The 144,179-nt window shown below is 41.9% G+C and overlaps 3 protein-coding genes across 4 annotated transcripts; 2 read left to right on the top strand and 1 right to left on the bottom strand.

Annotated features, from left to right (window-relative positions):
• Positions 1-11,773: 11,773 nt before the first annotated feature.
• LOC307063124 (WAP four-disulfide core domain protein 5-like) lies at positions 11,774-15,728 on the top strand (the record flags this gene model as incomplete). The annotated part of the gene is made up of 3 exons (XM_079719102.1): positions 11,774-11,864; positions 15,355-15,495; positions 15,589-15,728. The coding sequence occupies 3 exons, from the start codon at positions 11,774-11,776 to the stop codon at positions 15,726-15,728; spliced, it is 372 nt and encodes a 123-aa protein (XP_079575228.1).
• An 8,726-nt stretch (positions 15,729-24,454) lies between these two features.
• Positions 24,455-28,419, top strand: KCNS1 (potassium voltage-gated channel modifier subfamily S member 1; the record flags this gene model as incomplete). Its single annotated transcript, XM_079718585.1, has 2 exons — positions 24,455-25,682; positions 27,949-28,419. Exons 1-2 carry the CDS (start codon positions 24,516-24,518, stop codon positions 28,417-28,419), a joined length of 1,638 nt encoding a protein of 545 aa, XP_079574711.1. The 5' UTR covers positions 24,455-24,515.
• A 15,823-nt stretch (positions 28,420-44,242) lies between these two features.
• Positions 44,243-140,668, bottom strand: STK4 (serine/threonine kinase 4; the record flags this gene model as incomplete). Of its 2 annotated transcripts, none has more annotated exons than XM_079718410.1 (11): positions 140,612-140,668; positions 135,004-135,084; positions 128,834-128,962; positions 126,153-126,267; positions 115,459-115,623; positions 111,376-111,543; positions 108,902-109,039; positions 106,310-106,438; positions 105,407-105,593; positions 79,492-79,649; positions 44,243-44,401 (listed from the first exon to the last, which is right to left on the bottom strand). In XM_079718410.1, the coding sequence occupies exons 1-11, from the start codon at positions 140,644-140,646 to the stop codon at positions 44,243-44,245; spliced, it is 1,464 nt and encodes a 487-aa protein (XP_079574536.1). In that variant the 5' UTR covers positions 140,647-140,668. The 2 variants fall into 2 exon arrangements, with proteins under 2 accessions (XP_079574536.1, XP_079574537.1); XM_079718411.1 differs by lacking the exon at positions 44,243-44,401 and adding an exon at positions 59,005-59,088.
• Between the last annotated feature and the right edge of the window lie 3,511 nt (positions 140,669-144,179).

Genomic DNA, 144,179 nt, shown 5'->3' with positions numbered 1-144,179 from the left:
CCTTTTTGAGATGGTGAGAAAAATAGACTATTAGATGATGTTAAGAAAATACTGTTAATTGTGTTAGGTATGACAACGGTATTGTGATTACATGAGAACGTGTCCTTATTTCTTTGAGATGCAAACTGAAGTACTGAAGGATAAAAATGAGAGATGCAGTGGATTTACTTTAAAATACTTCAGCCAGAAAAGGGGCGGGCTATACAAGAAGGAAGTGTTGTCAAATGTTAATCGCTGAGACTTATAAGTTCCAGAGATGTAATGTGCAGCATGATGACTTTAGCTGTCAATACTGTACTGTACACTTGACAGTTGCTGAGAGAGTAGAGCTTTTTTTGTGTTGTTCTTGCTGGATTATGCTCACTCTTTTCCCTCTCAGTTCTACTGAGATAACTGACACACAGCACTCTCTGTAAGTTTAAGGTGTACAGTGTAATGATTTGACTTACATATATCATGAAATGATTGCCACAATAAGTTTAGTTAACATTCATCACAAAAAAATATACAGATACAAAAGAAAAAAAAAAGAAAAAGCAATGTTCTCGCCATAACAACAACTACCTCAGAATGGTAATTGTGTGAGTTAAAGAATGTGTTCAGTGTTGGTGGTAATGTAAATTGGTGCAGCCACTATGGAAAACAGTATGGAGGTTCCTCAAAAACCTAAAAATAGAGTTGCCATATGATCCAGCAATCCCAGTCCTGGGCATATATCTGGACAAAATTCTAATTCAAAAAGATACATGCACCCCTATGTTCACAGCAACACTATTCACAATAGCCAAGATATGGAAACAACCTAAATGTCTATTGACAGATGAATGAATAAAGAAGATGTCATATATATATATATATATATATATATATATATATCATGAAATATTATTCAGCCATAAAAAAGAGTGAAATAATGCCATTTGCAGCAACATAGATGGGCCTAGAGATTATCATACTAAGTGAAGTAAGTCAGAAAGAGAAAGACAAATACCATATGCTATCACTTATATGTGGAATATAAAATGACCCAAATGAACCTATCTACAAAATAGAAACAGACTCGCAGACATAGAGAATAGACTTGTGGTTGCTGGGGGGGAAAGCAGTGGAGGGATGGACTGGGAGTTTGGGATTAGCAGATGCAAAATATTATATATAGAATGGATAAACAACAAGGTCCTACTATATAGCACAGGAAACTATATTCAGTATCCTGTGATAAACCATAATGGAAAAGAATATGAAAAAAAATGTAGATATATGTATAACTGAATCACTTTTCTGTACAGCAGAAACAAACACAACATTGTACATCAACTGTTACATCAATAAAATAAATTTTTAAAAAAAGAATGTGTTAACTAACCTTATTATGGTGATATGTAATATATATGTGTACAAAATCATCACATTGTGCACCTTAAACTTACACAATGTTATATGTCAATTAATATATCAACAAAGCTGGGAGAAATGTTGATTGTTGAATCTGGCTGATAGGTATACAGGGCCTCAGAAAAGTATTTACTGTTTTTTTTTTGTGTGTGTGTGTGTGTTTGAAAATTTTTATGATAAAATGTTTAACAAAAAACAATGAATTTATTTTTGAAATTAAAAAAAATGATTGTTAGGTCCACATGAAAGAATGAAATACCTGTGACATGGACAATTGAAAATGTAGATTAATGAAGGGTAATGGGCACCACCAGTCACTAAAATGTATTGTGAAGCTACAATTACCAAAGCAATGATGGCAAAAGAATAAACAGTCAATGAAGAAGAACAGAAACCCCAAACACAGCCCCTGTTGCATATAAAACTTGAGTTTTTACAAAGTTCTAATTTACAATCAATGGCAAAAGTATGAATTATTCACTAAATGATACTAGGACAATTGCTTAATAACTTAGAACAGAAGGTATTTCCTTATCTCATACCCCTATGCCAAAATAGATTTCAGATGCATTAAAGAATTAACATGTTTTTCAAAATCCACAAAAGAAATGTAAGTAAATATAGTAAACATGCATCTGACATCAGAGTCAAAAAGACTCTTTGCAGCATAAAAACAAAGGGAGAAAACACAAATGAAAAGGCTGATCTGACTATCCCCCAATTTAAAACTTTGGTACAAAGCAAAAAACAAGAAAACAAATATTTGCAGGATAAGATTTAAACAAGCATTTAGCAAACTCATCTCATTCAGTCCTCAGAACCATCCTATAAAATAAATATTACTATCTCTATTTTAAAGAGAGTAAACTGAGGTTTAAAAAAGTTAAGAAATGTGTCCAAAGTCACACGGCTAGAACCTGGTGACACTAGGATTCAAAAGTAGGTCTGACCTAGAGAGATGGGATAGGGAGGATGGGCGGGAGATGCAACAGGGAAGAGATATGGGGATGTATGTATATGTATAGCTGATTCACTTTGTTATAAATCAGAAACTAACACACCATTGTAAAGCAATTACAGTCCAATAAAGATGTTAAAAATTTTAAAATAAATTTAAAAATAAATTGGAAAAAAAATTTTTAAAGTAGGTCTGCCTGAGAAGCAGATTCGCAGGTACAGAGAACAAATTAGTGGTTACCAGTGTGTGTGGGGGGATGGCAACATGGGGGGGGAGGTACAAACTATTGGGTGTAAGATAGCCTACAGGGATGTATTGTACAACATGGGGAATGTAGCCAATATTTTGTAATAACTGTAAATGGACTATAACCTTTAAAAACAGTATAACAATTTTAAAGACTTATTAAAAGTAAATTAATTTAAAAAGTAGGTCTGCCTGACCCCAGTTTACATCCACTAACCACTTTACCATACTGCCTCTTGTGTATGACAAGCTAGTAGTATCCTTAATATATAAACAGTTCTTAAAATTCAATAATAAAAATAAAAGTACCCCAATAAAACTGGGCAAAGTACAAAATCAGGTAATTTACACAAGAAGAAATACAGTCGGTCAGTGTGAACATATAAAGAAATGCTCTTCATCACCAACGTTCAGAGAAAGGTGAATTAAAATGAGACACCACTTTCCATTGGCAGAGATTTTATTTACTTCTTTTTAAATAGCATGTATTTGGTGAGTATATCTATTAAGGATCTTTGGTTGGGGGCAACAGCAACTGAATTTTAGGCAGTTCTCTTTTTTTTTTTTGCGGTACGCGGACCTCTCACTGTTGTGGCCTCTCCCGTTGCGGAGCACAGGCTCCGGACACGCAGGCCCAGCGGCCATGACTCACGGGCCCAGCCGCTCCACGGCATGTGGGATCCTCCCGGACCGGGGCACGAACCCGTGTCCCCTGCATCGGTAGGCGGACCCTCAACCACTGCGCCACCGGGGAAGACCTAGACAGTTCTCTTTAGAGCACTGCCTTCTCTGTTCAGGATTTGAGTGGAGGGGTGGGCAGGTTAGAGGTCATGGAACTGGGTCTAATGCCCTCACCTGTGATATGGAAATTACCTGGTGACGGGCAGGCAAACAGAATTATAGGAGTTGGGGAGCAATGACTCCACCAGGGATGCCGGGCAAACAAAAACAAGAGACATCTACTGCAAAGCAGGTGCAGGCTCTCCTACACTCATTTCCTTCCTTTCTGAAATGGAATTTGACTGGATACTCAAAGCCTGAAATAGATCATGCCCTTTGACCTTGCTTTTTTTTTTTTTTTTTTGGTTTTTGGTTGTTTGTTTGTTTGTTTGTTTAACATCTTTATTGGAGTATAATTGCTTTACAATGGTGTGTTAGTTTCTGCTTTATAACAAAGTGAATCAGTTATACATATACATATGTTCCCATATCTCTTCCCTCTTGCATCTCCCTCCCTCCCACCCTCCCTATCCCACCCTTCTAGGTGGTCACAAACCACCTAGCTCATCTCCCTGTGCTATGTGGCTGCTTCCCACTAGCTATCTATTTTCCGCTTGGTAGTGTATATATGTCCATGCCACTCTCTCACTTTGTCACAGCTTACCCTTCCCCCTCCCCATATCCTCAAGTCCATGCTTAATAGGTCTGTGTCTCTATTCCCGTCTTGCCCCTAGGTTCTTCTGATCATTTTTTTTTCTTTTAGATTCCATATATATGTGTTAGCATATGGTATTTGTTTTTCTCTTTCTGACTTACTTCACTCTGTATGACAGACTCTAGGTCCATCCACCTCACTACAAATAACTCAGTTTCGTTTCTTTTTATGGCTGAGTAATATTCCATTGTATATATGTGCCACATCTTCTTTATCCATTCATCTGTTGATGGACACTTAGGTTGCTTCCATGTCCTGGCTATTGTAAATAGAGCTGCAATGAACATTTTGGTACATGACTCTTTTTGAATTATGGTTTTCTCAGGGTATATGCCCAGTAGTGGGATTGCTGGGTCGTATGGTAGTTCTATTTGTAGTTTTTGAAAGAACCTCCATACTGTTCTCCATAGAGGCTGTATCAATTTACATTCCCACCGGTTGTTTTATATTGAGGTATAATTGACATATAACATTATACTACTTTTAGGTGTACCACGTAATGATTTGCTATTTGTATAGATTGTGAAATTGATCACCACAATAAAACTTAACATCTGTTACCATACACAGTTACAAAATTTTTTCTTGTGATGAGAACTTTCAAAATCTACTCTCTTAGCAACTTTCAAATATCTAATACAGTATTATTAACTATAGTCACCATGCTGTACATTATATTCCCAGGACTTATATATTTTATAACTGGAAGTTTGTACTTGTACATTTCCAGTTTGACAAATTTACCCTAAGAAAATAGAGATGTGACTCAAAATGTATGTATAGAGATTGTTTCACAGCTTTATGTATGAAAGTTAAAAAATGGAAACTTATGTGTTTCACAATAAGGAATTAATTATATATGTTTGGGCATATCAGTCTGACAAAATACCATATAACCATTAGAAATGATGATATTGGAGGACACTTCATGACACCGGAAAATGTCTACAAAATCATCTTAATTGGAAAAGCATTTCTTCAATGTACATGTGCAGTTTGTAATCAGGAAGAAAAATTAGCCTCATAAAATTCTCCTTCTAAATAAAGCTGCCAAGGGGATGCTAGAATTCCAAAAGTCACATCAGATCATAGACTACAGGGCTCCTCTTTTCCTGAGAGCTTAGAAGATAGCACGAGGGATTCAAGTTAAACCCAAGAAGGAACTTCCTGACTGTGGGAGCTGTCCTGGACTGGAACATTCTCTTCCTTTCTCAGGGTCAAATGAGGTATTGCCTCACTTCCAAGGACCTGGATGGGGATCGTGGAGAGGTGATGACAGATGTCCTAGCCTAGTTAGAAATTAACTTTGTGTCCTTGAGCCAGTCCCCTCCCATTAACAGCCTACAGTTTCCTTATCTTTCAAATGGGAGGGTGGGGAGGATGGTCTTGATCTCCTCTGGTCCTGGTAAGTTACTAAGGTTCAGTGGGGTTTCTGCTTGGGGCCCCTTAGGACCCTGAGCCCCAGTTGTCTCTCTTCCACCAAACGCAGGAGCGAGATGATGTGAAATCTATGGTGGGGGCCTTGGCTGAGACGATTTTTTGCTCAGGATCCCTTAGGGCCAGAGAAGGGGTCCCAGAGGCCACCTCCATCTGCTGTGACCAGCGACCGCAGCCAAACCTAAACCCTTGCTCCATCCACCCCCGACAGCTCAGTCAGGCCCAGGGGGAGGGCAGTTCTACCAGATGCCGCTGAAGGTGACCTTACCAAAGGTGGGGAGGTCTCACTCTCCCATCCACGGGAGCCCAAGAGGGGAGGCCAGGGCTGGCGTCAATCACCGTGCCAGCCTGGGCCAGCCTTCTCCAGCAGAGAGCGCTGACCCTAACTCGAATGCTTCCTAAGCACCCAGAACTCTGCAAACCCTCCTGGCCATTCAGAGCTGACTTTTATCCTCTGCCTAAGCCATTGCTGGGGCTTCAAAGTCTTAGAGAACCAGGAAAGGGAGCATCTGACTCAACAACCCTCACTCTTCATACAGATGAGAAAAACTGAGGTCCAAAGAGGAACAAGACTTCTGCAAATCACAGCCCAAGTCGGTGATACAGGCAGGACTGGATCCTAGCCCCAGGCACCCAGGGCCTGTCCCCATCCATCGTCAGTTCTTGCACAAGCACCCTTGCACAGAGGCTCTTGAGCAGGGGGGGTGAGGCCAGGATGAGGCAGACACATGCCACTCCATCCAGCCCCTCTCCTTCCTCCCCTGACTCAGTTGCTCTAGCCTCCATGAGGCTGCAGGTGTTAATTTAGGGGCCTCTGGGTTCCCCCTCATTAGGTGTTGGCAAGAGAAACATGAGGGCCCACAGCCTCCTTCTCCTTCTCCTGGTGGCCCTCCTGGCTTTGGGGAGCCAGCTGCCTGCTACCTTGGGCAGGAGGAAGGGAGGTGAGTATGGGTAGTTTCCTCTGCTCCAGGCATAGAGGTGGTTTCTACCTCGTAGGGGAGAATAAGGGTTTGGGGGAAAGCAAGCAATGCAGTGTGTGTGTGTGTGTGTGTGTGTGTGTGTGTGTGTGTATGTGTGTGTGTGTGAGTGTACCTGTTTCTTAGTGCTTCCAGCAGCTTGCCTTTTGTCTGTATAGCTTTGTGCCTGCATGTGTGGCTGTAAATGTCCTCCTGCCAGTTTCCCCACGCTTGTCTGTGCCTGTCTACACATTTGAGTGTAAGATTGTGTTTACACACGTGCGTCTGTCTCTATGTACACGTGTCTCTTTGTGCCTGCTTGTCTGCGTGGTTTGCATCTGCACATGTATCCTTAGGAACGACCGCATACATGTGTGCCTGAGCCTGTGTGCCTGTCCACGTGAGAACACGCGTCTCCCTGTGCCTCTGGGGAGGGGAGGAGATGGACCGGAGGTCCCCGCTCTTTGGTTGTCTCCATGGAGGTGTCTGGATCTGTGGGTTCGCGTAGCAGGGAGATGACTCTTTCTGTCACCTTCTGTGGCCAGCTAGGCCTGGTCTGGCCCCCTGTCCATCTTGTTTCTATCGTTCTCCAGCCTTCTCTGTCCCCCAGCCCAATCTGTGAAAGGGTCTCCAGAGTTGACTAGGGGGCATGGTTTCTGGGATCTGGGATCTGTCTGGAGGAAGCTTTACCCCTACCTGTCTTCTCCTCCGCCTCCTCCAAAAGGCTGGGTCTGACCTGTCAACAATTACCAAGGCTACAATTACCAAAGCAATGATGGCACAAGAATAAACATTCAATGAAGAAGAACAGAAACCCCAAACACAGCCCCTGTTGCATATAAAACTTGAGCTTTTATAAAGTTCTAATTTCCAATCAATGGCAAAAGTATGAATTATTCACTAAATGATACTAGGACAATTGCTTAATAACTTAGAACAGAAGGTATTTCCTTATCTCATACCCCTATGCCAAAATAGATTTCAGATGCATTAAAGAATTAACATGTTTTTTCAAAATCCACAAAAGAAATGTAAGTAAATATAGTAAACATGCATCTGACATCAGAGTCAAAAAGACTCTTTGCAGCATAAAAACAAAGGGAGAAAACACAAATGAAAAGGCTGATCTGACTATCCCCCAATTTAAAACTTTGGTACAAAGCAAAAAACAAGAAAACAAATATTTGCAGGATAAGATTTAAACAAGCATTTAGCAAACTCATCTCATTCAGTCCTCAGAACCATCCTATAAAATAAATATTACTATCTCTATTATATAGAGAGTAAACTGAGGTTTAAAAAAGTTAAGAAATGTGTCCAAAGTCACACGGCTAGAACCTGGTGGCACTAGGATTCAAAAGTAGGTCTGACCTAGAGAGATGGGATAGGGAGGATGGGCGGGAGATGCAACAGGGAGGAGATATGGGGATGTATGTATATGTATAGCTGATTCACTTTGTTATAAAGCAGAAACTAACACACCATTGTAAAGCAATTACAGTCCAATAAAGATGTTAAAAATTTTAAAATAAATTTAAAAATAAATTGGAAAAAATTTTTTTAAAGTAGGTCTGCCTGAGAAGCAGATTCGCAGGTACAGAGAACAAATTAGTGGTTACCAGTGTGTGTGTGGGGGATGGCAACATGGGGGGGAGGTACAAACTATTGGGTGTAAGATAGCCTACAGGGATGTATTGTACAACATGGGGAATGTAGCCAATATTTTGTAATAACTGTAAATGGACTATAACCTTTAAAAACAGTGTAACAATTTTAAAGACTTATTAAAAGTAAATTAATTTAAAAAGTAGGTCTGCCTGACCCCAGTTTACATCCACTAACCACTTTACCATACTGCCTCTTGTGTATGACAAGCTAGTAGTATCCTTAATATATAAACAGTTCTTAAAATTCAATAATAAAAATAAAAGTACCCCCAATAAAACTGGGCAAAGTACAAAATCAGGTAATTTACACAAGAAGAAATACAGTCGGTCAGTGTGAACATATAAAGAAATGCTCTTCATCACCAACGTTCAGAGAAAGGTGAATTAAAATGAGACACCACTTTCCATTGGCAGAGATTTTATTTACTTCTTTTTAAATAGCATGTATTTGGTGAGTATATCTATTAAGGATCTTTGGTTGGGGGCAACAGCAACTGAATTTTAGGCAGTTCTCTTTTTTTTTTTTGCGGTACGCGGACCTCTCACTGTTGTGGCCTCTCCCGTTGCGGAGCACAGGCTCCGGACACGCAGGCCCAGCGGCCATGACTCACGGGCCCAGCCGCTCCACGGCATGTGGGATCCTCCCGGACCGGGGCACGAACCCGTGTCCCCTGCATCGGTAGGCGGACCCTCAACCACTGCGCCACCGGGGAAGACCTAGACAGTTCTCTTTAGAGCACTGCCTTCTCTGTTCAGGATTTGAGTGGAGGGGTGGGCAGGTTAGAGGTCATGGAACTGGGTCTAATGCCCTCACCTGTGATATGGAAATTACCTGGTGACGGGCAGGCAAACAGAATTATAGGAGTTGGGGAGCAATGACTCCACCAGGGATGCCGGGCAAACAAAAACAAGAGACATCTACTGCAAAGCAGGTGCAGGCTCTCCTACACTCATTTCCTTCCTTTCTGAAATGGAATTTGACTGGATACTCAAAGCCTGAAATAGATCATGCCCTTTGACCTTGCTTTTTTTTTTTTTTTTTTGGTTTTTGGTTGTTTGTTTGTTTGTTTGTTTAACATCTTTATTGGAGTATAATTGCTTTACAATGGTGTGTTAGTTTCTGCTTTATAACAAAGTGAATCAGTTATACATATACATATGTTCCCATATCTCTTCCCTCTTGCATCTCCCTCCCTCCCACCCTCCCTATCCCACCCTTCTAGGTGGTCACAAACCACCTAGCTCATCTCCCTGTGCTATGTGGCTGCTTCCCACTAGCTATCTATTTTCCGCTTGGTAGTGTATATATGTCCATGCCACTCTCTCACTTTGTCACAGCTTACCCTTCCCCCTCCCCATATCCTCAAGTCCATGCTTAATAGGTCTGTGTCTCTATTCCCGTCTTGCCCCTAGGTTCTTCTGATCATTTTTTTTTCTTTTAGATTCCATATATATGTGTTAGCATATGGTATTTGTTTTTCTCTTTCTGACTTACTTCACTCTGTATGACAGACTCTAGGTCCATCCACCTCACTACAAATAACTCAGTTTCGTTTCTTTTTATGGCTGAGTAATATTCCATTGTATATATGTGCCACATCTTCTTTATCCATTCATCTGTTGATGGACACTTAGGTTGCTTCCATGTCCTGGCTATTGTAAATAGAGCTGCAATGAACATTTTGGTACATGACTCTTTTTGAATTATGGTTTTCTCAGGGTATATGCCCAGTAGTGGGATTGCTGGGTCGTATGGTAGTTCTATTTGTAGTTTTTGAAAGAACCTCCATACTGTTCTCCATAGAGGCTGTATCAATTTACATTCCCACCGGTTGTTTTATATTGAGGTATAATTGACATATAACATTATACTACTTTTAGGTGTACCACGTAATGATTTGCTATTTGTATAGATTGTGAAATTGATCACCACAATAAAACTTAACATCTGTTACCATACACAGTTACAAAATTTTTTCTTGTGATGAGAACTTTCAAAATCTACTCTCTTAGCAACTTTCAAATATCTAATACAGTATTATTAACTATAGTCACCATGCTGTACATTATATTCCCAGGACTTATATATTTTATAACTGGAAGTTTGTACTTGTACATTTCCAGTTTGACAAATTTACCCTAAGAAAATAGAGATGTGACTCAAAATGTATGTATAGAGATTGTTTCACAGCTTTATGTATGAAAGTTAAAAAATGGAAACTTATGTGTTTCACAATAAGGAATTAATTATATATGTTTGGGCATATCAGTCTGACAAAATACCATATAACCATTAGAAATGATGATATTGGAGGACACTTCATGACACCGGAAAATGTCTACAAAATCATCTTAATTGGAAAAGCATTTCTTCAATGTACATGTGCAGTTTGTAATCAGGAAGAAAAATTAGCCTCATAAAATTCTCCTTCTAAATAAAGCTGCCAAGGGGATGCTAGAATTCCAAAAGTCACATCAGATCATAGACTACAGGGCTCCTCTTTTCCTGAGAGCTTAGAAGATAGCACGAGGGATTCAAGTTAAACCCAAGAAGGAACTTCCTGACTGTGGGAGCTGTCCTGGACTGGAACATTCTCTTCCTTTCTCAGGGTCAAATGAGGTATTGCCTCACTTCCAAGGACCTGGATGGGGATCGTGGAGAGGTGATGACAGATGTCCTAGCCTAGTTAGAAATTAACTTTGTGTCCTTGAGCCAGTCCCCTCCCATTAACAGCCTACAGTTTCCTTATCTTTCAAATGGGAGGGTGGGGAGGATGGTCTTGATCTCCTCTGGTCCTGGTAAGTTACTAAGGTTCAGTGGGGTTTCTGCTTGGGGCCCCTTAGGACCCTGAGCCCCAGTTGTCTCTCTTCCACCAAACGCAGGAGCGAGATGATGTGAAATCTATGGTGGGGGCCTTGGCTGAGACGATTTTTTGCTCAGGATCCCTTAGGGCCAGAGAAGGGGTCCCAGAGGCCACCTCCATCTGCTGTGACCAGCGACCGCAGCCAAACCTAAACCCTTGCTCCATCCACCCCCGACAGCTCAGTCAGGCCCAGGGGGAGGGCAGTTCTACCAGATGCCGCTGAAGGTGACCTTACCAAAGGTGGGGAGGTCTCACTCTCCCATCCACGGGAGCCCAAGAGGGGAGGCCAGGGCTGGCGTCAATCACCGTGCCAGCCTGGGCCAGCCTTCTCCAGCAGAGAGCGCTGACCCTAACTCGAATGCTTCCTAAGCACCCAGAACTCTGCAAACCCTCCTGGCCATTCAGAGCTGACTTTTATCCTCTGCCTAAGCCATTGCTGGGGCTTCAAAGTCTTAGAGAACCAGGAAAGGGAGCATCTGACTCAACAACCCTCACTCTTCATACAGATGAGAAAAACTGAGGTCCAAAGAGGAACAAGACTTCTGCAAATCACAGCCCAAGTCGGTGATACAGGCAGGACTGGATCCTAGCCCCAGGCACCCAGGGCCTGTCCCCATCCATCGTCAGTTCTTGCACAAGCACCCTTGCACAGAGGCTCTTGAGCAGGGGGTGAGGCCAGGATGAGGCAGACACATGCCACTCCATCCAGCCCCTCTCCTTCCTCCCCTGACTCAGTTGCTCTAGCCTCCATGAGGCTGCAGGTGTTAATTTAGGGGCCTCTGGGTTCCCCCTCATTAGGTGTTGGCAAGAGAAACATGAGGGCCCACAGCCTCCTTCTCCTTCTCCTGGTGGCCCTCCTGGCTTTGGGGAGCCAGCTGCCTGCTACCTTGGGCAGGAGGAAGGGAGGTGAGTATGGGTAGTTTCCTCTGCTCCAGGCATAGAGGTGGTTTCTACCTCGTAGGGGAGAATAAGGGTTTGGGGGAAAGCAAGCAATGCAGTGTGTGTGTGTGTGTGTGTGTGTGTGTGTGTGTGTGTGTATGTGTGTGTGTGTGAGTGTACCTGTTTCTTAGTGCTTCCAGCAGCTTGCCTTTTGTCTGTATAGCTTTGTGCCTGCATGTGTGGCTGTAAATGTCCTCCTGCCAGTTTCCCCACGCTTGTCTGTGCCTGTCTACACATTTGAGTGTAAGATTGTGTTTACACACGTGCGTCTGTCTCTATGTACACGTGTCTCTTTGTGCCTGCTTGTCTGCGTGGTTTGCATCTGCACATGTATCCTTAGGAACGACCGCATACATGTGTGCCTGAGCCTGTGTGCCTGTCCACGTGAGAACACGCATCTCCCTGTGCCTCTGGGGAGGGGAGGAGATGGACCGGAGGTCCCCGCTCTTTGGTTGTCTCCATGGAGGTGTCTGGATCTGTGGGTTCGCGTGGCAGGGAGATGACTCTTTCTGTCACCTTCTGTGGCCAGCTAGGCCTGGTCTGGCCCCCTGTCCATCTTGTTTCTATCGTTCTCCAGCCTTCTCTGTCCCCCAGCCCAATCTGTGAAAGGGTCTCCAGAGTTGACTAGGGGGCATGGTTTCTGGGATCTGGGATCTGTCTGGAGGAAGCTTTACCCCTACCTGTCTTCTCCTCCGCCTCCTCCAAAAGGCTGGGTCTGACCTGTCAACAGGTGCGGGAGGCTGAGTCTGCTGGGGTAGCTACACAGGTGCCTCCCGGCTCGGGCGATGCCTCCACCTCCATCCCTTCTGGGGTTGTAACACTCTGACCTACATACAACCGGGCAGCCCTGGCCCTGCTTTGGGGGAAAGAGACAGTCATGGGGGCAGGTTCCCTCCTCCACAGGGCCCTGGGGAGCAGTTCTCTGCATCCTCTCTGCCCCTTGAGCCTTCCTCAGAGCTGTGAGCTGCTTTGGGAAGTAGAGTGCTCAGAGGCTCCCAGGCTGACAAGGGAAGGATGCTGGCGGGTTCCAAGGCCAGAGCCATGCTGGTTGTGATTCATGCACCATCACCACGTTCCTCTCATTGCCATGTTGTGAGGTCAGGACTATCTTTATCCCCATTTTGGAGATAAGGAAACTGAGGCTCAGCGGGAAACCACTTGCACAAGGCCAAGGACAGGACTCTGAGTTAGTGTCACAGATGGCATTTGGATGCAGGTCTTTGAAATCAGGCAAAATCACCCTCCCAACTTACTCCTTGAAAAATGAGGTCACATGACTCTCTCCTAGGAGTAAACAATGTCTTGAGGAATAAGGTGCTGGCATCCAGTAAGTGCAGCCTAAGTGGGCACTTCAGGAGAGCTTCTGGGGGCACTGGGAGAGGACACCCTGAAACCCAGCCCAGCTACACAGAGATGAGAGCTAGCGCCCGCAGAACGTGAGCCCATGTCGGACCTATGTCACGGCTCAGTGGGACACACTGGTTTCCCCCTAATTCACACGTCCCTTTCTCCCCTGATTCTCTCCCATGAGACATCGGTCCGGGACTCAGTAGGATTTCAGACAATGGAGAGAGGCACAGTGTTGTCTGTGAAAGCCCAAGCACCTCTGTTTAAAAGACACCTCCCTCCTCCCCCCTTACTCCCACCCCTCAAACCTCTGGGCATCTCTGACATAAAGAGCCTGCACAGTCTCTGGTAAACAGTAGGTGACTAACCCATGTTTTCAATGGTTATGTCAATAGATCTGTGTCTGTGTAGCTCTGGGTGTGTGGTTGTGTGTATATGACTGTGTATGCACTTATATGTCTCTCTGCTCACAGCACATATGCTATACACTTATGCATGTATGACTGTTTATGTATAATTATGTGTGTTTATACTTATGTGTGTAGGCATGTGTTTATAACTTATTTGACTATGTGTATATGTCCCAGTTCATACATCCCAGTTCATTATACATGTATGTAACTATTAACTATCTTGTGACTGTCTGGATATATATATATATATATATATATATATATATGTATATATGTATATGTATATATACATATGTATGTGTATAGGTCAAACTACATGAAATTGCTATTTTTGTAGATCAACAAAGTTGACTATCAGCTATTTCATATGGTTAAGCCCATAGCTAATTGTGTGTATACATCTAAGTGTGTTTGCTTATTTGACTGTGTATATGTATCTATTTCTATGCGCACAGATATCTATGTAACTGTGTCTGGCTATGAGTCCTTCATTCTCTGAGTCTTCATATCCATGAGACATTCCAGTACTACATGGTTGTTGGGGTGTGTGTATGACTGTGTCTCTATGTATACGCCTGTGAGTGGGGAGCCTGGATCTGGAGGGAAGGTTAGGAAAGGCAGATGAAGACTTGAATGTGATGGGCAAAAAAACAGGCCCTGCAAAGAGAAGCAGCTTGGAGTTGCTCAGGAGCCACCAAGTTAAAGAGTGTAGACAGTGAGACCAGAGAGATGGGCAGGGTCCAGACCAGGCACAGCCTTGTTGGCCCAGGTGGAGATTTTGAACTTCTTTCTTTTTTTCTGTCTTTTCTGTCATCTGAGTCTCAAACCAGCCCTGGGAGGAAGGAGTCCTGCTTCCGATTTCACAGACAGAAAACTGAGGCTTGGAATAAAAAAAAAAAAAAACTTGCCAGCCATTTACAACATGGATGGACTTTGAAGGCATTACGTTAAGTAAAATAAGTTAGACAGAGGAAGACAAATACTGTATGATCTCATCTGAAAAGCAAAACAAGGGACTTCCCTGGCGGTCCAGCGGTTAAGACTCCACGCTTCCACTGCAGGGGGCACGGGTTCCAACCCTGGTCGGGGAACTAAGATCCCGCATGCCGCGCAGTGGGGTCAAAAAGTAAAAAAGAATAATAAAAAAAAAACCCCAAAGCAAAACAAAACAAATCAAGCTCATAGATACAGAAAACAGTTGGTGGTTGCCAAAGGTGGGGCGTGGCGGTAGGAGTGAATTGGGTGAAGGAGGTCAAAAGGTACACACTTCCAGATGTAACATAAATGTCATGAAAATATAATGTACAGCGTGGTGAATATAGTTAATAATGCTATATTGCATATTTGAAAGTTGCTAGAAGAGTTGATCTTAAAAGCTCTCATCACGAGAAAAAAAATTGTAACTATATATGGTGCCCAATGTTAACAAGACATTGTGGTGATCATTTCACAATATATACAAATATTAAATCACCACATTGTGTACCGGAGACTAATTTAATGTTACATGTCAGTTAGGCCTCAATAAAAAAATTAAATAAAAAATTCAATACAAGCAAGTCCATTCAAAATAAAAATTGCCAAAGGACAGGCAAGAAGTGAGTAGTGGAGAATTTAGATTGTGTGATCTCCAGGACAGTGCTTATACCTAATTCTGAAGTGCCTCCAGCTGCAAAATTGGGGGGGTTCTCTTACAGAGAAATCTGGGGGCTGCCCACCGGACGACGGGCCCTGCATCCTATCGGTGCCTGATCAGTGTGTGGACGACAGCCATTGTCCCTCAAGGATGAAGTGCTGCCACAAAGCATGCTTCCGCCCGTGCGTCCGTAAGGTTTTCGGTAAGAATCCCTCTCTACTTTGCTGACCGCCAGCCAAGCCCCAAGCCCCATGGCCAGGGTACAGGTGGGACTCACCCGGCTCCTGTGTTGCAGTTAAGATGGGCAGCTGCCCCGAGGACCAACTGCGTTGCCTCAGCCCCGTGCAGCACCTGTGCTCCAAAGACTGGGATTGCCCGGGCCACAAACGGTACTGCCTCGGTGCCTGCGGCCAGGACTGCAAAAACCCTCTCTGAGGTATGGCTGTGTGTGCCCGGGGCGAGTTCTTTCCCTCCGGAGCCCCAGCCCTAAGAGATTCCTCCAGTTCAACAAGCTTAGCAGGAAACTTCCCAGAAGCCTGGGCCTCCTGTGGCCGGAATTGGGGAAGTGAATGGGGTGGGAGGGGTCCTGTTAGGATGACAGAGGAACTGGGGATTCTCATTCTCTTACTGAACTTGCTTCATCACCTGGACCACAACCCTAAATGCTCTGAGCTTCAGTTTGCCTTTGTGAAGGAGGGTGGGGAGTCCGACCTTAGTGTCTGGGCTGATGGGGTCTGGATGGGGGATCAAGTCCAGAACCCAGAGCTTTATTACGGGAGGGGGTGAACCCTTTCCTTCTCTCTCCTCAGGCTAATTCTGATTTAGGATCCATAGCTCTGGACCTCAGGATGGGATTCCCTGCAGGAAGGTATGATGATGGGGGGCCTGGGACCCAGCCACCCAGATAGCACTCTCTGCCAGCGGCAATTCCAACCTTCTGATAAACACTGTTCTAGAAGAATTTTCCAAACATCAGTCTATTCACATACTCATTTCACAATGTTCGCCATACCTGCAAATAGCATCATGATATTTTGTGTATTGCCTGTACTCCTATTGCCTGTACTTCTGTATAAAAATAAATTTATTTCAAGAGAAACACTGGATATCACTACTCTATATGGGATAAGCAGGATCACCTGTCACAAATAGAATGTACTTGTAAAAGCAGATGGAAAAGGGACTTCCCTGGTGGTGCAGTGGTTAAGACTCTGAGCTCCCAATGCAGGGGGCCTGGGCTCGATCCCTGGTCAAGGAACTAGATCCCACATGCATGCCGCAACTAAGAGTTTGCATGCCACAAATAAGGAGCCCAGCTATCAAAACTAAGACCCGGTGCAACCAAATAAATAAAATATTTTTTAAATGTGTAACTTGGCAATTAAAAAAAAAGGCAGATGCAATGAAAACAGCTAAATTCCATTAAAGTAAATCATGTCAGATTAAAAGATATTAAATAACAGTATTAAATTCTGGCTAGATACTGCCACCTGCCAGGATGTGAGCCTGAAGCCTACTCTCTGTCTCTGTTGTAATAAAGAAGATTAATGAGGATTAAAGAGATGTTAAAGGGGCTTCCCTGGTGGCGCGGTGGTTGAGAATCTGCCTGCTAATGCAGGGGACACGGGTTCAAGCCCTGGTCTGGGAGGATCCCATATGCTGCGGAGCAACTAGGCCCGTGAGCCACAACTACTGAGCCTGTGCGTCTGGAGCCTGTGCTCCGCAACAAGAGAGGCCGCGATAGTGAGAGCCCCGTGCACCGCGATGAAGAGTGGCCCCCGCTTGCCACAACTAGAGAAAGCCCTCACAGAGAAACGAAGACCCAACACAGCAAAAATAAATAAATAAATTGGTGAACTCCTACTCCCAACATCTAAAAAAAAAAAAAAAAAAAAAAAAAGAGATGTTAAAGACACAGGCTTCTAATCTGAGACTTCCTTCCTGGTGTAATTGGAAGGATTGAAAAGAACTTCCTCAATCCAAGAGTCAGTGTTGTACGATGTTGCATCCAGGCACACCCTAAGATCATTTCGAATCACTCCACATTTGGGGAAATGTTGCCTGAACAGTTGGGATGTCATCATTTATGGGTGGGTCAGTCTCCATCACTGGACGATACCTCACTGGCCTCTATTTCTTGGGGGCCTGGTCATAGTCAGGACTTAATGAGTGGGGGTGTCCATGAGGGAATGACAGCCACCCCAAGGGACATTCCTGGACCCAGGGAGCTGGATTTCTGACTCTCCCTCTTCCCAGGACTCACTTTGGGGTGGGAAAGGAGGCGGGCAGATTCCTCCCTGCTTTATCTGCTGGGTCTCCATTTGTGTCCTGATAGAATCTGGGGATGGAGTTGTGGATCCTGGGTCTTCTCCCCTTGTTCCTTTGACCTTGCAGTGTCATCACAGGTGAGTCACTGCTCTGGGCTTCTGTTGGCCCTGTTGGAAGATGCAAGGATTCTACTTCCTCACTGCCACGGTCCTTCTCACGGGTTTCAAATGGCTGAACTGTTGACTCAAAAGCAGCAAATGCTAATTATATGGATACAAGGTGAGACTTGGGAGGGGAGAAGATGGAGAACAATCAGGGAGTCACTGACTGCCTATGAGCTTGGGTATTTCCCTTCCTCTTTCTGGGCCTCAGTTTGCCCATCTATAAACTCATGTGGTTAACGCAGAGAATACGGCACATTGTATTCTTTGCCCATAGTCTCCCCTTCCCTCCCCAACCTGACCCTGGCTTTTGTGGAGGAAAGTATACATCCCCTGCCTAGTGATTTGGGGCTTGGCCCTGGAACTTGCTTTGGCTAATGGGACATGGGTGCAGGTGACCGTGTGCCAGTTTCAAGGCAAGGCACCAGGCTTCTTGGAGCTTCCACCCTCTGCCATGAGAAGAACTTGCCTAGAAGCCACTGGTCTCAGATGAAAGACACCTGGTGGGGAGGGGCTGGCCTGAACTTGAGGTGTCCCAGCCAATCTTCAAACTTGTGAGAGGGAAATGAATGTTTGTGATAGGAAGTCAGTGAGATATGGGGGGTGTTCCTTATGGATTTATCACACTAAGAGCTTGTCTAATTCAGATAATGATTATTATTCTTTAGTGAATGCCCACTGTATGCTTCACACTTTAAAAGATCATTTCATCCACCCGATAAGCCCAAGAAAGGTGGGTATCGTTATTCCCATTTGACAATGAAGGAACGGAGCTTTGAGCTAAGAGGTGAAACAGCCAGAACTAAACCATATCATGTTCCTCTTCAGATACTGATAAAATCAGCCACAGTTAAAATCACAGCATACTTACCCTGTACCAGGTGTCATTTTCATTACTTTACCTGTATAATCTCATTAAGTCCTCACAGCTTTACTATGTAGGCTTTATCATTTTTGCCCACGTCATGTACGAGGAAACTGAGGCACAAAGAGGTTAATCTGGCCAAGGTTGTACAGCTTATAACTAGTAGAGCCGGGATTCAACCCCGAGGAGTCTGACACCAAAGCTTACAACCTTATTGACCACAATAATTACATTCTGTAATTATTGAAAAGAAGAAATTTGAAAATTACTTCTAGCTCTAAAGACTCAGTTTCCACATCTGAAAAATGGGGATTATAAGACCCAAGACCCAAGAAGCATGAGTGACCAGCCTTAATTCTAGGTACTTAGAGCCTGAGTCTGATGGTGTGCAGCTCATTGCCCTGGGTTCCTTTCCTGAAAGGCATCAGGAGGAAGAGACTCCCACATGAGCCAGTTAGGATTTGGCTGCCAAGGGCCCCATGTCCTGAGGCTTTGAGTTTTGAGCTAGTTGCCTGGAACAGCTGCAGGCGGCAGATCACAGGTCACGGCTTCTCTGGCTACAGGTGGCAGCAACTATACAGACCATTCTAGAGTCACCTGCTTAGCTTCTTGCCTAACTTACGACTGTTCCAAAAGCTTTGTGCTTTGGTCTCTGCAGTGTCAGTTCTGTCCTGAGCTACCAAATTCCAGCCCATCCAGCTGCATCTCCACTGCTTGTCTCCACTGCCCTTCTGGAAAATCCGGTGGGAGGCTGGACACCTGTGTCCAGGAGCCTGGGCCTTCAAACTCCAATCTCGCTTTCCTCCCTCCCTCATCCATGAAATGTTTGCTGAGCACTTAGTACAGGTTCTAGGCTGTGCCTTCACAGAGCTCCCACACTGGAGGCTGAGACAGAGACCTAGCTACAGAGTTTATGTTATGCATCAGACTGGAGGAATCCAGGGGACCACGGGAGGCCAGGAGGGACCTAACTCAGCCTGGAGACCAGTGAAGACGTCCTGAAGGAGGGTGAGCCAAGCCAAGACATTGAGTGTTAGTAGGAATTCACCAAGTATGACACCAACAGCAATGTCCCCACTTAGATATATTTGCCCACCCCCAGGTTACTGGGGTGCTGGTGGCATTCTATATTTTGACCTGGGTGGCTGTCACACAGATGCATAGATATGTAAAAAAAAATCATTCAGCTGTAACTTAAGATTTATGCACTTTACTATAAGAACATTATACTTCAATTTATTAAAGTAAATTAAAATTTTAAAAATTTGTTTCCTCCCTAGGAGGCCTCTGTTTCCTCATTGGTAAAATGAGGGAATCAGACAAGAGCAACTTCCTGCTCTAACCTCTTTTTTTTTAATTTTTATTTATTTTTGGCTGTGTTGGATCTTTGTTGCTGCGCGTGGGCTTTCTCTAGTTGCGGAGAGCAGGGGCTACTCTTCGTTGCGGTGCAGGGGCTTCTCATTGCGGTGGCTTCTCATGTTGCAGAGCGCGGGCTGTAGGCATAATCTCTTATTTTGAGGGAAGAACTGAAGTGGCACAGCCCAGAGATGCACTGCCCAATATGGTAGTCACTAGCCACAAGTGGCTACTGTGCACGTGAAATGGGATTAACCCAAATTGGGATTTACTGTAGGTGAATGTGGTAGGCAGAATTCTAAGATGATTCCCAGTGACCCTTACCCCTGTATACTCTCCTCCTCTTTGAGAGTAGGTAAAAGGGAGACTGTCCTGGATGGGCCTGGCCTAAGCAGTGGAGTCCTTTAAAAGCAGAGCATTTTCTCTGGCTGCTCACACAGCACTCCGGTTTGCCTAGAAGAATTTAAACATCCATGTTGCGACTGCCTGTGGGCCCACGTGGCCAGGAACCGCAGGCAGCCTTTAGGAGCTGAGAGTATCCCCAGCAGACAGCAAGCAGGGAAAGAGGGAGGTCAGTTCTGCAACCACAGGGAAACAAATTCCACCAACAATCTGTGAGCTGGAAGGGAAGCCCAAATCCCAGATGAGAACCACCACCCTGGCTGACACCTTAACTTCAACCTAGTAAGACCCTGAGTAGAGAATCTAGCCATGCCATACCCAGACTTTTGACCCACAGAAACTATGAGATGATAAATTTTGTATTGCCTTAAGTTGCTAAGTTTGTGGTAATTTGTTACACAGCAATAAAAAACTAATACCCTGGGGCTTCCCTGGTGGCGCAGTGGTTGAGGGTCCACCTGCCAATGCAGGGGACACGGGTTCAAGCTCTGGTCCGGGAGGGTCCCACATGCCGTGGAGCGGCTGGACCCGTGCACCGCGGCTACTGAGCCTGCGCTCTAGAGCCCATGAGCCACAACTCCTGAGCCCGTGCGCCGCAACTACTGAAGCCTGTGGGCCTAGGGCCCGTGCTCCGCAACGGGAGGGGCCACCACAGTGAGAGGCTCGCGTACCTTAACAGGGAGTGGATTCCGCTTGCCGCAGCTGGAGGGGGGCGCATGCGCGGCGGCGAGGACCCACTGCAGCCAAAAATAAATAAATAAATAAATTTATTTTAAAACCCCCAAAAAAACGAATACCCTGGATTTTGAAGACTTAGCACAAAAATGAAAATGTAAAATATCTCGTTAATAATTTCTTTATTGATTCCATGTTGAAATTATAATATTTGGTTAAATAAAATACATTATTAAGACTAACGTCACCCGTTTCTTTTTACTGCTTTTAAATGTTGTTATATGAAAATTTTAACTTTTATATGTGGCTTACGTTACATTTATTGGACAGTGATGGCCTAGAGGACTCAGAAGTCAACCGTATGACCTTGAGCAAGTCACCTCACCTCTCAAAGCCTTACATTTCTTATCTGTGAGATTGGAATAATATCAATAATAGCACTTACACCACAGATATATTTGCAGTTTAAGAGATGAGGTTTGTAGAATACTGGGCCCAAGGTAAGAGCTCAATAGATAAATCATTATTATTAACCGTATTTGTAAAGCAGGGATCCTTTCCTGTATCCAGGTGCTAATCTTCAGGACCCTCTCCCCAACCAGGCACACAGTAGGTGCTTAATAAATGCTTATGGTTTACACAACCTTGACAAAACTCTTTGGCACAGTTCTCTGTTACCCTCGGCACCACGAATCAGGAAGCTATGGGCAGGTGATGACACTGAACTTCAGGGGCAAAATGATCTGTTTCAGGCTTGATCTGTTTCAAGATTTCCCTGCGGAAATCTTGGAAGATGTGAGTTCCAATTTCAGGTCCACAACTCCTAGCTAAGTGCCCTGAGCGAATGACTGGGCCTTGTCTGTGAAATGGGTAACAGAAGACCCTGTCCATGTCGTCTGTGTCAGGAATAACTTAGATAAGTCACCTGAAGCCTGGTGCCTGGCCCATACTAAGGACTCAATTAAGGAAGCTATTATTACTGCTGCTGCTGCTGTTGTTGCTGTTCCTTTGTCAGAGAAGCTCCGGCCAAAATCCCTCTCTAGAGGGACCCCCCGCCCTTTAAATTACCCCTCATCCCCTGGCCCCTGACTTGTGGGGGGATGCCCTGGCTGGGCCCCGTCTCTCCCCAACTGAGTCAGGAATAGAAACCCCCGCCTCCGACAGCCCGCGGCCTCCCTCCTTCCCCGGGCAGCGATCGATGCGGCCTCAGCCACCGGGACGGACGGAGGAAGGCGGGGAAGGAGGAGTCAGCGGGGCCTCCGGGCAGAGACATCGGGCGCGGCCAGCGGCTCCCCAGCCTCGGCACCTTCCGGGACCTCGCGGCCGGCGGACGCCCTACAGGGGCCAGGACAGGTAAGGGACCTCCCTGGGGGTGGGGGGGAGGCACAGTCCGGGGAAGGGGCGGGGGCTGCGAGAATGGGAGGCCAGGCTGCCCTGGGTCCCGGTGCCCGTGTCCCCGCTATGAGACCCCCACCCCAACCCCGACCCAGGAGGGAGCAATGTGGGGCTGTCCGGGCTTGGGCTGTCCTGTCTGCTCATCATCACAATGGGATTCGAAAACCTCCCTGGCAGGGTTGGTGGAGGGATTAAACCCGCGAAGTGTATCTGGAGCCCAGCGAAATGACCAGCACGTAGTAGGCGCTCAAAATAAATGTGTGGAGAGAGTCTTGAATCAAAAAGCCTAGTTTCCAACCTCAACTGTGCAATGGGTTAGCGGGGTAATTTGAGCAAATCACTTCATCTTTCTTACTGATCCTCAGATTCTAGGCAGGGAAGGTTTGTTAAATTAATCATCCCATTTCACAGAGCAGGGAGGTGAGTTCCAGAAAAAAGAGAAAGTGATTTGCCCACAGTCCTGCACCTAATGGTTGATGGAACTAGATTAGAAACTCCATCTTTTGACACCAAGTCCAAGTAGGGGGTGAAGGCGTGGAGCTGCATCACATATGTATTTATTGTGCACAAATTATGTGCCAGGGACTGTGCTGCCGATAAACAATTTACCTCATTTAACCCTCAAAACTTCTTATGGAAAGTATCATGTTCCCCAGTTTACAGATGAGGAAACCGAAGTTCAGAGGGGCATGATTCTGCTCAGGGTCAACAGTTAGTAAGTGGCAGACTCAGAATCTGAACCTATGTCTGAGGAGAGAAGGGCAAGGGGTTGACATTTATTGAGCACCCATTGTGTTCCGGGGGCTTTGCACACATACTCACAATAACCCTTCACCAGAAGTGCTGCTATCCCCATTCTGTAGATAAGGGAGCTAAAACCCAGAGCTGGAGGAGACTGGCCAGAGGTCACACAAGTGACAGAGCTAAGGACGAAACTCTGACCCCCTTAAACACCAAGCCCAGGGTAAGTGAAGGGCACCCTGCCCGCTCCCTGCCAGGCACTGGGCCAGCTGCTTGATACACACTCAGTCCCCCGTTCACCCAAGGGAAGCAGGCATTACTGAACCCACAGCACAGATGAGATTTCTGAGGGTCAGGAGGTGAGTCACTAGCCCTCAATTCCAGCAGAACTTGGAGACAGTAAGCAGTGGAAGGATGTAACATTTCCTGAGCAGCCACTAAGGCCGAGCACTTCCATAACCTACCTTAATCCTCCAGCCTTCCTTGGGAGCAGGTGCTATTGTCCGCATTGTGAATTGTGCACCGTGCCAGAAATTGAGACCTAGAGAAAAGCATCTTCCTCAAGGCTCCAGATGCATCAAGGGTGGCTATAAACCCAGGTTTGCCTGACTCCAGGAGACAAACAGGTGGATGAGTTACTACACCCCTTCTGTGGAGCCAGGCCTGCTAAAGGTCATTTAATCTTTCTAACCACACTTGGAGATGGATATTTTTAGCTCCATTTGACAGAAGCTCAGAGAGGTGACATGGCTTGCTTATGGTCACACAAGAGTGCCAAAATTCAATCAGACTGACTCTACAGATGCTTTAAATAGTCTAAGCGAATGGCTCTCAATCTTGACCATGCATCAGAATCACCCTCCAAGCTTGTTGAAACACAGACTGCTGGACCGCATCCCCTGAGTTTCTGATTCAGCAAGTCCAGAGCAGGCTGAGAGTACGCTGCATCTCTGACAAATTCCCAGGTGATGGTGAACACACCTTAAGAACTTCTGGTCTAAACTGATTCTCTCAACGACCCTAGATAGTAATGCTTACTATCCCACTGTGTAGAGGAGGAAACTGAGCTTCAGAGTGCTGGCTTGAGCAAGATCCCATAGGAAGCCTCTGGTATGTGAAAATCCAAGTATGGGCAAGGAGACGTCCTGAATGAGCAGCCACCGGGTGCCAGGACATCCTGCCGTTCTACGGCTTTCATAATCCTCCAAGGGACATCTCAGCATCCACTTTATGCAAATGAAGGGGTGGGGGGAGTTCTCAGTGATTTGGCCAAGGACCCCAGTGGGGGAGTGGGGAGTGAGGGATATTCAAACCCAAGCTTGACTCTTGAGTCCAGAGGGCACTTGACACTGTGTGCCTATGGCTATAGAGCCTCCAACACCCCTGGCTGGGGATGGAGCAGGGTGGGGATTTAGACCTGGTCTTTGTGGAAGGGAGGCCATCTGGGAGCGCCCCCTTCAGCGTGCCCATCCCCTGTCCGCAGGCCAGCGCGCGGCAGCGATGGTGAGCGAGTGCCCGGGGCCCGGAGCCCGGGTCCCCTGGCGGCGAAGCGACGAGGCGCTGCGCGTGAACGTGGGCGGCGTGCGGCGGCGGCTGAGCGCCCGCGCCCTGGCGCGCTTCCCGGGCACGCGGCTGGGCCGCCTGCAGGCCGCGGCGTCGGAGGAGCAGGCGCGACGCCTGTGCGACGACTACGATGCGGCGGCGCGCGAGTTCTACTTCGATCGGCACCCGGGCTTCTTCCTGAGCCTGCTGCACTTCTACCGCACCGGCCGCCTGCACGTGCTCGACGAGCAGTGCGTCTTCGCCTTCGGCCAGGAGGCCGACTACTGGGGCCTGGGCGAGAGCGCGCTGGCCACGTGCTGCCGCGCGCGCTACCTGGAGCGGCGCGTGGCACGACCGCGCGTCTGGGACGAGGACAGCGACACGCTGAGCAGCGTGGACCCGTGCCCCGCAGAGATCTCTGACGTGCAGCGAGAGCTGGCGCGCTACCGGGCGGTGCGCTGCGGCCGCCTGCGCCGCCGCCTCTGGCTCACCATGGAGAACCCGGGCTACTCTCTGCCCAGCAAGCTCTTCAGCTGCGTCTCCATCGGCGTGGTGCTCGCCTCCATCGCCGCCATGTGCATTCACAGCCTGCCCGAGTACCAGGCCCGCGAGGCAGCGGCCGCCGTGGCCGCGGTGGCTGCGGGCCGCAGGGCGGAAGGCTTGCGCGACGACCCGGTGCTGCGGCACCTCGAGTACTTCTGCATCGCCTGGTTCAGCTTCGAGGTGTCGTCGCGCCTCCTGCTAGCGCCCAGCACTCGCAACTTCTTCTGCCACCCGCTCAACCTCATCGACATCGTGTCCGTGCTGCCTTTCTATCTCACGCTGCTGGCTGGCGTGGCACTCCGAGACCGGGGCGGAGCGGGTGGCGAGGAGCTGGGCGACCTGGGCAAGGTGGTGCAGGTGTTCCGTCTCATGCGCATCTTCCGCGTGCTCAAGTTGGCGCGCCACTCCACCGGGCTGCGCTCGCTGGGTGCAACGCTCAAGGTAGGGTTAGAGGTTTCGGGGAGGCGGGTGTAACCGTGGGGCAGGTTAGCAGGGGAACTTCCAAGCCTGTGGTGTCCAGACACACGGGGCTAGACACCAGGTGTGCATTTCACGTCCAGTCCTACCTTCCCAATAGCCCTGTAAGAAGGGTCTTTCTGTTATCTGTTTCCCAGGAGAGAAACGGAAAACCGAGGCAGAGCTTTGCTTGTCTTTCTTTCCAAAACCAAACCGAAAGACAAAAATAAACAACGATAACAAAAACAAGACAAAGGTTACTTTGGATCTATCTGTCAAACATCACAAAAATATTCCAAGCAGGATGCTCACTGGCTTCTCTGCTGAGCCTTCGTGCTGGTATTATCAGGGAGCACGGGTATCATAGGTCACCCTTCATAGGTTAAGTCTAGCCATAGCCCTAGAGCTAACACTTACTGGCTGCTAACTCTGTGCCAATTTCATATCCATTATCGATTTCATCCTCAGGACAGCTTCCTCAGGAAGATGCTATTATTTATTCCCTTCCCGTAGGTGAAGAAGCTGAGGTTGGAGGGTTGCCTTTTTAAAACCTGGTTGCAGTTTATTGAGCACCCGCCCTGTGTCAGGGCCTGCACTGGGGGTGAATCACTGCCCTGGCAAGCTTACCCTCAAGGGGGTGAAATTAGCCTGGTTTTGGGAGGGCGGCAACGTGAACAGCTTGGAAGAAGGCCTGGAGAGGGAAAAGGATGGTGCTGGGAGGGGGACATGGAGGGAAGGGTGTGCCCACTGAGGAGGTTGGAGAGGTGAGTGGGGCAGGGTACTGAAGGATCGTGAACTCTTGGCCCGCAATTTTGGACTTTTTCCCGTGGGAATAGGGGATCCTGTGAGAGGTTTAAACAGGGGCAAGTATTTTTGTGACTACTTTGCAGATGTGGAAACTGAGGCTCCAAGAGGTGGCAGGACTTGTCAGAGATTCCTCAGCAAATAAGTGGTACAGCCCAGAGAAGAATCCACCTGGTCCTGACCCTAGCACCTCTTTCTCCTAAAGCTCCATGCAACCCTGTTAAGAATCCCTAAAAGGTGCTGAAAGACCCCTTCCACCCGTGGCTTAGGAAAGCCTTTTGCATGCTCTCACGGCAGGGCAGCCAGGATGCTGGGTGCAGGCAGGGTGACCTGGGCAGACTGCTAGGGCAGGTAGAGGGAATTCCATTAGCCAGACCCCTGCACTGAGCATTTCTCCAGGGACAGTCCGGCCCAGAACTCTGCCTTGCCTCCACCATGCAGAAAGCAAGGGCCTGATGCTGCTAGCTTTTTCTGCAAGGAAGGAGAAGAGTGCTGATCAAAGCTGCAGCGTCCAAGGCACGGGTGTAAGACTTTGGATGAGAGCCTTGCTACTCAAAGCCAGGCCCCTGGCCAGCAGCAGCTTTCTCATTACCTGGGAGTTTGCAAAATCTGTGGCCCTACCCCAGACCTACTCAGTTAGTTCCCCCTACATGATTTCTCTCCACCTTGTAGTTTGGGAGGCCAGGTTCCAGACTAGGGGTTCTCAGCCTCAGCACTACTGACATTTGGGGCCAGACAATTCTTTGTTGGGTTGCGGGGTGCTGTCCTGTGCATTGTACGGTGTTTAGCAGCATCTCTGACCTCTACCCACTAGATGCCAGTAGCACACTTCTCCCAGCTGTGACGACCAAAAATGTCTCTAGACATAGCCCCGTGTCCTTTGGGCGACAGAACTGCCCTATTCGAGAATCAGTGCCATAAGGCTTGGCCTTGGGGGCAGAGTATATATACATACCCATAGGCAAGTGCATTCAATGGTTGGTCCAGGGAACTTATATGTCCTCTTAGCTTCCTTGAGAGGCAGAAAATATTTTTGTACTTAGCAGAAATGGGATAGACCAGTCAAAAGGACATGAAACCAATTCTTTACATTGTGGAATATAAACTGCGGTTCTCTCTTGGTTCTGCAACGGTGTAAAAATCACCAGCTTTCCGTTAACTGGCTGGTACCACCAGTGGCCCCTGCATTAGAAGAAACAGCCGTGGTTTAGCAGGCAGGCTCTTTGGACAACAGAAATCAGGCCTGTGTTCAATCTCAGGGCGATTTGCTGGCTACTGTAGTTGAACGACCTTAGTGTGCAGGCAGGGCACCTGGGTGTTGGCACCAGCTCCACTTTGCTCTGTGACTTTGGACCTGCCCCTTCTACTCTCTGGGCCTCAGTTACCCCATATGCCCAATACCGGGTCTGTAAGTTCACCAACTCTGACTTCCTGCATTCTCTTCCAGCACAGCTACCGTGAGGTGGGCATCTTGCTGCTGTACCTGGCCGTGGGTGTGTCTGTGTTCTCCTGCGTGGCCTACACAGCCGAGAAGGAGGAGGATGTGGGCTTTGACACCATCCCGGCCTGCTGGTGGTGGGGCACGGTGAGCATGACCACCGTGGGCTATGGGGATGTGGTGCCGGTGACAGTGGCTGGCAAGCTGGCAGCGTCAGGCTGCATCCTCGCGGGCATCCTGGTGGTGGCGCTCCCCATCACCATCATCTTCAACAAGTTCTCCCACTTCTACCGACGCCAGAAGGCCCTGGAGGCTGCCGTGCGCAACAGTGACCACTGGGAGTTTGAGGACCTCCTGAGCAGCGTTGACGGAGTGTCGGAGGTGTCTCTGGAGACCTCCCGAGAGACCTCCCAGGAGGGAAAATCTGAAGACCTGGAGGCTCAGGCCACTAGTGGGCCTCCAAACTCTCAGGTTTATTAAAACCAGGGCTCCATGCCCCCCTTCCCACACCCCTGCAGTGAGCTGAAACAGAGCAGAGATTCCTCCCCTGCTTAAGTTCTTCCTGGTGGCATGACCTCTCAGTATCACTCACTCTGGCTTCAGAAATGACACCTGGAGTCCGGGTCCTTTCCTCCAAAGGCGCAGGGCAGTATAGTGTTACCCTAGATTCTGTGAGCCTGGGGAGCAACCCAGAGACCTTTATAAACGAACCTGCAAGCCACCCACAATGCAGGCATGAGCCAAAGAGGGAAAGTCAAAAGGATGCTAACAATTCCTGAGCACCTTCTGTCTATTAGCCGTGTCACATTGGCCCTATGTTGGAGGATGAGAACCGTCCCCATTTCACAGATGAGGAAACAGGCTTAGAGAGGCACAGTGACTTGCCCAGATGTCGCACAACTAGAAGTGGTGGAGCCAAGGTTGGAATCCCAGCTCGTTGGTCTGCCAAGGCAGTGTTCCCTCCACTGGTCTTTCTTCTGCCCTCACAAAATTTGCATGTGGTTGTAGGGGGTTCATGGAACCCCCAGAGTTGGTTCATAGAGTTAGAACCTTCTGTTAGAGCTAGGGAAAGGACCAGGCAGGGGATTCAGATACAGGCTCCTGGACCTCAGCTGTGGTTCATTTCCAGGAGCTTCCAACAGGAGTCAACTTTCAAAGATGAGGTCTTAAAGGAAGGACTAGGAGGCGGCCCCCTTAGTGGATGGGCAAGACTTGCTAAACAATAGTCCTGAAGCTTCCTCCCGGGGCTGGCTTAAGATACAGAACACCTGAAGGGGCCCTGGCCTGAGGCCTGAGGTCTAGACCAGCTATGCTAGAACCTACTCCATTTCCACATTTCAGCCCATCTATTAGATGGTCACGATCTGTGCCCCAGAGGGAGATGAAAGCCAAATGGAGCACTGATTTAAAGCCAGCTCAGCTCTGAAGTGTTGGTGGCAAGGAGCTGCCGTGCATCGACACCTGTCCCCCCCTTCCCTAGATTCCCCCAGGCTGATCTTGGCAGTTCCCTTCAGCCCTACCTTGGGTCACCATCTGGGCAAACACTTGAGCCTCCTGTCCCTTGTGGCCAGGTCCAGCCCTCTCATCCTTGCTGGGGCCACATGTTTTATACTCCCCTGCTGAATCCTCTCTCTATTTGCTGAGGAAGTTGGGAGGGAAGGGTTCCTGCAGCCCTTTCCACATACTGTAGCTGGGACAGCCATCACTGTCATGTCATTGCCGGACTGTGGCTCTGTCTGTCCCACCACACTGAGCTCCAAGATGGAAGACACTGCCTGGTTGAACCTGGCTTTGCGGGGAGCAGGTATTTAGTAAACGTTGAATTGATCAACCAATTTGTACAGCCTACCATATGTGGAGCACTGAGAAGAAAGAGGAAATAGAGAGACCTTGTCCTTAAGAGGACAGAGACAAGACCAAAAAGGAGATCCTTTCAGTTTGCCTCTCTACTCCTCCTTGCTTTTTGAGGATTTAAAAATGACTTCCTGGGACTTCCCTGGTGGTCCAGTGGTTAAGACTTTGCCTTCCAATGCAGGGGGTGCGGGTTTGATCAGGGAGCTAGGATCCCACATGCCTCGTGGCCAAAAAACCAAAACATAAAACAGAAGCAACATTGTAACAAATTCAATAAAGAGTTTAAAAATGGTCCACATCAAAAAAAATCTTAAAAAAAATAAAATAAAAAAATAAAAATAAAAATGACTTCCTTGTAAATTCTCTACTCAGTCATTCAACAAATATATTTTAGAAGAGGCATAAGCTGGGGCTTCACGTGTGGCCTGCAGATGTGTTTTGTTTGGCTGAACAGTATTTTTAGTGTATTTTTTAAAACTCAAATGCCTCTGGGCGAAGCGCAGGCTCTCCAGTTCCCCATAGCGTCCCCCTCCCACCCACCTCCTCATACACACAGACACCACGGTGTCAGCCCCGCCACTTCTCAGATTTACTTTACCCACCTGGCCTCCTATTTATCAACTGCTTACTAGGTTTCAGAGATACAGTGGGGAACAAAATATATATTCCTATACTCATGAAGCTTACAGACTAGTGGGGGAGATGGATTTTAATTCAATAACCACTTAAATGTGTAATAGCTTTATGAAGTAAAGGGAACTATAAGTGCGTAAGGGAGCAGGGACCATTAACCGAGGTCAGAGAAGACTTTCCTGAGCAAGGGACTATCTCATCATAGGGATAAATACCTAATTAGGCAATGAGGGTGCCTGGAAGCGTTTCAAGCAGAGGGAACAGCATGTGCAAAGGCCTTGTGTCATACACAGGGCCTGGTACCTAGTAGGCCCCTACATGTGGGTGGATTCTGAGTCTCCAGATTGGAGCAGAGACTGGAGCTAAGCCAAGGGGTTGCCTATGAATTCACCACACACACACACCAGCCCTCCTGCACACTCACCTCCTAACTTCTAGGCCCAGCTCTGCTCAGGTCGGAGCACAGAGGCCAGAAGGGCTGCGTGCACCACCCTTGTGGTCTTGCTGGACATACACCAAGGAGCCAGATAGCTTCCAGACTTTTGAGTCCCTAGAGCTCGTGTGAGGAAAGCTCAGGGAAAAATCATCTGACCTGCATCCATCATGAGGCTGTGTGTGGCCCTGGTAGAAAGGCAACAACTCACTCCCACTCCCGTGTATCAGTGAAAATCATTCTGCAAATAGAGAGACTGGGCCCAGGGCACTGTTTCTGCTTGTGTGAAGCTGGCTGCCTGGCGTGCTTTCTGGGTGACTGGGGATGGTGGGTGATACGTGGAGTGACTCAGAATCCACATTCTCGGGTTCCAATCTTGGATTAGGCACAGGTTGTAAGTGATAGGAATCCAGCGGGTTACTAACTTAGTCAAAAAGGGTAATTCATTAGAATAAATAAGTGAAATGATGAACAACGGTTACACTTAGAGTTCTTTGTTTGCAAACAACAGAAACTGACTTCCTTAAGAAAAAAAATTAATTTATCCGAAGGTGTATTGTTTCCTGTGGCTGCAACAAAAGATGAAACAAACTTGAAACAAGAGAACTTTATTTCTCTCACAGTTCTGGGGGCCAGATTCCAAAATCAAAGTGTGAGCAGGGCCACATTCCCTCCAGAAGCTCCAGGTAGAGTCCTCTCTTTGCCTCTTCTAGCTTCTGGCAGCTGCCAACATTTCCTGGCATGTGGCTGCATCCCTCCAGTCTCTGCCTTTGTCATCACGTTGCCTTCTCCTCTGTGTGTGTCCCATCTCCCAGGGCCTCTTTCTTATAAGGATACTTGAGATGGCATTTAGGGCTCACCGGGATAATCCAAGACGATCTCATCTCAAGATCCAAATAAGGTAACATTTATAGGGTCCAGAGATTAGGATGTGGGCATATTTGGGGACCACCATTCAGCCCACAACAGAAAGGTATTGGTGAAGTTCACCCAGTCAAAGGAAAAACTGACTGGCCAGGCCTCAGGAAATGTAGGAATGAGCAGAGGTCTAGGGACCTCAGTAGCAGGACCCATGAACCTTCTGTTGAGGACACTGCCATTTAAATGATCCCTCTCCAGTCACTTTCCTTCCCTGTATCATTCTGGTCACAGTCCCAATCCCAGCAAAGAGGTTGATTTGCCCAGCTTGAGTCAGATGCCTCTCCCTTGATGGGGGGTGAAGGGTAGGGTACCTGAATAAACATCTACCACAGACCACTTGGGATGGAGGAAAAGCGTTACCCAAAGAAAAGTCCCTGTGAGGTCACCAAAATAAAGGGGAAGGACGTTAACAGGCAAAAATAGCAGGTGTCAATTACATTCCAACCCCTGGCTGCCCAGCACATCATATGCTCACAGCTTCTTCCCATGCACACAATTTTATAAATGTTTCTAACATAAGGAAGCTATCTTGTATATAATCAAAAATACACTTGTTACTCTCCAGGCCCTGTTAATGTTAATCAACGTAGTGGATCAGTTTGATGTCGTGTGGAACAGGGATGACCAGAGAATCAAAGTCTTTCTGCTACAGAGCTAGAGAACTAAGGTATCCCTGGGTTGGAGACTGTTATCCCTTCCAGCTAATAGTAAAATGCTTCTAGTGGTTTCTGTTCCTTCGAATAGAGAATGAAACCCATAGAGGTATATTAGCTCCAGGGACTCTGATTAGGAGCACGTACCTAACACAGAAGCTAAAATGGGATTTGCCACTTGATTAAAAGAATCCACTGTCATTTTCTAAGACCCATCTAATTTTGCACCAGCCAAAGAGGGGAAACTAATGGTGTATTGATAGGAGTCATCCATCACCCTGTGGGAGCTTTGGTGGAAACACAAATCTCTGCAGCCTCCCCAAAGATGTGGTATCTCTGTCAAGCTGTCTATTTTTTTATTTTTTTATTTTTTGCGGTACGCGGGCCTCTCACTGCTGTGGCCTCTCCCGTTGAGGAGCACAGGCTCCAGACGCACAGGCTCAGCGGCCATGGCTCATGGGCCCAGCCATTCCGCGGCATGTGGGATCTTCCCGGACCGGGGCACAAACCCGTGTCCCCTGCATCGGCAGGCGGACTCTCAACCACTGAGCCACCAGGGAAGCCCTGAGTTGCCTATTTTGAAACAGTTACTGAACTGAATTCTGCTGGCCTCTTATATTATAATGGCCTCCATGGGTCAGGGAGCCAATGTAGGGATCTTTTCCAACTATCATTCAAAAACTGAAGATACAGGATAACTTTGGGATCCCACTGGACCTCCAGTGATATGGGCCGAGATCAAAACACAATTTTTCTCACGATTGGTGGACCTGCAGTGGTCCTCTAGGACTCAAGTAATTGGTATTAGCTTGAAGTCTTCATCCAAGTTTCCCTAAAAGGTTTGGGTATTTCCCTTTCTTCAGCACCCAGTTACCCTTGTAAATGGCCACAGTTCCTTTTGCAAGAGAACTGTTCACATTCCACTCAGGCCATAGTATGGCAAAGTCCTTCCTGTAGACAAGTAGTGTATCCTTCATTCAAAGAACTTTAGATCAGGGCTTCCCTGGTGGCGCAGTGGTTGAGAGTCCGCCTGCCGATGCAGGGGACATGGGTTCGTGCCCCAGTCCGGGAAGATCCCACATGCCACGGAGCGGCTGGGCCCATGAGCCATGGCCGCTGAGCCTGCGCGTCCGGAGCCTGTGCTCCGCAACGGGAGAGGCCAGAACAGTGAGAGGCCCGCGTACCGCCAAAAAAAAAAAGAACTTTAGATCAATAAAAGAACTCAAGCCAGGGTGTTAGGTGGCCATCTGTAACTGTCACGGTGGTTTAAGTCAGGGCTTTTTAAATTTTTCATGGGCTGGAGAATGCCTTTGGTTTTTGTTTTGCTGAGTTTTGTTTTGTTTCTTGTGCCTTGTTGGTTATGCAAATCAAGTAAGACTTTAGTGGTCACCTTTGATGTCACTTTTCAGGGCCCTCCGGCATGAGATTTATGCCTGCTGAATAAGGTGATGATGGTTCCTAGTTAATTTCTGACAGTTAAATACCAACACCTGGCCTCCCGCACCTCTGCATTCTTCCTTCTTTCTGAGATCAGAAACCCCACTTCAAACTGCAGCCCCTCCACCCAGCACTCCTGGTCTAGACTTTCCTCAAGCAAGGGTGAAGTGTTCTGAGTTCACCGAGGGCCATAGTTAGAGATATTTATGGGAAGGAGGCACAAAATGGATCCAATCCAGCATCGCTGTCTTCAGAAATCTTTGAATCTCTTCCTCCACATGATGCTAAGGGACTTGGGAATTTTAAATCCCATTTCATGTGGGCCAGCCTTTGGTCCAGGTTTGCATTAGCCAACCCATCCTTCATTAGACCCCATACCAGCATCCATGGTATATGCATCCATGTCAAGAAGATCATCCTGGTCCAAAATTACGTTTCCACTTCCTTCATCCACTGCCCCAAAAATCCATTCCCACAAATACACCCCGAATTTCTGATGGCATCAATTAACAAGTTTCTGCAGTTCTCTGTGGATCCAAGATTCTTTCCTACTCAGAGTCTATTTTTCACTCTCTAGGTTAAAACTGATCCTCACCTTCGAGCTAAGCAGCCTTGAGGGTTGGGGCAAGCAGGACATTGGGAAACTTCTGCAGTAAGGAAGGGTGAGGGCTGCTTCCCCCCGGTGTTGCAGATTGTCTCGGATTTCTCTTATACATCCTCTCTTACAGCCATTCTACTGGTCATGATCCCACTCTTTCTCTCAGTACCTAACTTCATACATGCGCAGCAGGGCTGTGAATTCAGCAACCTGCAGAATCAATGGCCATCTTTGGTTTTGGAGATCTCAGTCCACTGCAGGTCATAAGAGATTCTTTCTCTGTGGCCATATGCTTTACTCTCCCCCCGCCTCCCATTATAGTTGGACTTCCTTTGTTGACTTCCCCTTTACATTATTCTGTACAGTTAGAGATAAGGCATTCTAGTCCACAGCCTGGGCATTCCTCACGTCCTTAAAGTTGAAGTGTGACAGAAGCTGTCCCTTCCCTGAGAGCCAGATCCTCAGTGGTCGAATGATAACAAGTAACACAGGAAATAGCCTTTTACTGCTGCATCCCATGGTCTGCTGGTGTCCCAGGCTAGAGCACGAGCAGCAACCTCATTGTGTTTTGCCCTGGGACAGCCCAATTATGGAGGTATGTTGCTGTAATTCCACCCTAAGTCCAGTTTCTGTATCAGTTAGGAGTCTTTGGTTGTAAACAACAGAATCGAACTCTAGAAAACTTAAGCAAAAAAAGACTGCATCTGATAGGTAGTGGATAGGATTAAAGTAAAATTAAACAACCAGGCTCAGAATGATAGGAATGAGGGCAAGACAGGGATCACAGTAGTTAGAACCCATGAATCACCTTTTCAGGGCACTGCATTTAAAATGCTTTAGTGACACCCGCCTCTATTTTATGTATCACTCTGCTCAAAATTCACCAAAGATTGAATCTCACCGGACTGGCTTGGGTCACATGCTGATCACATGGCTGGGGATGAAGGAACCACCACTGATGGTCTCTCAGAACCCAGATGATGGAGTTCCCTGAAGAAAAGGCGGGGTGCTTTCATTAAAATGAGGGAAAGGGATCCTGGGTGGGCAAAACCCAACAAATACCTGTTACGATATCACTCGTCACTGGTGAGTGATGGTGGCCAGTTGACTCGGCTTCAGCAATAACAGAATCTAGGGACAAGAGGGAGAGAGACCCAGAGACAGAGAGACTGATTTCTGCATCCCGTGGCAGACAACAGGGTCACCACCATCTCCCAATTAATTCCACCTCTTGTAGCACCCCTGCCTGCGAACTCCTTCCCAGTACCAGTTTGAAAATTGTGTTAGAAGAGCTCTGATTGGCCCAGGCCCAGATGAGGTGACTGGATCACTCAATTGATGCAGAGTTGGGTCTGTGTGGAGGTCGCTGCCACCATGTGAACCCTGGGCTGGTGTGGGAGTTGGGCCTTTTCTAGAAGAGGAAGGGAGCGCCGCACAGGTCCCTGGGGTATCCCTTGCTGTCGTGCTCTCTTGGGCTTCTGTTTCACCTTCTGTAAAATGGAGAGATGATGTTCTGAGTTGTTCAGGAGTAATTGCAGAGTACACAGGACAACTCTGTGTCCAGGGTTCTAGGATGGGACATCTGTGATGGTGTCTCCCTCTTTGCAGTGACCTGGGGTGGAGGGGAACTTCCCGAGTAAGTGAGACATAATGTTCCTTAGGGATGATCAGATCTGAGCTCTGTTCCATACCCAGCCCCATATTACAGAACAGAAAACGAAGACCCAGAGAGGCCACAGTCATACCTCCGTTCATTTGTGTGGAGACAAATTTTAACTCAAATAAGGGCCAAGCAGCGTGTTCATACTGGAAAATGGAGGTGGAAGGGAAGCTCATGAGGTATTTCTTGCGGCTCCCAAGAGGGAAGATGACCTATCAACTGATAATAATAACCATCCTTCACATGTCTGTGGCACACTACAGTTGACAAAGTGATTTCACATCCTTTATCCCATATATTTTTCACAACAACCTGCAAGACAACAGCAACAATAATAAAATAGTACAATCATTTTTGAGCAGATTCAGGAAACCGTAGCCCATAGTCACTCAAAAAGTAGTGAATAAAAAAAAGAGCAGTGAATCAGGGATTCAAACTCAGGCTTCTTAATACTGGACTGTTCTCACTGGGCTTCACACCCCACTGTCATCACTTTGTCTGGCAAACTTAACTCCCCAGGCACTGCTGAAGGAAGTGACTGTGCAATGTGGGTCCTGTTTTAAATTTCTTCTCTCCTCGGGCTCTGGACACAGCCCTTGGGTGCCGGCTGGGACAGTCCTTGATGACTACCAGCCCTCCTATTTCAGGCCAGCCAGACCCTGTGCCTGAGTGTGGAAAGAATTCTCCAGAAAGTTTAATAAGTTGAGAAGCTAACCTTATAAGGCAGGAGCCTTTGAGATGACAGGGACAGCGTCTTTCAGAATCATGGCTGCTAGAAACGAGGAGAAAGACAAGGGCAGATGTTCACTAGTGCTTGACCTTGTTCCAAAGGACTGGGTTCAGAACCCTCAGGAAGTCCATGCATTCAGGAGGAGGGGCTGTGCACACCTTACTCTTGGAGTCATACCTGAGTTCAGATATGGGCCTTCCTACTTACCAGCTGCATGACCTTGGATGCGATCTGTTGATCTCCAAGGAGCCCATCTCAGGGCCAACTTCCAAGCTCCAACAGGGCTGGTACCCAAAGGCCTCGCCCACCTTTTCCTCCCTTCTTGGATTGGTAAGGAATCTTTTAGTTACAAGTGACAGAAACCCAACAAGGTGGCTTAAGTACCAGGGGATCTGGAGGTTCAGCTGAGGTCACCAACTCTTCTCTCCTGCTCTGCCTTCCTGTGCTGGCTTCATTCTCAGGTGGGAGGTATGAAAATTATTTGAATATGATGGGAGACTTACTATGAGCGTGGTGCAGAGGAAAGAATATGGGCCCTGAGGTCAGAGAGACTCAGACTCGAATCTCTGCTACTAAGGAGCTGTGTGATCTTGGCTGGATTTCTTTGCCTCTGTGAGCCTGTTTCTTCACTTGTCTTGAAGTAATAAACACTTACATCTCAGAGTATTAATATCAAGTTCAAGCGAGATAATATATGTGAAAATGCCTGGTGCAATAAATGTTATGTATTAGCCCTCAAAAAATGCATAGGAAGGAAAGCTTTGCAGCCCCCATCAGAGCTCTTGTTCTCGTGGTGAAGCAACTCTGAGCAGAGGGCATTGGGAAAGGAAGTAGTTTGCATGTCCAGAGATCACAAAGCAGACTCACTCTTGTACTTGAGGTCCCAGACGAGGTCTCAGAATGAACAGTGGGGTCAGGAAACCCGAATTTGAGTCCAGACTCAATATGGCCAACTCTGGGGCCTCAGCTGCATCATTGGTCAAAGCAGGATGCTGGCTGAGACAAATGCTGAGGGCTAAGAGTAGCTACCCCGTACATTTGCACGGGGCTGGGTAGTGTCCCTCTGACGGCCCTCCATCTCATCCCACGGACCACACAGCCCTGCGTGCTCTTGTCTCACCACTCTGACCTCACTGCCACCTTCTCTCTCCTTCGTAAGCTGTTCCAGGCACGGTGGCCACGCTTCCAGCAAGTCAAGCTTTTGTTCTTCCCTCAGGGTCTTTGCTTCTGTTGTTCCCTTAGCTTGGAATGCGAATCGTCCACGTCCTCCGCCTAGCTGGCTCCTACTTGTCACTCATTTCAAAGGTCATCTCTTCAAAGACCTGCCTAGATCCCTCTGTATAGGGCTGCCTCTCCCTACGCTATGTACACACACACACACACACACACACACACACACACACACTGCTCTCAGTCTCATTACTCTGCTTTCGCTTCTTTATGGTACTTCATCATTCTTTGAAAAATGGTCATTTGTTTGTTTACATGGTACACAGAATCACTGTGAATATGATAGCAACAAGTCTAAACGGATCTTGGTGTGTTGTCTTGCACTAGTGACTCAGATATTACAGGTGTTTGCTGCCACCACCGATGTAATTTTCTGAAATGGAGACTAACTCTTGGTAAATCTCCAAACAAAAACTTACAAGTGTCTCTCCATTCTACATCGTTTATCCTGGGAAAATGAATAGTAAAAGCTTGTACAGGGCTTCCCTGGTGGCGCAGTGGTTGGGAGTCCGCCTAACGATGCAGGGGACGCGGGTTCGTGCCCTGGTCTGGGAGGATCCCACATGCCGCGGAGCAGCTGGGCCCGTGAGCCATGGCCGCTGAGCCTGCGCGTCCGGAGCCTGTGCTCCGCAACGGGAGAGGCCACAACAGTGAGAGGCCCGCGTATCGCAAAAAAAAAAAGCTTGTACAAGGTACTTTGTATTTAGATGTAAATGAGGTTTGGCTTAGCACCAGGTGTTTATGAGTTTCTCACCAACATAAGTGTCCAGTTAGACATTTGCATGTGGTGCTGAATGCAGGACAATGTTTTTTGTCATGCAGGATTGTCCCAGAACACCTGGCAGGACCTCTAGCATCCCCACCTCTGCCCATTAAATGCTGATAGGTCCCTGTAGTCTGTGTCACAACAAAACACTCTCACACATTTCCAAAATGCTTCCTGGTGGGCAGTACTGCACACTGTGAGAATCACATTATTTAGAGGAAAGGTTTAGGACTATATACCTCAGGGTCTGTGAGAAAAAAATGAAATAACCTAAAAGGCTCTGTATTGTGTCTGGCATATATAAGTGCTTAGTAAACATGAATTTACTTCATCTCTTTCCCTTATTATGGCCACAAGTTCTCAGTCTGACCAAGAGGGAGCATCTACCATCAAGTCTGGCAACATGTAGGAAGATATGCTAAATATTTCAGGGAGTGAGCGAGAAAATTAGGCAAGAGGAAGCAGACATCACCCCCACCCCCAGAAAAGCTGGCAGAATAGCATGACAGTTATACAAATCGATTGTGGAACTATTATATGAAATATTGTAGAGCAATTTGACTTGGGACCTAAACTTAGTTTTCGGTGTAACTTTGCTCCCTCCCAGCTGTGGAGTAGATTTTTAAGACTAAGAGAACCCAGGCTCAGGCTAGGGAATTGTTTCTGGATAAGGATGGGCAGGACCCAGCCGATCCCCTCTGAATGCTGGGCAGTGCCTGGCCTGGCTTCATCAACGACAGACAGAGATGAAGGATGCCATGGTGATCCTATGTCCAGACTCTCACACCAGACCCTTTGTACAGGCTGGTCCCTCTGCCCAGGATGCCTTCTCTCCCTCACTTCTCACCCCTTCTCCACCTGGCCGTCTCTTCCTCATTTTTAAAGTTCAGGATGTATTACCTCCTCCAGAAAAGCTTCCTTGGACATCCTAGCAGAACCGATTGTTGCTCCCTCCGGTGTCCACAGGTTGTGTACTTTCTTCTACCATAGTATTTCCAATGTTGTATGCCTGTGGGCTGAACCGACTCTCCAGGTGCCTAGCTCATCTTTAAATCCCTGACAACCAGCTCAGTGCCTGGCAAACAGTAGGTGTCCAACAAAAGTTTACTTCCTACGCCACTTACCTCTCCCCTGGCTTTGGATTCCAGAATAAACACACCACAGAGTCGATGCCACAAAGGTTCACAATACCATCATCCAGGCTATAGATGGAGGCGCTCATTTTTAAAAAGATAGACTCTGGTCCAAATGACAGTTTATTTAAAACAAAGGTGACACGGTGGAGGAAGGAGGAAGGAGGGAGAACAACAATTCTAACATAAAAGCACATAGGGAGCATCTCAATTTTTTTTAAAAAAGGCAGTGGAGGAATCTATGTCTCATACATATACAAACTGCTGACCTCGATTGGTTATTTACATCCAAACTTTATAAAATAGCATTTCAGGTCAGCTCTTAAGCCAGTGTTATTAGTTTTTGTTACAAAAAGTTAAAGCTACAAACTTCACATTTTTAAGTTGTACGTCTGCAACAGCATTTAAGCTTTTTTTTTTTCCAAGTTGGTCTGAGTGCAAGCTGGTAGAAGAGATTTTCTTTTTCCGAACACAAAAAAGAACATGGATTCCAAATGCAATGACTATAATCCTGATGAAGATACAGACATAGTGCTTAAGAAAGGATGGGGTGAGAGGATGTGGGCTGGGCAGGAACAATTTTCCAGTAAAAAAGGAGCTGCAATCTTTAGAGGCAACATGGTATGCTAGAAAGGGCACTGGAATAAGGATCAGAAGTCCTGGATTTGAATTCTGGCTCTGCCATATTCTAGCTACTTGACCGTGAGCAACAGACTTTACCTCTCTTGAGCCTCAGTTTCCTTATCTGTAAAATGAGGACAGTAATACCTGTATCACCCAGAGCCATTAAGTTTTCATAGATAAAGGGTTATTCGGACCATCTACTTCTTCTTGAGTGAGCTATGGTGCGTACTTTGTATCTTTCAAGGAATTTGTCCATTTTATTTAAGTTGTTGAATTTATTAGCATAAAGTTATTCATAAAGTTGTTATTAGCCTTTTAATATCTGTAGGATCTGTAATGATGTCACCTCTCTCATTCCTTATATTGGTAAGCACAACTGAATTTTAAATGGTATAAACAATACATCTCTGGCAGCAGGTGCTAAATAAATGTTTCCTGGATCAGAACCTACAGTCTGGAGGAGTCAAGGCTATAGTTCTTAAGTTGCTTTGGAGTATTGGGTCTATCTGTGTGTCCGTCTATCTATCTATTTAACCATGTATCCATCAAGCCAAACATTCATCCACCAATCCATCCATCCATCCAATTGGTGGTTGGGAGAAGGGACAAGGAAAAAGAAAAATTGAAATTTGCTTCAAAATTACTGATGAGGAAGCAGTAAAGATATTCTTGGAGAATCTGAGATTTTTAAAAGACACAGTTAGGTCTGGGTCATTGTTTCCTAGGAGAGGACAAGTCAGAGGCCCAGAGTCCCCTGGAAGCTTGAGTCACAAATGCTCAAGCAATGACTGACACTCAGGGCTCAACGGAAGCCAGCTGACCTATCTTGAATTTAGTATTCAAGGAAAAAAATGACTAGGATTTGCTTCTCTGCCTTCCTCTCACAAGAAAACAAACACACCTTGTCAGGAAATCCATCTCATCCAAAATAAACTGACTTTTGGCCAAAGGGCTCTGCCTAGCTAGACTGGAAAGCAATGTACTTTGTTGGACCAGCATGCTGGATGCACACATGCTTGAAACAAAATAAACCTCAGATCGAGATTCATCACCCAAGAATATTTATGGGGGAAAACTGAACCTTCTTTTACTTGGCTCTAGCTTAGGAAGGGAGAAGAATGGGCATTCCCCTCCTGTGTGGCCAACTGCAAAATCCTTTAAAAAAAAGAGAGAGAAAGAGAGAGAGACTGAGGCAGGACTGTTAATTAGCGTAGCAGATGGTGTAGGAAAACTCATGCTCCATACTTTGGGTTTTAAAACTCACTTGGCTGTCAGACTTGACTACTAATTCAGTGGTTTCTCAACCTGAGAACGCCAGCTAGAGTTTTTTAGTCTGTGCAAGAAAAGTGGTCATTTCATTTTTACAAAGGCTTGTTGGATAAACAGGGAACTATATTCAATATCTTGTGATAAACCATAATGGAAAAGAAAGTGAAAAAAATGTGTATCTATGTATAACTGAATCACTTTGCTGTACAGCAGAAATTAACACATCGTAAATCAACTATACTTGAATTAAAAAAAGACGACTTGTGACTTTCCTTTTCCCTGTAAATACTGGTCCCACATGGTGATGCTATGAATCCTGATTCTACCACTTACTACCTGTACCACCTTGGGAAAGAACTTTTTTCTCTCTGAACCTGTTTCTTCATCTATGAAATGGAGATAAAGTACTTGATTCACATAGTTATTGGGAAGTTTGGAGCTGCCACAAAGAGCCTACCTACCTAGTGCAGTGCCTGGCGTGTAGTAAGTGGTCATGATCACTAGCTGCCGTTGATTATTGTAGCGGGATCCTCGAATTGTCCTCTGTTGTCTGTACCTGTCACAAGGCTGCTTAGCTGGCCAAGCCCTGCAGACCGACAACAGCCTCTTGCATTTTAAAAAACTTGCTGTTAATTGTAAAGAACAGAATCCAGCCACAGAAGAGGAACATTCCCTGACTCTCCACTGATCCCTAGGTTTGGGTAGCAAAAGCAATAATGGAATCAAATTACAGTATCCTTAGGTGCCACCTAGTCATAGCTCCCCTATCTGAGGGGAAGAGGTACTAGAAAACAAAAAGACAGTTGTCTTTCCCAACTGTCTGCTCTTGGCTGCGTGACTCAGTGACATGTGGCCTTGAGCCAAGGCTCCAGAGGGATGGCTCGGTGCTGTCTGTTGCAAAGCCCTCTGAGCTGCTTTAGGCCCTACAGCTGCCCGTGTGATGCCTGTCTGCTGTCCGGCAGATGCTGTGGAGCTCACGGAATGGCTGAAACGGAACGATCTGGCTCCCCTTGGGAATCTCTTCACAGCCAGTCGCCTACTGAAGAGACAAAGCAAGAGCAAGTTTCCATTAGCAGGATTCCCTGAAACAACTTCACCAAAACTGACACAAGCGTCTTCCCTCCAAGAAGGGGCTGCTTGGTTTAGTGAAGCAGGAGTGAGGAGCCCCAAAGTCCAATTCCAGCTCTTACTTTAATTTGCTCTGTGATTTGGGCCATGTCACTTCTCCTCTCTAAGCCCCTGTTAGACCAGATGATGTCTATGGTCCCTTCCAGCTCTGGCATTTTACGGGTCTGGGTTGAGTCTCCTGGAGAACAAATCTTAGTCTGATATTCATGTACCCTTTCCAGACCCCGTAGCAGTAAAATGAAAAAGAAAACAGTCACACGTTTGAATGTGGGTCTCAAAAGCAATGCCCTCTACCCCTGTCTGTAAGGAATGTGGAGCAAAATGCCATGTGTGTAATCTTTACATGGATGATGAGAATTTCAAAAACCTTTTCCCTTTTGCAGACTGAACACAGCTCCACTTTGCTAGGAGCTCCTGGCAGGCCTGTCCCCTTGCTGGATCACATCTCCTCTTAAGGCACTGGGCAGTGTCTTTGCTGTGACTCTAGGCAGTTGGGAGAGTGGAGATGGATGAAAGGCATTGAAACTGCAAAGGCCCGTCTTGCAAGGAGCGTGCCAGGCTTCTCCTGGGACTCAGAAAGTAAACACCAGTACTCAAGGCTTTCCCTTGGGCATCACTGATAGCTCCAGAAGCCAGGGACGGCCTGCACAAGGCTGAAAGTGTGGTAAAGGAACAGGCCCCAACCTAATCTGTCAGTGCAGCCCTGCAAAAGGGTGGGGTTGGCTCCAGGGGGTGGAGTGCCCCCCAGCGGTCTCCTGGTGTTCTCTGCCCTCATGTCCCATAGTACCATAATCTTACAGAAAAGAGGCAACTGTTTAAAACTGTACCTATACAGAGATGCCACCACGCCATGTGGGGAATCTAGTTATAATTTATATATATATGCATATTTATATATATTTTTTAAAGTCTTCCAGAAAGAACCACTGAAAGCTACTGGGAGAAGAAAAACAAAAGACAATGGGACACTTTCCCAGCTCTCACTCAACTAGGAGTCTCTGCTTCTGGGGTTGAAAACTCTGAGTTTCAAAGCGCCCACATGAATCCTCTGAAATGATATAACTGCCCAGTTTAAATACACACATCAGGGCAGCGCGCTGACCGGCACGGCAGCCCTGGCCACTGGCGCGCGTTCCTGAGTTCACAGAGGGGCTGGAGAGATGATGGAGGCAGCTGGAGGGCCGAGTGAGCCAGAGTTCACCGTCGGCCTGGGGCCCTGCCGGCCTCGCCCCCCTCAGAAGTTCTGCTGCCGCCGCTTCTTGGCCTCAATGGCATCAAGAATGGGCTGCCGCTTCGACTGGTACTTCTGCCGGATCTCTTCAATCTCCTGCTCCATCATGGGGTCCAGGGCCAAGAGCCTCTTCTGAAGGTCCTCTACGGTCCAACTCTTCAGCTACAAGAGAGGGAGAAAGTATAGTCATGACAAGGTCCAGGTCAGTGGCTTTTTGAGACAACGTATCCCAGGAAGAGTTCTTTTTTCTTTTGGCCATGCCATGTGGCTTGTGGGATCTTACTTCCCTTATCAGGGATTGAACTGCGCCCTCGGCAGTGAAAGTGCAGAGTCCTAACCACTAGACCGCCGAGGAATTCCCCTGGGAAGAGTTCTAAGTGTTAATCTCTTTGATTTACTGTTCCTTGACCAGGAACTTAATGAATGAGACTTTCATCTCCCCTCTCTTGTAAATTAATTACATTGGATTCATTGTTAGGGCACTAAAATAACAGTAACTTGGTATATATAGTATAATGATTGCCTCCTGGCTCTCGTCCTACCCGTGACATGGGCATCTGCACGGTGGCCATGTCTCCTTCGGGATCCTACACCAGGGAGGACAGATGCTCACTGAGGATCAGATGCCCTCCCCCGGCCCCCGTCTCCCCACACCCCAGTGTCTCGGCACTGTCATCCTAGTCATCGCTAGCATTTACTGGGGGCACCACTCTAAGTGAGCACTTTATATGGATGATCGACGTAAGTGTCTTGGGAATACAGACACAAGCCCTTTGTGGGGGTGGTGGGACGGGGGGCTAGCTGGAGAAGCCCTGAAACTTCTGAGATGAAGTTTCCGTCATGCAGAAAGGAAAAAGAGGACCTGATATCTAAGTTAATAATAAAGGCAAGCACCTACACAATGCTCTCCATGCGCCAGACACTAAGTGCTTGACATACATTATACATCAATTAATTTAATCCTCATGACAATCCTGTGATTTCAGTATATTATTATCCCTATGTCACAGATGAACAAGCCAAGGAAGAGGGTGTCTCAGTGATTTGCCCAGTGTCTCACGGCAGAGATATGGCAGAGTCAAGATTCAAACCCAGAGGCCCTGCTCTTAACCAGCGTTGGGGGCAGGCAGACTCGCAAAAGCACGGGTTTGAGAACCAACTCAACCTGTGTTGGAAACGTGGTTCTGCCTCTGCAGATGCTGTGAGACTCAAGCCAGGGACCGATTGCTCCAGGGCTTCCTCATCTACAGAAGTGGGACCACAGGGCCTCATCGTGTTTATTATAAGAATCAAATGAGACCGTGGCTGTCGGGTGGTCGGCACAGCGCCTGATGCCCTGTGTGCTTAAAGATAGCAATGAGTGTGACAACACACAATCTTGGCTACAGCCCAGGGGGGCGCCATCTTCCACCTGTGTCTGCAGCTGTCGGGCAAGTGGCCTCGTGGCCATTGCCGTATGTGTGGAGTGTTCACTGCATCCGAGCGAGGCCAGGCCAGGCTAGCAGGGGCAGGAATGAATGCCGACGTTCTCCACAGGCGGTGGTGAGAAATTCTGTGAGCTCACAGCCAGGGTAACAGGCACAGTGTTTCAGGAACTCAAAAGGCTCACTCAAGTATCGCAGGAGATTTATAGAATCACCGGCTCCCTCAGCCCCTGCCTGAGGCCTCACCAGGGACAGGGTGTCGAAAGGTGGGTGAAGGAGCCTCTTTCTGTCCCCCTCTTCCCTTTAGAGGGAAGCACTGCAGTGGCCTCCCTAGAAATGGCTTAGTGACCTGTCACCACAGGAATGTCCCTTGGTCCGCTTCAGGGAGGTGGTCTCAGAAGTGAGAAAAGCCTCACAGTTCAAGACGGAAGGTTCTTTCTAATAGGAGAATGGAAAGGCTTGAGAGGGTGTGGAAGTGCTGGAAAGTCAGGCTGAAAAAATCCATCTTGCCTTCCAGCCTGTGTGGTTTTACTCCATCCTGGAGGCTGGTGTTCTTGGTGCAGGGACACCCCGGAGGGTGATGTTTGCTTAGTCTTGAGCTTTTCCAATTCCTTCTCCAAGGAGAGGACACCCTAAACCTAATACTGAATGTAACTGGTGGTTAAGGACAGATCCTAACTGCACTGGCTGTGTAACCTTGGACGAACAACTTGCCCTCTTTGAGCCTCACTTTTCTCCTCTGGAAAACAGACAATCCCAGTTCCTCCAACCTTGGGGTGAAAAGAGAATTGGACGAGTTCATAATAGGTGTGGCGCTCTTACTGCAGGACTTCATGTCGTATGTATTTGGTGGACAGCAAACATGCCATAAATGGTAGCTATCACTGTTGTTATTAATAACTGTTATTGTTGTTGTATTATCATTATTATTAATATTATTGGGAAGTCTCTAATTAATCTCTCATCAATAAGCTGTTCCTGTAACCTCAGATCCAAACCAGAGTCAAAGGAGTGAAAAAGAGAATATTCTGCTTTATTTTGGGTTAACAATGCCTAAGGGCTGGCACTTTCCCACAATGCCCGTTAACGTCTGTATAGTTTAACAAAATAGTTTTCATCCAACCATTCATCAAATATTCACTGAATACCTACTATAGGCCAGGCACTGTGTACTGAAGGCACATAGGATCCTTCAGTGGAAAGAAAAACAAAAAGCTCCCCAAATCGTTGCCCTTACGAAGCTTACATTTTAGTGAGGTGAGACAGACATATGACAATTAACACAGTAAATTAGTAAATGACTCTTAGATTAGAAGGTGTTACAGAAAAGAAAAGAAAAAAGATACAATGAAGGAAGGCGAGTTGGGAATTGGGACGGGAGGCTTGCTTCTGATCCATCCATTTGGATAAAGACTCAACTGCAAGATGAAGAAGTGCAACTCGGTGGAACTGCACTGGCTTGCCAGCTTGTCCTGCCACTTCAGGCAAGCACCACCTCCTCCCTAGGCCTCAGTTTCCCCACTTGTAAGAGAGGGCTGCCTAGATGATCTCAAAGGTCTTTTGAAGCTCAGTGGTTCTCAAAGTATGATCCATGGATCACCTGCATCAGAATCACTTGTTGAAAATACAGACTCCTGAGCCCCCAGCCAGAGCTACTTGATCAGGCTCCCTGGGAGGGGAGGCGCAGGACTTCAGATGCTAGAGAAGCTATTCAGGTGTTTCTTCTAAGCCCTCAATTTGATAAGCGTGATCCTACACCTTCCTTCTCCTCTTCCCGGCAGTGAAATTCTCACAAAGTAATTGCTGCCTGTCTCTGGTCAAGGCTTCTTCTAGGTTTCCAATTTCTATGCAGCTCTTTTGCCCTTGATTCTAATCTGGGGGCAACAACAAGCACCCTGGCTTTATCTCAGCTACCTTCAGACTAATTTACTTGCCCTAAGGCCCTTGGGGCTTAAGTTACAACTGACCTATTAGAACACAGCCAGCCAGTCACACCATCCAGATATGGATTTTTCTGAAAACAAGCTCAGAGAATGGTTTTATGGCGCCAAGGGTAGCATTTCACCTTCCTGGTCCTTGGTGGCATCAATAAATTTCAAATGTATATCCTGCAGTAAAATAGCTGTGGTTCTACAGTTTCCTGCAGCCGGCATCCTGATGGAGTAAATGCTCATACCAGCCACATAGGTAGCTTGAGCGGTTTTCACTAGCTAAAGGGAATATCACCATTTAGTATCTCATCTAAACCCTAGGACTGAAACATCCTCTCTACACTGTGATTCCCACAGTTCCATCTCTAGGCCAGCATTCTCCTCTGAACTCCAGACTCACACACCCTGATCACATCCTGCTGGCTACCTCCGTCCCTTAACACGTCCAAACTAAAACTCGAGTCCCATCCTCCCTCATCCCCAAGCCTCTTGTCCTTAGCCCCCGGTCTTCCCCATCTCAGGAACGGTACCCCCATCCTCCCAGGTGCTCAAAATCATCCCCGACTTTCCCCTTTGTGTCACCACCCCGTTGCCCACACACAGTCCTTTGATCTAGTCTCTGCAATACTGGTATGACTCAAATCCAACCACTTTTTTCATCTCTGCCTCCAAGCCCTCAATTCAGGCCACCATCACCTCCCAGCAACAAACAATTAAAAATACAGAAATGAGCCACCCTTATGTTGCCTACTGCATTTAGAATAAAATCCAGCAACTCACCAGGGGCTACAATGGCCCTGCATCTCTGGCCTATCATCCCCTCCAACTTCATGACTGCTGTTGCTCAGGACCCTCTAGCTATGCTTTATTGCAGATTGTCAGACAGGCCACACTTTTCTGGCCTCAGGGGCTATGCAGTTAATGATCCTCCTGCCTGGATGGCTTGTCGCCAGTTCTTCCTTATCCTTTTGGCCTTAGCTCAGATGTGAACTCCTCAGAGCACTCAAGCAAGCCCTCTCCTGCAAGCAAGCCAGCCCGTCTTATCTAGAAAGGCTGCTGGAGGAGCAGCTGGGTTTAGGGGGAGAGCAGTGGCTTTGAGTCAGATGGCCCTGGTTCCACGGGTGCCCTGCCTTTGGGCGCTGGATGGCCCTGGGCAAGTCTTTAATGTGTGCCACACCTGCCTGCTTTTTCAATGGAGGACAACAGTATTTCACCTACAAGGGAACTTGTGAGGCTTAGAGGTGTTGGTAAAGTATAAAACATAGCGCCTGGTGCGCAGAAAGAAAGTAGATAAATGGAAGCTGCCACCTTAAGTCCTTTATTGGAAAATGGAGGAAATAGGTGAGTAATATAAATAGTAGCTGCTGCTGCTATAAGAACTGAGCTTGATGAGCTCACAGTGTGGTACAGGACACACACCCCACTCACAGAGGCGTCTCTAGTGAACTCTGTGTGAGAAACCCTGAATCAGATGGACCTGGCTTGTTTCTTCTGGGCCAGACGACAGCAAAGTCCTCAGATTGCCGGCATGAGGATGGAGCCAGAAGGCTGATGGGAAGTGACTTCTTCTCAAATGGCCTTAGCAACCCTGAGATTCTGAATGATGGCGTGTCAATGTCAGTTGCACAAGTGGCCTAGAGAACAACCGAGAAGATCTGGCTGGTGTTTCATCACAAGCAACAAGTCATAGGAATTACACTGACAGTGAGCCCATCTTGAATCAGCAGGGTCAAGCTAAACTGAACACATTAGAACATACAGGAGAGTTTCATCCTGCCTTGGCAACGAGGCCCATGGTGAACAAACGATCCAAGGTACAGGATTTAGACCTATTTCAAAGGCCTGCTCCGCTGCTGCCAGAAACTCTTACCTCAGAAGTCTATCATGAGAATGGTGTCATGATATGTCCCTAAAAAAAAATTCAAACATATCATCCCTTCGGGACAGGTAAGTCAGGCTGATACCCTGTCACAGGTGATGTTTTATTGCAGCCAAGAACGAACACACCTTTGGAATTCAGCAAGATGATAAGGAAGCTTGATAGAGGCAAAACTACCAGCAGGCCACCCCATTCCTTTACCACCCGCCACTAGAAGGTTAGCAAAAGTGCAACAGAGAAAACATATAAAGGTCAGGCAAAAGGCATCTAAGACATGGATTTAGTTCCACCAAAGATACGTTCCCTTTCTTGATGTGACCTTATCTTTATCTAGGGGTGGATTCAAGACTGGGGAGAGGTGACTCCAGTAAGATAGGACTCTCCAGGGATGCAGTCACCTCTCAGCAGATGAGTGAGAAGATGATAGCCAAGCAGGAAAGCAAGGACGCTGACACCCAAATCACAGCTGGTGTGGATTAAGTAAGCACTAGATTATTCGATTTCAAAAGATCTTGCTCCTCAAATAAGCCTTGTGAGAATTTTAATGAGAGATTTCCTCTGATTCAAATTGTGGTCAGGCCAAACCATGTTTCCCTCAGTCCCTTATAAACTCTGCCTCATGCTTCTCCAATAAGGAAGAAAAGTGGCAAAACTGTTATCAGTGAATTATTACTTCAATCCCATTCTGAGCTTATGATGACTTCAAATCAATACATGGAACGGTTACCAGAATTCCAATCAAAGCAAACATGACTGCACGTGTATAAAATATTTACGAAGATGACTGGAATGAAATGCAGACTTTAAGCACAGGTAAAACAAAGACATCTGGCTTCAAGCAGGCACAGTGATATAATGACAAGAGCTCCAACAGCGGTCAGAAGATTGGCCTCAGACAACCTGAAGACTGCATCCAGAGAGCCCCCTACCGAGAGAGGGTTCAGTATGAATCGTGTGTGTATGTGTGTGTGTTGTGTGTGTGTCTGTGTGCGTATGAAGGATGTAATTTGATAAATGGTATAAACAAAAAGACAATAAAGCAAAGGGGTTTTTTTCTTTAAATAATGGGGTTTTACTATAATATGAAGAATAGGGAATTCCTTGGTGGTCCAATGGTTAGGACTCTGAGCTTTCACCGCCGAGGGTGTGGATTCAATCCCTGGTCGGGGAGCTAAGATCCCACAAGTGGTGCAGTAAAAGAAAGAGAGAGAGAGAGAGGGAAAGAGAGAGAGAAGGAGAGAGATAGAGAAAGAGAGAGAGAGAGAAAGAGAGAAGGAGGGAAGGAGAGAAAACAAAGAAAGAAAAAGAAAGAAAGGAAGGAAGGGAGGGAGGGAGGGAGGAAGGGAGGGAGGAAGAAGGAAAGGAAGGGGACTTCCCTGGTGGCGCAGTGGTTAAGAATCTGCCTGCCAATGCAGGGGACACGGGTTCGATCCGGGAAGATCCCACATGCCTCAGAGCAACTAGGCCCATGCGTCACAACAACTGAGCCTGTGCTCTAGAGCACGCGAGCCACAACTACTGAGCTCACGTGCCACAACTACTGAAGCCCACACACCTACAGCCCATGCTCTTCAACAAGAGAAGCAACCGCCACCAGAAGCCCGCGCACCACAACGAAGAGTAGCCCCCACTCACCGCAACTAGAGAAAGCCCGCGTGCAGCAACGAAGACCCAACGCAGCCATAAATAAATAAATAAATAAATAAATAAATAAATAAATAAAACAAAGCAAACTCTATGGAGATAAAACATAATAAAAAAAAAGAAGGGAAGGAAGGAAGGGGGAAGAAAGAACAGTATTTGCGTTCTCCTGGTTATTTGTGATTTCCTGAAAGTCATCCTTAAACTTCTGTGACAAAATGAATTTTATTTTATTTTATTTTTTTGTGGTATGCGGGCCTCTCACTGTTGTGGCCTCTCCCGTTGCGGAGCACAGGCTCCGGACGCGCAGGCTCAGCCGCTCCGCGGCATGTGGGATCTTCCCGGACTGGGGCACAAACCTGTGTCCCCTGCATCGGCAGGCGAACTCTCAACCACTGCGCCACCAGGGAAGCCCCAAAATGAATTTTTGAAGAAGTACTTTTACATGCTTAGAATTTACTCCAACTCTGTTCTGGCATGAACTTTTACAACTTACTCTGAAAGTCACAAGGCACCTGCTTTTGGTTGTTGTTTCAGTTTGGTTTTGTCTGTGAGTTTTATAATAGCCGTTGGCCAAAGGTAGTCAAGTTTTGACCAAACCCAGATTTTTCACTGCCATCATGATTCTGGCTTTCCACAGCAAGAACCCAAAAAGAAATTTCATACCCCAAATATAAAAGAGTACTGGACCTCAAGAGGCACTGCATTGCTAATATTTAACATTACATCTTTAATTATAAAGACGCAGCGAGTACCGGCTCTGTCAGACACCTGTGCTTGGCCTGAACTGGGCAGGAGTAGGGATGATTGAGGGGTGTGGCCAAGTAAGGGTGTGTATGGGACAGAAAGAGTATGGCAGGGTCCTTTCACACTAGAAGTAGAAATAAACGAGGTAGATAAGTCATGAAACCAAGCTACAGTATGAGGCATTACTGAGTAAGTGCCCAATGACTGCTAATTAGAGCTACTCTGAATTGAGTGCTATGTGCTAGGTAGGCACTGTGCTCAGCACTTTACATGCATCATCTCATGTAATCCTCAGAAGAGTCCACGAAATAAGTAGTGGTATCCATTTTACAGAGATGGAAACTGAGACTTAGAGAGATACAGGAGTTGTTCCCCTGACCCCAGAGCCAGCAAATGTAAGTGACTGGGTTAGGATATGAGCTCTTGCATGTCTGAGTGCAAAGCCAGGCCAACTCTGTGTCAAGGCAACATGTACTACAGTTGAGGGAAGGAAGAATCTCTGTGGTCAGAGTCTCTGAGAGAAAGAGCTTGCCTTTTTATATATTTATAGTGCAAAGAAGGGGTACTCACTCTAATTCAGGGAAAGTCTGAATTGTAGAATTTTCAAAAATGAAATGCAAATCTTGTTATTTCAAGTAACTATCACATATGAGGTACAGGGAGCTAATAAAATTAGGTTAAGTAAATGAAAGGATTTATGAGTTCACTTATCAATATTACTAATAGCTACTCAAAATTCCTTTGGGTGCCATGGTTTTTCATGCCTCCATGCTTCTGCAGAACAGAATCCTCCCTGTCTTTGGATTAGGAGATGCCCATTCGACCCTGCAGCCCCGCTCAAGCTCCCACTCCTCTCTCTCCCCAACTCCCTTTTCCTTTTACTAAAGTGGGAGCTATTTAAGAGTAGGAACTACCTCTAATATATTTTCAGAGAGTCAGGACAGCAGAAAACAGTTCTCAATGAATATTTAATAAAGAAATAGATCCTTCGATCTTGAGGCCTTTGCTTGAAAATGATACTGACTTTTTATTGGCTTCCCTCAATTACTAGTAAGACACCGGGCTTTTCGGAAGCTTTGAAAATATGTAACCAATAAATAAGCCTAAGAGCATAATATAAGTGTGTTAAATAAGGTTATGTCAGTTACTCCAAACTGACTCATGCATGCCAAAATCAAAATGAACAGCTCATCCAGTGTAATGACTGCAATAAAGTTACAAGGGAAAATGGACAGGAAAATCCACGCTGGTCTTGATGGCTGATGACTGCTCTTTAAGAAAAATTCTGTTTTAAGAGTAGCTATAAATTGGTTTATAGATTTCACACTTAAGGAAGCCAAACTATGAGAGGAAAATTTTCAGGAAGTTAGCAAACACATAGACTCCTAGAATAACTAAACGTCCTAAAATAACTGTCAATGTCTAAAGGAGGCAAAGTAGAGGAATAGAGCTGAATGTGATGCTCCTGATATGTGAAAGCACGAAAGGGAGACATCAACAGTATCATCGTTCTTGCGGGATATTAATCTTTCAGAGGATATGAAAACCTAAAACACCAACTGCACCAAGCTGCTGTTTTGTTTTTTGTTTTTTTTTTGCGGTACGCGGGCCTCTCACTGCTGTGGCCTCTCCCGTTGCAGCGCACAGGCTCCGGACACGCAGGCTCAGTGGCCATGGCTCAGAGGCCCAGCCGCTCCGCGGCACGTGGGATCTTCCTGGACCAGGGCACGAACCCGCGTCCCCGGCATCGGCAGGCGGACTCCCAACCACTGCGCCACCAGGGAAGCCCCAAGCTGCTGTTTTAATGTAGCTGAATAATTCGGGAAAAGGGCTAGCTAATCACACAAGAATCCCTATAAGTTGTGCCTTTGCACACTTTCTTGGGCTGGAAATTTCCAAGGTAACAAAAAGTCCAGGCTATTTTCTCTCTTATCTTACCAAATAAGAAGAAGCCCAAAGAATCCCAAGCAAAATCTGAAGGCTGAAATACAAATTAATCTCACTTTATTTAGTAAAGGTAGTATTAAAACGTATCTTCAAACATAAATAGGATCCAGTCTAAATACACTAAAAGAACAAAATGTTTACAGAAAACTAGTCAAGAAGGAAAGTACACGCTCTCTGAGTAATGAACAACACTCAGTTTCTGGAGAGCATATAAAACCCCTATAAGCCTTACTGCTGGGCACTCCCATGTAATGAAGGGTCAGAGATTTACAACCTAAGTACCCCAAGAGAAGTACTCTCACAATATCCTTTGAGGAAAAAAAAATTCTGCAGCAAAAGCAGGTAAGTTCTATCTGCAAGGCATGTCAGCATCTTTCTGCAATGGCCATCAAGTTTTGGGACCTAAATTCCTTACAGTGTCAAAAAGGAAAAATTAGGTCTAGATAGAGGGGTGTGTAAGACTTACTCGGCCCAAACCACAAAACTGCTAAATATGGATTTTTGCCATTTTCCTTCTCTTTTTCTGATTTAAGACTTCTGTAAAAAGTCATCTTTTTTTAAGAAACTTAAATCAGAAAAATAAGAGCATTAATATGTATGTGTCCTAGATACTTTGAGACAGTCCTTTATTCTTTTCAACCAACGTTTAATCAGTATGGATAATCAAATGTGATTTAATTTATGCCATGGTAATACTTTTCAAATGTGTATCAATTCACAAACCAGAAAACATTCTTTGTAAAGACCATGTGTCCTAGTTTTTTGGCTCAGAAACAATGATCACCATATTCCTAGCAGTAAGCTCATCCAAGCTCAGAGTTAAAAACACTTAGCTTCTCTGGTATGAAACTGTTCTTTAAAATTTGTATCCTAAATGTTTTCTATAGTGAGCAAGCATCATGAAGAAAGAAACTGTCTTCAACCTGGGGTCTGGCATAAAATTTGGAAACTATAATGACAGGGAGAGGGGAGAATGGTGATAATAAGACAATGTATATGGTAATATACCATGGGACGGTATATTTCATGATTAAGATGATGTTTATATCTGTCTGTAAACATAGTCTTTGTAAGTTCTAATTTTCTTAAAACATTTCCCCTCGTGAAATGTCTGACTGTTCATAGCACAAGTATATCTGACTGTTAATAGCACAAGTATATAGTTAGTACTGCTTTTGACTTGATAGTATTTCTTTTAAAAAGAACAGGGAGAGTGTATCAGTTACCAATTTATTACTCTCAGCTCTGAGTGCACCCTTCTCTGTGTAATGCTCTGTGATAAACATGCATGTTGAGCGCTTCTCCTTTGAAGTGTACGTGATGTTTTTCTCAGGAGAGGCTGGGGGGACAGTGCAGGGAGGAGGCAGCTCCCCTGAGCGTACAGCACTGGGGCCAGCAGTGTGGATGTGAGGACAGTTGGTGGAGTGTGGCCCAGCCACGGCCCAGAACCTGGCTCCTGTGTGACCTTGCAGCCTCAGCCTGGTAATAATGTTTCAGCAGTCCTGTCGATGTGGACACCAGAGCTCCCACAAGGGTTGCAGGCTCTGAAGGTCTCCTGGCCCCGCCAGGACCCAGACCCTCAATGCACGTCCATGGCACTGGCTGCTGCTTGCCTGCTCCTTGCCTGCACTCCAGAGGGCCATGGATGGTCTGCCCAGAGCCTTTGGGCCAGCTCAGGTCTGGCCAAACCGGCAAACTCCTCTGCTAGGCCACGGGCTGAACCCCACCTCCTCTATTCTGAACCCCTGGTAGTCTGTCCTTCCTTGGGGATACTCCGTCAGCCCTAGGGAACCATAGAGAGTTTCCCTATGCCTTACAGCTCCTCTTTTATCATAGGTAATAACTCCTTGTAGTTTGTTTTTTAATTTTTATTGGAGGATAGTTGATTTACAATGTTGTGTTAGTTTCAGGTGTACAGCAAAGTGACTCAGTTATACGTATATATATATCCGCTCTTTCTTAGGCCATTGCAGAGTGTTGAGCAGAGTTCCCTGTGCTATACAGTAGGTCCTTATTAGTTGTCTATTTTACATATAGTCGTGTGTATGTGTCCACCCCAATCTCCCAGTTGATCCCTCCCCCCTTCCCCCGGTAACCATGTGTGTTTTCTGTATCTGTGGCTCTGTTCTATGTCTGTCTTTTTTTAGATTAATAACTTCTTGTAGTAAACCTCCCCCGTTTAACCTACAATGTGGTTTGTATCTCCTGACTGGACCCAGACTGCTACAGGGAGACAGGGTGCCGGTGAGGACACACACGAGCATGTGCTTGCCCACTAATGGAAAAACATCAAAAATGCCAAACCCTGAAGAAAAATTTCAATTTGAAAAATGCCCAGGCAATTTCAAATCCAGAATAGTCGAGAATGTTTATCTGCAGCCCAAGTGTAGGATTAAAATACTCTTATTTCCTCCCACTGAAACCTATACTAATGGTGACTAGATAAACAAATCGTGGTTTAGCCATACAATCGAAACTACTCAGCAGTCAAAAGAACAACTCCAGGTACGTGCGACAACACCGATGAATTGCAAAACAGCACACTAAATCAAAGAACCCTCCACAGAAGATTATGCCCGGAATGACTGACTCCATGCACAAACATTGTAGAAAAGACAAAACTAGCAGAACAAAAAACAGCATGAGGGAACTCTTGGGGGTGATGGAAATGTTCTATATCCTGATTATGGTTGTGTTTACACAACTGTACACATCCGTCACAACTCAGCAAACTGTACACTAATTTAATAAGCCAATTTTATGGTATATAAATTTAACCTCAATAAACTTGACTTTATAAAGCAAAATCTACACATAAAAAATTGTGGAAGGTAGTTCAAGTAATACTTAAAGGGAATATTAGAGCCTTACATGCATAGATTAGAAAAGAGAGATGATTTAAAATTATTAACTTTAATTATCCAATTAGAGAAGGAAAAAAACCCAGAATAAACCCAAAGAAAGTAGATATAGGTAATATGAATTTATTAATTCAAAAGCTAATGCTCAATGGCAAGGATCAATAAAACCAAAAGCTGAATCTTTCAAATGACTAAAAAAAACAAAACAAAACAAAAAAACCCAGAAAACTTCTGATAAATTTGATCAAGAAAAAAAAGAAGAAACAAACACTAGGAATGAAAACCAAGCTGGAACTACATATTCTACAAATTTTAAAATCCAAAACTTGATGCCAAAAAATTTAGAACCTTATATGCAATCAAGATTTCTGGGGGGGGGGGGAAACCCTAGATTTATTACTTGGAATAAAACCAAAAAGACGCTGGACTAAGAAATCTGGACCACAAGGATAAAGGAAAAAATGTATACTTAACTAATAGAGACACAGAGGATGAAGCAATCTTTGAAAACAGAGATAACCATGATATTCCTGAGCAAAGTTGCTTCCCCTATAAGCAGGAAAAAAAAGTTAACCCAATTTCCAGTTCTCCCAACAAGGCAGACTACTGATACATATCCTGAAGCTTCCTCCTGTGGAAGAAGGGAAATCTCCAGGGGCCAGAACCATTGTTCTAATACTAATCCCACCTTCCTATAATACTAACAATGCTATTCCTGGTAAATCAAGAAAGCATACAGAAAGGTAGGAAAGAAGGATAAGCAGAAGCCCCCCCTGGGGTTGCCTTGGTGAGAGGGTAGGATTTAAGGAACTTGTTGTATAATGATTATAGGAACAATTACTATAAGCCAGCATTTTAAAAACATTTATTGGGCTTCCCTGGTGGCGCAGCGGTTGAGGGTCCGCCTGCCGATGCAGGGGACACGGGTTTGTGCCCCGGTCCGGGAGGATCCCACATGCCGCAGAGTGGCTGGGCCCGTGAGCCATGGCCGCTGAGCCTGCGCGTCCGGAGCCTGTGCTCCGCAATGGGAAAGGCCACAGCAGTGAGAGGCCCGCGTACCGCAAAAAAACCCCACATTTATTAACCACTATTAGCAGGTCACTACATCGAGTACTTTTTGTGTATTATCTCATTTGATCTTCATTAACTCTTACAGCTCTAATTGTCAACCTGTTTCTTTAGGTGGAGAATTTGAGGTGTGCAGGATAACGTACTCTGTCTCCATCTGTAAAATGGAAAAGCCACATAATCCCAACTAACCTTCTGGAAAGTTTCTGTGAGGAATAATCAAAATAAACATGAGGGTAGAAGTTCCCTAAGGACAAATTTTGGCTGAAATCAAAAAACAAGGTATCTTCAGGCAGACCTTTGAAGGCAGCGGTATGTACTACTTCCCAACTGTGGAATCCCCCCTTCTCAGAGATGACCAGAAGTGGTCAAGAAAACGCTGGACGATGTCTCTTGTTGGAGACGTAGCAGGACTAGAACGCAGGCCCTTTAAGGCCCCTGTCCATTCTGAAAGCCCAGCACTCTCCGACTGACACAATGCCACAAGAGCTTATTGAGAGAGGCGATGGCTTCTAGGAATTCAAGACATAGGCCATTTGTTACCTGTGCTTTCAGTGAAGCCAGGTGGAAGTGACCTCGGGACAGCCCTTCCTAGGGCCTGAGGTGTCAAGATACTGCTTGCAGGTCTTAGGATCCGCTTCTGCTCGTCTGTTCTTTTTATTTTTTAATGTTTATTTATTTATTTGGCTGTGCCGGGTCTTAGTTGTGGCACACAGGATCTCTAGTTGCGGCATGTGGGATCTAGTTCCCTGACCAGGGATCAAACCCAGGCCCCCTGCATTGGGAGTGTGGAGTCTTAACAATTGGACCACCAGGGAAGTCCCTCTGCTCTTCTGTTTTAAGCCATCTAGATCTAAATTATTTCTTACTCCTATTCACACTGCTGCTACCCAAATTCACGAAACCCATGGTCTGTACTCTGTTCTTTGGCTCACCATGTGGTTGAGATAAAAACCATCCTACACTGTAAAAACAGAGAGAAACCGGCCACGAAGAATGAACTTGAAAGAAGGAGGCTGCCAAGCAGCCACGGATCAGGTTGCCTCAGAACCAAACAAAGGCAATGAAAACCAGTGTCAAGCTCACACAGGCTGATACCGTTCTAAACAACCCTCTGGGGTCATGAGCTGTGGCACTAAAGACTTGTTCTTGGTGCCATTTCAATAACCGAGTTAAAAACCAATCTTCCCTCAGCTGCTCGATTCCCCAGCAGAACAAGGCTGCTGTGGCTCGGGACAAAGACGACATTCATCTGCCATGTGGTTTCTCAGAAAGCATACCTAAACAGCAGGCTGCCCTGGCAATTTTTGATACATATTTCTTTTTCTGACTGATATTCTTGGCTGGTTTTCTGACAGTAAAAAGTACAAGATCTCATTATATTCCCAAGTACAAATTAATTCAGCCTCAAAGCCCAGCTTTACAGGAAAAATAAGAAATCTGAAACAAAAACAGTATACCTTGTCAGGGACAATTTAGGACAGTCTTCTCACCAGGAACCACTCGGCATGGCTACCCCAGTAAAGACCATTAATGTGCAACTGGTGTTTATCCTGGCTGGCTCCTGGGCACTCACAAGGCACTGCAGCATCGGAGACCAGAGTACTAATCATGGTCTCCATTCACCTTTCTTCCAGCACAGGATTATGAAAAGAAACTCATCAAAGAAAGGTTAACAAGTAAACAAGCATGGAGTTAGCCCAGGATGGAAAGATGGTGGCCAGAGACAGAGAGAGTAACATCTGAGGTTTAAAATCCTGGCTTCAGTCACACACTCCACAGACAAAACACCAACAACAAAGCAAACACATTTGGTAGTGTATATATGTCCCAGCTAGCTAGTGGGAAGCAGCCACACAGCACATAGGAGATCAGCTCGGTGCTTTGTGTCCACCTAGAGGGGTGGGATAGGGAGTGTGGGAGGGAGACGCAAGAGGGAGGAGATATGGGGATATATGTATATGTATAGCTGATTCAATTTATTATAAAGCAGAAACAAACACACCATTGTAAAGCAATTATACTCCAATAAGAATGTTAAAAAAATTTTTTAATTAAAAATAAATAAAATTATACATAAAAAGAGTAAAAAAAAAGATAAAGTTAATGGCAAAACAAAAAACAAAACAAAACAAAAAAAGCAAACACAAAGCCTCAACTCCTAAACCTCTCACTGACAAGAAGAGAAAGCCTGGCTTAGTAAGTGTGAATGATCTCACAGCAACTTCGCTCCAACCAAAAAAGCTCCCAATACTAAACACCAAATAAAAGGAGAATGAGGAAGTCAATCAAAATAACATGATGTGGGGCTTCCCTGGTGGCACAGTGGTTAAGAATCTGCCTGCCAATGCAGGGGACACGGGTTCCAGCCCTGGTCCGGGAAGATCCCACATGCTGCAGAGCAACTAAGCCCATGCGCCACAACTACTGAGCCTGTGCTCTAGAGCCTGCGAGCCACAGCTACTGAGTCCACATGCCACAGCTACTGAAGCCCATGCGCCTAGAGCCTTTGCTCCACAACAAGAGAAGCCACAGCAGTGAGAAGCCCGTGCGCCGCAATGAAGAGTAGCCCCTGCTCACCACAACTAGAGAAAGCCCGCACGCAGCAACGAAGACCCAATGCAGCAAAAAAAAATAACAATAATAATAACATGATGTGATGGACTATTATGTAACCATCAGAATGATAATTTTATAGGTGTTTCTAATGATATGAGAAAATGTCTGATATGTTAAGTGAAAAAAAAAATCAAGATGCCATATTATATATACAGAATGATCTCAGCTGTGTACAACAACTTAAGTATAAGAAATATGGAAACAAATACTTTAAAATGTGAACTGTGATTATTGCTGGGGGTGGAGGAACCGTAGAAGAAATTTTCTTCTCTAAGACTGGTGGTTTTAACCCAGACCTACATTGTCTTTCGATCACAGCAGCAGAATTTGCCTTTTTGCCTGCAAGGTGAACCTAAAAACAAGCATCAATGATAAAATCTTTAAAAGACACTATCATAATTTAGGAGAATATGACTACAAAGGAGGAACCTGCCAAGACGCTAAGATACTCAAGTAAGTTTCAAACTAGAAGAACTAAAAGCATTTCTGATTAAAGCTATAAAGAGAACTGATGTGAAAGAGTGAATCATCATTGCAGGTGAAAATATACCATTACAACAAATTCAACCCACAGCTAAATTCTACAGTACAAGAGAAAGCTGGGAATCACTGTCAAAGAAAGACCTCAGATACCTATTCATCAAACTTCCAAGAAAAAAATAAAAGCATTTTAAAGTTATAATTACTAGGACTTAGAGAGGGTCTGAATTTGCCCCCCAAATATAAAGTCCCCAGCAACAAGAAACACTGACCATTGGAGGCTAGAAAATAGAAAGAAACTTAGGAGAAAAAGAAAAAGCTTGTATTTGATGCCAAATTATATAACCTGCAACCAGCCTAAGAGGACCTCCTGACTCCTTTTTCAGTCCAGCACTGAAGGCCTTTTGGTCAGAAATAATCAATTTTGCTTGGCAAAAAAAGCATCAAGACATAGAAATGCTTTGGATCAAATTCTGTAGAATCAGCCTATTTGAGATGCTTTAAAGTTAATGCCAAAACCAATCTGGTGTTCTGTTCACAGCTCCTTTCTAGAGGTTGTAAAAGCAGAAAAATATTTAAACTCAAAGTTTGAAGTGGAAACTTGCTATCTGTAAAAACAAGCCACTTTTAAATATTAGAAGCCTTCAAGATTTGGTAATTCCAAATTCACCAGGTATATTAAAAATCATTGGTTGGAAGTAAAATTGGCTAACTGTTTAGAAAAAGATGAAGCTGGATCGCAACCATACTCTTTACACCAAGACACATTCCAGACAGGATACATAATGAAAATGAAAAAATAAACATTCTAAAAGAAAATAAGGGTTAATATTTTTATAATGTTGGGATCTGAAAAACTTCTAAACATGGCATTAAATTCCAGAAACCATAAAGGAAAAGCTGCTAAATCAAAACACATAAAACTAAAACTACCTGGACAGTTAGACACCTTATTTAAAGTTTTTAAAAACTAGGAAAATATCTTTATTGTATATGTTTAAAGGTTCATAATCTCACTTGATATATGAAGAACTCTTTGAAATCAATAGGAAAATAAGAATTCCAAGGATAATTAGACAAATAACACAAACTGACAATTCAGACACCAAGACAACAGGGGGATTTGACCATCGGTATCACAATCTTAAATGTATAAAGTTTGACCCAAGCGTTCTACTTGCAGGGATTAACTCTAAGGACATATGTATTGTGCAAAGGTGGTTCATTAAAACAATGTTTAATATTAAAAAGCCGGAAGCCACCTAAAGGTCCACGATTTGGGGATTGCTTAAATCAGAGGTCATAAACGCAGCTGTTTTTTTGTTTTTTTTTTTTTAAGTCAGGAGGCTCTAACTTTTTTTTTTTTTTAAAGAAGATGTTGGGGGTAGGAGTTTATTAATTAATTTATTTATTTTTGCTGTGTTGGCTCTTCGTTTCTGTGCGAGGGCTTTCCCCAGTTGTGGCAAGCGGGGGCCACTCTTCATCGCGGTACGCGGGCCTCTCACTGTCGCGGCCTCTCTTGTTGCGGAGCACAGGCTCCAGACGCGCAGGCTCAGTAGTTGTGGCTCACGGGCCTAGCCGCTCCGCGGCATGTGGGATCCTCCCAGACCAGGGTTCGAACCTGTGTCCCCTGCATTAGCAGGCAGATTCTCAACCACTGCGCCACCAGGGAAGCCCAACGCAGCTGTTTTTAGGGGCCGGCACAGGCAAGGAAAATGAGCTCAATGGGCCAGTTTTGATGCAGGGAAACAGGAAGTGGTGCAATCCGTGGTGAACTGGAGAGCTCAGACCCTTTTCGGTAATTCAAATTGTAAAAATTATGTGTGCCACAGCCAAACTGGCTCTCCTTTCCCCAGTCCCCATGGCCCCTCAGGGTTAGATGTGTAACCCACAGCCACGGGGTACATACTACAGCCTGGTCTCTCCCCTGACTGTGAATGCGGGATGCTCACCTACCCGTCACACTGGAGGAGCTACAAAAGAGTTCATTGATGCAGCATCACTGGCTCCCAGGATCAGACAAAACCTTAATGGTCATCTAGTCTACACGTTTCCTTGAGGCTACGGTCATTCCGCCTGGTTGAACAGGCCCAGGTACAGAAGGTAGCCAGGAGAAGGGGAAGGCACGGATGGGGGGAAGGCCAGTAGTCAGGGAATAAGGCTTATCCTGTGGGATTTTCATTTTCCACAAGAAAAAAAACCGAGATGGGAGGAGAGGTCGTGCGAATGAAAAAAGGCAAAATCCTCTGAATCACATACCTTCTATATAACTGTACATAAAACTGATCAAATACCGGGAACTCAAGCACGATTTCTGAAAATTCTCGCATAAAGTGCTGAGTTCACAGTACCACTGTTAAGCATTCCTTCAACAATAAACCTCTGGGCAGCTGTTGCCCTCATTAACCAATCTGGCACAGAGAAGGGTTGCCACAGATAATGTGACAGATGATATATGGTATTTTATCATAAGATCTTAATTCATCCCAGGAACTGGTTTAAATCCATCCTAGAATGGTTGTAGTTTATAATTAAAGTCTCAGCAGCATGTCAAAAGTAGAAAATATCCACCTGCATCTGGAATGGAACATTTCTTCCCAGTGAAAACAACTTTATGCTTGGTCCTGTCGTATCTGGGAATAATAACACTTGGGAGAAGACAACCAATTCCTCGATTTGCTTCATTTTAAACACTGCTCCCCCAAGATTTTTTAAACTCTCAGATACATCAAATGGAGAACAGATTTGTCGTTGCCACGTGTTAGGAAATGGGGTGGGAGGGTGTACCTATAAAAGCCAACAGGAGGAATCCTTGTGGTGATGGAACTGTTCTTTCACTCTTGATGGATGAATGTCAATATCCTGGTTGTGAAACTATGCTATGATTTTGCAAGATGTTACCAACGGGGCAACTGGGTATAGAGTACACAGGATCTGTCTGTATTATTTCTTACAACTACATGTGAATCTACAGTTATCTCAAAATAAAAAGTCTAGTTTAAAAAAAAAGGAATATAGATAAGATTTTTAAAGGGATACATCTGTATTTGAAGGCTACAAAATCCTAGAATAGTCTTTACTATGACTGTGTTAAGTAAAGAGCAAATGGAAGTGATTGGTGGGTCTATAAAGTAGATACGAGTTTGCTCTTCTTCCAGCAGCTGGCCACCCTCTAATCCGATGTGTGCAATGCGAATTCAGCTATACAAGCAGGAGCACTCGACAGGTGATGGCTCCCAGATATGGTTCTCTATTGGTCTGTCTTGCATCTTTCTCATCTCATTTTCTCTTTCTCTCTATCTCTTTCACACACACACACACACACACACACACGCACAAGTTATTTTATACCAACAAGCACACCCATCCAGATCAAAACTGTTTTGAAAAAGAACACCGATGTGAGAACTTTCCAGGTCCTACAGCTCCCAGGTAGGCACAGAAGGGAAGAAATCTCATCAGAGAAAACACACAACATCTGTAGGAATCAGTAAGTTTGATATTTAAACCCCATGAACAAGAAAGCCTCAACAGAATTAAGCTCATTTCAGGTGTTAAATAAATACTTTGAAGCAAACACCACTTAACTAGAACGGGGGAGCTGCAGCAGCAGGGCCCTCGACAGAGCTGTGAAATGAGCTTTGGGCTTGTCTCCTGCCTCTCTTGTCTGGGGCGACCTACCTCGTCATTTTTAACTCTTTTGCCCTGGTAGTTCATCTCTCCCACCTAAGTCTTACACACGAATATAAAATTTACCAAATGCCTACTATGGGTCAGGCACTCTGTTAAACACTTTAAAAGCCTTTTCTAATTTAATCTTCTCAATAAGCCTGAGGTAAGTATGATTAGTATCTTCATTCTAGGTTAAAGGACTGGCCTAGAGTTACAGATCCCGTCAACAGTGAAGCCAGGACTGAATCCAGGTGTGTCTGGCTCTCGGTCAGCATGTTATCCTGCCTCCTGTGCTCATTTTGGTCTCCGGGGTGTCCAGAGCACCTCCCCGCATTGTAAAAGGACAGGGGGAAAAAAATCCATATACTGAGCATCTTTTATGTGCTTTACACAGGCTATCTCTTTCCAGCCCAAATAAACCCCCTGACAGGTATGCATTGTCTCCATCTTAAAGATTAGTGAACAAAGGCTGAGAGAACTTGAGGGCTCTTGAAGACTTTTTCATCTCACTTTTACTTAGTAGATGAAAAAACGAGAGCCCCAGAAAGACTAGGTGGCTTGCGTAAGGACACAAAGCTAGTTACTATCAGAGCCGAGACCTGATTGCCAGCCCACTGCTCTCTTTAATGATATCTAAGGTCTCGCTCTGAAAGGAACCAACATATTAATAATAGAGCAGGAATGCCAGGCACTTTGCTAGATGCTTTACATTCTTCATCTAACTCTGGTCTAGGGGATTCCCCATACGGCTGTTCCAATCAATGTTTTCTACTAACACGTACTACGGAAGGGGGACAAAACTTAAATTTCACATCTAACAATTTTACAAGGTGATTAACATGCTCCTATACACACGGATGAATGGATATCACAGGAAGAAAATATGAAGAGATTTGGAAGGGTTGTCAGAGAAGGCACAATGGGTTCGAACAACGTAATCAGATGACACATTCTGAGTACCTGTGTACCACGGCGATTTGCCAAGTGCTGGGCCCCTCAGAGAAAGACAATTCAGCCCCTGAATCATAGGATCACTCCCCATCAGCACGTGTGTGACACTTCTCACCATAGAAGCGTGTTATTCTGAGAAAAACTATGGTCTTGACATCAGAAAACTTAAATCGAAAGCCTAGCTTCGTCACCCATGAATCACGTGCCGTGGGGGGATAGGCGGGCGGGTACCCATAAGTCAGAGTCTCTGAGCCTCTCCGTCAATGAGTGGGAGCTTCTGCGCCAGGATGCTGTGAGAGGCAAATGGGACAAGACTTCTGCAGGAACCCAACACACGATTAGCACCCAGTAACTGCTATTTTCATCAATTCTTCTCAAATTCTACAACTTGAAAAGAGCAAGTGTCCCTGCCAGTAAAATTTAAAATAAGACAAATGGGGAAATGGGGAGGTATTACTCAGAGGGTACCAAGTTCAGGTATACAAGATGAATAAGTCTTAGAGATCTACCCTGCTGCATGGTGCCTACAGCAAACAATCCTGTACTGTATATACTTAAAAATTTGCCAGTAGGGTAGCTCTTATGTTAATAAAGAGTTCTTATCACACACACAAAAATAATAATAATAAAATAAATACAGAAGGTGGGAGGGAAAAGAAGACAAGATAACGAGCAACCAATATGAAGATTACTGGAGTGGGAGGTACAAACTATCTGGGTGTAAGACAGGCTACAAGGATGTATTGTAAAACACAGGGAATACGGCCAATATTTTAATAACTGTAAATGGAGTAGAACCTTTAAAAATTGTGTAAATTAAAAAAAAAATAATAAAAAAGATTACTAAAAATATTCAATGCCTACCATTAAGGTAAGAAAAGTAAATTTACAGAAAAGCTAATATTGAATAGATAACAGGGTATGAGGGGGGAAAAATTTGGGAATAAGTGCCTGAATGAGACCGATAGGCACAGACATATCACCAGAGGGCATATCAAGTGTTTGCTGTAGCCATTAAGACTCCTCTACAATTGATACCTTTGTTTTCACAGAGGTTATATTTGGTCAAAACTCAAAGTGTTCTTAAAATAATAATGCCTTTTTATAGTGAGCATGACTTTTCCTGAACAACATCACAATTACTGTAAAACCCACGGTTACAAAGTAAATAATAAAGAACACCAAAAGAAGGTAAAAGTTACATCGTTCGGACAAGGGGAATTACTTATGTAAATAACTGATGAAATGCAAAGCCTGTCAATCTACATTGTGTTCTGAATAAGCATGAAAAAAATCATTTGGGTCAATAATAAATACTCTTCTACTATTACAAAATTCCCATTAAGACTCAATAAACCTGGAACCATTCTTGCTGGTCACTAGAACCCCCATCATGTATTTTTTGAAAAGATTCTTTCACCTGCTTTGTAAAGTTAAATAAGTATCTAGTATGTCACTGGAGCTCACAAGCAGTTTGTTTTGTTTTTCCTGTGAGAAAATACCCAAGAGTTAACAGAGACAGGAAGCAACCTGGGGATTTGGGTTCTAGACTTGATTCTGGCATTAAAGTAGGAAAATTGCCTTTTTATGTCTGGATTTCAGATCCTCAAACTATAAATGGGATAAGACCCTCCTCTTGCCCCTCTCACAGGTACACTGTAAGAACCACCAAGTTAAAGGGGAAAATAAGAATGCACCTTTAACTATATTAAATGCTGCATTAACCTAATGTGATGATATTACTGTCATAAGCAAACAGACGCATTCCAGAAGTCTGGGCTTAACAGGCTTAATGGCTCCTTTGGCTTTGTCTCTGGATTATCGGTTCTTGTTCAAAGATCTAATTCTTATTTTACAAAGGTAAAATAAAAAGTAAAATAATAATAAAATAAGCAACAATACTAATACACAATGAACCAAAAGCAAACATAAACAGCTTTACAATCCTCAGCTAATAGAATTCTATCATCCTTCTAAAAATAAACTTGGTTCAAATAACCCCAACTGACGTTTCATTTGATCCTTCCTCTAACCATGGAGGAAAAGCAGGACAGTCGGAATTATGCTTGATTTTTACATACCGCAAACCTGAAACACAAACCTGAAAGAGAAAAGTCACTCATCCCAGCTCCCAGCTAAAGCCAGGGCCGTTCAACCCTCTTCTGACATAATCTGATGTTCATTCTACTGGTCTAAGTTACAAGGTACACCTATTTTAAAGAAACGTCCAACTTTCAGGTTGATGAAGGAATGTTATCATTAATTTTACACAGCTGGCAACCTCTCTGTATCACAAGGAAAGTATTCTACCCAGGAAGCTGGGCACACAAGAAGTGAGAGGGTGGCATCTATTGGTGAAAAGTGTGTGCTGCAGTGGAAGTAGTCAGTGCGATTTGAAAAATATCAGTAATGTTAATAGTTTATGAAATGAGGGGTGGGTACAAAGGAAAACCATATGGAACAGAGAAGTAAGGGAAAGCAAGAAAGCACTGAGTATATACACTACCATATGTAAAATAGATAACTAGTGGGAAGCAGCTGCATAGCACAGGGAGATCAACTCGGTGATTTGTGACCACCTACAGGGGTGGGATAGGGAGGGTGGGAGGGAGACGCAAGAGGGAGGGGATATGGGGATATATGTATACATATAGCTGATTCACTTTGTTATACAGCAGAAACTAACACAACACTGTAAATCAATTATACTCCAATAAAGATGTAAAATAAATAAATAAAATAATAAAAAAAAAGAAAGCATTGAGAAGTTCTAAAAATCAATTTCCAGCTGGTAATAGTTCTGATTCCTTTCTTTTAGAGCAGTTTTAAATCAGTCTCTTTGGGAGCAAGTTTTCTTCGGGAATGTATCTCTGGTTTTATAATGAAAGTCAATGGCAAATCAGTGGGGAAAGGGGTTTAGGTTACTGAAATTTACTTCATTTCAGAAAGGAAGGGAGGGAGAAAGGGAGGGAAAGAGAAGGAAGTTAACATTTATGAAATGCCTATTATGTTGAAGGCACTTTATATGCATTACCACACTTAATTCTCACTCACACACAAAATCTATACTATAGGTAGCAGTATTACCTCCATTTTACAGTGAGCAAACTGAGGCACAGGGAGAAGAAACTGGCCCTAAAGTACTCAATAAATGGTAAAGTCAGGATGAGAAACCTAATAGTCTGACTTTAGTGATCTAAACTACCCAGGCATACATACCACCTCAACCAAAATAGTAGTCACTTAGTACACATAGGCATAATATATTTCCTTAGAAATAGACCCCTTCCCTGGTGGCGCAGTGGTTGAGAGTCCGCCTGCCGATGCAGGGGACACGGGTTTGTGCCCCGGTCTGGGAGGATCCCACATGCCGCGGAGCGGCTTGGCCCATGAGCCATGGCCATTGAGCCTGCGTGTCCGGAGCCTGTGCTCCGCAATGGGAGAGGCCACAACAGTGAGAGGCCCACATACCGCAAAAAAAAAAAAAAAAAAAAAAAAAAGAAATAGACCCAACTGCAACCTTATAAGACCCTCTAAATAAATGTGAAATCTCATATTTTCCTTTCCAAAAACTTGGATGTAGAGAACAATCAATACACACAATGAGTTGTGCCTTTACAATACAATAAATTACCATCAATCAGCCTTCTCCTCACTGAATCATCTCTCAATACCTCTTCTTCCTTACACTGGCAGCTCAATATCTCAGTAACATCAGCATCGAACTCCAATAGTGAGATGAAGAAAGAAAAAGAGACACGCCTTCCATTCAGAATTATTGGTGCTTGGAGTGAACATGTCATCAAAGACAAAAGATGCTCAATTCTGTTGTATTTCGCTTGAGTGATGAAGCATCGGGATTTTTAAGTATATATGGTGACATTTGGGGAGGGAAATGATATACGTACTACATCTCGAGGAATGAAAAGAGTCCTACATCATCATTTTTCTTTCAAAGGTACTAGGCTCAAAAGCAAATACTACTTTCAAAACTCTAATAGAGACCCTGCCTTTGGATGGGAGTGAGAAAATTGGCATAAACCTTTTCCCTGTCTTCTCAACGTTTCATGTCCCAGGAATATAGATTACTGACTTGCCGAGAGTCCGTGTGAGAAAAAAAAAAAAAAGGGAGGGGAAGCGAAGAAGAAAGACTGAAGAAAGAATCTGACAGCTCAAAGGAAGAAGAGTGAAAAAAGATAGGTCTAGGTAAATGAGACCACAATTCAATGTCATGGCTGTGGATTCAGCAGTAAGAAAAATAATTTACACTCACCTCAACTGAAAATGGAAAACTCTGCTTTCTAGATTAATAACTAATTTACATTTCAAAATGTTTGGAAGCTTCCGATTGACGAAGAGTAAATAATACTAAACTTAGAGTTGTTTTTTTTTTCTTTTCTGACTTCAAATTTAGCAAAATTAAAGTAAATGACCCAAATCTGGCTTCAGTTGTAATGAGATTCAAACTTAAGAAATTTCAGGTTCTGATTACAGCAATTAGGAATCCCAGGCCTCCAGGGATTCTTTTGGTTCTTAATACCAACCTGGCAACATTTTGATACCTGGAGCATCTAACAATGTTTGCGGGGACACTGATTACACACACTCCTGTGACACAGGATTTATGACTATATCAGAGCCTAGTTAGTTTATATAACCAGCACCAGACTGTAGCAGAGGGATACCACTGAATCCATCTACTCATTGCTAGTGAAACAAGACAACATAACTACAAAAAAGAAAAAAAAAAGCTACAGAGACTTAAAGTATGTTACTTGCTTCTCAAAACTGAAAGGCTACAGCTATGTTAAAAAACAAAGGTAGCAATTATAAAAAGTTTCAATCTCTGTTTATGAATAGGTTTATGAAGTGATTAACCTTAAAACCACTACAAACAACCCGCTTGACTATCAACAGAGGACTGGCTGAATAAACTACTGTACATCTTCACAACAGAATACTAAGCATCAGGAAAAAAAGTAATCACTATCCCTATAAACTGCTGTGGAGTGATTCCTAGGACGTACAGTTAAGTGAAAACAGAAAGGCAGATTAAAGTGTGTATAGCACCCTTCTTATCTATGAATGGGAGTACAAACATACATGTATTTGTATACAGTTGGCCCTCCACGGATCATCCACAGTTGGCTGAGTCCACAGATGCAGAACTCACAGATATAGAGGGCCAACTATGGGACTTCAGCATCCTCCGATTTTGCCATGTGTTGCAGCTCCTGGAATCAATCCCCCACGGATGCTGAGGGATGACTGTATACATATAGCCAAAATGAAACAACAAAAAAGGAGGAAACAAAGTAGAGGGAATAGGGACAGAAGCCAAATCTGAATAACTCTGTTTTGTAGTTTGCCTTTGGAACGAATTAGTTTGTATAATTATAAAGTGAAACAATAAAAAGCAATATCTAAAATCAGAAAGCAAATGAGAAAATAGCATGAGATGACTGGGGAAAACTGAACATCGACAAGGTATTTTATGGGATTAAAGAATTATTATTCTTTATTTTTAAAGGTATGATGATGGCATTGTGGTTATGTATTTTTAAAGGGATCTTTACTCTTTTATAGGTATGTATGGAAATATTTAAAATGAAATATGCCTGGGATTTGCTTCAGAATAACCATGTGGTAGGAGCGGTGAACAGCAGAAGAGGAGGATTAGATAAAATAAGAATAGCCATGAGTTGATGATTGTTATAGCTGAGTGGTGGGAAATTCATTACATTCTATCTTACTAGTGGAGGCTGGGATATTTAAGGATATGCATTTTTAAAGCTCATCTTGAAATAAACGGACAATAAAATCAAAGACAGACATTTGGGGAGTGTTTCTTTTGTTTCTACAAAATGGCAGATAAAGTTTCAAGTTGTAGATACTTGGGTTCCCTGAAAGCATAAGATGCACCCTTAAGAGTATCAATGTAAACATGAGTAAATAAAACATTTCTGCCACCATATCAATCGTGAGTTTAAATTATAAATAAGGTAGCAATAATTCTCATCTCCCACCAAATGTCTATTTTCTAAAGTGTTCAGCCAAAAGCAAAAAGTGTCATCTAATAAAAAAATGAGTAATTGACTATGTCCTGACAATTCAGTAAAGCTTCATAATAAAAACCCAAATAAATCTTGTTTGGAGCCCTGATCTAGGAAAGAATGGTTACAATAAAGTCTCAAAAAATCATAGGCTTTTTCTCTCCAGGGAAAAACTCAGTGCTAAAGTTTATCCTTCCCTACCACAAAAAGCCATCTGAATGGCTTGTAACTATCCATGCAACCCAAACAATCAATCTTGTTCAGGTTCTGTTACTTTTATCAATTAATTTTGAATTAACAGTTCGGTGGTTTTATATCCTGATGGACTCATTATCACACAACTTCAGGGGGATGGTAGCTTAGCTCTTTGTGCTGAATTAGGATTCTATTTTTAATTTCTCTGATACATCAAGGAAAAATCTAAAAGGGTACTAAATATTTCCCCCCCAAAAATAAGGGCACACTGGGCACTAATTTACTTCACCTGAAGGGCTCACCATCGCCCCCTCCCCCCTTCCTCGCACACCTACACCCCTACATTCCAAACACCATTACTTAGGACTTCCTGGCCATTCCACACCCCTTAATGCCTCCACACACACACTTCCCTCTCTCTGTCTCTGTGCCTACAATGTCCTTTCCCTCCTTCTCTAGCTCGAGAATTCCTATTCATCTTTCAAAACACACTTCAGGGGCTTCCCTGGTGGCGCAGTGGTTGAGTATCTGCCTGCCAATGCAGGGGACACGGGTTTGAGCCCTGGTCCAGGAAGATCCCACATGCTGCGGAGCAACTAAGCCCATGTGCCACAACTACTGAGCCTGCGCTCTAGAGCCTGTGAGCCACAACTACTGAGCCTGTGAGCCACAACTACTGAGCTCGCGTGCCACAACTACTGTAGCCTGCACGCATAGAGCCTGTGCTCCACAACAAGAGAAGCCACCGCAATGAGAAGCCCGTGCACTGCAACCAAGAGTAGCCCCCGTGCAGCAATGAAGAGCCAATGCAGCCAAAAATAAATAAATTAATCAATTAAATAAATTAAAACAAACAAAAAACCCCAAAATACACTTCAAATGAGACTTCTTGATGCCTCCTCTGGGGTTCTTTTTACTGAAGTTCTTGCTCCCTCTTCTGGGCTCCTACTACACGTTTTTATATGAACTTTATGGACAGAATTTACCAGAAAAGCCTAGAGAGAGGCCATAAAGTGTAGGCGGTTAAGAGGCTAGGCTCTGGAGCCAAATCCCTGCTGTGCCACTTACTATCTGTATAACTTTATTCAAGCACTTACTCCCTTTAAGCCTCAGTGTTCTCATCCATAAAATGGCAATAATATTGCCTACCTCCTGGGATGGTTATAAGCACTGAGCTAATATACTTAAAGAATCTTACACCAATGCCTAGCACAAAGTAAGTTCTCAATAAATGTAAGCTATTATTAGCACAAGGTATCAAAATTATTTGATTGTCTTTTCTGCTACGCTATGTACTTTCTCAGAGTAGTGACTAAATATGTTGAATAAATTCAGAGACTGCCTCTGAGTTTAATTGAAAAGTATGTACTAACAATAAGCTAGGCAATTGCAAGGTGTTAGGAATACAGAGATGAGTAAAAATCCCAGCCGTCAAGGATCTTATAGTCTTAGCTATTCACACATAGAGGACTTCAGTGTATAGAGATTGAATTAGTAAGTGAGGGACAGCTATTACCAACTCTTTGTAAAGAATAAGTCATAAGAAATCTAGAGACAACTTTATTTGAATAAATAGGGAACTTACTCCAAAACCTAATATACCAAGAGCTGATAATCAGCAATCCTTGCAAAGTTAGTAAGATTGAAAAGTACTGTGGTTCATCTAGGTCTGCAGAAGCTCTGGCTAATTCCATTTAGACTAAAACCAGGGAAATCTAAGTATTGATAGAAGTTTTAAAAAACATATCTCACTCTATTTTTTTTAAATTTAAGCGAGTAATATGTTAATATTGTAATACATTCCCACTTTAAAAACAGTTAAAACTGAAGTTCTTCTCCTCAAAGGCAGTGACTCTTATCAAATAGTTTTATATCCTATCTTTTTAATCTATACAGTTGCATGTGTACATAACAGAAATATGTAGCAGGGTTTGCGGTTTTTTTAAAAATTTACACAAATGGTATCACACAGCTTGCATTATTCTGCATTTTATCATTATTATATAATAAATTCCTATAATATACACAGGTATATTTCTCAGCTCTATCCTCTTACCATTGATCTATGTTTTCTTCTGGCAATATCTCAATGCTTTCGTTATTGTGGTGTTGTACATATAAATCCAACCTCACTGTCTTCTTTTTCAAAAGTATCTTGGATATTTTTATGCAATTATACTTCCTTATAAGAACTAACATTATGGTATAATGTTTAAACATCTAGTTATCTAGGTTTTCAAATATAATGATATAAAATTTTAAATAATAATATTCTCTTCCCATTCTTACATTGTTCTATCTCTAGTAACATTCTCTCCCCTTTCCTCTACTATAGTTTATGGTATCTTCTCTTCCTTTTTAATTTGATCAAATCTGCCAAATGTCGGTTCCTTTCAAAGAACCAACTTTTGGTTTTACTGACCCAAATTTTGTTTATTTTCTATTTCATTAAATTCTGCTTTTATCTTTATTTTTGTCTTATTTACAATCTTTCTTGTATTCTAAAAAGAAAATACAATTAAGGCTATAAATCTTCCTATGAATACCATTTTTGCCTCATCCCACAGGTTTAAATGACAATGATCTGGATTTTGTACAGTTCTTATAATTCATTTCTCAACATTTTATAATTTCTGTTTTGATTTTATCTTTAAAGCAAGAATTATTTAGAAATATACTTTTACATTTCCAAGTGCAATAAAGTGGCTTTGGCTATTTTATACTTGTTAATTTCCAATTTTATTTATTATAGTTGGTGAATGTGGCCTGGATGACTTCTGTACTGAGATTTTTTTCAAGCACTTTAAAACATAGTCAGATTTTGTGAATATTCCATATATGTTTTAAAATTTTCACGAATATTTGAAAAGTGTTCCTATTTTCTGTTTTATCAACCATATTAATTGTGTTCGTTTTGGTTTTTTGTCTAACTGAAATGTCAAATTTTGAGAGAAGAATATGTAAGCCATCAACTATGACTGCAGTTTTCTTGTTGTTCCTTGTATTTCTATTGGTTTTGGATAAATATATATGCTTTGTATAGGTCCATGACTTTTGTCCTCTGGATCAAACACACCTTTTAGCAACTTAAAATATGCCCCTTTCCCAGGTAATGTTCCTTTGTCTTGGATTCTATCTTATCTGATATTAATATTGTTTCACCGACTTTCTTTTAGGAATATTTGCCTAGCGTATCTTTTTCCATTCCTCTGTTTTAAACTTTTTGGTGATATTTTATTTTAGCTATATCTCTTATAAACAGTATTTAGCTGAATTTTGACTGTTTTTTTTTTGTGTGTGTGTGGTACGCGGGCCTCTCACTGTTGTGGCCTCTCCCGTTGCGGAGCACAGGCTCCGGGTGTGCAGGCTCAGTGGCCATGGCTCACGGGCCAAGCCACTCTGTGACATGTGGGATCTTCCCAGACCAGGGCACGAACCCGTGTCCCCTGCATTGGCAGGCGGACTCTCAACCACTGCGCCACCAGGCAAGCCCTTGACTGTTATTTTTATCCAGAGTCTCCATCATTCAACAGGTGATTTTAATGCACTCGCGTGTATTGGGATTACTGATGTGTTTATGATGGACTGCTACCCTGTGTGTCATTCTGCTCCTTACATACACTCACCGTGTCCTGCTTCAGACTCTGTACTTCTTCCCTCCACCTTCCCATGCCTGGCTTTCCCTCTTTATTCAGGTCTTGCTGAATGTCCCATCTCTCTGCAAGGCCTTCTCTCACACTATCTCTTACTGTGCTTTTTTTTTTAAATAGCCACTATTACCTGAACTGGTATATTACCTGACTTAAGGTCTGTTTCCCTCACCACAGTCAACTCCAGGAGAGCCTGGGTCTTGTCTGTCTTGTTCACCCTCTTGGTACTAAGCCTTCTTAGACAAAAATATTACAGTGTGTTTTTGGAAGATCTATGAGCCAAACTGGGTTTAAACTGGCAGCTTTTTGTGGCTTTACGATGGCAAAATGGGAGGGTTTGAATTCTCATAAAAGCAACATTCATTTCCAAAAATGCATCTGTTTATAGACTATGAAATACTAATTGGAGAGAATATTGCATTTGCAAGCACTTTTTATTTACACTTTAATATGCCTCAAAAATTAAAGGAAATCTTTGTTGCTTTTTCAATTTGGCAAATAAGGCAATTCAATTTTAGAAATACAACAAGAATTCAGTTGCAGATGAAAATATGAAGTTTTTTGTCAGTATCAAGTTCTGCCACTGTTGATGATTTAATTACTTTCCATTTGCCATTTTGGGCAAAAACTTTCATTTCAAAATAGCAATTGCCTTCACAGGAAGAAAGAGAATATCTTCTTTATAACTAAATACTGCCCACTGGGAAATCAGAAAGTCTCTCTCTAAGAGACGGTTGGGGGGAACAGACGGCTAGTCTGACACACGTCCTTCTTTAAACTTAGTGAGGTTACTCAGAACACTTTGTTCACTCAACAAACTGGTTCTTTCTATGCCAGATGTCACTTTCAAATGTACATTTTCCTGATTTTAGGTACTGCTTTGGTACCTCCAATAAGAGTACAGGAGACTCAAAAGGGGAGAAAAAAGGAAATTTTAAAGTCATGCAATGTTAATAAAATATGAATACGTGTGATTTTAGAATTTCTATAGTACCTAACAGGAAAGAAAGAAGAAATTTATATGAATTTAGCAGGTTAGGATCATGCATAAGGTAAGTTAAAACACAGATGACTGGGCACTGTCTCCAGAGATTCTGATTTAGTGTGTCTCGGGTGGGGCCTGAGAAACCATTTCCAACAGGTTTCCAGGTGATGCTGACACTGCTGTCCTGGGAATCACACTTTGGGAAACACTATTTGAGACTATTATTTTAAATGTTTGATTTGGGATGAAGGTGATACAGCAAGAATATCAAGGCATTAAAAATAGTTTTCATCTGCTCTTTGGAACTTTTTGGTATAGTAGCTCATATACACTCCACCTCAGTTGTCTTTCATTGTTTAGTTTGAAATTCTCTTAAAAGAGAATTTTAAAATAAATTCTCCTGAAATTTTCAAGGTAAAATTAGAATAAAATTTTATATGTCAGGATGGGTTGGCTCAGACACACTGTGGACATATACAAATCCAAATGATTTAGAGCACAAGTCCCCAGATCAAATGTCCTAAAAATGCCAGACAGGTTAGATACTTAATACAAGTGAGTGAAGTCGATCAGATCTTGAGGAGAACTAGAGAGGTCAGACCCAAAGAGGGCAGCTGCTACTCAGCTCCAGACAGCCATCAACCAAAAATGCAGGTCTTTTATGGTCAGCTCTTCCAAGCTTTCAAAATAAGCTGGAGTTCCGACATTTCACGTAGAAGCTCTCAGTTTTTAAACACAGGCAACCAATTTAAAACTTTTAAACACTGTGTAGGACACACAAAAAAGGTGTGTGGGCTGTATGATGCCAGTTTATAACCTCTGATAAGTCTCAGGACCTTTCTCCTGCACCAGCCAGGAATAATACAGGTTGGGCAATGTGCTAACTTAGTCACGGTGCTCATGGGCCCACTCCCTCCAACAGTCATCTCCTTCCCAAATAAAAAACTCTCTCTCTAAAGACCTACTAAAGCCCCTTTGCATAAGTAGCTTGCCTATCAAAATAAGTTCTCTGGCAATGATCTTAGTATGGGAAGGCTATGGAAGAGAGAAGTGAATTCTTCAAACACTGGAACTGCTGATCCCAAATTAATGATTAGCTTAAAGTGACTGGAATCTCAGGATCATTAACTAGACCTGGGAATACAGATTTGAGAATTCTTAAGCATTCTATCACAATGGTGATGTGATTTGGTACCCAGAAGTTGTTTCATCTTTACCTAAAGACTCACTAAACTGAGAAAATCAGTTCTTACAAAGATGTCCACGACAACTACAGAGGCAACGTGGAATCGCAAACATGAAGACTCAAATCTCTGAGTCTACTCTGATTAACAGTGTCGGCCTGGAACACTGTGTTAAGAAGGATTCTGAAGCTGAATCCTGACTCAGTGGAAAATATGAATGCCAAAGACCTAGAAGAGAGGAATGGCAGCAGATGTGCCCCATATTTGGCCTCTTCTATATAGTAGGTAACAACACTACACCTGTGTTCACAAAATCTAGTCTTCCTGTAGTGCATTAATATAGCAACCAATATAATGTTTTCAAAACATAAGTAGGATCAAGTCACATCTTGCCAGTAGCTTTCCATTTCACTCAGACTAAAAGCTAAAGTCCTTATTATTACACAAAAACCCTAACGTTGTCTGACTCCCCATTACATCTCTGATCTCATTTCCTGCTATAACACGTCCCCTTGATGCCATTCCAAACACACTATTCGCTTCACTGTTCTGCAAACACACTAAGCAAGTTCCTGCCTCAGGACCTTTTACATTTGCTATTCCAGCTGCCTGAAAAGCTCTTTCTCTGGACAGTCACAAAGTTCACTCTCTCATCTTCTTACCAATGAGAACTTCCTTAACTCATTATTTTAAATTGCTACAAATTTACACACACACACACTCCCTCCCTCTCCCTCTCCTTTTCTCCTTCCCTTCCCCACCAATCTCCTTTTCCTGCTTCACACTTTCTACAACACTTACCACTATCTGACACACTAAATATTTTACTTCCTTATTTTCCTTCTTCTAAAATGAAACCTCCAAGAGGGATGAGTTTTTGACTGTTCTGTTCACTACTATATCCCTAGAAGAGTGTCAAGCACATACTGGCACTCAAAGAGCTAATAAATAAATGAGTGAACAAACAGATGATAAAGCAAATGAACCTGGGTCCTAACATGGGTTCAGGGACTAATCGGTTAAATAACCTCAGGTGAGTTATTCTGATCCTCAAAAATCTCTATCATTAGTTGTATAAACTATGACATTCCTGTTACTCTACAAAAGCAGAAACTATGTTATAGAAGAATGACATCATTTCCTCTAGACTGGTCAGTAGGACTATAGGAGAAAGCCAGGACTAGAAAGCCTCCCTAAATCCAAATCTAATGTGCAAACTAAGTTCTTATAAACAACAGAATTATGACAGAATTTAAGAGTGTAAAAATTAAATACTCCTAAAGAGAAAATCCTTTTCTGAAAAGGAATGCAGACTCCTTATTTTTTTTTGCACATTTTTTTTTACTGCCTCTACAAATTAAATCTCTGTGAACATTAGCAAGTGTCCGTGGTTGAGGGAGAAATGTTCCACAGCAGAAAGAGGAAATACACACCCTGTTTTTCCTATGAAACTTTGGAATTATGTAATATCCAGCCTCGGACAAAATTCAGAATAATCCTCTCAGAGAGACTGAAATTAGGATAATGGCTAGCCAAAGAAAAAAGACACTACAAAATAGCACTAACTGCCCTCCAGTCTAATTCTTAAATACAAAATCACAATCCCAGATAAACTAGTAAAGACAGTGCATCTTCACTGGATGACTAAATATTTCGTTTACCATTAACAAATTCAAAGTCAACAAAAGGAAAAATGGCAAGTGAATAAATAATTATTAAAGCAAAAAAGATGCCACTAATTAATTGGGGGCCCTCGGAACAGCTCAAATGTCAGTCAGAATGTTGTCTCAGACTCCTGAGGCTCTCAGCCCAGGAGCTGCCGCCAGGCGTATTTAGAGGAGCTGTGAGCTGCACAATAAAATGCTCAAGCACTTTGCACTTTCAGTGAAATGACAGAATTGGATGTGTGATATTTCAAACAACTTTCCCCCGCAGACATGACCATCTGCTTCCAAGTCTACTTACGAACTCATAGTCTCCATCCTGTGGAACTTTCCAATCTGAAGAGTTCTTCAGTGGGCCAGGGACACTCTTGCCAAAGCTGTTGATTTGATTTTCCTTTTCTTTTTGCTCAAAGTATTCAAGGAAAGATGGTCTTGCAGGCTGCATGGTCTCATCCCTTCCTGAAAACCAAGAAAAACAAATGGTGAAATATAGTATCTCAGATTTCAGATAAGTTTAGTAAACAGATCTGTCTCCAGATGGGCTAAGGTCATGGAATCAGTGGCTTTTTGTTAGATAAAGAGTCCTTCAAGATTCTAGTGAAAACTATAGGAAAAAGCACAAATGCTCACTCAAAATACTTTTCATAGAATTTCAGAGGATTCATAGCCTCCCCAGAGTCCCTTTTTCTAAATGGGAAGACTTGGTGATGCAATAACTCTACATCAGCTACAAGTAATACTTTTTGGATCCCCTATAGCAAAGAGTTCCTATAACATTTAGACCGAAAACAGAGAAGCAAGCCAAAATATTTATTAATCATCTACATATATAATATGCTCTACAGGCATTAGAGTCAGGAAGGGGGGATGATATCATAGTGATTGATTTCCCTTGACAAAATCATGATCTAATTTGACTAATGAGAAAAATAGGCATGAAAAGGAAAATCTAAGTAAATCACAACCCACTCCATGAAATATTATATAACTTTTAAAATACTATTTACAAATGGTTTATGATAAAGTTAAGGAGAAAAAATAAGATATTATATATACAGTACAATCTCAACTCTGTAAAACCATACACATAGGAGAAAAAAAAGACTAGAAAAAAATATACCAAAATGTTAACAGGATTTGTCTCTGATAGTAGGATTATAGGTGATTTTATTAAATTCTTTTAAATATTCTTTAAAAGAAGACAGTACAGGATAAATATTAAATAGATAGAACTGATTGTAAGAGTTACATGTGCCCAGGAGATGAAGAAATCTTGCCAGATGGGTGGTCAGGGAAGACTGGTAGAAGGGCTTAGGTTAGCAGTCACATAGCACAGTAGCTATATAGCAGAGCAGAATCAGTAGTTATGTAACAGCAGTTACCATATGAGAGCAGAATACAGCAGTTACTAGTTAGAACTAGTAACAATCACAGAAAGAATAACTTTACCTGGCATGACTTAAAAACCTAGTTAGCTGAATGCACCTATTTCACGGCACTCTAATACTGGGAAGTACAGAAGTTTTTTCTTCAGTACTTTGCATGAACATGTGGATTTATACTGCCTTTTCCCCCAGTAGCCAGAAAAAAAGACCAGAAGGTTCAAAGCCTTAAAAAGTGAATGGAACGATAGCAAAGATCAACCAAACTAAAAGCTGGTTCTTTGAGAAGATAAACAAAATTGACAAACCATTAGCCAGACTCATCAAGAAAAGAAGGGAGAAGACTCAAATCAATAGAATTAGAAATGAAAAAGGAGAAGTAACAACTGACACTGCAGAAATACAAAAGATCAAGAGAGATTACTATAAGCAACTCTATGCCAATAAAATGGACAACCTGGAAGAAATGGACAAATTCTTAGAAATGCACAACCTGCCAAGACTGACTCAGGAAGAAATAGAAAATATGAATAGACCAATCACAAGCACTGAAATTGAAACTGTGATTAAAAATCTTCCATCAAACAAAAGCCCAGGACCAGATGGCTTCACAGGCGAATTCTATCAAACATTTAGAGAAGAGCTAACACCCATCCTTCTCAAACTCTTCCAAACAATATCAGAGGAAGGAACACTCCCAAACTCATTCTACGAGGCCACCATCACCTTGATACCAAAACCAGGCAAGGATGTCACAAAGAAAGAAAACTACAGGCCAATATCACTGATGAACATAGATGCAAAAATCCTCAACAAAATACTAGCAAACAGAATCCAACAGCACATTAAAAGGATCATACACTATGATCAAGTGGGGTTTATTCCAGGAATGCAAGGATTCTTCAATATACGCAAATCAATCAATGTGATACACCATATTAACAAGTTGAAGGAGAAAAACGATATGATCATCTCAATAGATGCAGAGAAAGCTTTCGACAAAATTCAACACCCATTTATGATAAAAACCCTGCAGAAAGTAGGCATAGAGGGAACTTTCCTCAACATAATAAAGGCCATATATGACAAACCCACAGCCAACATTGTCCTCAATGGTGAAAAACTGAAACCATTTCCACTAAGATCAGGAACAAGACAAGGCTGCCCACTCTCACCACTCTTATTCAACTTAGTTTTGGAAGTTTTAGCCACAGCAATCAGAGAAGAAAAGGAAATAAAAGGAATCCAAATTGGAAAAGAAGAAGTAAAGCTGTCACTGTTTGCAGATGACATGATACTATACATAGAGAATCCTAAAGATGCTACCGAAAAACTACTAGAGCTAATCAATGAATTTGGTAAAGTAGCAGGATACAAAATTAATGTACAGAAATCTCTGGCATTCCTGTACACTAATGATGAAAAATCTGAAAATGAAATCAAGAAAACACTCCCATTTACCATTGCAACAAAAAGAATAAAATATCTAGGAATAAACCTACCTAAGGAGACAAAAGACCTGTATGCAGAAAATTATAAGACACTGATGAAAGAAATTAAAGATGATACAAATAGATGGAGAGATATACCATGCTCCTGGATTGGAAGAATCAATATTGTGAAAATGACTCTACTACCCAAAGCAATCTACAGATTCAATGCAATCCCTATCAAACTACCACTGGCATTTTTCACAGAACTAGAACAAAAAATTTCAAAATTTGTTTGGAAAAACAAAAGACCCCGAATAGCCAAAGCAATCTTGAGAACGAAAAACGGAGCTGGAGGAATCAGGCTCCCTGACTTCAGACTATACTACAAAGCTACAGTAATTAAGACAGTGTGGTACTGGCATAAAAACAGAAAGATAGATCAGTGGATCAGGATAGAAAGCCCAGAGATAAACCCACGCACATATGGCCAACTTATCTTTGATAAAGGAGGCAGGAATGTACAGTGGAGAAAGGACAGCCTCTTCAATAAGTGGTGCTGGGAAAACTGGACAGGGACATGTAAAAGTTTGAGATTAGATCATTCCCTAACACCATACACAAAAATAAGCTCAAAATGGATTAAAGACCTAAATGTAAGGCCAGAAACTATCAAACTCTTAGAGGAAAACATAGGTAGAACACTCTATGACATAAATCACAGCAAGATCCTTTTGGACCCACCTCCTAGAGAAATGGAAATAAAAACAAAGATAAACAAATGGGACCTAATGAAACTTCAAAGCTTTTGCACAGCAAAGGAAACCATAAACAAGACCAAAAGACAACCCTCAGAATGGGAGAAAATATTTGCAAATGAAGCAACTGACAAAGGATTAATCTCCAAAATTTATAAACAGCTCATGCAGCTCAATAGCAAAAAAACAAAAAACCCAATCCAAAAATGGGCAGAAGACTTAAATAGGCATTTCTCCAAAGAAGATATACAGACTGCCAACAAACACATGAAAGAATGCTCAACATCATTAATCATTAGAGAAATGCAAATCAAAACTACAATGAGATATCATCTCACACCAGTCAGAATGGCCATCATCAAGAAATCTAGAAACAATAAATGCTGGAGAGGGTGTGGAGAAAAGGGAACACTCTTGCACTGCTGGTGGGAATGTGAATTGGTACAGCCACTATGGAGAACAGTATGGAGGTTCCTTAAAAAACTAAAAATAGAACTACCATATGACCCAGCAATCCCACTACTAGGCATATACCCTGAGAAAACCATAATTCAAAAAGAGACATGTACCAAAATGTTCATTGCAGCTCTATTCACAATAGCCTGGAGCTGGAAACAACCTAAGTGTCCATCATCGGATGAATGGATAAAGAAGATGTGGCACATATATACAATGGAATATTACTCAGCCATAAAAAGAAACGAAACTGAGCTATTTGTAATGAGGTGGATAGACCTAGAGTCTGTCATACAGAGTGAAGTAAGTCAGAAAGAGAAAGACAAATACCGTATGCTAACACATATATATGGAATTAAAAAAAAAATGTCATGAAGAACCTAGGGGTAAAACGGGAATAAAGACACAGACCTACTTGAGAATGGACTTGAGGATATGGGGAGGGGAAATGTAAGCTGGGACGAAGTGAGAGAGTGGCATGGACATATATACACTACCAAATGTAAAATATCCCCCCTAGAGGGGTGAGATGGGGAGGGTGGGAGGGAGGCGCAAGAGGGAGGGGATATGGGGATATATGTATACGTATAGCTTATTCACTTTGTTATACAGCAGAAACTAACACACAATTGTAAAGCAATTATACTCCAATAAAGATGTTAATAAATAAATAAAGTGAACCAGGAAGCAGTTTCAAAATAAGTAATCCCATCTTGTTATTCATGGCAGCAAGATAAAAAAAAAAAAAAAAAGTGAATGGGTAGGGGTCCAGAAGATAAAGAACAGCAAGTGTTTTCTCTCCAAGAACCCTTGTTCCATGCAGTCTTATCTCTTGACATCTGCCTAGTCCCAGTTTCGAGACAGAGCCCTGACTGCCTCTCAGATATTTGTCGTCTTACTCACCATCACCACTGCCAAGTTCAACAGCAGCCAATCTCAGATTTGCCCACTTCCAGATGCTGCCAATAGCTTACTTCACTGTCGCCCCCTCATTTATTAGGGATCAAACACAATATTTGCTAGGACCAGTCAACAGGTATGTGCTGAATGTCTGTTTTGTTTTGTCTGTTCTAGGTACGATGTTAAGTGCTTTTCACGCTTATTTTGTTACATTTTAAATTAAATTTAAGGTATTATTTCATAATACAGTTCTGAAGGAAATGCAACAAAATAAAACTTGTAAAAATGGGGGTGTTTTGGATTTCCTGACAACTTCGGATGGAAAGTCCTTTTGATCAGTGCCTTCCTCTGGGACCACCAGAGGAGAAGCTTGGCTCGGAGACAACTCTGCGGCAAGCCTACCCATAATCCTACACATCAAAAGGGGTGTTTAGAGGGTCTCTTGAGCCAAGCAACTGTGACAGTGCTATAGATGGCTGAAATACGCAGTATGCAGTGTACTTTTATACAAAATATTCTGCGACTTCCCTGGCAGTCCAGTGGTTAAGACTTCACGCTCCCAATGCAGGGGGTGTGGGTTTGATCCCTGGTTGGGGAACTAAGATGCCACATGGTGCAGCCATAAAACAAATCCGGACCAGATACTAGGTTCAGACCAGCTGAAGAGAATAGAAAGTCTAGAAACAAAGTAGAAAGCCCAAATGGATATCCAAACAACTGGATAGCTGTTTGAAAAAGATTAAATTGTATCCACACCTCATACCTTCAACCAGGAAAACTCCAAATGGATAAGAGCTCTAATGGTAAAAATGGAAACCATAAGTACTAGAAGAAAACATGTGTGAATGCAATGCATTTAAAACCTGAATGAGGAAAAAGGCTTTTTAACATACCATGACAAAGACCCAGATGCAATTTTTTAAAAAAAAGGATGTTTTCTTTGTGTGAAGGAAATATCACAGATTTTTAAAAATTAATAAGCACAAGTAGGGACTTCCCTGGTGGTCCGGTGGTTAAGAATCCACCTTCCAATGCAGGGGATGCGGGTTCGAACCGTGGTCGGGGAACTAAGATCCCACATGCCGCAGGGCAACTAAGCCTGTGCGCCACAACTAGAGAGAAGCCCACGCACCACAAGGAAGAGCCCGCACACCGCAGCGGAAGATCATGCATGCCTCAATGAAGATTCCATCTGCCGCAACTAAGACCTGATGCATGGCCAAAAATAAAATAAATTAAAAAATAAAAATTAAGCACACATTCACTATAAGCCAAGATGAAAGACAAATGACGAACTCAAAGAAAATATTGGCAACAAGTAACCATAAAGGTTTTAAAAGAATTTTCTTTTAAAAATAAATTTTAGAGTTCTTTTTATCTTAGGAAGATAAGCTCCCAAATATGTAAAGAATTCCAAAAATTAAGGAAAAGAAGACCCCAAAAAAGGTAGAAACATGGGCTAAAGATAGTATACACACAAAGATACCCAATTAGTCCTTAAACATGAAAAAAACGTGTAGGTTCACTCATGAGAGAAATTCAAATCAAAGTTACTTGGAGATGCGATTTCTTACATTTCAATTTGGCAAAAGTCAAAAGCTTGATAATACCCTATCTGCTGGTAAGGATGTGGCAACACAGGCACTCTCATATGTTGCTGAATTTGGATGCAGAGTAGTACAAGCTCTGTGAAGGGGATCTGGCAATATTTAATTATCAAAATATGAAACTGAAGAAGGTACAAAAAATGCTGGTGTGTTGAATTTAAACCGAGGTATTAACATGAACTCATGATTTATTAAAAAAATTTTTTGCTGAGCTTTTTTTATTAAAAGGTCTTGAAGCAATGGCTACCCCATTAGCAATGAGCACACCTAGCACTCAGATTTTGGTTTCCAAATACCATTCCCCAACACAAGGAGCTAAGCCTTCTTAAGAGAAATAGCTGATTCCAGGTCTAGGGCAGGAAAAGTACACAGTGAGCCTGGAATATCTTTTTGTGCCAAAAAAAAACAAGTACTCACAAACTGATACGGACATATCAACAGGACACAGAAGCCACCTTGAGAGGCTCCCACCGGTAAATTTTGGGACACTAAGCATCAAAAACAAAACAAAACAAAACAAAAAACACGGAAGAAAAAGAGTCCATGAGCTCAGACTAATAATCTAAAAGTGAAGGGGGTTAGGAGAGAAGGGAAAAGCCCTTCTTTAGAAAAATCACCACCTGACAACTGTATTGTGGTAATAAAAGAGGGTACAGTTGACTCTGTATCTGCAGGTTCTGCATCTGTGGATTCAACCAACCAGGACTCGAAAACATTAAAAAAAAAAAAAAAATCCAGAAAGTTCCAAAAAGCAAAACTAGAATTTGCTCCAAGCCAGCAACTATTTACATGTCATTTACATTATATTTACAACTATTTACATAACATTTACATTGTATTAGGTATTATAAGTAATCTAGAGATGATTTAAAGTATACAGGAAGATATGTGAAGGTTATATGCAAATACTATGCTGCTTCATATAAGGGACTTGAGCATCTGCAAGCATCTGTGGATTTTGGTACCCGTGGTGGGTCCTGGAAACAATTCCCCACCTATACCAAGGGACAACTTTATCCTCTTTCTTAGGAAATACACACAAAACAGAATATCTCCTTTTTTTGAAGATACACACAATATTTGAGGGTAAGCTGTAAATATCATGCATCAATCTCTCATTACTTCTGTCATTTCATGTCTGTTTACACAGCCTTCTCTATAAATGCACAAAGAAATGACTGAAATGTGTTCATCAATAAAAATGGTAACTTCTGGAGAGAAATAACAGGTAATTATGTTCTTCTGTGGAACTGTTACAAAAACCATAAAGACATAATTTAAAAAAAATCATATCCAACAATAAAAATTGTATAATTGGTACAATATACTTCTATGATGCCTCAGTAATTCCCTTCAGTTGCAATACAGGTGGATTTTAGAAATTCAAGTCTCTAAACCAGAGATGAAACACTAACAGTAAGATTTCTATGGTCTAAATCTAAACTATGTCATAAAGATCAAAGAAACATCTCCTAAGCTAGAGTATAATTGTTTGTCTAATTTCTATCACTGTTTAGATGAGAAAATGAGAACATTTGCTTTCTACATATTTGAATTCCTCTATATTTGATAATAGCCCTTTGCAACTCACTTAAAGATCTCTAATATTTTTGGAGTTAAAATACCTAATATTCTTTGTCCCTTTCAACAACTAAGGGTCACAAATAAGAAACTCTATCTAAAATGCCTTTCCTTTCACCTTTTGATATCAATATCAGGAACCTGATTATACCTAATATTTATTAGAAATCAATGTTCCCAAAACTATAGTGAATTTTGTAATATGAGAAGTTTTTAATCTAATCACACATTCAGGTATAACCCAGGAGTAAAACGGACACACATATAAGAAACATAATTATAGTGAAATGATTAGTTAAATGGTTACGTGTACAGGATTACAGAATAGCTAAAATTGATTTTGGAGGCAGCACAATACACTATAAAAATCCCTAACCTGGGGTTCAAAGATCTAGATTCTGGTCCTGACTATATGATCTTGATTAAACCATAGGTTCCAATCTAAAAAAGAAGCCATGAACCATATTATTTCTAGTGTCCCATTGCAGCTGTGAAAGTTCCATGATACTATCACTTGACAGTGGCTTATGACAACATATTTCTGCCTAGGTACTGATAAACATTCGAAAGGAATTCTTACTCCAGAGGGATGATGACACTTGATCGTCTCTAATCTAAAATATGCCACAAATTAGATGTGCGTGGACATAAACCAAAGACCAGACCTACTCAACAAATATTTGTGACAAGACTGTCTCTGATTCTTTGAGTTTCTTTTTGTTGTTGTTAGTGGTGTTTGGGGGGCTTTTTAAAAATAGATGGAAGGGCTTCTCTGGTGGCACAGTGGTTGAGAGTCCGCCTGCCGATGCAGGGGACACGGGTTTGTGCCCCGGTCCGGGAAGATCCCACATGCCGTGGAGCGGCTGGGCCCATGAGCCATGGCCACTGAGCCTGCACGTCCGGAGCCTGTGCTCCTCAACGGGAGAGGCCACAACAGTGAGAGGCCCGCGTACCGCAAAAAAATAAAAATAGATGGAAGAGGTGACTAAATTCTCCTTGGCCCAAAACTGTAATAAAAATATCATCAATAGATGTAGGTTATTAAAATGTTTTATATAACTAAAGCTGAAGAAATGAATGAATCAACTGATAGGGGAAGACACCTCAACTGGCAAGAAATAACATGCATTCAAAAACAGGTGTATTTTTGATCCCTGTATTTAGTGATTCCAGAAGTTAACTGTTTACACCACAATGATTCCTTATATGTGAGGGCGCTTCACCACTGTACTTAGTTTATTGGAGGAAATCGCACTTCTATTGTGACCTACATTTTCTTAATAACACTGTAATTAATTAGAGCACCTCTTCACAGTTTGACTTTATAGACTGATAATAATTTTCAGTAAACAGATCTGCATTACTATCACAATTAGTACCTACAATAGCATGTTTGCAAAAACGGCCTCTATAATTCCCTCCAAGTAGCCTTGGTATCCTCACCCTTTACTAGTGCCCTCCCACAGTGACTCTAGGCCTGGCCGTGTGACTTGCTATGGCCCCTGCAATAGCAAATTTATTGCAAGCAGGGACTTGAAAAGTGCTTGCACAACCTATTACCATATAAATAAACCTAGTGGGCGTGCTAGATGGCAGAATACTATGTGGAGAGAGGCCTTGACCAGGTGGTCTTAGCTGAGGCCTTCAGGAGTCAGCTAGCTCCAGCTGACCACAGTTTGTTTTTTTTTTAATTTACTTATTTATTTATTTTTGGCTGTTTTGGGTCTTCGTTGCTGTGCACAGGCTTCTCATTGTGGTGGCTTCTCTTGTTGCAGAGCATGGGCTCTAGGCGTGCAGGCTTCAGCAGTTGTGGCATGCAGGCTCAGTACTTGTGGCTTGCGGGCTCTAGAGCGCAGGCCCAGTAGCTGTGGTGCACAGGTTTAGTTGCTCCACTTCCTGGAGCAGGGCTCGAACCCGTGTCCCCTGTGTTGGCAGGTGGATTCCTAACCACTGCGCCACCAAGGAAGTCCCTGACCACTAGGTTTTGAGGTGGTTTGCTACACAGAAAAACTAACTGATACAGTATCTGAGATCTGTCTCAATCTCTCTCCATCACACCCACACACACCAATCTATATCTACAAAAAGAGTTCCAGTCTTTAGGAACTCAGGTTTCAAGTTCAACTAACATTGATTGAATACTTTCTAAGTTTCAGGTTTTCTACCAGATGCTTCCACAGGATGTTGCCATCCACACTTCATGAACACCACGTAAATAAAGTAGGAGGGAGGAGGATCTGTGCTTGTTGGCACTTACCAAGTGCTACACAATGTATCATTTCATTTCATCCTCCCATGTTTTGAGGTATGTACTATTGTTTCCACTTTCTAGATGAGAAATTTGCCTACGGTTATACAAGGATAGGATCTGAACCCTGATCATCAGGCTTTAAGGCTGGCAAGCTGCCTTTCATATTGCAAATTCTCTAAAATCAAAATGAGAATTCTTGACATATCCGAACTGCCATTAGGTTGAGCATAGAAAGACTAGGGGAATGGAATTTTCCCAGTAACCTTATCCCTGGACTCTTCTTTCGGCACTCCTGAGCGAGACCATCAAGCGGTGCTGAAAAGTGTGAGAGAATCATTTCCAGCTGACTAAAGGCAATGCTGTCCCCAGGGCTTCTGCTGGCTGGTGGGCTTTCTGTTTCAATGTGAGCCAGGGTATTTTTTTTTCAGACATATCCCAGGAAATGAAGACGTTCCACTGAATGATAATACCAGAAACCTGAAGCCGCTGGGAGAATGAACTCAGCAGAAAAGTCGAACTTTGAAAACAGCCATGTCTTGCTCTGATTCTTTTATCTGATGCAGGAATGCATGAATTCCTGTACTATGACTGGCCCGTTCTTCTTAGTAAGCAGCATCTGGCAAGCTAAATGGACAATCTGTCAAAGTCCACAAAGGGGCAAGTTCATAAGCAACTGTATCCTATATTTACTTTTCTTTGAAAAATGCTATGTGGGACTTCCCTGGTGGTCCAGTGGTTAAGAATCTGGCTTCCAATGCAGGGGACGTGGGTTCAATCCCTGGTTGGGGAACTAAGATCCCACATGCCGTGGGGCAACTAAGCCCACACGTAACAACTGCTGAGCCCGTGCACTCTAGAGCCCGTACGCCACAACTAGAGAGCCTGAATGCCACAACTACTGAGCCCATGTGCCAAACTAGAGAGAAGCCCATGTACTGCAACGAAGATCCCGTGTGCCGTGACTAAGACCTGGCACAGCCAAATAAATAAATAAATAAATAATTTTTAAAGTTCTAAAACTAGATTGTAAACAAATCGGGTATATCCTTACAATGGAATATTATTCAGCCATAAACACTGATGAACCTTGAAAACATTAAACTAAGTGAAAGAAGCCAAATACAAAGACCACATTTTATATGGTTCCATTTATATAAAATGTTCAGAATAGGCAAATCCTTAGAGACAGAAAGCATGTGAATGGCTGCCTGGGGATGGAGGAAAGGGAAATGAGAAGTGACTGGTAACAGGTTTGTGGTGTCTTTGGGGGATGATGAAAATGTCTGGAATTTGACAGTGGTTATGATTGCACAACCCTGCTAATATATTTTTAAAAACCACAGAACTGTACCTTAAAATGGTGAATTTTATATGTGAATTATATCTCAATTAAAAATAATAAATTTTTAAAAATTAGACTGTGGTGATGGTTGCATAACTCCGTAAATATACTAAAAACCACTGAATTGTATGCTTTAAATGAGTGAACTATATATCAATAAATTTTTTTTAAAAAAACAGAAAGATCCCTTTTCTCTACTGTTTACTTTTATTTCTGGATTCACATGAACTATAACACAATGCCAAGGTAGTCATAATTGGCCAGGAGCTTGACCAAAGATGGAGGCCCATCTTTTCCTTTGGAATGACCAACTACTAGACATTAAACTTTATGCCCTTCCATTTTAAATATTCATTTTCAAGACTGTCACCAAGTGAACCACAATGGTCAACCTACTCTTTTCTTAATTTCTACAATTTTCTACCTGTTCAAAGTAGAGAACTCGGAAAAGCCTACATTTTCTTCTCTGTTTCAAGCATGAATACTTGCAAGAAAACAACTCAAATAATCTCTCACATGTTTTCTTCTGGCCTGGAATAATATGCCTTACCATAGGGTTGTTTGTTTTGTTTTTTAATCTAACATTTATTATGTGTGTGGTTTTTGGTTTTGGTTTTGTGACTGGGCATCTAAGTGCTTTACATGTATTAATTCATTTAATTACACAAGTTACTATCCAAGTTTCTGTATGTGGCCATAAATATTCCTTTGAATGTTCTTTGAAACCACTAAGAATTGCCAAAACTATAAGTTATAAGGTTCCCCAGAGTCTAACTTTTGAATAACTCTTCCAGGAACCAGTTTTGGTAATTGCCTCTGTGTAAATTGACTTGACTTCTGGGCAATGAAGCTCTGGATCTTTAAGTCTATTGTGCTACCATGTGTATTCGAAGAGATCTAAATCCAGATTTCAAGGGGTTTCTAACTAGAGCAATAGAGGCAGCACATCTAAAAAGATATATACAAAAGGTTCACCGGTGAGAACGATCCATACCTTGGTTATTGCAACAATTTCCTAATTGGTCTCACTGTTTCCAGTCTTTTCAAACTCCGTATCATCCAACTGACTGTCCTAAAAAACCACTTTGTTATATCACTTTTCTGATCAAAATGTCTTTATATTACCCTATTACCAACAAAGTCAAGTTCAAGCTTCTTACTTTGGCATTCAAGGTCCTCCAATATCTGGTCAACACCCACTTCAGCCAAACTGAATGTTCAACATATATCCCCTCCTTTCTGACTCTGTACCTGCCAGGAATATTGTCCCCAGCCTTTCTGTATATCTAAGTTCTCACAAATCCTTCAACATTTTCCTGAACCACTTACCCAGCATTTGTCTTATTATTATATTACTACCTTTATATGTAGAGGCCCTATCTCCTCAACTAAGTTATATCAACATCAAACACCACTATCTGAGGCACCCAGAGTAATGTTCCAGGCATGTAAGGAATTAGAAAGAACAGTAATAGTACAGTAGGCACTCCATACATATTAGATAATGACAAATGTTATCTTCCCCTTTTAACCTACAAACTCCTGGTCAGCAGTAAACATGTCATTTGGTTTTTGTACACTACACAGTAATGACACATAGTGACTACCTAATAAATACTTTTTGGTGGGTATTAAATATTTATTTTTAACAAATACTGGTTCCAAGCTGATATTTTTTTAGAGCATAAACACTTAAGAGAATCATCTACTTTTTCTTTGGGACTCATTTAAATTCATCAAAATGTATCTCCATTTTCTTGCTGAGCAAGAGTAAGCAGGTCAGAACAGCTTAGAGCACCAGAAAAATATATTCCCCTAACTGATCAAAACTGATTTACCTGCTTCTTAGGCATAAGAGCCAAAGTATATCTTTTGGGCTTTTTCCTTTATTCTTCATTACTACCATGCTACTGCTCTCTTTTGGAAAATAGATTTCCCCCATGGCTATTCTTGGCTCTCCTTTTACCAATTTAACTCTAATGGAGCAGCACCTTATCTTCCTCAAAATACAGGCCTTGAGCCTTTCAGCCATGTCACACTGAGATCTGGTACTTTCATATCCTAACATGTGGTCTGGCAGGTGGTTTGAATGAATTTTCAGGCACCACGTGTCTGTGCTTTTTGGCTTATCCCAAAAGAATCAAGAATGTTAACGGTTTCCAAAGATAAAAGTGAGCCCAGCATCTGGACATAATTAGAAAAACTGCACAAACAATTAGGATTTAGCCTCCACTCTGGCAGGATGACCTTGAATTATCTGTGCAACTGTGAGAAAGGTCTGAGGACCAAGATCTCTGCTCTTCTGCTGTAAATCCCACCCTAGAGGGAGATTCTGATAAATGCACAGTGAACCCCACTGATTATCTTTCAGGGATGGAAAAAAAAATCCAGTCAGTAATAAATTTCACAGTGTTAAGATAACAGTTTGAAACTTCACAAAGGAAGGCTCAGTAGATTCAAAGTCTAGCCTTCTTTATAATCTACCATCTTATATTTTGAGCTACTGCTTAACAGATTCTCAAAACATGTTATCCTGTTACCAAGGAATTTGAATCAATCTCCCTCTCTCTCCTCAGCACATTTTAAAAACATTACTGAAACTGACAAGTGACCTTCCTTTAGATCAACCATCTTCATGCCAGTGCTTAGACACAGAAGTGGCACTTACAAAACACCATTAATACCAAGGGTACAAACTAAAAAAAAGTAAAACACATGACTAGCAAGAGAAAAGGAGTTAGGATGTAGAAAAGTAGCTCAGGTTGAAGGAACTTTTAGGTCCAATGAAAAAAACCACTGTCATACACTAAAAGACCCATTACTTACTATATACTTACTATACTACTTACCATTTTTAAGCATTTCTATGCTAAGCGTTTTCCATATCTATCTCCTATCATCTTAACAACCTGACAAAATAGGAACTTTTATGCTTCACTTTTTCAGGATAGGAAACTGAGGCTCAAAAAAGGAAACAGCTTGTCAAAGCTGACAAAGTTTATAAAATTCTGAGCCAAGTTTCAAATCAAAGACTCTGATTCCAAAAATTAATGTTCTTTCCGCTACTCCTTTTTCTTTCTCCTACCCTTATTGAGAGATATGTTTCTAACCAAACTACATTTTAAGTTTTAGCTTTGGTACGTATAAGCACACTAATGCTATGTGAAATTCTCATATGATGCTGACGGTGAGTGGCAAAGACACATGGAAACTTAATATTCTCTGACAATAGTTTTAAACATCCTGAGGGGATCTGAAATCAGACAGTAAGGTTATTGTAGTAAAAGAAGCATTAAAATACCTGTAGTACTTTACGTCCTAGTAACTGTCCTTGGCAAATGTTATAATCTGAGTCAGAGAGAATGAGACAGAGAACGCACAAGGGAGTCACTGTTATAACAATCCCCTTCAAAAAACTGCAGGTGGAAAGAAGATAGGCTGTGAGTCAAGAATTTCCATCTTACACAGCTCTGAAATTAGCATCTGACCGATGGTGTTGAAATAAAATCATTTTAACAAGATCCTGGACTTTGGTTTTAACATGAGGAAACTCACAGCAACAATAGGTGCCTTCGTGAGACCTAGGACTTTCTGGGAAACTATAAGTACGTAACGTTTTTACCACATAATACTATCACAGCAGTTTACCCAAAACATGGTTCTGAGTTGATCTAACTTAATTATGCCACGATGCTTTAAGATTCTACTTCAAAGAGATTCATTAGAATACAATTAGAAATTTAAGTTTGAAATAGAAATCATCCACTCACTCCTTTTAGTTCACTGAGTCTAATTTAAAATTCTTGAGTCAGTGGAAACAATCTTTCAACTCAGTGGTCCAAGTTCTGCATCCCCGGTGGCCTAATAAGCCTGGAGATAAGGAGGGGGAACCGGCTGCCATGTATCTCTTGGGAAGGCAGTGAGGACAAGAAAACCATATCGTAGCCAATGAGTCTTGGAAGGGAAAACTGTTGCCTGTCACATCTTTAGTAGACGAGGTACATATTTTAAGTGGCCATCCTTTGGCTTGTCATTTCCTAATTTGGGCCAAAAGCATTTAACTGCTAAACTACAAATTTATGCAATTCGGGATCAGTTGCTCCAGGATTTTTTTGTTATCTCTGCCTCTGAAAAAAGAACTTTTTTTGTTGTTTCCAAAGACAAAACATATTTTGATATTTTGATATTTAAAGTATTATTAAAGTATAATAATGTAGTTTATTTGACAACAAATTTTTAATATGTTTTGAAAGCTTGGATTCTTTCTCTACTTATAATATAGAAGTTCTCATTTTTGCTCCTAAATATCTTATTTGATAACGATCAACTAAACAGGAGAAATTCTCTCCCTTTCAAAAAAAAATGTTCGCTTGATAATGAAATGGTGAAACAATTTTTCTGTATATTAAGACACACCAAAAAAAACCCCACATATAATTTAATATAAAATACACGGATGGCAATATGTACAAAATTTCATTATTTTCATATAGTACTACTACTAATATTCAGTGTCCAACATATTACTTTGAATGACATTATTAATAATTAATATAACTGAATCAGCTTGCTGTACACTTGAAACACATTATAAAATACCTATACCTCAATGTAAAAAATGGACACAATATAATTTTTTTTCAATAAAAGGATTGTTAATTTAAAAAATTAACATTTTCCTAAACCTGTGTGATATGCTTGGTTTTCTAAAACACAAATTTCTGTCAATATTAATGACATGTAATAGCTGAATCAGTAAAAACGAACAACCTCAAGATACTATTTTATTAGGAAACTCTTAAGTAAAACTCTTTCAAATTTATGAACTATCCCAAGTTAGCCTTTTGAGGTTTATTTCTAAAAACTGAAAATCATTAATTAAAAATCATGTAATGTTTTATATTGACATATCAGATATACAAAACCTTCCAATGTTACAAAGACTATCCAGATAACCTTCACCCAGATTCCTCAAATGTTAACATTTTATTACATTTGCATTATCATACTTCAGTCAATCAATCTACCTAGCTATAAAACCTTGTCTGTTTATTATCACAGCTATGAGTCTTGATAATCCAAACACCAACATCACAAAAGCCTTAGGTTCGAAGATCCTAGAAACAGGTGTCAAAAGACAAGAAAGGCAGGCTTTTCACAATATTTAACAAGAAGCCCTGTACCACAGTAGCAATGAGGACTAGAGTTTGTCATCTAGGGTGACTTTAGACAAGACACTGAACTTTTACCTTGAACTTCCTCATTCTGTATGGCAGGAAGCTCATAACTAGTGGACCCATATCTCAGGGAAGGTGTGAAAGTCAAATATAAAAGGAACAATTCCCAGGAAGAGTTAACAATTCTAAATCTATATGCATCAGACAACGCAACCTCAAAATATAAAAGTCCTCCCCCCCAAAATATAAATCTCAAAATTAACAAAAATTGACAAATCACAATCACAGAGTAACAATTTTAACATATCTCCCTCAGAAACCAAAAGATCAAGTATCAAAAATTAGTGGGGAATAGCTATATTTGAAGACAATTAACAAGCTAAATCTACTGTATATATATATATAGATTCCTACAAACAATTAGAAAACACACATTCTTTCTAAGGCACACAAACAACACTTAACAAAAATTACTGACATATTAGGCCACAAATGTCACAAGAAAACATCAGAAAACTGGTATCGGGGACTTCCCTGGCGGTCCAGTGGTTAAGACTTCACCTTCCAATGCAGGGGGTGAGGGTTTGATCCCTGGTTGGGGAGCTAAGATCCCACATGCCTGGCAGCCAAAAAACCAAAACATAAAACAGAAGCAATATTGTAACAAATTCAATAAAGACTTTTAAAATGGTCCACATCAAAAACTCTTAAAAAAAAAAACTGGTATCACACAGACTGTGTTCTTTAGCCACAATTCTCTGAAATTGAAAATTAAAAATAAGCAGTTAAAAAAATTCATACAATTTGGTTTTTAAAAGCACTTCTGAATAATTCATGGGTTAAAAAAGAAATATGTAATAAGCACAAAGCATCACAAGCTGGGAAAAAGTATTTACAATGTGCCACATATGAAACTTATGGGATGCAGCGAAAACTGAACTTAGAGAAACAATTACAATGTTACCTGAATACATTAGTAAGCAAGAAAATTAAACAGCTAAGTGTTCAACTCAAAAATCAAAGAATAAAATTTAACAACAATTTTGATTAGAAATCTCTTAAACTAAAAATAGACCTGATAATGGGTACCTACACCAAACCTACTATAAAATCAAACTTGATGGTAAATTATTACAAGAATTTTCTTTAAGATAAGGAATAAGACAAAAATGCCCACTACCACCTCTATTATTGCAAGTCTTAGTAAGATAGAAAAATATAAAGATCAAAAGGAAAAACTAATTCACAATTAGACTGTCTTCATAAAAAACTCCAGAAAACCTATTAGAACAAAAAATATCCATAAAAATTAATTTAACAAAAGATCTAAAACATCTTTATAGATATAATTATAAAGTTATCTACAAAAAGAAGACATAAGCCAAACAGATGGAAAGATAAACCATGTTCATGAATAGAAAGAATTAACATCATAAAGATGGCAATTCTGCCTAATTAATCTGTGTATTCAATGCAATTCAGTCAAAATCCCAGTGGTATTTTACAAAATTTGATACACCAATGCTAAAATTTATAAATTTATTTATTTTTATTTATTTTTGGCTGCATTGGGTCTTCGTTGCTGCACGCGGGCTTTCCCTAGTTTCAGTGAGTGGGGGCTACTCTTGGTTGCGGTGCACTGGCTTCTCATTGCAGTGGCTTCTCTTGTTGTGGAGCACGGGCCCTAGGCACACGGGCTTCAGTAGTTGTGGCACACAGGTTCAGTAGTTGTGGCTTGCAGGCTCTAGAGCACAGGCTCAGTAGTTGTGGCACACAGGCTTAGTTGCTCCGTGGCATATGGGATCTTCCCAGACCAGGGCTTGAACCCGTGTCCCCTGCATTGGCAGGCGGATTCTTAACCACTGAGCCACCAGGGAAGCCCCCGATGCTAAAATTTACATGGAAGAATAATGATATAAATTTCAAGAGTAATCTGTATTGAAAGAAAAATAAAAAGGGGAAGGGGAATTTATTTTTGATAGATGGTCAAGGAAGGCCTGAGAAGGTAACAGGACCAAAGATCTGAATGGAGGGAGAAAGCAACTCTTTCAGATGGAAGGAATAAAATTAGATGACTATAGTTCATACTGTAAACTAAAAAAAAAATTCCTGATATATTAAATAAAGTCCTAAATGTGAACAGTAAAACTTTATAACCTTTCGAAAAAAAAATAGGAGACTGTTTCTAAGACATTTGGGTAGGAAAGAATTTCTTTTTTTAATTGAAATATTGTCAACATACAATATTATGTTAGCTTCAGGTGTATTACATAATGATTTGACATTTGCATACATTATGAATAAGTCTAGTAAATATCTATCACCATACAAAGTTATTACAATATTATTAAGAATTTCTTGGTTACCAAAGGGAAAAGGTAGGGAGGAGGGATAAATTAGGAATTTGGGATTAACATATACACACTACTATACATAAAATAATCAACAAGGACCTACTGTATAGCACAGGAAACTCTACTCAATATTCTGTAATAATCTATACGGGAAAAGAATCTGTAAAAGAATAGATATATGTATATGTATAATTGAATCACTTTGCCGTACACCTGAAACTAACACAACATTGTAAGTCAACTATACTCCAATATAAAACAAAAAAATTTTAAATATATTATTAAGAATTCTTAAAGAAGGCACAAAAAACACATGGTATAAGAAAATTCAGACGAATGTGACTTCATGAAAACAAAAGTTGCTTTCTAAGAAAATATCCTGAAAAATTAAAAGCGCAAGTCACAAGCTGGGAGAAAATATTTACAGTGCACATAACTAATAAAAAATTAGTATCCAACATATAAAGAACCACTGCAAACCAATAACAAAAAAAGAAAGAAAAAGAAAAGGAAAAGGGCAAAGGCTACTTGCAAAGTAAGCATCAGACTTGTATAGTCAACATGGAAATAAATTAAATGAAAACTAAAGAGGCTACACAAGAAAAGCTATAAACTGTCATCGTTAATGTTTATTTTGATACATAAAATAACTTTTCCCAAGTCAGTTCTGCACAATAATTTTAAGTTTTTTTTTTTTAATGTATTCAATTACTTTGTTAGGGCCATTTTAACTGATGATAGGTTCGAAACTATATGCGTGGTACCACGCTGCAGAAAGAAAACATCAGTTCTGGTTAAGGTCTACTGAAAAATCTGGGAAGAGAAAGTAAAAGTTTAAACTATTTTGAGATGTTCTAACCGACTTCAGTCTTATTTGAACTTTGTCAAGTATGAGGTATCCAATCTACCTAAAATAAAGACATTGCCCTAGTGTTGCTGTGGTTACTTAAAATAGATGTTAAAATATAAATAAATAACGGTCTTGATCTGGAATGAAGCCTTCCATAGAAAGGGGATTTGTGGACACAAGTGGGAACACCATTTAAACTCATAACCTATTACAGAGCTCCCTCTGCCGGCCCAGAGAAAGTACAAGGACCCTGACACTGACACAGAACCTCTCCAGTCACTCAGGAATGTGCCCTTCAAATAGTGAGGGCAAAGTTCTACGGTCCTTATGCAAAAAACCCCAGTGACACAGACAAACAGGAGAAGCCTTCCAAAATCCCCAAACTGATATTTTATCCAGACACGGGTTTTCAAAGTAGTGTGGACAATGGTTTACCTCTATGGTTCTGACAGGTGTTCTTGGGGTCTCTCATAAAGCAATCAAATCACACCCCACTCTAACCCTCCCTCCAACTGCAATCTGATTCTTTATGGTAGATTCAGATATACACAACCAAAACATACTCCCTCAGATGTAACAGGATCATCAGAGGCAGGTTTCCCTTTGAAAACCTTGTGCCCTTTGTGTCTGGAAATCCTGGGCAGACACAGAGCGAGGCTAGGTACTCAAACAACCAGCAAGGGACACTGCAAGCTGAGACTTGCCATCAGATGCCCTTGTAACATGAGCCTTGGTCCTGTCCCTTAACAACTTAATAAAGGGGCTCTGCTGAGGAGCAGGATAATATAATGGTTAAGAGCATGAGCTTTGAAATCAAACGTATTTGGCTTCAGGTCTTGGCTCTTCTGTTACTCACTATGTAATCACGAGCAAGTTACTTAGTCTCTTTGCAATTCAGTTTCTGCTTCTGTAAAAGGCCAGGGGTGGGCTGTGAAAACACCACACATCACGGTTGTAATGATTAAAATATATGAAATGCTTATAAAGGATTAAGCACTGCACCTGGTAGATATTAAGTGCCTAATCATTAATGATTATTATTAACAGTTATAATGTCTATCCTCTTGGGTATAATAAATAATTTATATATAAAAAACAATTGTTTGACATGTACACACTGCTATATTTAAAATGGATAACCAGCAAGGACCTACTGTATAGCACAGGGAACTCTGCTCAATATTATGTAACAACCTAAATGGGAAGAGAATTCGAAAAAGAATAGATACATATATACGTTAAAAAAAAAAAAAGAAAAAAAACAACTGTTTCTTAAAAAGAAAAAAAAAAGATATCTTTGGAATCCCCTCAAAAGCCAGCACCAGTCTTAGCATAAATTTTCATGGGTTTTATATTATGGATCTAATGCCCATTAACATAAGGGTAGGCTTCCAGAACAAACCAGAAGTTCAGTAGAATGAAAAGACCATAGACTGTGGAGTTCTTTGAATTCCCAGCTCCCGTGTTTACTAGCCATGTGACCATAGCAAATGTTAGCCACTGAAAAAATCGCAATGTCTGGGTCAAACAGCTGATTAGACATGGCTCAAAAAGGAATTATAGAATTAGAAGATGAGTCCAGGGCTAACACCCAGAAAGTGGCACAGAGAGATTTTTAAAAATGGAAAATATAAAGGAGAAATTGCTGTAAAGGGAAGAAACTAAGGATACTGATAGCTGCTATTAATCCTTGTGGAAGGTAAACTGGTACAAACCTTCTGGAGGACAATATGGCAACACCTGCACATTAAATTGTTCAAACACTTCTGGAAATTTTTCCTAGGAAACATTAAAAGGAAGGCAAAATTTATATGTAGGATGTTCCCTGCAGAGTTATTTGTACTAGTGAAAAACTGGAAACAACCAAAATGCCCAGCAATGGGTAAATGACCAAAAAACACTGTTAAGTGTGATAAATATAAAAAGGACTATGCAACAACATGAAAAATATATAAGCTTATTCAGTAGAAATTAATCAGAAATTAGAATATCTAAGCAAATTATTACCATATAGGAACTATACAGGCATATGGTCAAGAACAGGAGTTCTTTGCTAGAGAGAGAGGACTTAGGGGTGAACTACTTTCTTTTGTAACAGTGCATTAACACTGTTGTAATACTGTTGGTATAAATAATTTTTAATACAGTAAATGAGAAAAGAGGCATTTGAAATATCTAATTTTTCTAAGGTACTAGGTGAAGCCCTATTTATTTTCACAAAACTGTAGAAACTTCAGTTCTATATTAGTCATGAGTTATATAATTTTTATAAACAATTAGAGCTACAAGGGACAAGGAAAATAAAGAAGATTAATAACTCTTTATTTTTATTGATTAAGGCACTGAGGCCCATACAAGGAAAGAGAATTGTCCAATGTAACACAGATAGTTATTATCTAAGCCAAGCTTGGTCAGATAGTCTCCTTTAAATGTTTAGAAATCAATATGAAGAAGTAGTCTAATGTCTGAGATCTGCTTTAAATTAATTCAGTTTGTTATTCTCTTTGGTGGAGAGCTGAAATATGATGGGCAGTGAGTTATTTCTGAAACTGGTTATATGTCCATAGGGGTCATGATATTATTCTGTGTAACTGTATATATTTTCATTTTCCATAATGAAAAGTTTCAATAGCTCCTAAAATAATGAGTAAAGATCTCAGAATTAAGTGGCAAATCTATCTAACTTGTGACTCAAAACTGAATTACAAGACCTGAAACAAATTTTGAACTAAGTTTATTTAACGTCACTTGGCTGTGACTGTTGAGGTTTTTAAATGGGTTTTTCCCTCATGACTATAATAAAAGACGCATGTTTCTTATTAGACATGCTGAAACTATCCAAGCTCAGAAACTGAACAAACAACCCACTGAATTAATGAGCACTTAAAATATGAAAACTACATGTGGAACAAAATTAATTCTTTAAATTTAAAAAGGTGGATTTTCCATAACACGTACATGCACAACACATGTTAATGGGTCAGCCTAGTTATATTACACAGGGATTATAATCATCTGCATAATTAAAGCCCTTAAAACAAGGAGAAGATACAGCATTCTGAGTCAACAAAAAGAAGTCAGCAGCTCACTGCTGCAAAAAAAACCTTCCTAACAAATCACACGGGATAGCTACTTAAAAGAGCAAAAGAAAAAATAAATTTAGTACGTATCATTCACTCGATAATTTACGTAACACCAAATCTTGAGTCCAGGGGATGAAACATACTGTAAGAACACATTTTCGATAAGAATTTAAAGAGAGACTAGCAGGGAGTGACAATGTTTTAATAAACTCTTTGTAAATATCCATTTTTAAGGCCATAAAAAACAGTGCAAGGAGGAAGAAGGGAGAAAAAAAGGATTCTTAAGGCAATGCAGAATTCAAAGTCCTAATTTACAGGATACACTATGATATCGGCAGTATTTTTGGTGGGATTTTTTCTCTGATAATAACTCTAGAAAATAATTAGGAAAATAAATAAAATTTAAAATACCTATAATCCCATTATCTACTTTTAATATTTGGTTTATTTTTCCCTGGCCTTTTGATTGGTTTTTTCAGTCCTTTTTCTATGCACATATTAACATGTTAATTTATCTTTTTACTTTTGTAAAGCTAGAATATAATTTCTCTATATCTTCAATTATTTTCTTGGGCCAAATTCCTAGAAGTGGAATTTACTGAATGAAAGGTTTGAATTTTTTAAATTCTTGATATGCACTACATTCTGGAAAAGTTAGATCAATTTACACATCCATCAGCAGTATTACTACTCTTTCACCATTTGTATAATTCTGACCTGAAGCCAAACACAGATGATGAGGCTTGGCCCCAAAATAGAAAAAAGAAAACAAGAAAAACTTTTCCCTTCAGAAACAAAGGGTTGATTATAAATACACAGACCTGGAAGGTGAAAATTCAAGAGGGCTGCCTGAGATCTAAAGCCCTGGAACGGTGTGTTCTAGCCGCAATAAACCAGCTGCAGTTGCCCTGAACTCACTGCCACTTGGACTTTGTGGACACGGCTCCCTCTGCTGGAACATCTCCACCCACCCTACTCACTGCCAACCTTCCTGCCTTTTTCCTCCAGGAATTTGTCAGTAATCCCAGCCTAAATTAAATATTCTTCCACTCTGCTTCGCCAACACCCTCAGATTACCTCTGTTTTAAAGCCCATTTCATATGCTGAAGTGTAATTAAATGGTCTGTCCCACAGACTAGACAGTGACTTCCTTCAGGGCAAGGACTGTTTCTTCATTCCCTGCAGTATCCTCAGCATCTAGCAAAGTACCTGGGATACTGAAGAGAAATTTATTGAATGAATTAATCAATCACAAAGCAGTAGTACGTCTAAAGCAGTGGTTAAAGAACTTTTTCTGTCTGTAAACGATCAGACAGTAAACATTTCAGGCTTTGGGGGCCACATGGTCTCAGTCACAACTGCTCAGCTCTGCCTTTGTAGTGCAAAAGCAGTCATAGACAATAGCAAATGAATGGACATGGCTGTGTTCCAATAAAACTTTATTGCTAAAACCAGGTGTCAGGCCAGATTTGGCCTGTGGACCATAGTTTGCCAATCAGTCCCTGGTTTCGAGGAAGAAACTCTAAATTTTAAAAAAGGAAGGAAAATATTACTTATATGTGGAATCTAAAAAAATGGTACAAATGAACTTATTTACCAAACAGAAATAGTCACAGATATAGAAAACAAACTTATGGTTACCAAGGGGGAAAGGAGCGGGGAGGGATAAATTGGGAGATTGGGATTGACATATACACACTGCTGTATATAAAATAGATAACTAATAAGGATCTACTGTATAGCCCAGGGAACTCTTCTCAATACTCTGTAATGACCTATATGGGAAAAGAATCTAAAAAAGCATGGTTATATGTATAGGTATAACTGATTCACAGCAGAAATTAACACAACATTGTAAATCAACTATATGCCAATAAAAATTAATTAAAAATAAACTAAAAGAAAAAAGGAAAGAAAAAAAAGATGATGAAAAGATCATAGAGACTTAATGCTTTAAACCTATGCAAAGCTCAGACTAAATTGTACATTTAGAACTCAATTATTATTACCATTTTGTACTCCCAAATTCCTTTTCTCCATGACTTGGTCTGTAATGCACAGAGTAAAGGGAAAGGAAACAACTGAAGGGAGAGGAGAGGATGGCCCTCTTCAACGGGAACTGAGCACCGGTGTTAGGCCTCAGTCATAGGCCAAGTAAAAATCATCAGCAGTATAAGAAAAGCAGCAGAGGTGGGTTTACACTAGAAGGAACTGGATGGGACTCTTCAACTTGTACATTCATCCTTAACAGATTGACTGAGAATTGGTAAGTCTGGTTTAGACACACAGAGTACCGTGAAAACAGACTGAAGATAATATGTATGATAAATAGCTCAGAATTTCACTACACTTTGAATTATGCATCAAAACAACGTATGTGCTATGTAGAAGTAAAATGTATAATAATGAAAGCACAAAGGAGAGGAGGGAGAAGCAAAAGAAGATATGCAAATGACCAAGAAATACATGAAAATATGCTCAAAAGCATTAGTCATCAGGAAAATGTAAATTAAAACCACTATGAAATACCACTACACACCTACTAGGTCATCTACATTTACAAAGCCTGCCCATACCAAGTGCTGGCCCAGATGTAGAACCACTGGAACTATCATACATTGATCTAGGCAATATAAATTAAACAGTCACGTAATCACTTAAATCAATAACAATCACTATAAATTAAACAAAAATAAAATAAACAATCACTTTGGAAAAAAGAAACAAAAAACAAATGTATGTGCTCACCTCCACAGATCAAGGAAAAGAAGGAAAAAGTGACAACATTCAACGAGAGAATGGCCGTTCAGGTTTGAAAGTCAGTCCCTTCTTGTTGTTGATGCTTTCCTGCCTCTGATTCCACATGCCGGCTTCCTCCCTCCCCGAACCCTCCACTGCTGTCCCAACCCTCCAACACTCTTACTCCTTTGATTGTGACAAGAGACAGGAGCTTCAAGACTGAGTCCACGTGGACCATGAGAATCTGCTCTCTCTGGAATGTGCATGATCTGCCTGTGAAGTTAGTCTGTTTAATCAGAGCCTTACTTTTCATAGTGCCTTCCTCTTCCTCCTCCTCTGAGTTGATCACCATGGTGCCCAGCTGAGATGGCAATGTGTCTTCATGTTCGATCATAGTATTGGCCCCGTCACTCATGGTGCTGGCTACTCTGACGGTGCCCATCTCATCCCCCGCTGCTCGGACCATCGTGCCAGAATCCAGTTCATCCTCCTCCTGGAAAAGGACGAAATCTCAAATGAGGGCTAATTTGATCAAAAGATTGAGTTTTCTGTCTGTATAGCTGATTCACTTTGTTGTGGAGCGGAAGCTGACACACCATTTGAAGCAATTATACTCCAATAAAAAAAAAAGATTGAGTTTTCTGAATTACTCTTACTCATCTTGGTGCAAATATTTCTGGATTTGATGCTTACTTGGGTTCTAAACCTGACTTGTAGAACCGAGAGCACTCTTTTTTAACTGAACTATAATTGATGTACAATATTATATATGTTACAGGTGTAAAAGACATTGGGTCACGATTTTTAAAGGTTATACTCCATTGACAGTACTCTTATTCAACCAAAGAAGATCAATACATATGTAAAGTCTACATATTTAGTATGGATCCTAGACTCCCCAGAAGGGCCTGGGACAATCCAGTCTCAGACCTGAGTATTCTCTTTCCTGAATAAAAAGTTAAACTGAAGAAAAGATATGGAGGCAAAAGAATAAAATGTGGAAGTGTCTGAGGAAGCACGGGGAGACGAACAGACACAGACCCAGCAAGCCTCTAGCAAGCCCTGGTCCCAGACAGGACATGGTCAGCAAGAAGAGCCTCCAGTTCCAGGTGGAACCCACATCTCCAACTCATCTTACCTGGCTGGCAATCATGAAATAACAAGCCCTGATGCCCGAGGCCCACCACAACGCCTGCCACTGCCACTCACTGAGTTTTCTTCATCATCCTGGTCCACCTCCCGCTGCTGGGCTTCCTGGCGTTTCAGCTTCACGTCCATGGCTTCGTTAATTAAATCCCGCAGTATGGACACTCCTTTGGCACTCTTGACAAATGGGTGCTTAGCAAGAAAGTTGAAGACGGTTTATATGGCACCAGTGCCAAGACACTGCCTGGCACACCGTAGGCACTTCACAATCTTTGTTGAATCAATCAGTGAATCTAATCTTTCTCTTTATGCTTTGGACTACAGCTAACCCACACTTGCTTTATAACGGTGAGCAGGTGCATGCAGGCTTGGCCCATCTTTTCTGGCTTGGCTGGAATGTTTCCTCCACTTCTCTCTACCAACTCTGGAGATTCTCAACAGGCTGGCATTGCCCCCTAGAGGAAGTTCTGTAAACATCTTGGGAGCTTGTTGCTACAATGTTTGGAGAACACAAACTACATGAGACATAGGAAAGGGGGCAGGGACACAAGTAATCCCGTAACGTGTGGAACAGTCCTACACAACAACGAACCATAGCACATTCTCCATATCTTTAAAATGTCTCAGAGTACATATACACTTTGATAAATAATGCTGATGAACTTCTTTAAGAGATAAGCGAAAAGTCTAGTAATTTGGGAGGTGATTCTGGAGAGGGGGCTTAAGCGGAATAAAGACATTGTTTAGAAATCACTGAATAGTTTACTCCTCCTGCTTGTTCTTTCTATTCAATGTCCTATAGCATTTCCAACTATGTATTTAGGTAAAAAGGATTTTAGTGCCAAAGTGTAGTTACTACATAAATACTAAAACTGGTCACTAATATGTAACAGATGTAGGCCCCAATATTATTCAACCTGCAAAGATACTTGAAACGCAGGGATATTGCTGACTTTCCTTCACAGAAATAGCTTAAAGTTTTTAATGTTAATACCATCTTATATTTTTGTTGTCTGCCTTTGTAACACAGTAAGAAATCTATACTGTGAAAGTTACATGTGGAAACTCTTTTTTTTGGGGGCGGGGGAGCATTGCCTATTGTTTTCCAAACTTATTCTGACATTGCCCTCAGTGTTTATCTGTAATCCATTCTCTGTTCCCCAGCACCCACCAGAGGATATGGGCTCCAAGGTCTTTGCAAGGACCCAAGAAGCAGAGAGTATACCTCAACGTGTGGTACGATCGAAATACAGAAGATATCTTGTCCATAAAACTGCATCAGTACCCCATCCAGGCAGGAAAAGAATTTGCCACTGCTCTTGGAAATAAGACCCAGCTCGTTTGCAAGGATATCTTATTTCCTTGTTCTCTCCACTGGGCAAGTCTATAAGATCATTTCCCTCCTCTTATCATATATAAATGAGTCTGCCCTGTTATTACTTAACATTAGATTTCTGTTAGTGTCCATACACTCATTTTCCTGTGTTTCTTGAATGGAATGGTTTCTGTTCTTCTTACTGATCTTAAATCTAAACTCATTCATGATGCTAGATACAGTTGTCTCATTACTTCATTATGTCTATAAATTGAAAAGCTGGAGCATTTCTATACTGACATTTGTATTATTATAAATTATTATTCTTATATTTCTCCATCACAGCACCAACATTACCCTGATTCTGATTTTCGCATCTATGAGTTTCATTCCAAAAGGATTATAAATGTTATATAAATGTTAAAAAAATATGTATTGGTTATAAAAAGGGGACATTGGATCTGACATGACTGAAAACCATTGGCCTAGCTCAGTAATAATAGCAGGTATTTGCCAAATCCATTATATACTATCTTTAATATGTGTAAAGCATTGTTCAAAGTCATACATATTATATCACTTAATCTTCACAACCAACATATGGGGCAGGTACTTGATCACCACTGTATAGATAAGAAAACTAAAGTAACAGAGAGGTTATATTACTTGCCCAAGGTCACAGAGCTAGCAAACAGGGAGCTACGATTCAAACCCCAGGACAGGCTCCAGAATCCAAGCTCCTAACTATTAAGCATACTGCCTGCCAAACCCCACCCATCCTTCAAGGCCCAAGCACACAGGTTACCTCCTCCAGGAAAGCAGTCCTGGTATCTTTAGTCCAAAGTGGCCTCTTTCCACCCTGAGCTACAACAGCACCTACCATTGATCCCAGTTCTCTGTCAGAACTGGGTATCTTTAATGGCACTCCTGCTTTGGGATCAAAAAGACTTAGGTTCTAATCCTGGCTTCGCTGTTTACCAGCTGAGTGGCTCTAAATGAGTTAACCTCTCTAAATCTTCATTTTCTCACCTATAAAAGTAAATTAATACCCCTCTCTCACAGGGTGTATGTGATGATTAAATGGCACAACACACAAAGTATCTAGCACACAGTAGGTGCTCAATAAATGTCAGTTCCTGTTCTCTAATCCCATAGAGCCCTGTATTTTCTTATTATCTTGTTCAATGATTTAACTTTATTCTCTATGCCTTTTCTAAGCAGTTACATTCAAAGGGAATATTTTATATCTCTTTACCATCTCCATGTAGGTGGGTTAACAGCATCTTTTGGTCAGCCTGTGAATGAAACAGAAAGAGGCAGCACCCCAGGGTGATTCATACCTGTAGGAGTTGAGTGGCCGTGGCTCTCTGCTCAGGGCTCTTTATGAGACACTGCTTCACAAAATCCATGAAGCCATCTGACCACAGTTCTGGCTTTCGGAATGTGGGAGGTGGGTTGGTAGGAATCATGAAGATTGCCTAGTTTAAAAAAAAAATTTGTCAAAATAAAAGTGATGCTCCAATAAAAATATGACTGAAAATACATTTGGAGTTTTATAAAATGATTTTTCTCTTCTCCACTACAAGCACATCCAAATTACAACAAAAATCCAGGTATCTCAAAGTAGATCACTATAACAAATATAATAATAGTGAAAATGTTTGAAATATTGCGAGAATTACCAAAATGTGACACAGAGACACAAAGTGAGCAAATGCTGTTGGAAAAATGGCGCTGATAGGGACTTCCCTAGTGGTCCCGTGGTTAAGGATCTGCCTTCCAATGCAGGGGACGTGGATTTGGTCCCTGGTCAGAGAACTAAGATCCCACATGCCGCGGGGCGACTAAGCCCACACGCTGCAACTACTGAGCCCGCGTGCTCTAGGGCTGCGTGTCACAACTAGAGAGAAGCCCGCACGCTGCAACGAAGAGCCCACATGCTGCAACTAAGACCCAACTCAGCCAAACAAATAAATTAATTAATTTTTTAAAATAGTCTTTAAAAAAAAGAAAAAGAAAAATGGCACTGATAGACTTTCTTAACACAGGGTTGTCACAAACCTTCAATTTGTCAAAAACTCAATAGAGTGAAGCACAATGAAATGAGGTATGTCTGTATTATTTATTGAGTTTCCAATAAAAGAGGTACAGTTTATTAAAAACATAAACTCTTGGGGCTTCCCTGGTGGCACAGTGGTTGAGAGTCTGCCTGCTAATGCAGGGGACACGGGTTCGAGCCCTGGTCTGGGAGGATACCACATGCCGCGGAGCAACTAGGCCCGTGAGCCACAACTACTGAGTCTGCGCGTCTGGAGCCTGTGCTCCGCAACAAGAGAGGCCGCGATAGTGAGAGGCCCGCGCACCGCGATGAAGAGTGGCCCTGCTCGCCGCAACTAGAGAAAGCCCTCGCACAGAAACGAAGACCCAACACAGCCAAAAATAAATTAATTAATTAATAAATTAATTTAAAAAACCCCCCAAAAAAACCATAAAACTCTTTGCAATAATCAGCTTAAATTATATTCTTTAAATCTAAAAATATAACGAGTAAATCTTCCCACCCTTCTCCACTTCTGCCCCCCCAAAAAGACAGGAGCTTATCTTTGGGCACATGAATACTTTTTAAAAAACTGGGGGCTTCCCTGGTGGCGCCATGGTTAAGAATCCGCCTGCCAATGCAGGGGACACGGGTTCAAGCCCTGGTCCGGGAAGAGCCCACATGCCATGGAGCAACTAAGCCCATGTGCCACAACTACTGAGCCTGTGCTCTAGAGCCCATGAGCCACAACTAATGAGCCCACGTGCCACAACTACTGAAGCCCACGTGCCTAGAGCCTGTGCTCCGCAACAAGAGAAGCCACTGCAATCAGAAGCCCACACACTGCAACAAAGAGTAGCCCCCGCTCACTGCAACTAGAGAAAGCCCGTGCACAGCAACAAAGACCCAATGCAGCCAAAAATAAATAAATAAAATTTTAATAAATAAATAAATAAATGCTAAGTCTATTAATAGAAGGACTACTTAATCAGAAGAGAGGAGGGGCTGAGTTGGGCAGTATGGAGAGGACTACGGAGCCGCTGAAGAAGGTAGGGTCAAAGTCTTATAACAGTGCTATCATGAGGGGTTCTGGGGTGGGGAAAGCCTGGAAACTGCTTAGCGTAGCTACACTGAAGGAGTTTCAATGGAGACTGAACCTATGGGCCCTTCATACTCTAAAAGAGGATGGAAGTTGGAGACTACAGAGCCTCCAGAACTTACACATGTAAATACCTATAAGGACCAGGCAGGAAAAAGACAACAAATGAATCAGACTGGGTGTCAGTGACATGAGTTTAAAAAAATAGTCTACTTTCCTCTTAATACTACTATAAAAAACATTAGAGAAAACACTGCAGTAAGTGATACTTGGCGAATAGGGAATCGTGGAGACTGATAAAGTGGAAAGACCATGCCCCGTATAAAGGAGAGGACTGCTGCTCAGCTCCAGTTAGTGTTGTTATGTTAAAATGTGAGCACCTGAACTATTAAAAACATACACACTGTACAAGTCAACCACGCATTTCCTGGCCCACGTCCTTCCAGAGGGCTATTAATACACAACCTCTAGAATGGAGAGGGGTGGATTACACTTGACTTCATTAGTGACTACAACTAGTGGAAGTGTATCATCATCTGGAGTCTAGACTGACACTTATCAATTATTTACAATTAATTCATATATTGTTTGGTACCCAACCAAGTAAGTCATTTAACTAAGTTTCTAATGATCACCGGTAACTAACCACCCCACTGGTTTTCTGTCCATTTCCTTACCCTCATAGGATGGATATCGGCATATGGGGGCTTTCCTTCAGCCATTTCTATGGCTGTTATTCCCAACGACCAGATGTCTGCCACACAGTTGTACCCAATTTCCTGAATCACTTCTGGAGCCATCCAAAATGGTGTTCCTATCACTGTATTTCGCTTGGCCATGGTATCCTAAAATAGAAAGGAGAGAAATCAACACTAAGCAATAAAACTGTTGAGAAAAAGAGTCCCTTTCAGCAATAAGAAATGTCTTAGACTTGAAATACAATCACAAACCATACTCAAGCATGATTGATCAAGCAAGTCACAAAAGAAATTCAAATGACATAGAAACATAAAAGATTCTCAATCAATTATTAAAACACAAAAAATAATCAATCGAGGGCTTCCCTGATGGTGCAGTGGTTGAGAGTCCGCCTGCCGATGCAGGGGACATGGGTTCATGTCTCGGTCCGGGAGGATCCCACATGCCGCGGAGCGGCTGGGTCCGTGAGCCACGGCCGCTGAGCCTGCACGTCCGGAGCCTGTGCTCCGCAACGGGAGAGGCCACAACAGTGAGAGGCCCGCATATCGCAAAAAAATAAAAAATAAAAAAAATAAAAAATAATCAATCGAGCTTCCCTGGTGGCGCAGTGGTTGAGAATCTGCCTGCTAATGCAGGGGACATGGGTTTGAGCCCTGGTCTGGGAAGATCCCACATGCCGCGGAGCAACTGGGCCCGTGAGCCACAACTACTGAGCCTGCGCGTCTGGAGCCTGTGCTCCGCAGCAAGAGAGGCCGCGATAGTGAGAGGCCCGCGCACCGTGATGAAGAGTGGCCCCCACTTGCCACAGCTAGAGAAAGCCCTCACACAGAAACGAAGACCCAACACAGCCAAAAATAAATAAATAAATAAATTAATTAAAAAAATAATAATCAATCAATTAATGAAACACTAAAATGAGATTGATTACTAATGACTATTGCTGATAATAGCATAGATTAAAATACAGGCACTAAAATACAATGTTATAGGAGCATAAACTGATACAATGTTTTAGTATGCAACTTGGTGATATTTATTAACTTTATATGTCCAGATCCTTTGATTCAAATCTATTTCTAGAAATGTGTCCTATATGTAAGTACCCCAAGATATATGCACAAGTACTGTAGAAATATTTGTAATAGAACGGGGGGGGGGGAGAAAAAAAGGAAACAACACAAATAACCAACTAAAGGAAGTAAGTTAAATATAATACATATCCATACAATGAAAAAAAAGGACCTAGATACACTTTTCTGACATGGAAAAAATGTACAAGACACATTGTGAAGCAAAAAACTTATGTTCAAAATTATATATAATACAGCCTTGTCTTTGTAAAAGAAAAACAATGATCAGAACAACAATAAAACAACAACCAATAATAATAAACATTGTTGTTATATGGATAGAAAAAAAAATCTCCAAGTAATATACACCAAACTATTAACAAGAGTCATATCTAGAAGACAGAATTACAAAAGACTTTTACTTTCCATCCTGTATACTTCTGTAACACTCAGCTGGATTATGTGAGTGTGTATTACATGTGCAATCAGGAAATTTTTAAAAGAGAAAATTTTAAAAAGAGAAAATATGTGTGTACATATAGTACATATGTGATTTTCTTTTTTATAATATATATATTTTTTATATAATATTATACTGTATATATATAGTCTTACTTTGGGGCTTAAATAATATATGAATATAGTACACATGGGCAAATAACTACTTGCATACTTTCCCAGAATAGCAAGGTCCTATGAAAGAGAACCTTTCTAGAATTCCTGTGTTTTAGGAAGAGAAGGATTTTAAACAGAACTAAATAGACAACAGGACTTCCCATCATCATCACCCATGTTCCTCCTAAAATGTCTATCACTTAAGTTAGGTTATGCCAGTCAGGAGCAAACAACAGGTAATATTTTTAAATTGATCTCACTTTGTCAGTCCTATGTAAAAAATTAACAAAGGAACTAACTTACTGCTTAAGTCATTTCCTTTCCTCTGAAACTTCAAATTTGCACCATTCAAGTGGTGACAGTCAATGTTGTTGTCAAGGTTTATTTCCAATTAGAAATGGATATCTGGATAACTAAACGTTTTTTGAACATTAAGAATAATAAGTAGATACTAACCTAACTAGATCTGTATTACAAAGTTATCTTAGTATAGTAGCATAGCAATGGAAAATATTAAGTCCAGAAACAGATTATGGTATACAAACACACACACACACCCCTATATGTATATAAATGTATAATTTTAAGATATGATTAAAACGTCATTTTTAAATCAGCAAGCAAAGGATAGATTATGGGGGGAAAAAAGCACTGGGCAATTGTCTATTCATTTGTAAGATTCTACACTTAAATTCCTACCTTATGCTTTCACCAAAGTAAGTTCAAATAGGATGAAAATTTAAATATAAAGAACAAAATCCAAAAAGTACTAAAGGAAAGTATAGATGAATAGCTATACAATGTTGAAGCAGAAAAGGACTTTTAAAGCATAACATCATGAAGATGGCAATATTTTCCAAATTGATTTACGATTCAACACAACCTCAACACAATTCAATTCAATCCCAACCAAAATCTCAATGACGTCCCACTGTTTGTGCTTTTACTGTCATATCCAAAAAATCACTGCCAAGACCAATGACAAGGAGCATTTTCCCTATGTTTTCTTCTAGGAGTTTTTGGGTTTCAGGCCTCATATTTAGGTTTTTAATCCATTTTGAGTTAATTTTTGTGAGTGGTATAAGAAAGGGGTACAGTTTCATTTTTTTGCATATGAATATCTAGTTTTCCCAAGATCATTTATTGGAGAGACCATCTTTTCCCACTGAGCATTCTTGGCTCTGTTGTCAAATATTAGTTGACCGTATAAACATGAGTTTATTTCTGGGCTCTTGATTCTGTTCCGTTGGTCTATATGTCTATTTTTATGCCAATACCATACTGTTTTCATTACTTTAGCTTTGTAATAGAGTTTGCAATCAAGAAGTGTGAAACCTCCAGCTTTGTTCTCCTTTCTCAGGACTGCTTTGGCTATTTGGGGCCTTTTGTGGTTCCATATGAATTTTAAGATTGTTATTTTCTATTTCTGTGAAAAAAGTCTCAGTTACTAAATGCAATTGATATTTTAAATTGTAGTATCTTTTACACAGCACCAGGAGATTTTTTTTTCAATTTGGTTTCCTTATTAAGATTGTAATTTAGATAATACTGTTTAGTACTGTTTACTTATGTGCTAACAACAAAATCTTTGGAAGGGCCCACAAATCACAGTATGGAATAAATTCCTGAGTTTTTTAAAATATCAAAGCAATTTTTGTGCTGTTGTAATACCTATGAAACTCCCTAATATGTTCCAGGCAGATTTAAAATTTTTAAAAATAAAACCTGTATATAATACCAGCTTTAAACAAACAAACTATATATGTATGTATTTTTCTACTACCCAAGAAAAATGACAGATAACATTGTTGCAAATTTTAGTATATATCTGTCCAGAACTCCTACTATTTTTATACACATATTTCACACATATTATCTGATTTTACAGAATCAGATAATTTTAGACTTCCTGTTTTAAAACAAGGTTTATTTCATTGCCATGCACTACTGAGGTAGGAGGAAAATCAAGAGTCTGTATTTTGGAACCAAATGAGGAGAGTGTTTTCAGTAAAGCCAACTGCTACCTGGAGGCTGAATGAGATGACATTCTGTCTTACTCAAGGAAAGCCATTTAGATTTAATTCTTCTTCCTTTTATAAATATGATGATGTAGCCCAACAGAATTTAAACTTCTACTCCATTATTTCCTGTTTTAGTTTTTATCTTTATCAAAGCTAAACAAAGTTAAACTATCGGACCTGAACTCCAGGAAAGGATCTAAAATAACCTACCAGCTCCTTTGTAACCTATTGGTGCATTTTAAAATTTTTTACAACCCAATTATATCAAATATTATATTTTAAAATAAATAAATAAAAGGAACTCCTTCTCAAGAAAGACCTGAAAGTTACCTACACAAGCAACATTTTTACTTACTGTAAGTTGACCTGCTACCCCAAAATCTGCAAGTTTGGCATGACCTTCTGTATTTAGCAAAATATTTCCTGCCTTGATATCTCGGTGTATTTTTCTCATAAAATGAAGGTATTCCAGTCCCTTAAGTGTTGACTGTAATATTGTAGCTATTTCATCTTCTGTTAACTGAAAAAAGAATGAGAAGTTAAAATTCTTATATTTCCAGCCCAGATCTCTCCCCAAATATCAGATTCATATATTTGCCCACACAACACCTCCAAATGAATACCTAACAGGCATCATAAGCATAACATGTCAAAATCAAATTCTTTATTTTCACCACCACCCTATCCCTTTCTTTACCACCCACTCACCTACTCTACTCTTCCCATGGTCTTCTCTCTCTCAGTAAAAGGCAATTTCATTCTTCCAGTTGCTCTGGCCAAAAACCTTGAGGTCATCCTTGGCTCTTCTCTATCTTCAAAATATATGCAACTATATCCTCTGTAATCACCCAGATCCAAGCCACCATAATGCCCTGCCAGAACTATTCTAATAATCTCCTAAATGGTCTCACTGCTTCTGCCCTTGAGCCTTTACATTGTATTTTCCACACAGCAGCCATAATGAACCATTTAAAATATAAGCCATACCTGCTCAAAATCGTCCAGTGGCTTTCTAAGTCACTCAGAATTAAAGCCAGTCCTCACCAAGGTCTTACCTTATCTGGCTCCCAGCTACCTTCATCTTCTATCACCTTCTACCTTGCCCATCCTGTTTCAGCCACATAGGCTACCCTGCTATTCCTTGAACACTCTAAACACACTACCACTTCTGGGCCTTTTTATCTGTTCTCTCTGCCTGCAGTGCCCTTCAACTAGATTTCTGGATGAGTTGGACCCTTACTTCACTGTCTCTGCCCAAATGTCACCTCATCAGAAAATCAGAGAGGCCTTCGCTAGCTCCCTCCATTCCTAGACCATTCTCTATCCCCTTATCCTAATTATTGGTCATTGCAGCATTATCACCATCTGACATACTATACATTATCTGTATACCTATTTATGTGATGTCTTCCCTATTAGAAACATAAGCTCCATTTAAAACTGTCTTTGATTTGCTTACTATTGAATCCCTAGCACCAACAAAGCCACATGGCACACTGTAGGTCCTGAAAAAATATTTGCTGAATGATGATAAGTAAACGTAAGCAAGAATGAGGCAGACTAACAGAATATCTGATCAGTGCAATGCTGACTTTGTGCTGATCCAACCCCAGTCCTAAACAAACTCAATCAACAGACTCTCAATCAGTCCCTTGTGACAAACAACTCATATTTAGAAGGGAATATGCTGTGGTGCAAAAAATATGCAATTTAGGATTAGAAAGACCTAGTTTTTACTCTTGGCTCTACTTTCTAGTTGTGTGACTTCAGCAAGTTATCTAATGTCTCTTAGTCTCAGTTGCTCCATCTATAAAATAGGCAAATCACCTTTCTTCAAGATCGTCATGAAAATCAAATGATATAGTAAGGCATGTAAGAATCCATGTTGTTTAATAACTATTACAGAATCAATCAATCAATCACCAAATATGTAATAAGCATCTATTATGAGCCAGGCACTATGCTAATAATATTAAAAATAACTAAAAATATTAAGCATTTCATCTATGCTACGCACTACTTTTATAATCTCACTTAATCCTTATAAAAATCGAATGAGGGGCTTCCCCGGTGGCACAGTGGTTGAGAATCTGCCTGCCAATGCAGGGGACATGGGTTCGATCCCTGGTCCGGGAAGATCCCACATGCCGCGGAGTAACTAAGCTCATGTGCCACAACTACTGAGCCTGTGCTCTAGGGCCCGTGAGCCACAACTATGAGCCCGCGTGCCACAACTACTGAAGCCCGCATGCCTAGAGTCCGTGCTCTACAATGAGAAGCCACTGCAGTGAGAAGCCTGTGCACCGCAACGAAGAGTAGACCCCGCTCGCCACAACTAAAGAAAGCCCACGTGCAGCAACGAAGACTCAACACAGCCAAAAATTAAAAAAAAAAAAAAATCGAATGAGGTAGGCACTATTATAATCATCACCATTTTATAGATAATGAAGGTGAAGCACAGACAAGTAATTTGTGCCAAAGGTCACAGAGCTAATAAATGACAGAGCTTTCATTAAAATGCAAGCAAACACTACTGGCACAGTGGCAAGCAAGAGTTTGGGGTACCTTCTGTGGCCAAAGAACAAAGTTCACGACTTACTAACTCTTTATTCTAACCAGCTGAGTTAATCAGTTAAGGTAGCACTACCCAACAGAAATATAACGTGAGCCACAAATATAACTTTTAATTTTCTAGTAGCCACACTTTAAAAAGAAAATGAAACGAGCAAAATTAATTTTCATTGTATATTTTACTTAACCATATTTATCCAAAAATATTATCATTCCAATATACCAAAAAGTTAAAAATTTTCTATGTTCTTTTTTTGGTAATAATACTTCAAAATCTGGTATTTTATATTACAGCACATTTAAATTCAGACTAACCACATTTCAAGTCGTAAATAACCACAGGGGTTAGCTATCAGGCTGGATAGTGCAGAGTTACAACATTTCGCAAAATAATATGTAATAGTTAAAGATTAGCACTTAATAGTTAAAAATACATGAATGTAATAAACTAATATTAAAACATCAAAAAACATCAAAAGCATCATTAAAATTAATTTTGGATTGTTTTAAAATACTTGAAACAAAATAACTTCATGCTGCATATAAGAAACCTTGGAACCCAATTTTTAATTCAATAAATTAATTATTGAAGCTTTGGGACTTCTTAACATATGTCTTATGTTAGGATATTACTCCTAGCTAAAGAACGTGCTGTTTAATTAGACAAACATGCTAACTCTGAATAATGTAAATTAAGAAAATGATATAGCAGTATGGATAATCCAAGTTAAAATTGAGTTTTAAAGCACTCCCACCTTATAATTTGTATAGCTCCTCACAATTTACAAAGTATTTTCACAAAATTAAATTAATTTTCAAAATTCTGCATATACTTAAAATAGGTACTATTATTCCTATTTTTCTTATTAAAACAAAAAACTAAAGGCTAAGGAAGTCCCTGCTTCTACTCTTATCCATTCACAGTCCACATAGAAGTTATCTTTTTATTTTTTATAGTTATATTTTTATTTTATATTTTAAAAAATGTATTGACGTATAGTTGATTTACAATGTTAATTTCTGCTGTACAGCAAAGTGATTTAGTTATACATAGCCATACATTCTTTTTCATATTCTTTTCCATTATGGTTTAATCACAGGACATCAAATATATTCGGTTGGCCAAAAAGTTCGTTCAGGTTTTTCCATAACATCTTATGGAAAACCCAACCGAGGAGATTGTTTCAAGATGGCAGAGCAGAAGGACGTGTGCTCACTCCCTCCTGCGAGAGCACCAGAATCACAACTAACTGCTGAACAGTCACTGACAGGAAGACACGGGAACTCACCAAAAAAGGTACCCCACATCCAAAGACAAAGGAGAAGCCACAATGAGACAGTAGAAGGGGTGCAATCACAATAAAATCAAATCCCATAACTGCTGGGTGGGTGACTCACAAACTGGAGAATGCTTATACCACAGAAGTCCACCCACTGGAGTGAAGGTTCTGAGCCCCACGTCTGGCTTCCCAACCTGCGGGTCTGGCAACGGGAGGAGGAATTCCTAGAGAGGCAGACTTTGAAGGCTAGCGGGATTTGATTGCAGGACTTTGACAGGACTGGGGGAAAAAGACTCCACTCTTGGAGCACACACACAAAGTAGTGTGCGCAGCAGGACTCAGAGGAAGGAGCAGTGAACTCACAGAGACTGAACCACACCTACCTGCTAGTGATGGAGGGTCTCCTGCAGAGGTGGGGGGGTGGCTGTGTCACACCATGAGGACAAGGACACTGGCAGCAGAAGTTCTGGGAAGTACTCCTTGGCGTGAGCCCTCCCAGAGCCCGCCATCAGCTCCACCAAAGAGCCAGGTAGGCTCCAGTATTGGGTTGCCTCACGCCAAACAACCAACAGGGAGAGAACCCAGCCCCACCCATCAGCAGACAAGCAGGTTAAAGTTTTAATGAGCTCTGCCCACCAGAGCAGCAGCCAGATCTACCCACCACCAGTCCCTCCCATCAGGAAACTTGCACAAGCCTCTTAGATAGCCTCATCCACCGAGGGCAGACAGCAGAAGCAAGAAGAACTACAACCTTGCAGCCTGTGGAACAAAAGTCACATTCACAGAAAGACAGACAAGATGAAAAGGCAGAGGGCTATGTACCAGATGAAGGAACAAGATAACACCCCAGAAAAACAACTAAATGAAGTGGAGATAGGCAACCTTCCAGAAAAAGATTCAGAATAATGATAGTGAAGATGACCAGGACCTCGGAAAAAGAATGGAGGCAAAGATCGAGAAGATGCAAGAAATGTTTAACAAAGACCTAGAAGAATTAAAGAACAAACAAACAGAAATGAACAATACAATAACTGAAATGAAAAATACACTAGAAGGAATCAATAGCAGAATAACTGACACAGAAGAATGGATAAGTGACCTGGAAGACAGAATGGTGGAATTCACTGCTGCGGAACAGAATAAAGAAAAAAGAATGGAAAGAAATGAAGAGAGCCTAAGAGACCTCTGGGACAACATTAAACGCTACAACATTCGCATTATAGCGGTCCCAGAAGGAGAAGAGAGAGAGAAAGGACCCGAGAAAATATTTGAAGAGATTATAGTCGAAAACTTCCCTAACATGGGAAAGGAAATAGCCACCCAAGTCCAGGAAGCGCAGAGGGTTCCATATAGGATAAACCCAAGGAGAAACACACCAAGACACATAGTAATCACATAGTAATCAAATTGACAAAAATTAAAGACAAAGAAAAATTATTGAAAGCAACAAGGGAAAAATGACAAATAACATACAGGGGAACTCCCATAAGGTTAACAGCTGATTTCTCAGCAGAAACTCTACAAGCCAGAAGGAAGTGGCATGATATATTTAAAGTGATGAAAGGGAAGAACCTACAACCAAGATTACTCTACCCAGCAAGGAGTTCATTCAGATTCAATGGAGAAATCAAAAGCTTTACAGACAAGCAAAAGCTAAGAGAATTCAGCACCACCAAACCAGCTCTACAACAAATGCTAAAGGAACTTCTCTAAGTGGGAAACACAAGAGAAAAGGACCTACAAAAACAAACCCATAACAATTAAGAAAATGGTTAACAGGAACATACATATCGATAATTACCTTAAACGTAAATGGATTAAATGCTCCAACCAAAAGACACAGGCTCACTGAATGGATACAAAAATAAGACCCATATATATGCTGTCTACAAGAGACCCACTTCAGACCTAGGGACACATACAGACTGAAGGTGAGGGGATGGAAAAACATATTCCATGCAAATGGAAATCAAAAGAAAGCTGGAGTAGCAATACTCATATCAGATAAAATAGACTTTAAAATAAAGAATGTTACAAAGGACAAGGGATCAAGGGATCAATCCAAAAGGAAGATATAACAACTATATATGCACCCAACATAGGAGCACCTCAATATATAAGGCAACTGCTAACAGCTATAAAAGGGGAAATCAACAGTAACACAATAATAGTGGCTGACTTCAACACCTCACTTACACCAATGAACAGATCATCCAAACAGAAAATTAATAACGAAACACAAGCTTTAAATGACAAAACAGGCCAGATCGATTCAATTGATATTTATAGGACACTGCATCCAAAAACAGCAGATTACACTTTCTTCTCAAGTGCACATGGAACATTCTCCAGGATAGATCACATCTTAGGTCACTAATCAAACCTCAGTAAATTAAGAAAACTGAAATCATATCAAGCATCTTTTCTGACCACAACACTATGAGATTAGAAATCAATTACAGGGAAAAAAACGTAAAAAACAAAAACACATGGAGGCTAAACAATACGTTACTAAATAACCAAGAGATCCCTGAAGAAATCAAAGAGGAAATCAAAAAATACCTAGAGACAAATGACAACGAAAACACGACAATCCAAAACCTATGGGATGCAGCAAAAGAAGTTAGTTCTAAAAGCGAAGTTTATAGCAATACAAGCCTACCTCAAGAAACAAGAAAAATCTCAAATAAAAAATCTAACATTACACCTAAAGGAACTAGAGAAAGAAGAACAAACAAAACCCAAAGTTAGCAGAAGGAAAGAAATCATAAAGATCAGAGCAGAAATAAATGAAATAGAAACAAAGAAAACAATAGCAAAGATCAATAAAACTAAAAGCTGGTTCTTTGAGAAGATAAAACAAAATTGATAAACCATTAGCCGGACTCATCAAGAAAAAGAAGGAGAGGACTCAAATCAAGGAAACTAGAAATGAAAAAGGAGAAGTTACAACAGACACCACAGAAACACAAAGCATCCTAAGAGATGACTACAAGCAACACTATGCCAATAAAATGGACAACCTGGAAGAAATGGACAAATTCTTAGAAAGTTATAACCTTCCAACACTGAACCAGGAAGAAATAGAAAATATGAACAGACCAATCACAAGTAATGAAATTGAAACTGATTAAAAATCTTCTAACAAACAAAAGTCCAGGACCAGATGGCTTCACAGGTGAATTCTATCAAACATTTAGGGAAGAGCTAACACCCATCCTTCTCAAACTCTTCCAAAAAATTGCAAAGGAAGGAACACTCCCAAACTCATTCTATGAGGCCACCATCACCCTGATACCCAAACCAGATAAAGATACTACAAAAAAAGAAAATTACAGACCAATATCACTGATGAATATAGATGCAAAAATCCTCAACAAAATACTAGCAAACAGAATCCAACAACACATTAAAAGGATCATACACCATGATCAAGTGGGATTTATCCCAGGGATGCAAGGGTTCTTCAATATACGCAAATCAATCAATGTCATACACCATATTAACAAATTAAAGAATAAAAACCATATGATCATCTCAATAAATGCAGAAAAAGCTTTTGACAAAATTCAACACCCATTTATGACAAAAACTCTCCAGAAAATGGACACAGAGGGAACCTACCTCAACATAATAAAGGCCATATAGGACAAACAAACAGCAAACATCATTCTCAATGGTGAAAAACTGAAAGCATTTCCTCTAAGATCAGGAACAAGACAAGGATGTCCACTCTTGCCACTATTACTCAACATAGTTTTGGAAGTCCCAGCCATGGCAATCAGAGAAGAAAAATAAACAAAAGGAATACAAACTGGAAAGGAAGGAGTAAAACTGTCACTGTTTGCAGATGACATGATACTATACATAGAGAATCCTAAAGATGCCACCAGAAAACTACTAGAGCTAATCAATGAATTTGGTAAAGTTACAGGATACAAAATTAATGCACAGAAATCTCTTGCATTCCTATACACCAATGATGAAAAATCTGAAAGAGAAATTAAGGAAACACTCCCATCTACCACTGCAACTAAAAGAATAAAATACCTAGGAATAAACCTACCTAGGGAGAGAAAAGGCCTGTATGCAGAAAACTATAAGACACTGATGAAAGAAATTAAAGATGATACAAACAGATGGAGAGATATACCATGTTCTTGGATTGGAAGAATCAATATTGTGAAAATGACTATACTACCCAAAGCAATCTACAGATTCAATGCAATCCCTATCAAATTACCAATGGCATTTTTTACAGAACTAGAACAAAAAATCTTAAAATCTGTATGGAGACACAAAAGACCCCAAATAGCCAAAGCAGTCTTGAGGGAAAAAAATGGAGCTGGAGGAATCAGACTCCCTGACTTCAGATTATACTACAAAGATACAGTAATCAAGACAATATGGTACTGGCACAAAAACAGAAATATAGATCAATGGAACATCATAGAAAGCCCAGAGATAAACCTACGCACCTATGGTCAATTAATCTATGACAAAGGAGGCAAGGATATACAATGGAGAAAAGACAGTCTCTTCAATAGGTGGTGCTGGGACAACTGGACAGCTACATGTAAAAGAATGAAATTAGAACACTCCCTAACACCATACACAAAAATAAACTCAAAATGGATTAGAGACCTAAATGTAAGACCGGACACTATAAAACTCTTAGAGGAAAACATAGGAAGAACACTCTTTGACATAAATCACAGCAAGATCTTTTATGATCCACCTCCTAGAGTAATGGAAATAAAAACAAAATTAAACAAATGGGACCTAATGATACTTAAAAGCTTTTGCACAGCAAAGGAAACCATAAACAAGACCAAAAGACAACCCTCAGAATGGGAGAAAATATTTGCAAACGAATCAACGGACAAAGGATTAATCTCCAAAATATATAAACAGCTCATGCAGCTCAATATTAAAAAAACAAACAGGGCTTCTCTGGTGGCACAGTGGTTGAGAGTCTGCCTGCCGACGCAGGGAGCACGGGTTTGTGCCCTGGTCCGGGAAGATCCCACATGCCGTGGAGTGCCTGGGCCTGTGAGCCATGGCCGCTGAGCCTGCGCGTCTGGAGTCTGTGCTCCGCAACGGGAGAGGCCACACAGTGAGAGGCCCGCATACCGCAAAAAACAAACAAACAAACAAACAAACAAACAAAAAAAAAACCCAACCCAATCCAAAAATGGGCAGAAGACCTAAATAGACATTTCTCCAAAGAAGACATACAGATGGCCAAGAAGCACATGAAAAGCTGCTCAACATCACTCATTATTAGAGAAATGCAAATCAAAACTACAATGAGGTATCACCTCACACCAGTTAGAATGGGCATCATCAGAAAATCTACAAACAACAAATGCTGGAGAGGGTGTGGAGAAAAGGGAACCCTCTCGCACTGTTGGTGGGAATGTAAACTGATACAACCACTATGGAGAACAGTATGGAGGTTCCTTAAAAAACTAAAAATAGAATTACCATATGACCCAGCAATCCCACTACTGGGCATATACCCAGAGATGACCATAATTCAAAAAGACACAGGCACCCCAATGTTCATTGCAGCACTGTTTACAATAGCCAGGTCATGGAAGCAACCTAAATGCCCATCGACAGACGAATGGATAAAGAAGATGTGATACATATATACAATGGAATATTACTCAGCCATAAAAACGAACTAAATTGGGTCATTTGTAGAGACGTGGATGGATCTAGAGACTGTCATACAGAGTGAAGTAAGTCAGAAAGAGAAAAACAAATATCGTATATTAACGCATATATGTGGAACCTAGAAAAATGGTACAGATAAACCGGTCTGCAGGGCAGAAATAGATACACAGATGTAGAGAACAAACGTATGGACACCAAGAGGGGAAAGTGGCAGGTGTGGTGGTGGTGGTGTGATGCATGGGGAGATTGGGATTGACATGTATACACTAATATGTACAAAATAGATAACTAATAAGAACCTGCTGTATAAAAAAATAAATTAAATTAAATTAAAAAAACAAAAAACACCCAACCGAACTTTTTGGCCAACCCAGTAGGACCTTGTTGTTTATAGAAGTTATCTTTTATAACAGATGGCTCACTCACTTGCTTAGAACCCAGCAACCGTTTCCTATTGTACATGGAAAAAAATCAAACTCATTATCACGGCCAATAAGACACAACATAATCTAGCCCTGCCCCCCTGCCTCACCTCACCTCCTACAGCTTCCTCCTTACCTATTCCTCTCTAGTCATGTAGTGGCCTTCTCTCCAGCACTCAAACATGCCAAATTCATTCTACCTAGAATGTTCTTTTAGAACTCATGGCTCCTTCTTGTCATTCATGTTTTACTTTAAATGTCGCCTCCCCGAGTGACATTTAAACGTTTCTCAACCACCTCCTCGCAAGTAGTCCACCAAGCACTCACTATCACTTTATTGTCACTCCCTATCTTCACAGCAGTTCTCTCTATCTGGTATTTATTCTCTGGTGACCATTAATTTGCTTTTTGTTGCCCTACCAGAAAATGCACTACCACGAGAGCACGGGCCTTGTCTTATTTACTACTGGATCCCGAAGGCCTAGACCAGTGTTCTAGAAATACTTACTGAACGAATAAACAAAGAGTTTAAGCAACTGAACCCAAACTAGAACCCATGACTCCTAACTTTTCTCTCAGCAATCACAGTAACAGCAAATCATCTTTCACAGAGAGTTTTCTCTGATTAGGAAGCTAATCTGTGAACACGCTGGGTAGAAGGAGAAAACCCAACCAAATTTAAACACTCAGAACTCATTGCTTAACCAAGACTTGATTGTCATTTTTGTCCCCAGTTAGAAATAAGCAAAGCACTCCACTGGACTGGGTTGGCTGGTATCAAAACTGCCACATTTAAGCGACATCAAAAAGCAGAGGGGGAGGGCTTCCCTGGTGGCGCAGTGGTTGAGAGTCCGCCTGCCGATGCAGCGCACACGGGTTCGTGCCCCAGTCCGGGAAGATCCCACATGCCGCGGAGCAGCTGGGCCCGTGAGCCATGGCCACTGAGGCTGCGTGTCCGGAGCCTGTGCTCCGCAACGAGAGAGGCCACAACAGTGAGAGGCCCGCATAGCGCAAAAAAAAAAAAAAAAAAAAAGCAGAGGGGGAAAGAACCATGGAAAGGGGGAAATACCTACTATTCCAGAAGGTAAACTTACCGTTTTATTTCGTAATCGAATGATATCAGACACAGAACCAGCCCCACAGTACTCCATCACAATCCACAAGTCTGTGTTCTTAAAATAACTGCCATAATATTTGACTACGTGAGGGCTAGAGAGAGAGATGATACGAGTTAGTGGAACAGCCTTCAAACATCCCTATTAATTCATGCTGTTATATACATGAAAATTAATTTCTCAGCTCAAAAGATCAATTATTCATATTTAAGGTTAAAACATGCACCCACTTGATGAGAATGTAAAATAGTACTGATTTCTGGAGGGCAATAATAGTAGTACAGAAATTGTGTGGGTCCCTCAACCCAGCATTTGTAAGTCTGCAATTCATCCTAAGAAAAGATTTACAGATATTCAAAAAGAAATAGGTAACATCACAGTACCATCTATAAAAGTGAAAATTCAGATACTATCTAAATGTCTGACATTAGGGAGTTTCTTTAAGAAATAATGATATATCCGTTTAATGCAACAACCATGAATCCATGGAAAACGTTACAGAAGAATACTTGATAATACGAGACGATATCCTGTTTATCAAAAAACAAACAAACAAAAACGCAGGTTACATAATAGCAAGCATGGTGAAACTCCAAAAAGAGATATGGAAGGATAAGTATACCAAGTAGTATTTAACGATTCTCTCTCCAAAGAGAAAAGTGGTTTCCTTTCTTTTATTTGCATTTTTCCAAGAAGTCACATATACTTTGTAACAAGGAAAAAAATAAAATCACACTACAATCTATTGTAAAGGAAAAATATTCAGAATCAGACTTGAAAGTTTGGGTCTTGGGCTTCCCTGGTGGCGCAGTGGTTGGGAGTCCGCCTGCCGATGCAGGGGACACGGGTTCGTGCCCCGGGCAGGGAGGATCCCACATGCCGCGGAGCGGCTGGGCCCGTGAGCCATGGCCGCTGGGCCTGCGCGTCCGGAGCCTGTGCTCCACAGTGGGCGAGGCCACAACAGTGAGAGGCCCGCGTACCGGAAAAAAAAAAAAAAAGAAAGAAAGAAAGTTTGGGTCTTGAAGACAGACTTCAGAAAAAAGTCAAAATCCCCTTAAAATGAAATAATTTGTCCTCTGAAGCTACCAGCTTTAGCTAGATCATTATCAGGGCTAAATAATATTGCATAACATAGTAACGGAAGATGCTAAAACCAACTCAGCTGCATTAACTCTCAAAATTTCAAACGCCCCTTCATCCTTGGGAAACATGCCAATGACAAGGACAGCAGGAAAAAAAATACACACATACACAAAATGAATATTAATGAAGAAATGGATGAATATACCTCTTAAGATACAGATCACCACAACTGCTCTCCCTTCCCTGAATTTCTACAGTATTTAATGCCTCTATGAGGCAATTACTGTCAGGTACTCACTGCTGGAGTATGTCCTATACAATCTTGTATTGTCGACTAGATTCTCCTGTGCGTCTATAAGCCTGGCCTGTCCAATTAAAGTCTATAAACTCTAAGAGGACCAGCACTCTGCCCTGTATCTCTTTGTATTTCTTAGCACACAGTAGGCTCTTTGAAGTCCCTCATCTTTAATCAGAGACATTTGCACACCCTGTTTGGAACACAGCTCTTGCACAGTCTATCAAAAGTGGCAAAGTTCCAATCTGCCCACTGGAAAGAGCTCCTGTAATGTATCTTATGCAAGAGGCAAAGAAGAACTGCTACCTTACTCTGGTCCCTCCAATCAAGAAATAGGAGAGTTTTATCCAGTACAGAGTAACCACAAAAGTATAAAGAAAAAAAAAAGGGGGGGAGGGAGGGAGAAGAGAAGTGATTGCATTCACCAGTCTACAAGACTTAAGGGCTCCTGGGCAAAATGCCTAGCAGGTAGCCCCACCTGCCTTAAGGTACAAGCTTTACAAACAGGAGGTACTGAGTTGATCTGCGGACCAAGAGAGCTTCAGAAAGATGAAGGCAGCCTCAAGCTGCAAGACTTTCTCATTCTCCTTTCAACTCCCTAGAGCTCCACTGCCCTTTAGTTTGTGTTTCTCGCCAATCTAAACTGAGGAAGCCTGCTCCACCACAGTGACCTCCCATGTTGTCATGGAGCTTCAGGGCAAACCACGTGCTTTTCTGCGGTCGCCTGCTGGCCCGACTTCCTGCTTGCAGCATTTGACAAATCTTAGTTCCTCAAAAATAAAATACTTAACTACTCTCAGCTGGAATCACTTCTTAAAATTGTGAAGGAAGGAACAGAACAGTAATACCTAAATAAGTATTCTCTTTTTATAGGTCCATTTGCTATTCTAAGGTTTCTGGAGCGAAAACCATTTGAATTATCTCTTCTTAGCTGTCTCTGTAGAAATGTTTTCTCAATAGGAAGAGAGATCATTATCAAAAAAGAAAAAAAGGCTAGCCACCACCACCTTCTGCCTCTTTGCCTCTTCTTCCTAGTTTTGAAAAGGGCTAAACTGAAACAAAACAAAACAAAACAATGCAAAAATAGAAACTCTGAAAGTTTAGCTGCTGAAACACAGAAACTTTTTCATCATTTTTTTTTCTGAAAAGAACATTCATAGTGGTTCCACTAAACTCTTCCGTTTGCAAAATATCTAAGTAAATGCAATTCTAGGCGTCAAACTAAATAATCACAGCATATTCGAAACCATGTTATCTCCAAAATAACACCAGATGCCTTTACCTGTCACATTGCTGCATTATAGAGATTTCTTTGATTATCTCCTGCAGGTCTGACTCCACAGGAACTTGCTTAATAGCAACAATCTGACCTGTCTCTTTATGAATAGCTTTGTACACGCTGCCATAGGACCTATAATTGGGGGAAGGAGAACATTTACAAAGTCAAAGCAAGCCAAGAGATAAAAAGTGGTAAAACACAAGCAACTTACCATTCTAATTTATATCCCTACATGCCCAAGACATATATACTTAGCTACACTTGCAAAATTGAGATAGCTAAAGTACTTCAGGGAAAAATTGTCCTTAAGAGAACTTACCACAAAATGACATCTTAAAAACTTCACATTTAAATTTTACTGAATGTATTAGTAGGAAATAACAGTGATAGAGTAGCTACCATGTCTGATGTCTGCTAGAAATTGCATCATCTGAGGTTCATCCTTACAAAAAAGGGGGTCATGAAGGGGTCATCATCCCTATTTTACAGGCAAATGTGAAAAGGCTCAGAGAGGTTACATGACTTGCCCAAGGTCACATAAGTGATAAAAAAGCGGTCAGTCCAGGATATGAATCCAGGTCTGTCAGAATACAAAGCCTAGATTCTTTCCTCATCTGTATTAGGGTACAAAAATGGGGGTCTTGGTTTTCTTGCACTCATTCTAGTACCATGAGGTCTTTTAGTCCTTTCTCCTCTTACTTGTAATAATACTTAAAACATTAAGGAAACTAAAAATGTAAGACTCTTAAATGCTAGTATCACGTGAACAGAGCACATACAAATTCTTTTTGCCTTTTGCGCCATCTTCCCTTACGAGTTTATTATCAAGATAACTAAAAGGTTATGTAGCTATTCAATTTGGGGGCTAAAAGAACAGTAGATTTAGAATCTAAAGACCCAGGATTGGAGTCCTACCATCACTACATATCAGCTCTCATTTACAGACATATTATAAACCTTGTGCCTCAATTTTCTCACCTGTAACATGACAACAATACTACTACAAGACAACTGTGATGGTTAAATGAGATATCATCATCATCTTGCATAGATTACATTTTCACTGAAATTCTGGATGGCTGTCAGTGAAATAATGAGTAAATTGTCTTTCATACTTCCCCAACACACCTGTTTCTTCATACTGTCTTAGTGAAAAAAAAGATCATAACAGTGCCACCTAATACATCAAAGTAGCTAAGTGCTCTAGCTAACAAAATGATGCTCAAGGATTGTTTCAATGTGAAAGTCACAGAAAACTTTAAAAAAAAATCTATGTAGAGCACACACAAAAAATTTTCCATTCCATCAGCATCCCTTATATTGGCAAAACTAGTATAATGATACTTAAATGTTGCCTAAAATATTTTTTTTTTGCTAGGGAAAGGCAACTGCTGACCATGTGTGGAAGATCCAACCACTGACCCTTCTTCCTTGATACGATAACCCCGATTTGTGAGGGTGGCAAATGCTTGGTCCCCGGGGCTAAAGCATGGTGGTCCGATTGCAGGATTTCTATCCCCTTCTGCCAGTGACTGAACTAGTAGTAAGCATATGACCTAGTTCCAGCCAATGAAATTTAAGGGGAATTCTTCTGAAGGGTCTCTAGGAAAAACTTTACTCCCTGGTAAGAGAGAAGAAAACAAGGTGGCCCATTTTCACCTGCCACTTCCTTTCCTGCTTTGGTTACTGTCAGGTGAGGCATGATGCTTGAAACTAACATGGCCATCTTGAGACTATGAGGATTACACAAATGCTAAACAATTATCAAGCCAGTTAGCCATTCTGGAATCTTTCAACCCCAGATTTTTTGCTACTTAGTTATTAAGTGCTCTTATTGGTTAGCCACTGTTAGTTGGGTATTCTGTAACTTCATCCAAAGTTATTCTTGATACCTTAGGTCCCATACATGTAAAAAGGTCTTTATTTCACCCTCACTCTGGAACGAGTTTTTCTGGATATAGAATTCTTTGACAATAGCTTTCCCTCAGCTCTTTTACTGTAGTTTTTCATCTTCTATTGCTGTAAAGAAGTCAGTTGTCATCAGGTTATCATTTTTCATGGGTAATCTCTCTTTCTGTAGCTTTTCAGATTTCTCTTTATCCTTAACATTCTGTAATTTTACTATAACTAGAAGTTGATTTATTTGGCACTCCATAAGCTTCTTCAATCTGAAGGCTTTATTCAAGTCTGGAAAATTCTTAGTATTATCTCTTTATTTCCTCTCTATTACTTCTAATCTCCTTCTAGGGTTCCTATTGGACCTATATTGGAACTCCTCAATCCATGCTGTCTTCCTAGTTTCCAACACTATATTTTTGTCCTGCATTTTGTGATCAGTCTCACTTCTAGCTTTCAATTCACAAATTCTCTTCAGCTTGTCTAGTTGACTGTTTATCCAATTTATTGGGCTCTAGAACTTCAATTATTGTAGTTTTCATTGTCAAGATTCCCAACTTTTAATTTTTCATGGGGTTGTTCCTGTTAATAATTTCGTGTTCTCCTTTTAAGGATGTTATTCCCTCCTTTTACCTTTTTGAAAATCGTAAACAAACGTTAAATCCTGTTTCAGATGGCTCCATTATTTCTATTTCCTTGGGTGGGAGTTCTCCCACTTGTTAGGTCTGCTGATTATCTCACGGCACTGGATTTCCTTGTATGGGTTTCCTTTTATTTTGCATGATTCTTCTCTACACAGTGCTCACTGTCATGAGTGTTTCATGATGTCAGGATGGTTTCATGGTTCCCCTAGCTCAGTCATCTAGGCTGTACAATTTAAACCAGGTCTTGCACTAGGATTTAGGGTTTTCGCCCCTCAAGATACCATACCTGAATACAGTCCAGGCCCAGTTCCTATAGTCAGACCAGTCCCTCTGCTTTTTCCCCAGGCCACAGGCAAATGATACCACAACTTCATACAGGAAGCCCATCTACAAGCTCCCAACAAGGACAAGGCATGCTTTATTCTCCTCTTACTACGACAGCTATCTTTTCTATCCCTGGTCTATAGCTGGCTATGTATCCTTATATTAAAAGAATTTTTTTTTCATTTATTATTCTTATATATTTGAAATGGAGAGGTTCCTACGTGCACTTACTCAGCAGTCTTGACCAGAACACCCTCCATGCCTCACTATGCTATCTGGACAGCCAAGAAAACTCCAAGAGCTCATAGGAGCAATTAAGATTCATGATTCCACAGATCACTCTTACAGTACAGAGGATTTAGAAGGCTTCAGCAGTCATGCTCCCTTATAGGCAAGTCCCTTAAGACCTAATTCCCTACAACAAAAACTACAGTGATTCAATGAATTTTAACTGGCAGAGAACAAAGATGGTAGGGATGGAAGTGCTTCCCACAAGCTATGCAAGGCAAGGGTCAATGCAGAAACATAGAAATTATACAGTATTTGAGGCCAAATTAACCAGGCATAAGTCTTAATACCATTCACTACCTATGAAACCATGGGCAAGATGTTTTTGTTATTATCCTATGATTAAAAACTTAAATGAGTCGATGTGTAAAACTTTAAGTATAAGAGGAAAAAAAAAAGGCACTAGGCTCTAATTCAAAACACTTTCCAAGTGCTGTCCATCCATCCTGGTCTGGAGCTTTGGCTCTGCTCTGCCACGGATCCACATGATTTCCTCAAAATACAGAATAGCTGCAGCCTTGGGAATCCGATACAATCTTTTAGCCAGAGCTCATTTCACAAGGCCCATGTCAGTGAGAGTTCACAATCCATTCATTTTCCAGAACTATTTAGGGATGGCATGGCCATTTGTGTTTAGGAAGGAAGCACAGTTTGGGTTTTCCTTTGGGATTTTGCTCATTAAATGAAGCTTGTTCAGGCTCATTCAGTCGGGATGACAGAAATCCAAGCACTTGTGGTATCATTTAAAAAAACAATATGATGATAACATGGGAAGATCTGAAGTTTTAATTGTTTTCTCTCTGGTGATGTCTTTACAGGGAAATTTCCAAGGTCCTTAATGAAGACATCCATAGATCTAAAACATAATTTAAAATAATCATAATTAGCTTAGTTTCTCCTTATTTTACATTCCTGATCACTCTCTGTCTACAGTATTCTTTTGACATTCCTCAAAACCAAACAACCCAAACAGAGCTCCCTTCAAAAACACCTAAATATACTTTAAGACTTAAGACTTAACTTTGATTTGTCATGATAAGATCTGAAAAAATGCTTCAATTGATATATTTAAAAATAAAATAATAATAGTTGCCATTTAACGAGGTCTTATTAGGTGACAAGCACAGTACTAAGTACTTTAGTCCCATCTCATGAAACACTCAACATAACCCTATGAGGGAGATACAAATATCCCCACTTTATAGTTGAGGTTTGCGAAGCTTCAAAATATTCAGCAATTTGCTCAAGCTCACTTGTTTATTATGACTAATAAACAGTAGAGCAAGTTTTAACCCAGATATGTCTGACTTCAGAGTCTATGTTCTTACAACTGTACTATACTTTCATTAAAAATGAAAGAAACAAGTTAGTTACATACATATCAACTATGCCTACCACTCTTGATCTTATTCTAAGTATAACCTGTGAACATGGTTAGATTAAGGGCTTTTGACTCACTGCCTTGAGGAAATACCAAGGATATCAAGTTAGAGCCGAAAATGGCAGGCAAGAGACACAGAAGGACTGGGTTTTTCCCCCGCATACCTTTAACAATGCCAAGTCAACTTGTGGTTTCAGATTCATCGTGTACTTGTCTTTTAGCAGCGCAGCTGGTGTCATCTTTTACTTCCCTTCTCTGCTTGATTTCTTGCTTGATTCCAAAGAGTATTTTTCCAACTTACAAAAAGATGATGACTAATGTTTTTCACAGGGAGGTAATCCATGAAAACCTATTCCATGTAATCCAGGATTGGGTTTAACATTGCATATCTATATTAGGCATAAATAACACTAAACTCCAAAATAATCTAATGGCATATAAAAGCTGATTTTAAAGAACAGACATTAATTTGACATTTTTATAAGTTAACATTTCAGGTCTTCTCTTGAACCAGAAGTACTCCCAAGATATTTTACAAAATTACACAAACACACACCCACACATTTATTTGCTTATATATGCATAAACTACCTCTGAAGAACACATAAAAAACTGCTATACTGGTTGCTTCTGGGTGGCTGAGAGATAGAGACAGGAGGCAAATTTTTTTCATTGTAACACTTTTACACTTTTAAAATTCTGAATCATGTGACTTGATTACCTATTCAAAAATGAACAACAAAAACTTAAGAAAGGGTGTCTCTAATATTTTAATGTCTTGGTCCTTAAGAAAAAGAAATAAACATACAAAGATTAAAAGTATCAATATATGTAAAAGTATAAAAACTTATGCTATAACGTTTATTGTATCAGGAAAGCCAATGACGGCCACTATCTATTACCAAATATCATTTCACCAGTATTTAATAAATTCATTCACAATCTGTGTTTCAAGAAGTCCTCTGGCTCCCAATCTGTAATTCTGGATCTCTTAGGAAAGATGTAAAGGTAGTGACAGTCCTTGACTTATTTACTGTATTTCCCAAAGCTGCATTAACTATTGATAAAATGCTGAATTCCTTTTTTTTTTTTTTTTTTTTTTTTTTGCTGCTCCGCGTGGCATGCAGGATCTTAGTTCCCTGACCAGGGATGGAACTCGTGCCCCCTGCAGTGGAAGTGTGGAGCCTTAACCACTGGACCGCCAGGGAAGTCCCTTCAGTGTTTTTTTTGTGAAACAAGTTATTGCATATCTCTCAGAAGCTATGAACAGAAAATTACAATATGTCTGATTAATAAAAAAATTTTAAATGAAGTAAAAACTAATTACTGTTATCTGTTAAATAGATAAAATCATGCAAACCACAGATTTTACAAGAGAGAAAACAATAGATGTCCATGGTGTTGAAAAGACCAGGAATCACTAAATCTGTCTATAGAACTAATTGGGGGAAGAGGGAAAGGACATTTCAAGCATTAAATTGATCTCCTACACTACCCAGAGCAGTGGTGATATGCAACATTCCCCTTTCTTTTCCTTAGTTTTCCAAATTATTGCCAGAAGAAAGGTTCACATCCTCCTGGTGTTGGGGCAGGAAAAAGACTGGGACCTACTAGTCCACCTACATTTTCTGTGTACTCACCCTTCTCCAAGTTTCTCTAAGACATCAAACACTTCTTCTGGTTGTTTAGTTAAACTATCTTCATCTAACTTTTTCAGCTGCCTGTGGAGGAAGAAATTTAAACATAAAATACATTTTACTTGCTAGCAACTAGAATACAAAATGCATTATTTATTTTACAATTAGCATCTTAGGGATTTCTTTACAAAGTCTTCACTGGTAAATGACAATAAAGGCAAGCTAAGAGACCTTTAAGGGAAGCTGAAGGGCTGGTCTATGGACATGTTACACATGTCCTTGGCCACCCTGATCAGCAGAATCAGGACCAGAGGGTGAAGAGCTACCAAGAGGCTGACTTCAGTTCCAGAGGAGTAAGAATTTTCTAACAATAAAAGTTGTTACGAAATGGTTTAGACTGCCTTAAGAAGTCCCTAGATTCCCATCACTGGAGCATCTAAACAGAAAATGAGTCCTCACGTGGCTGAAACGTTATAGAGTGGATATAAGCATTAGCTATAACCTTCAGAATCCATTTAAATCTTGAGATTCCATGAATTAAGATGGCATAACTCTCTGTTCAGAAAAGATGTTTAATGCAAGCTTCGCTATGAACTGAAACATGGTCTTAGACTAGAGGCCAAGGAAGACACAGAAGAGTCTTGCTCTCCATTAGCAAGACTTTGGTACTTCTGTCGAAACACGTGGATTCTGTAGGTATCACAGAAACAGAAAGTGGAGAGTATACACTCAGACGTGACCAAAAGTAAAAAATTACCAGGCAGCTGGGAGTTTCAAATAGTCTCACCAAGACTCTCTGATGGGCAGTTGTATACCTGACTATTTCCCGAAATCAAAGATAGGTGCTGCTCATGACTTCCAGATAATTGGGATTTTTCTGACTATGACAAACATGGGAGGTTATAAATTAAGAGCAGCGTTTTTAAAAAAAAACTCTGAGACCTCTGAAAATTATTAACAGGCTTAAAGGAGGAGTTTGCTAAGGACTATTTGCGTGTGTGGGTTCTACACAATGGTTTCCTGAAACTACAAAGGACAACAAAGAAAGGAGAGCTCAGGAAATGGTGAAATATGGAAGTAGTCCACTGAAAATTTCTTTGAAAAGAAAAATGTTTAAACTAGCTGGACAATACCAATTTTTACAAGAAAAGACTTGAACAAAAAAAATACACATACACATAAATGTGTACCTTCCTAAAGTGGCAAAACCATGAAAGAAGCCAAAAAAGAGGAAAAAAAAAAAAAAACCCACACACCTGAACACATCAAGTGTATCCACCAATAAACGCTGATCTCAAAAAGACAATCTTAACAGGATTTTATAAATGTCAAAGACTAGAGAAATGGAGAACTGCTCCAAGTCAGTAACTGCCATAACTTGAAAATTAACAAACACGACCACACCAACCTTTGAAAATCAAAAGGTCCTAAGAATTAAATTCCAATGACATCACAAAAACTCCCAGTTTCAAAACAAGAAGGACTGGAGTGAAATTCCTCTTCAATGTCAGAAGTGAAATTTCTATGAACTCAGAAATTAGAATGAACATCTCATAACCCGGGGGAGGGGGGGTGAAGCATTGAATTTATAACTGTTTGAACAATGGACAATACCTCATTTCTCAAGTATAATTACAGTTTTATAAACAGTTCATATAAAGGAAGATCAAATGTGTTCCTTTGAAGTGGTGACTTCGTGGTTTACAAAAAGCAAAACTCACTATTTCAACTATAACAGAGAACACAGCATAACAAAGGAAACGGCCACTGCCATGAGAGACAGCTGCAGGCCTCTGATAATACTGTGACAGACAAACTTTATATGAGTGCTCAGATACTTCTTTAAAACAATCTAAGTGGGGTTTTTGTTTGGTTTTGGTCCAGTCTTAAGGGATCTTTTTATCTCTGGTGCCTGAACCCAGAGGTGGTCAATAAGAACATTTGTTAAATGGATTAATGAATGCAATGATGAGAATCATAAACCCTTCTCAGCAATCCTTGTGAGGTTTCAAAACTAAAAAGAATTTCACCCTGAAAAAGTATTACTGAGTTATCGACAAATAAGATTTCTATGGAAAATCTTTTGATAAGGGACTCAATGCTATTTTTTACATGAGTCTTCATGGAAGAAGCACTATAACCAAACAGCCCAACTCTGATGATTCAGCCTTCTCAGCTGTACTTCCCCAGGTCCTAGGTAGTTTCACTGCTTGCTCATAACTCAACAGGCCTGGCCAACACAGCCTCCATGGATCCAACACAGGGGGATGCTCCGCTCCTAAGTCAGATGGCCACGTGGACGGCCAGCATCCCAGAAATGTACTCTATGCATTCCACCACACTATTTGTATCTAATGGCAACTCACTTTTTAAAATCATAAACTCCTACATAAACCGTCAACTTTAATCTATCATCATTCACTTAGTCACACACACAAATGTCAAACTCAAGAACACAAAGAGCACTTCCTGCATTGGGACTGCTTTCCCTTGTTGGAAACACATGCCATCTGAATCTCTGAAAAGACACCTGTATCTTTCCAAACACAAATAAGGGTGTTTATGAAGTAGTTACTCACCGGTTTGGCTAATTCCCAAATTTCTTTCTGCCACCTTAGAACTCTTGTAAGGTCCATTTTATTTATATATACCTATCCCTCTTTCCACACAGAAGTTGTTATGGGTTACAACAAATATATAAGATAAATGGATGAAATTTTTTAATGAAAATAAAATTAATGTGTTTCCCTCTCCCAACCCCCTCAAATTCATGTTAAAGTCCTAAAACCCAGTACCTCAGAATGTGACTGTATTTAGAGATAGGGCCTTTAAAGAGGTAATTAAGGTAAAAATGAGGTCATATGGGTGGGCCCTAATCCAACATGACTGGTGTCCTCGTAAGATGAGATAAGGACACAGACAGTTACAGAGGGAAGACCACGTGAAGAGAAGCCTCAACAGAAAACAACGCTGCTGCTGATGGCCTGATCTCAGACTTCTAGCCTCCAGAACTGTGAGGAAATAAATTTCTGTTAAGTCGCCCAGTCTGTGAAACTGACACAGCAGGCCTAACAAACTGATACAAATGATAATAAAGTTAATTGGCTGCAAGTCGGGCAGTTCACTAGCTATGGTGAGCAGGAAAGCACCAGTCATTCAAGTACTCAGCCCTCCTGGACAATTTTTTTTGAAATACTGACCAGCAAGTGTTTACTAATACTCCACTTATTTAATCTCAGTGACCTTGAAGATGGTTGTGAATCACACTGTAAGGATAGAAAAGCTTGGAGCAACCTTATAGGTGTTACAGAGTACTTGCCCTCTTCATGAGAGGAGTTGTACTCCTGTATGTTGATTAAAAATTATACGTAATTTGAAAAAGAAAAAAAAAAAGAATTCAGCCCTGCAATGCTTTTCTCTTGCACATTCAATAAAATTTTTAAAATCCAAAAGGCCCAGGAAATGAGTGTGTCAAAAACCAAAAAGGTTTACTCTTTTGCCCAAGACTATACAGCACAAGGCAAAAGCAGAAACAAAACGCAGATTCCTAATTCTCTTTTCAATTAAACCAGGGTCTCAGGGAAAGAACGAACACGTTTCAGAAGGATTTATAACCAGTGTCCACTTATAATTGGATCTATGGTGCTACGGCATATATCTGCTAACATACACAAGGCCCTGTGAAACAGGGATACTTCCAGAAAGGCATCAGCCAAGAGCATGGACTCTGGACCAGACTGCTTGGATTAAAATCCCAGCTCTGGGGCTTCCCTCGTGGCGCAGTGGTTAAGAATCCGCCTGCCAATGCAGGGGACACGGGTTCGAGCCCTGGTCTGGGAAGATCCCACATACCACGGAGCAACTAAGCCCGTGTGCCACGACTACTGAGCCTGCGCTCTAGAGCCTGCGTGCCACAACTACTGAAGCCCGCGCGCCTAGAGCCCGTGCTCCACAACAAGAGAAGCTACCGCAACGAGAAGCCCACGCACCGCAACAAAGAGTAGCCCCCGCTCTCCGCAACGAGAGAAAGCCAGTGCGCAGCAACAAAGACCCAACTCAGCCAAAAATTAACTAATTAATTAATTAATTTAAAAAGAAATCTCAGCTCTGTCACTTAGTAACTGTGGGACTTTTGGCTATCACTAACCTCTCTGTGGGACTTTTGGCTGATCACTAACCTCTCTGTAGAATAGAGATACAGGTGATGGGATTGTTGTGAGAGTCAAATGAGTCAACGATAAGTTGAACCATATGAAACTTCTATTTTTATAGATCAAAAATGGTCAAATATCAGCAAATTCATATGGTTCAACAAGAGACATGGAAAGCACTGAGAATAGTGTCGGGCACCCAGTAAGTGCTAGATGAGTGCAATAATGATTTTATTTCAGACTCAGCACACTACAGTAGGGTGAGCTGAGTCCATCCCAACCAGCTATTTGCCCTCTGCAGTGTTTGTGCCCTTCAAACAAAGCCAAGGGCGCAGCCCAGGCTGTCGATCCCTTCCCTTCACCTCTCCACTGCCCCGAATTCCCACACACTGAACACTTCCTACTTTAGAGCTCATTCTGCTGCAGGAAGTCAGAGGTCTCTGTGAAACTGAAGCGAACTGTACTGGCACCTCAGTCTCTACTCTCGATTTTTCTCCAGATGTGGCAACGTGAGAGAAGACCCTGGTGTCCACAGAGCAAATCACTGATACAACTGCAACCAACTCAGGGGATTAGACTTTTCAGGATCAGCCACCCCCCAGATTTTGACTTAAAACAATTTCCAGGGAGCGAGAGGATTTGGAGCTGATATAAAACAATACAGACCTGAAAAAGGGCACAGTCTGGCCACGTCCAGTGACCCAGACCTAGAGCAAAGAAGTCAACATACAGGACTGTGTCTCAACTCTTCTGGACCTCAATTTGCCCGTCCTGAAAATGGTCTCTTATTTCCCTCTCTACCGCCCAGTGTTGGATATGAGGAAAATTTGGAGGACCCTGGATATCAGGGATGAAAGGTGCCATCACCTAGAGTGGGGACACTACCAAAATAATCTTCTTGCATGCTGTCCTCCACGAAGCCTCCCTTGCCAGACCGTCCACCTGCCTTGGCATATCTTCAGCCTCAGGCGCAAAGCTTTTCCCCTCAGCAGATCCTCTCCACTGCACCTCTCGGGTGGGGCTCCCTCCCTTAGAAGGTCTGCCCAGCTCTCCTCTCTGCTTGTTCCCGACCCATCCCTTAGCCAGACCCCTCGTAGGTTCTCATCTGGCTTCAGCATGCTCCCTACCTCAGTGAGTACCTTCTAGGACAGTCCTAACCCAGTGGCCCCCGCCCTCAGCAGGTGCTCTCCCTAACTTGTCTCCACGTTCCTCAGCAGCTGCTCTCCCCACTTCCGCCAGTATGTCCCCCCCAGCAAGCGATCTCTCTAACCAGCTCCACGTTTATCCCCCTCGGCCGGACCCCCACCAGCCAGAGGTCCCTCATTCAGCAGGTGCCCCATCAGCCGGATCGCCCCGCAGGTCCGTCCCCTCCGGGGGCTCGCACACCAGTGTCTCCCCTCCGCCAGTTCCCGCCTTTCCCTCTCCCCCCACCCCCTTCCTCTTGGCCAGCAGCCCCTCACCGGCGCGGCGGGTTCCTAAGCTGCACCGTCTCCATGGCGCTGCCGGCAGCCGCCCAAACCCGCTCACTGCTCCATCCTCCCCCGGGACCTCCTGGATCCCGCCCCGCAGACCCTCCCACACTTCCGCTTTCCGCCCCTACCGGAAGCTGCGCGCGGGGCGGGAGCGGGGCGGGGCCGCGAGGTCCGGGCGTGGATCATGTGGTGTGGACCCGAGTCACGTGGAGCGCCGAGGCGCGGACCCGGAACTGCGGAGCATTGGAGCCTCTTCCCCGGGGAGTCCTCCTCAATCAAGCTCGGGACGGCGTCCTTGTCTCTTGCGACACTGTTCACCCAAGACACTCGGTCTCGAGACCAAGAACCCATCTGTGCCTCGGGCCCAGCCCCTCATTTCTCAGACGGAGATACTGAGGCTTCTTGCGAAGCACCGGCTTGATAAGAACTGTGGATTCTTAACCAGCCAAGTTCTACGCGGGAGGTATTTGTGGTTTCCTACCGTTCCTTCCTGGTTGAATTTTTGTTCCAGGTGGAGGCTGGAACGTGCATAACCTCTCATTGGATGTCACAGAGCATCAGCCTGCAAATTGCCGCATCCTTTTAAGAGCCTTACCTTTCAGTCAGTTTGAGGACAAAAAGAGCTAATGTTTATTAAGCTCTTATCATATACTTGCTTTCATATATTATCTCATTTAATCCTTATATCAAGCCTGTAACGTTATCTCCAATCATCTATTAATTATTTGACACTGCTTATCACATTTGCGGTACTCTACTCATTTAATTAACTCATTTAATATTCTTAAACCCTGTAAGTTAGGTAATATTATTATTCTCGTAAGGCCAGAGAGGTGAAGCTCCCATAGCTAAAAGTATAGGTTTGGGGATTTAAATCCAGATGGATCTGATTCCAGAGCCTGCACCACCAAACTGGACAACCACTTGGACCCTCTGGTTGGGCATGAGAGACAGCTTCCTCTCCACTCAGAGATCCAGTTACAGCTGTGGAAGTTCATAAATCCTCAGTTGCCACCACCATCAGCAAGTGTTTAAGAAAGTGGAAGATTCCACCTAATTTACTCATAGAGAAAGTTACCCAAAGCAGCCTCTCACTGTTTTTAATTGTCCTGCTTTTCTCAAAGATATGCCATCTACAAAACCTAACACCTGAGCAACCACCTTTCAGGGTCACCCCATATGTTAAAAGCAGAGTAATGGAGCCATTCTCCTGACAGGAGGAAAACATTTACTGAGAATCTACTATGTGCCAGGCACAATTCTAAGCTACCACTTAAGCCTCGAAAAACCCTATGAAGTAAGAATTATACCCATAATTCCTCTGCTTCATGGTGTCAGTCGGCGGCAGTCAGCATTTGAATGAATCCCTGTCCAAAATGGCTCACTCACATGGCTGACAAATTGGTGTTGGTGTTGGCTGGGAGCCCACTTGGTGATCGGGGATGGGGGGGCCAACTCCATTTTTCTTGAGCCTCCTCACAGAGTAAAGGCTGGGTTCTAAAGTATATTTCTGGAAAGAGCCAGGAGGAAGCTGTCATGCCTTTCAATGGCATAGCTTTGGAAGGTACATAATGTCATTTCCCCTGTTGAAGAGGCCCCCAAAGACCCACCCAGTTTCAAGGAGAGTGGACATATGATTCCATCTCTTGATAGGGGAGTGGCGAGGTTTTGGAGGAGCATGGAGAACTGGAAATACTGTTTCAGCCATTTGGGGAAAATACAACTTGCCTCAGGTATACTTGTCTGGTATACCACTTAGAATATATTCAGCCTCAAGCAACTGAAAAAGAAAAAACAATCTAAATGGTGGTTTAAGGCACAGTGGCATTTGTTGGGCTGCACCCCACAGGCCTACAAGGCCTGTGCTTGCCTAGCTTCAAGACCGAAGAAAGAACCTGGAATCAGCAACAGAGACATCAATGGTTTGATGGATGGGGGAGCTTACACGCCTGAAGCAAGGTCCTGGAGTGACACCCCACCGTGTGCAGCTCACAGCAGGCAGGACATAGTGGCAGTCTTTGCTGGGGGGTGGGGGGGATTACCATTTATAGGAGAATTGATGTCAGATGGGCTCATTAGTTACTAGGGAAACAAGCAGAGGGGCATGCCCCTCACGACCCCTTTGATAAGCCATGATTAGCTGGGGCCTAGGACAAGTACGGAGGAAGGTCAGTCATGTGAGTAGGGTGTAGGTGCAGCAGGCCCTGGTTCGGCAGGGGATGTACAGAGAGCAAGAGAACAGCCATCTTGAGTGGCCTGGCCATACAGCATATCTTGTTTATAACTAAGAAGTCCAGAAGTCAGCAGTTCTAGGGTTGATTCAGGGGCACAAGCACATCGATTTCGTCTTTCCTCTCTGGCCTGATTCAGCATGTTGGCTTTTCATACTTGTGCTTATTGACTCACAATTGCAAAATGGCTGCCACACCTCCAGGTACCATGTCCTTAACCCAACAGAAAAAGAGCAAAAAAGGCTGTTTTGACATCCTGTGTCTCTATCTTATCAGGGAAGGAAAACTTTCCCATAAGCACCCAGCACACATCCTCCTATCTCCTCGCTCGATCAGGGTCACATGCTCACCCCTTGCCCAATCACTGGCAGAAGAATGAGATTATTGTGATTGGTTTACAGAAATCTTGATCCATTTTCTGGGCCAGGAGAATCTCAGGCAAAATTCAGACTGGAAGTAAAAATGGAGGTTGTTAAGTAGATAACCAGTGTGTGTGCGTGCATGCGTGTGTGTGTGTGTGTGTGTGTGTGTGTGTGATCTGGTTTTCCCACCACACTAAGTGTTCCTTCTTTGCTCTTGTATGGGGCCTATGCTGGGCTGAGGGGATTCGGATGGAACAGCCACCCTACCCTCAGAATATTTAAGGTCTGGTTGGGTTATGAGTTTACACAAATAATTACAGTTGACCCTTGAATAACATGGGTTTGAGCTGCATGGGTCCATGCGGATTTTTTAAAATATATATGTACCACAGGGCTTCCCTGGTGGCGCAGTGGTTAAGAATCCACCTCCCAACGCAGGCGACATGGGTTCGAGCCCTGGTCTGGGAAGATCCCACATGCCACGGAGCAACTAAGCCCGTGCACCACAACTACTGAGCCTGTGCTCTAGAGCCCGCGAGCCACAACTACTGAAGCCCGTGCACCTAGAGCCCATGCTCCACAAGAGAAGCCACCGCAATGAGAAGCCCGCGCACCGCAACGAAGAGTAGCCCCCGCTCGCCACAACTAGAGAAAGCCTGCATGCAGCAATGGAGAACCAGTGCAGCCAAATATATATATATATACGTATACAGTATTACACAACACAAGGTTGGTTGAATCCAAGGATGCAGAACCTTGGACAAGGAGGGCCAAGTGAAGTTACACACGGATTTTCAATTGTGCAGGAGTTGGTTGTCCCTAACTCCTTCCTTGTTCAGGGGTCAATTGTATAACTAAATACCTGATGGCAGAGACCAGGTTTTTGTCAACAAACTTTTATAAGTACATGTTGGGTGCCAGATTCCATTAGGTCTGGGGAGAGAAAAATAAAGAAAACCTACT

Source organism: Hyperoodon ampullatus (genome assembly GCF_949752795.1).
Source record: "Hyperoodon ampullatus genome assembly, chromosome: 14".
Lineage (NCBI taxonomy): Eukaryota > Metazoa > Chordata > Mammalia > Artiodactyla > Ziphiidae > Hyperoodon > Hyperoodon ampullatus.
Note: the sequence above shows the minus strand (reverse complement) of the source record. Positions and strands in the feature narration are given on the sequence as shown.